This window comes from Maniola jurtina, chromosome 7, assembly GCF_905333055.1.
Source record: "Maniola jurtina chromosome 7, ilManJurt1.1, whole genome shotgun sequence".
Lineage (NCBI taxonomy): Eukaryota > Metazoa > Arthropoda > Insecta > Lepidoptera > Nymphalidae > Maniola > Maniola jurtina.
The window spans coordinates 4,821,900-4,966,000 of NC_060035.1; the positions used below are offsets into that span (position 1 = coordinate 4,821,900).

The window sequence follows — 144,101 nt, forward strand, 5'->3', positions numbered from 1 at the left end:
TTTTTAGAATTAATCTTTGTACGTACTTGAAGCAATAACTAGCTGTAATACTACAATAGACCGCGAATTTTTTTTTTTTTGGAATTACTATTGAGTACGGACAAACTGCGAAATAAAGCTACACTTGAAAAAAGGTTGAATAATCCTTATGTAAACTAACAATGCCCGCGTTGGATTTGGGGAGCCTTTACGCATTAGCGCGTCAAACATGATGCTTTTACTGTGGGTGTATTTACTTGTTAGATTTTGTCGATTTTATCATTTTAACCTGTTGACATAAATACTTGAATCACAATCCGGATTTAGGGTTGCTTTTTCTAAAGTCATCTTCGGATACGAAATATCACAATGTTCAACAAGTTTTGTCAATCAAATATCAATTACTATCGTCACACCATCTTTAGGGATCCGTAGGTACCTCAAAAGGAAAAAAGGAACCCTTATAGGATCACTTTGTTACCTATCTGTCGGTCTGTCGTGCCTGTAATTTAAGGAAATAAAAACCGATAGGGTAGGTACTTCGCGTAGACAGAGTCATGAAAGGCAGCAATTATAGCACAAGTAGGTAAAGGAAAATCCGAATAAATCACATCAAGATGGCGCTGTCCGTCATTAACTTGCAGTGTTGTAAAGTGGTGGGAACGTTTTTTTATTAGACTGGTTTGAGATTTCTTGTACAATGGTATGGGACATTTCGTATGCGAGGCCGACTAGCACTTGACCGAAACAAAAAAATCTAAATTAAAATCGGTTCATTAGTTTAGGAGCTACGATGCCACAGACAGATACACAGATACACACGTCAAACTTATAACAACCCTCTTTTTGGGTCGGGGGTTAAAAAGGCGAAGAACGCAAGGGATGTTTATTGTTTAGTTTCTAACAAAACAGCCTTTACGCTGAGTGAGAACATGTTATAAACTTGCAGAGGCGTGCTAGGCGGAAATCGTATTCGTCGACGAACCATCACAACGTAGCCGAATGGTTCCGTAACGGGGTCCTATATCCGTCGTGAAATGGAACGTGATTCCATTCCTCCTATAATACGATCCAGTCTCGTCGAGATATGTATGCTGCCCAATTTCTCTCTTTCATATAAATTACGAATCATGAGCATTTGCTATTTCGACGACTTGTTTTTGACTTCGTTACTTCTTTTACTGCTTTAATAAATATAAAATCTGCTGTCGGGTGATGGTAAATTTTTGTTCTGTTTTCAATTTTATTTTACAAGCTTTTGCAAGCTTTTATTGGTCCTTGCGTTTCTGCAATTTCTTTTTGAGTTCATTTGCTCCACCCATTTTATCTTCACTCGGATTTATAGCGGCTGATTCACGTTGTTTCGAAGGGTTCAGTTAATAGATAAAATCATTTTATTGTAGGTCGGGGAACATGTGAAACATAGCTACATACAATACGAAGTATAGTCATTAATAAGTTTAAAATATGTATGAATAAATTTATAAAAAGTAAAATAATTCAAAAATGAAAAAAATCATTTCACGTCAATGAGAATGGTTCTGGTGTGTCCTTAGCCAGTGTTTGTAAAACATGTTGTCAGCGCTTGTGCGACGACTTTACTAGTAGGCTTATTATTAGAATTGCGGACGAATCCTGAGAAATCCGCAATTCTAAACCTTAGTGGTGTTTCGCTGTGTTAAAAGCAGACTTGCTAAACATTCCCTATTTTGATAAAAGAATTCAAAAAAAACATATTTTCATTTCAGGATTTAACCGAGAGTTCCCTCACTCTAGTTCACTCTGCTACTACGCTTTGTTATTGTAATTTATTAATATCACTGAAACCTAAAGGTAACAAAATCTATGTAAATGCAGAAAAAATCTGTCTGGTCTAGTTGATATCGCGCTGTGTCACAACCTGTCAGTCTATGCCGGAGTTACACCCGAATTAAATTCCTTCGCCACTCGACGACGCGCCGTGTTCCGGTTTCCGTCGCGATTTTCACAATAAATTCAGCAAAGCTGTTGGAAATTTCTGAAATAAGCTTCATTATTTAGCTAGTACACGTCACGGGGATGCGGTGCGCGACAGTCGTATCAAATTTCGCGTTAACGCCGAGTACTATAAATGAAACAATTGTGAAGTGGAAAGGCGTGTTGCGATTGCTGCGAAGGAAAAGACGGGCGAGTGCATTAAGATATAGAACTTTGGACGGAAGCCAGTGTCTCAAGTAGCCAAGCATGAGAAAACGTCGACAGTCGCATATGTGTTGAATGTTCTAACAACTTGTGATAAGTAGATAACACTTATATTATTAGAGCCTAATTATTTTTTACTCGTAAGTTCTATAAGTGACGATGTTGTCAACACGGAAGCGATTTAATTTGAACGAGTATGGCAGTTCTTTGTAAAGTATCATAGAAATAATAATAGTGTAGGTAAATAAAGAGCCAAAAAGTCAAAAAGATAGCCTTTAGCGTGTTATCGTAAGTAATATTCATCACACTAATATTATAAAGCCGAAAGTTTGTATGTGTGTGTGTGTGTTTGTGTGTGTGTGTGTGTGTATGTTTGTTACTCCTTCACGCAAAAACTACCAGACGGATTTGGCTGAAATTTAGAATGGAGATAGATAATATCCTGGATTAGCACATAGGCTATTTTTATCCCGGAAAATCAAAGAGTTTCCACGGGATTTCGAAAAACCTAAATCCACGCGGGCGAAGCCGCGGGCATCGGCTAGTTATAAATATGAATGTACGCCGGCTAAATCGTGTAAGAATTAAAAAAAAGAAATAGTAGCCGCCATACAAATTAAAAAAAGTTCATAATCTTGTACGATGGTACAGAACCTTTCGTCTGTGAGTCCGACTCGCACTTGGTTTGGCACCGGTTTCTTTCTTGCACCACCACATCATCAGGTAATTTTTATAATATGTAGTAATTTATACGCTGCATGCTTTACGTAATTGAATGGTACCTATAATACGTGGGCACTACTGTGGCACTACCCTTACGGGCTAAATCTGAAATCCTAATGCGAATGTCCATTTCCGAGCATTAACGAAATGCAAATGTCCGGTGGAAGCTCATAATATAGAGTCGCATTTCTACTTATTAACATGCTAGAATAACTTGAACATAGCTTGGCGAAATATAAAGCCAAATGCAAGTAAATTCTCAGCAGCAAATGTAGCTACATTTGGACCCCTCTCGTACGTCCTAATTTTCTAAAAAGCAGGAGGAAAAAAGTATAGATAGTTTTATGAATAAAAATATGAATGAAACCGTATAATTATTATTAGTTATCACATGATAATAATCGATAGACAAAATAAAATTTCACGAAAGCCTTCTTTAAAGGGCTTTTAAGACAAAGTTCGGTAAGCAGAATCCACTGACACACTCCCGGCATTCCATACGAGCGAACTGATTTAATTAACTATTACTACTACCGCAGCACCGGCCTGTCCACACACGATTTGTGTGTGTGTGGCTCAAAAACACGCTATACGTAAGCAACACCAGTGTTTCTCGCTCTAGTGAAAACAAGGTGAGAACAGAGTGAAGCCAGCGCGGCAGTGCCAGTAGGTGGGCCAGTAGGCGTGCCATAACGTTAAGAGCACCGATAAATTGGCTGAAGGGAGTGAGTGTTGCTTGTTTACGTAGTTATAGTATTCTATCATAGTGAACGAGTGGGAGAACTATCGGTTGGTCCTGAAGCGACGATATGTCAAATATTAGGCTATGGTGACGTGAATAAATGACAAGTGTAAATTAAAAATTTATAACACCCCCGACGATCCAAAGTATTTGAGGTTTCCAAAACATCATTTTCAAATAAATAATTATGTATTTAGGCAACGTCCATCTTGACAGCTTGACATTTGTCAATTGACATAATATTAAGAACCTAACGGTTATCTAACCTTCTTTTCTACAAGAAAACTAGAAAAGAGCTGATAACTCTTAAACGGCTGAACCAATTTTTTTGGATTATAGCTAAGAACACTCTCGATCAAGCCACCTATCAAACAAAAAAAACTAATTTAAAATCGGTTCATTCGTTTAGGCGCTACGATGCCACAGACAGATACACAGATACACAGACACACAGATACACAGATACACACTTCAAACTTATAACACCCCTCTTTTTGGGTCGGGGGTTAAAAAATAGGGCTACCTACCTTTTGTTAGAAGTTCCCTAAAGCCTCATTTAGGTACACGAGAGCGTTCAAATAGAAAAAAAATATGTATTCCCAAGTAGGGATATGTTCACACGTCAATGCTTATTTATCTGTGGACAGATACTTGGAAATACATTTGTTCTATTTGGACGCTTTTTTTAAGACGTTAAAAATGCTCTCGTGTAAATGAGGCCTAACTGTCGTGAGCTTGTGATTCTGTGTTAATGAGAAGAAACCGACTTAAAAGAAAGTCCAATCCGTGATAAGAATATTGGAATTTCTGAATCGTAGGAGTTAGTTAACTTAGAAATATAGGATGAAGGCTACAAGTAATCAACGAAGCTAAGAAGTAAAGATTAAAGGAAGTAAAAGTCACAGCACTTCAAACATGTGTGTTCCTTTCATTTAGAAGTTCTGATGCGAAAAGATTAAGAATTTCTCGGTTGCCCTAGTTCGAGTATTAACGAGAAAACACGCGGACGAAGCTTTAGGGACAAGTTATTTGTTAATAGAATATTTGTGGCCTGTATAGCCCATAGGGTACTAAGAAAATGCGAATTTGAGTTTTAAGTAATAGAACTGAGGTAAGTAATACAATAATTAAAATAATTTCTGTCAAACGAGTGCTGGTCTGAGAAGAAGTCCACGACAAGCTCAGCCGGGTATTCTTGTAATGAATATTTGTAAGAACACATCGATGGTAAGAACTGACATAACTATAGATTTCATACAATTTTCAAAGTATAATGTTTATTGCTTAACTTGCATTAAACATACAGACCTCGGGAAGTGTATCTATATTAAGGTGCATATTATCTACCATAGATTGTCCTTTTTTCAGACCCTCATTTAGTTTTAATTAAGCCCGCTTTGAATGTTTATCCCGATTGCGGGTGAATACGGGATAGCTGTAATATTTTCGTAGGCAAATGAAAGGGCGACAGACGCCCAGTTATGAGATCGCCGGCGACGCGTAATTAAAGAAAATAAGTTCATTACCGAGAGTAGGTATATCTACTTAGGGCAAAACATAATTTAAACAAATGTAAATTAACAATTCAAATCTCCCCCGACTAGTGAAATGTAAGTTTAAACTTGCTATCTTGTTATGTACAACTTTTCTGCTCCAACATAAGACTTGATACCTATCTGCATACTACCCCTCGATATGAATTCAACGAGTGCAATCTCGGTGGATGTAAGTAGGTACCTATGTTTAATACTCGTAGGGCTGAAATCCTGTGACCACCTTCCTGCTCCACCATCAACTCCTCATTCACGGTCTGTAAGCTCATCGAGATCAAATCAATGAGCCAAATACTTAGCAGGCTACTCTAGTTGCAGCAACAGATCAAAGTTGCCATATTATTTGCACTGTGGTCGGGATTATCTACATGGTGTCCCTTTCGAGTCGATTAGACAAGTACAATTAATATAAATAAAATATCAACTGTGTGACTGAGATCCCTCCACCGGCAGAGAGATGAGCTGAAATTCCTAAAAACCTGAACAGATTGTCAATAACTAAGAATCATATCTCATTAACGACATGATTCTTAGCTTTTTGTGAAAACAGGCTTTTATTTTAAAAAATCGCATTTAAACTGCACCATCCGTTTCATCGCTATGATGCCACAGACAGACACATAGAACAAGTGGATCAGACTATCAATAATTTCGATCAACTAATTTAACACCCTTCCTTTTGATTCGGGGCCATTTAAAAGCCAAACGAATGATAAACGCCAATTCAGAGTCATTTCATATACATGTAATACTCGCTGTATGTTACAAGTAGGTACAAAAATAATTAAAACAAACGAGGATTCAATGTGCATTTTAGTTACAACAAAAATACCTGCTTAATTTAATGTTATTTGCGTCGCCGTTAATATAGAATGTCTGATTATATTATTTATCACAGTCTCGGGATTATAAAGTTTACTTTGAACTCTAAGCTAATTCAAGTCTTACATTCCATATGCAACAAGTGTAAATTAAAAATTTTCAACACCCCCGACCAGTGAAGGTTATAGTAACTAGAAAAGAGCTGATAACTTTCAAACGGCTGAACCGATTTTCTTGGACTACTGTATCTGAGTTTTCCAAAATATCATTTTCAAATAAATAATTATGTATCTAGGCAACGTCCATCTTGACAGCTTGACATTTGTCAATTGACATAATATTATGAACCTAACGGTTATCTAACCTTCTTTTCTACAAGAAAACTAGAAAAGAGCTGATAACTTTTAAACGGCTGAACCAATTTTTTTGGATTATAGCTAAGAACACTCTCGATCAAGCCACCTTTCAAACAAAAAAAAGTAAATTAAAATCGGTTCAGCCGTTTAGGCGCTACGATGCCACAGACAGATACACAGATACACACGTCAAACTTATAACACCCCTCTTTTGGGTCGGGGGTTAAAAATGAAAAATTGCGGTGTATATTGGAAAGCCTAATCTGCACCGCGGTATCCAATTTTCCAATAAACTATCCAAGCCAGTGCATAACGTGCTGAGATTATTGAGAGCCTCAGCTCCGGAGCGGAGGTCAAACGATATTTGTCGCAATCGGGCGGTATATTAATTTCTCATCGGTTACGACAAGAAGCATTCGTTTTTATAACAAAACTCCGCAATCAATTTTAGACTTGCCTTTACACAAGTTTAAAAAATCTATTACAAGTGTAAATTAAAAATTTATAATACCCCCGATAAGTGAAGGTTACAGTAACTAGAAAAGAGCTGATAACTTTCAAACGGCTGAAACGATTTTCTTGGATTATAACTAAGAACACTTTCGATCAAGCCACCTTTCAAACAAAAAAAAAACTAAATTAAAATCGCTTCATTAGTTTAGGAGCTACGATGCCACAGACAGATACACAGATACACACGTCAAACTTATAACACCCCTCTTTTTGGGTCGGGGGTTAATTAGTAGGTTACATTAGTAGTCGTAAGCGAATCACGTCTACTTACGTGAGTAAAACTTACAGGCCAAATATTTTAAAAAAACTTAAAAAAAAAACAAACACCCGATATATTTTATGACTTTTTCACGATTTTCACGTCTTTTCGTTTGTGCACTTTATGACTGAGTACATTGTAGAATCAAAATTAGTTAAACATACTTAGAAATTCTAATACTTACCAATAAAGACATCCATGTAACAAGTTAATAATATGTAAACCAAATATAATTACTTACCTCAAAGCGCTGCCTTAAAGCAACTGGTAGACAAGACAAATAAACAAATAAGTACCTAACCTCACTCGTACATTAATGTTGTATGATTAATTTACTCTAAAGGCTGAACATAAATTGAAAGACATTACCTGTCCATCAAATTAGACAAGTTAAACCTTGTGCATAACTAGAATGTTGAATAAGTTTTGTAACAATATAACATTTACGAGGACAAAATATGTGTAATATAAGATTTGTGTGGTTGCAAATAATGTAGCCGTGTTCAAGAAAATACTTTATTAGGGTTTAGTAATTTCCTACACAACTTAATTAAATCTAGGAAAGTTTTCTACTGGATTAATAAATTATGTACTCTACAGTTTGGCAAATAATATCGAAAAATATAATACTCATGCCCTTTTTGTTTTTATACAATGGAAACAACTTAGGTCCATACTAGGAAGAAATGTACAGATATAGCGAGCATCCTGGGGCGGAAATATACGCTACTTTTTGTCTCAGAAAATTGAAGAGTACCCACGCGCTTTTTAAAAACCTAAATCCACATGTAAATAAATCGCAAACATCATTTATTTGGTACAGAGACATCTTGCATCTCGAAAACGGATTTGGCTATTTTTTATACCGGAAAATCAAAAAAAAATTTGCATCAAAGAGAGATTCAAAAAATCTAAATTCACTCTAAGTTATGTTAAGCTAGGTTAGAAGTTAGGACCTCTGAATTTAGTAAAGCTTGCCAGGTACTCGTATATAGAGAAACCTCGCTAAGAACTGACACAATGTGCCTCGACTCTTGGCAGCGCTGTGTTTAATAAGATAAAGTGACGTCGCGCTTGCCCTGCAAGAACAAAGCTTTTCCTTCCGAGTTACCGACGCCCTGAACAAAAGATACCTATACAAAGCGCCCTCTATCGTACTTCATTCCGCCCACTCTTCACGCTATACATTACAAAAGTTTAATATCGAAATGCCGCGGCTAGGTCGTATAGACTAACTTCACGTTCGGAAGTTAATAAGTTTTGCCATTGCCCGCTGTGTTTGTGGTTTTATTGGTTTAGTCGTAATGTTTGACGTGCTCTCCTGCAAAGTCTCTACCTTTTATTGTGGCGGTATTAAATTTTAACCCTTATAAGGAAAACATTGTTAAGAAGCAACGATATTGGGTAATACGAGCCGAAATTGCACGATAATTAAATCGCGAAAAAGCGAAGCAGCTCTTAATATGTAACTTATGCCATATTATCGCTACGTACGAGTAGCGATAATATGGCTGTAGTAAATGTGAAAGGGTGTTTATTGTTGATTTGTCTTCTACTCATATCGCAACGAAGCATAGATATTACTCAGCTAAAGACCTGGAGAGTGACATAGACTTTTTCCCGGAAAATCAAAGAGTTCCCACGGGATTTTAAAAAGCCTAAATCCACACAGACAAAGTCGCGGGCATCATCTAGTTCCATATAAATCGCGCCTAAGTATACTGAATCGTAATAAAATTACCGAATATGTTTGTAGGTATAGTATAGAACCAACGTTAAAGGCAACTTAATTGAAACCATTTGGGGTTCCAGATGCCGTCAGAGCTGTCTTAGGGTCGTTTCAAGTGAGTATGAACTCTAATGAATTAATGAAGTTATGTACTTACCTACTTTTAATTCTGGATTAACTACTCTTCGTGGCAAAAAGCACACCTATAGACTAAAAGTTTTCATACACGCTTACTATTACTATTTAGAAAGCGCCTTAACCAAGATGTTCGTCTAAAACAATGTGTAGGTACCTGAAAAAAGACAACCACATTAAGAAAATCTTGATAAGTTTGTTTTCGCGAGTATCGATATAAAGTCCTACAATCTTGTACTTTTTTTATTTTATAGACTAGCGTTTGGCTGCAATCAGAACAGGTGGCAAGTGATGATGCAGCCTAAGATGGAGCGCGCTTGCCTAAAAGATGCCTATTAACTCTTCACTTGAAGGTCTGATCTTGATGTTTATAAAACTGATGTCGGAAGGACGTTTCATATCCTAGCGGTTCGAATTAGAAACGAGAAATCAAATTGCTTCGTGGGTACGTGTCCGTGGAATTTCGGCTATATACGGGTGCAGATTTTTATTCCACAAAGGTTGTAAGACGCGTAGACAAACTTGACCTCGATTTTCGCAAGCTCGCAATAATGACAAGTTATTAATTTCTATTTCAAATACTTATATGTCTATCATACCTATTAATATACCTACTTGAATTCGTGACTTGGAAATCAGTGAGGCTGCTAATGTAATCAAGCAGCGACAATGCTGCTAGTTAATTATACGAACAGCATGTCAATACTAATCGAACTTGTAATTACCGTGTCTTGTAAATTATGTTCGGTCTAGGCTGCAGAGTGAAAGTTTACGCTGTCCAGGCAATGCGCGTTGCCACTGGAAATTGCCTGTGTGGATCATTTATACTTGGCCTGGCCAAAGTCGAAATCAAAATCAAAGTCAAATCATTTATTCTAATTGGGTACCATTGTACACTTTTTGATTGTCAATTGTTAGATTTGTAAGATGTAATGGTGATAATTATAAACGTAAAAAAACTAAAGCAAGGAGGGTCTGAGATGTAGTTATACGCGACAGGCATAATATTATGCTGCATCATACTGTACGTCTTCTCCGCTTCAACGTGAGTCGTGAAGCCAATAGGTCCAGTAGAGATATGAATAAAGAAAAACAAAGGGGCAAGCTCTCTAAAGATCTTCTCCTGCTCCATGATAACGCTGCCGCTTGAGCCTTATACTTTAATTATCTTTTGAGTATTATACATAATAAGCTGTGATAGCCTAGTGGTTAGAACGTCCGCCTCCTAATCGGAGGTCGGGGGTTCGATCCTAGGCACGCACCACTAACTTTTCAGTTATGTGCGTTTTAAGCAATTAAATATCACTTGCTTTAACGGTGAAGGAAAACACCGTGAGGAAACCAGCATGCCTGAAAGTTCTCCATGTTCTCAAAGGTGTGTGAAGTCTGCCAATCCGCATTGGGCCAGCGTGGCAGACTATGGCCTAAACCCTTCTCATTTTGAGAGGAGACCCGTACTCAGTAGTGGGGCGGAAATGAGTGATCATGATGATTATACATAATCAACTATTTACTAGTGTCTGTATGAAAATGTTGCCAATCTTTAATCAAATCGAAAGCCAAAATGCCAGCACATCGCGATTGGCCTAGAAATACCAAGAGCGCTTAGTCTGAAGCCAAAACTTCGGCTTCTGCTTAAAATGCTGCAGTTTGACCAAAACGACAATTTCCTTAGCACAAGTTTCACACGATAACAATTGAATCTTAGGAACGCTTCTATTTTACCCTAATCTCTAACAGCGACACAAAGTTTTTAATGTGCGTGAACTTTTAGCACTTCTTGTATAAAGTCAGAATAACCATTTATATTTCTTTAATAATAATGAGCAAACACAAATAAAAACTTGCTCAAAGGGCTGGAATGTCTCCACTTAACCGCCGCAACGCCGGATTTTGTACCAAATATTTATTTTAATTATGTTTGGACTGCTTTAGATACCTACCAAGAGAAATGTTTCAATCTTAAAGGAAAACGTTTTGACTTAAACTACACCGGTCAACAATAATATACCTACGTCTGTAAAGTTTGATTATTACATCTACTTACCTATAACGTAAAGGGTCGTGTAGCCTAATGACGAACATGTGGCCTAGTCGTGACTGGTGACAGCTCATGTCAAACGGTTGCGATTGTTAAGCAACGTTGACTCAAGTTGGTAGCTAGATGGGTGATAGACTTTGGAGGTCTGACTTTAGCCTTTTCGTTTCCTCTCTGTAGGATCCGGTTAATATCACTAACATCTGATCTGTAAAACTTAAGAGTCGAGTTGCATGCGAAAAGATCTGGGGACCGCGTTATTATCTCAAGAGAACTCCTACCATTATGTAGTTAATTTAAAGAGGTCACGACCCTCAGAAATGAGGAATACTTACGACTCTAAAGAAGACATATTTTTCATCTACTTTAAAATACCTACTTTAAATAACTTTTTTCTTTTTAAATCATAGAAAAGTTCAATATTACATCATAGAAAAGTTAAATGAGGGTAAAATATCGATGCAAAGAGTAATTCCCTTGAGAAAGTCAGGAATACGGCTGCATAATGAAGCCGGGACCTGGCTACGAGTACAATAAGTACCAAAACAAAATCAGCAAATTGCAGTCTCTCCATTGCTAAAGCAATAGGTATCACGTATATAATATGAGTACATAATATAAGTAGGTAATACCCTTAGACAATGCATTAGGTACATAGTACGTGATATCAATTTAACCCCGTCCCTACATTAATGCGGCATGATTAATTTACTGTACTTGCTTGAACATAAATGTAAGACACTACCTGTCCGTCAATCAAGACTAAGTTATACCTAAGCTTATAACTTACAAGCTTTATTATTTAGTGGTAGAGATTGTGACGCAGTTGCATTGACACAATATATTTTTTACCTACATGAAATAATAAAGCTCGTAGCTATGGTCAAATGCGTAAGTTTTCCGACCAATTACCTACGAGTACCTATAGGATATTTGTTTGGGAGGTTTTCGCTAAAAATATTTTCTATATCTACAATATTATGGAGGACAGCAAAGCTCTGCGCCTAACCATTGCGAGGCATAATTTGCTGTAAGCATACTGAAGTACTATTAATAAATCAATTAATCGTGAAAATCTAATAGGAAATCTATATTACTTTATGTACAACGTTTCCAAAAAACATCCGACGAATTGAGAACCTCCTTCTTTTTTGAAGTAGGTTAAAAACATCTGATGTGGTTATCAGATCGCTGACGGTCTTTGTATAGCGGGATAAAAATAATTACCATAAAATGTTTCAACATAACATTCATTGCAGCGGATTTCCACTCACGATTTTCCACAAAATTTTCCCTAGGATTAAGTAGGTAGTCGTATTTAATTAGTCCGTAATTTAAGGTTGAATCGTGAAATTCTCTAAATTTATGTATTATACAGGATTTACAAGAATCGAAAAGAATAATACTTCACGAAGAAAACATACCTAATATTATTTAACGTCACAGTTTATCTCCGACATTGAACGTCGAGACGCTTTACAATATCGGCCTATCGGTCTGCTAATGGCCTACATCTGAAAGGTGAATGGCTTCATGCTACGCCAGAACGGGGAAATCTCTCCCAGACGAGGATCGATGGCGCAATATTTCCTATCAGCCCCATGATATATTATGTTTCATATGACGCCACATTTTTACCCGAAATATAACATGCTGGATAACGCAGTCCACGTTAAACGGGAACTAAGAACGGGTACAACGGGATGAATTTTAAATTTTATTCAATTCCCGCGGTCCCCGTTAAACGGGGCAGACAACGGGATGAGTTTTCATTAATTTTATTCAATTCCCGCTGTCCCCCTTAACAGGGACACGGCTGACGGGGACAACGGGTCTACATGCAATGTGCTTGTGTGGTAACACCGATAAGGAAATGAAATGTGTTTTTTTTTTCAGTCAATAAAACTGACTACAATTGAAAAAAAAATACAAGATGATACATGGACAAAGATACATGTACGCAATTGACTCCTTGATGTGGACTCGGCATGCACTATTAAAGTATGTAGGTACAAAACTATACAGCGCAACACAAAATAAACTTTTATAATTTTTTAATTTTAATAAACTTAATTGTTCACGGGACTCTTTGCTAAAAGAAAACATCTTCAGGAAACTATCTTTATCATAATTATACCTAACAAGAAAATGTAAAGTTGCCTAAGAAAACTCGTTCGAGAATCAGGGTTTCCATGCTTTTAAATTTTAAATTCGAATAATCGAACCAATTTGATAGCAATCTGGAGCAGGGACGATAAGAAAAAGGAAAATTTAAGGTATCTGGGATTAAAAAATTGACTTTAGGGATATTACAAATAGTAATTAGTCTGTCAATCTGGGGCAGCTTTAAGTTGGTATACCTATATAATATGTGTCATCTAGATACTGTAGATAGACAGCTATCTAGCACAAGAAATTTAATATTTTCTTAACAATAAGGAATCTTATACATTTCATGTTTACGAGTAATAACAACATTTTTATTAAAGAAAATTATTAATATTATGTTAATTCTTGTGGATCTAAGGATTTTAATATAATAACCTTGGATAACAACATAATATTAAGTCTTGAGGGCTTATTTCTATCTCATCCCATTTATATTCCACATTTCCATTTCGTTAGGTTTATAACAAGAAATAAATCATTGTGATGTTAATAAAGCGTTACTCACTTATGTAATTAAATTTTATATAAAGTAGCTAGATAATAATTCAGAGACTACCAACTCCTTTTGAGAGTTCTATATCTCATAATGGCATAAAAAACCGGCTTATACACCCGCACAGCACTCCCACCCCGATTGCCATGTCGACCTGTCGCGAACTATAAGTACCAGTACTATGTGTAGCGCAAAAACAGGCGATATGAGTTTGAATGAATTTACACAACATCGCAGCTGTATCTGTACGCAGCTTACGTCCTTATTACAGTAAAATTAAAAACAACAGGAATAGTAGATATCTAATATGTAATTCACGAAACGCACCGAATTAGACGCGACATACAGAGTACACATCTAGCTTTGCAACGAATCAGCACGATCGGGTTATGCTGCTAACATAATTCGCATTGTCAGTGACAGTGCTACAATTTGGGATCCAAGGAAAAGAAATCAGTGTCTACTGTGCGACCAGCATTATGTATTTGGAATAGAAACGAGAGGTACTGAACAACCCTGTAGAAAGTGGCGGTTTTAATTAATTCCCATCCTTATTCCTTAAAATTAAGAGTTAAGACGTTAGACTTCGTTGAGAAAATATAAGCACGTATAAATTCTGAACACGTCTGAAGATATAAATTTATAACGAGGAATCCAAGCGGCGACAGGCGGCGCTTTGCGACTGCAAATTTATTAAATACATTAATTATGTACTAGAATTGCTAACGAGTTGGTATATCTACACAAACATACAGCCCAAAGGATAAGCAATGTGAAGTGGCAGTGGGTAATTAGGCCATGGCGCAGAACCGATGGCCACTAGGGCGGGCGACGACAAAACCATAAAGTCTCCTTGGGACCCTAGCGTTTATCGGTCCGCTTTGCTATATACCTGCTTATTTCCACCTCATTCTCGTTGAGCTGAGTCAGTTTCTCCGGATCTCCTCGTTTTTTATATGACAGCGTACAAAAAACGCACGCTTCTTTGACTTTTGACTCTACGCATCTTTAGTTTACTCTATCGCTCACTGAGTAATTCCGGTTCTTTTAATCAAGCCCATAGCAACTGCGTCATGTGTAACATATTAAATCTTAAAAAAATGCATACCTAAGTACCAAGAATTAATGGGTGAAAAAAATCTGCATTTTAGCTACGTCCGTAAACGGCAATAACCATAATTTATATCAAATGCAAGTTTCCGTACGAAAGCAGAACGAATTAACTGTACACTAAAGTTTTGGCGTAAGCCCAAATCTGTTTTTTTCTATAAACTAACTTTTTATTACTTACAAACCTCAGATTGAAGATTATTCTCGTAAGAAGTCTAGTACTGTAATGTTATGTGATATCTCATCATTTTATACTAATTTTAGATTGGTCTAACCATGGTATTATTATGATTGGCATTGGACCAATTTATACTTATCAGATAAATGAACTTTGAAAATCTGATATCTCAAAAAGGGAAAAGCAGACTGACTGAGGTTGAAATCTATAGAGCGAACTTTGATTTTGCTTAGACTTAAGACAATGTTAAAACGAGACAGCGCGTCTCGTTTTAACTGGAGCTGAAGTCTGAGCAAAGTCAAAGTACGGACTATAGATCTCAGCTTTACTGATCTATCACAGCTCAAACTACTGGACGATCGCGCTAAAAGGCATGCAACAAATAAAAAAGTAAAAGTAGAAAAAAGAAGTAAAACTAAAGGTAAGTGTAAAAGGCTTTCGACATACATAGTTACAAATTACTTAAATACGAAAACATTGGAGGCATTAATTACACATTTAGTTAACTTACACACAATAATTCCCAAATGAAAATACCCGTAAAGCCAAACCAACAAGACTATCCGGAGATCTCTAATGTATCAGATAAGACGTTGGGTAGAAAGCCAATCAAGTTAATGAGCTCTAGTTCTTAAATTGTTTTAGTAGTCCAACAGTTGTATCATTTTATAAGGAGTTCACATATCACGTTTTGGGCATGTTTTTAGCCGACTACGGTAAAGCCAAAAAGAAGGGTTATGATTTTAGTAGTCTATATATTATATGTATGTAATAATTTGTATGTATGTCTGTTTGTATAAGATTCTGTGTGGTGGCGTAACGGTGGAACCGTTACGCCGCTGAGCCGATTTTGAAGAATGAGGTGTCAATCAAATCGTTATTATAGTCCGGGTGACAGGCTACATTTTATACAAAAAAATTCGACCTGACGGATGTTACATCCAAAGAAGTAGCGGTCTCCAATATTTTTTTTTGCTATTATGAGATATCAAATGAAAAATTTGAGTTCATTTATATTAATATATTATATGTATAGAAGTACAATGTTAAAATATACCGAGCGACAGAAAAACAATTTTACTCTATCTAATCGTTACCTATCAGCAGTTTGCGGGTAGTAGTCGGTTTTAGTGGTGTTTAACTTTATCTTGTCTGTGTCCATAGTAGAGCTTAGAGATGGACCATTTAAAGTTTCAAATGGACCCTACTCCGCTGACATTATATTATTGTGTCTATACATCGCGTCTCTCTGAGACGTGCGTCGCTGTTTGAATTTAGGTAACTACTTAACTAAGTACTTCCATTAAATTAAAAGTTTGGTCTTTATTTATTCACTCACGGTGCAGAGCAGGATTCCCTTTATTTTTTAAAACTCCCAACTCGGATTTCTTCAAAAGAAGAGTGAAGAGGCATTAATAATGCAAGCTCAGTATTCATCTTAGACTGCACTCTAGTCGTTTTTTCGAAACGAGATTGCAGTAAGGCGTCTCGTCATCTGTTTGATAAGAAACATATAGTTAACAAGTGAGTATGAATAAGAGTTTTATAGTTACGAACTTCCCTTTTGAGCGCTACAAGCATACAAACGAAGTTTGATTGTTATTTTAATATTAATCAATCAAAGTCAATGAAAGGTAGAGATCAGAGATGTTACGAAAGTGGTTATATCGGAACCAAATTCGGAGCCGGAGTTTTTAATTTGGTTGTATCGGAATCGGAACCGAAATCGGAGGCGGAGACAGAAGAGAGATGTGTCAAAGGCAGGTCTAAGAAAATAAAATTACACACACTTATTCATCAGTCTTAATATCAGCTCAATAAATAATGCAGGTAAGTATGTAGGTAGGATTATGCAAAGGTATTAAGATTAAATTGATACCAAAAATATCCACCAACAAAAGAAATAGATAAGACATTCACTATAAAGTGAACAGTATAATGTCAAGAAAAGGTATATTATTGGTGAGAATAGCTTGCAGCATTGAAAATGAGGTCTCACTAATTTAACCTATGGTTCTGCATACTCGTATGGCTACTCACTCATGTCCCATAAGTGCATCGAGGGACAACTGTACTAGTACCGAGCGGTGCAAAGGAAAATTTAATGGCTAAACGGCCGCCATATGCGGATAACGCCTTTTCTAGGCGAGTGTTTCTATGGCTAGTATTTGTTGCCTAGCTTACAACGTCAGTTCGATTTTTGCGTCGGTAAAGTTAAATTTTTATTAGATAATCCTAGTCATACATAATATAAAAAGAACTAGTTCTTACTGACTGACTGATCTATCGACGCATAACCTAGACACTGGGGTCAGAAACTTGAAATTTTGACAGTAGGTACCTATCTTTAGTTTTAAGAATTATCTTTGATCGGCAACGCTATCTATTTCTGTAAAAGATTTGTTACTTAGAAGTTAATAAATAATATTAGATGTAAGGAAGAAAAGGAAAAGGTAAGTTACTCGTAGCAAAGTTAAAAGTAAAAACTTCATTAATAACTACAATCTTATCATATGCAACTTAAATTTTCTAATATTCGACAGGGATCGATTTTGAGAAAGCATTATTTATACAACTTAAAGTTCACGTGCCGTAAATCAAAAGAAGTCAAGAAACAAATGTGGTAGTTTACAAAAGTTCATCCATGTATAAGAAAATTCGATTGTGGTTTGTTTTTAGAGTTTCGTACCTCAAAAGGAAACAAGTGTAAATTAAAAATTTATAACACCCCCGACAAGTGAAGGTTACAGTTACTAGAAAAGAGCTGATAACTTTTAAACGGCTGAACCGATTTTCTTAGATTATAGCTAAGAACACTCTCGATCAAGCCACCTTTCAAACAAAATAAACAAAATTAAAATCGGTTCATTAGTTTAGGAGCTAAGATGCCACAGACAGATACACAGATACACAGACACACAGATACACACGTCAAACTTATAACACCCCTCTTTTTGGGTCGGGGGTTAAAAAGGAACCCTTATAGGATCACTTTGTTGTCTGTCTGCCTGTCTGTCTGTCAAGAAAACCTACAGGGTACTTCCCGTCGAAAACCGTGAATTTGTGGTTACATCACAAAAACAAATGTGTTCACGAAAAAATTAATTTACTAAATCACATACAGATGACGCAGTCCGTCATTAACTTGCAGTGTTCTACATACAAGTGTTAGCTGTATACGGTAGGTAGGTGATGTGCCTTCTACGGAACTCTTCATGAGCGAGTCCGACTCACACTTGACGGATTTTTGTATTTCTGTTAACATAGAACGTGTTCCGTCAACTTTAAGATTTATGTTCGTGGTTTTATTCGTTCTTACTTTTGATAAATAACTAATCTATCTTTGTCTCCATTGCGTGAATAGTGACTGAATACTTTCATCGACCTAATTCTAAGCTATACATATACTTACATAAGAAAAAGTAAAACAACTATCTGGGTTTTACGGCAATCTATGAACCCATCATGACCTCTAGGCAATGGTTTGTGCCTTCCAGGTTATCATCGATCCATCGGTATTCCGCAACATCAGTAATGGCATACCATGCTCACAGCGTAAACAAAACAATAGCTACACCCGCATACCTTCACAGCAATAGCGACGTGCGTGTAATAATCCATAGCATTATAAATGCGAAAGTGTGTCTGTCTGTCTGTCTGCTACCTTTTCACGGCCCAACAGTTTAACCGATTTTGATGAAAAGTACAGAGTTAGCTTACATCCCGGGGACGAACATAGGCTACTTCTGTTTAGTTCTGACGGGATTCTTAAAGGCTCATCCGTTTATCCGATTATGAAATTTGGTATAAAGGGAGTTTGCGTCCCGGAAATTGACATAGGCAACTTTTTATCCCGGAAATGCAAAGATTTCCCACAGGATTTTAAGAAAACCTAAATCAACGCGGACAAAGTCGCGGGCATCATCTAGTGTAATATAAAGTGACTTTGCGGCGCCTGGGTCTGTTAGAACAAAGGTCTTTCAACTCCGAACAATATACCTATACAACGCCCTCTTCCTGGAGTTCGTTCCTGTCTAGTATGCGCTAAGCTATACGTAATAAAAGTTTAATATTGAATTGCTATGGATAAACCTCAGACAAACTTTTGAGCGCGGAAGTTCTGCCTTTGCCCGTTTACGTCTGCTGTGGTTTAATTGCTCGAGTCGAATTAGGTATTTCACACGAAAATCTCCTGTTAAATTCGTTTCGATTTTTTAGAGTTCCGTACCTCAAAAGGAAGAACCTTTGTTTTCTGCCTGACCTAGAGTCATGAAACTTGGCAGGTAGGTGGGTGTTATATAGGTGGGTCTTATACAAGTAAAGGAAAAAATCCGAAAACACCGAATTTGCTTGCATCACAAAAAAACATGTGTTCACAAATAAATTCATTTTCTAAATTACGTCATATTATAGATGGCGCAGTCAGTCAGTTGCAGTGTTCTGTATAAACTATTAGTTATATCTGGTACGATGGTACGGAATCCGTTTTGTGTGATTCCTATACTCGCACTTGAGCGGTTTTTATACAGAGTTACACAGTGGTAGTATATAAGTGCTTATGGGCGCATCTTGCAACTGAATCCAACGAGGCACCGCCTAATGGGTTGTCGAGCGTCCAACCCCGTCCGTGATTGATCGACACTCTTCGCGACATGTGGACATAGCCTCGTTCCCTCATACCTTCAACGCGTAATAAATCATGCATGTTCCTGAAAAACACTACCATTTGCGATATCGGTTAAGTACAGACAGAAATAAAAAGTATTCTTTTAATTTTTTACTTATTATTAATTAATTACTTAATATATAGAATTTGGTGGTTATTAATTTTTATTAAGTAGTTAAGTGTGAAAATTATATTGTACAAACAATAAACGTATAATGTATGTATATACCTAACTAGATAATGCCCGCGGCTTCGCCCGCGTGGATTAAGGTTTTATAACATCAAATCGGTAAAACGGATGGCCCGTGAAAAGATAGCAGACAGACAGACATTTTGGCATTAATATATTGATTCATAGATTAAGGTAGTAAGTTTTCTATAGCAAACATAAAGCACGAACGAAATGGTCCCCGAACAAAGGCAGATCCCTTGGCATTATAACAAAAAAATCATTTCGAAATAACAGACCTAAGTTATTCAAGTGGAAGTGATTAATTTTCTTAACAATTTTGCCGTCATCTCAAATCTTTTCAGGGGCACAAAACATTTAGCCAATTCAGCGCACGGGCGCTCGGCCATGATAATAGAACCTATTGGCTGGGAGGGGACAGTCATCATAAACGTACGCCATTAGGATATTGTCAGCGTTTTTCCGCAATAACCGCTATATTCGGAGCTCTTTCGTGTATTCCTTGAGCACCCTTTACTATTATATGTATGTATTTATAGGTATGTTAGGAGTTAGGACTTAACTTATTTTATTTATTATTTTATTACTAAACCAAATGATCCCCGCGACTTCGTCCGCGTAGATTTAGATTTTTTTAGGTAAGAGTCCCGTGGGAACTCGTTGATTTCCCGGGAACGAACTCGTTGATTTTCTGGAATAAAATGTGGGCTAACTCTGTGCTAAATTTTATCAAAATAGGTCAAACTGTTGGGCCGTGGAAGGCTAGCAGACAGAAGTATGGATATGGATTAGTATGGATGGATGATATAGGTAATAGGTATAGGTAGGTAGATAAGACCTACACAATCGTTTGACAGAAAATATTTTCCGACCATTGAATTACCGACGGTATAATCATCATCATGACTAACCCATCGCCGGTCCACCTGAGATCAGGCCTCCTTTCAGAATGATAAAGTTTTAGACCATAGTCCGCCACGCTGGGCAAGTGGATGGCAGACTTCACACTGCATATTTGAGAACATTATGGAGAAATCTCAGACATGCAGGTTTCCTAACGATGTTTTCCTTCACTGTTCTAAAGGAACACTTAATTACAAAATTTCTTCATACATTTCCGTATAAATGAATTCAGTTGCAGTTGAGGTTGTTCATAGACATTACTGTCTATGAACAGCTGCAACAGATAGTGCGCGGTCACAATCTCCTGTACAAGATCGCATGCCGCCGACAGTCTGCGGCTGTGAATATACTCGACCATTCTCTGAAAACAAAGCATCCCTGATCTAATCAACGCAACAATACACCTCGAATAGCTGGTGTATAAAGCCAGCGGCACTCTTGCCAACATGGCCGATTTAAATTACAAACAATATTACACGGCGCGGATACAAACGAGTCCATTGTAGGCCGCGTGCGCCCGACAGCTGTTTTAGATAACGTGTGACCTCCCCAGAATAAAGCGAGCGCTCCATGAACAATTAAAACAACAATGACGTCGAGCACGCGGCACCACTTATCATCGAGGGTTTAGCAAACAGCGAAATTGGGTTCGGTCAAAACATGCCAAAGTTATGCTTAAAGCTAAACGTTTTAATGCATAAGATACAGGCATACGGCACAGCAGCAGCCCAAAAAGGCATTGAACAACACCACAGGTAACAACTTTATGACATCATCAACAGCTAGTCTTAACTACATAGGTACTTAAATGGATTGTGAGAACTTTATACTTAATATAAAAAATAAACTTAGATACCTTTGATGAAATATTTCTTAAATAAAATTTATTTTATGTATATGTATTTCTTAAATCTTAAATAAAATTTATTTTACTTACTTATTTCTTAAAAAAAAAAAACTAGGTTGATAGATAGATAACTACTTAGATACTAAATACATAACCTAGTTACGCGTTAATATTTCTAAGTAGCCGTCCGCGTCTGATTGGAAAGAGAAAGCAGAACAATCAGATATTTTAAGCAAAGGTGGAGCTGTTAAACTATGAGCTAAGTCGCGGCAATCCTAATATAACCCATAAGTAGACAACAATCATGTTTTGGAAAATTGAAGAACACCCGTTTTCACCCGTTTTTACAATATGTATGAACATTTTAGACACAAACGATTAGACACGCCTAATACCGATACTCATATACCTACTTTAATGAAATTAATTGGAGCGCAAGTTTTCCGGTTCATTGAAGATCATAAAAATGAAATGTGGATAAAAAATCGGAAGGTAGCCCCTTAACAAATACAAAAGAAATAGGGAACTAGGTACATCTCCTTATATTTTATTTGCTCCAATAAGCTTTGATCCTTGGAGCTTTTGAATATGTCACTCAAGATTTGCTGAATATTATGCTTAAATGATTTTTCGGTTTCCATCTATTATTGAACAAACAACCTATGGAATTTACAAACTCATCTTGGTATACTTGTGGAAAATTATTTAAATCTACCTGCATAGAATTTGTTTTTCTCTAAGATTTAGAACAATCGATAGTCTGAGTAAAAAATTTGATGTTAATGTTTTCAAAAAATAAGAATAGACGATGTTTGGATTCTACTCTACCTAACTACTTACTACTTATTTCTTATTGTCATTGCTTAGGAGCCCTAGTAGGTTATGACATCCAAACGCTTTTTAAGAGTGGTCTCTCCGTCACTCGCTTCATACAAACGTAGTTCCAATTTCATTTGAATATTAAGCAACCAAAGTCTATGAAATTTTGCAGACATATTCTAGAAACTAATATCTATGTCTATGGTTTTTCAGATTTCTGTTAAAATATTTGTTTTCAAAGTTACACGGTGTTAAAAATTTATATACAAATCTTTTAGCCCCTGTAATTTTAAAACTACATATTTTTAGAAAAATCTAAAACACCACAGACACAGTTACCTATTAGTTTCTAGACTATGTCTGCAAAATTTTATGGACTTTGGTTGCTTAATATTCTAATAAAATTGGAACTACGATTGTATGAAGCGAGTGACGGAGAGAGCCCTGTTAAATTAATCGACAAGCAAACTTTTCGACGGGCGCCCCATGTCGTCGGCACGTCTACGCCTTATATCCACCACCTTGGGCCCATCATAGTGCTACAGTGATGTGTATAGTGTCGGCACCGACCCGACAGGAGACCACGATGGGGCTGGTGAGTTGAGCTTCCTTTTTTTCTCCTCTGGTATCGCGTTAGTAATAGATATTGCATCGATATACAGTCAATCAGTTCGCTTGAAGAAGCGATTCTAACCCCCTACCTATACCGAGTGGCTGGACTGAACATTTGGTCCGACTCCCGATACTACTAACTAATGATGTCACTAACAAATGACAATATTATGTATAATTTTCAATATTGCATATCTAGTTCTGAAATAATACGCACGTTCTAAATAGGGGGCGTCGCCTCAAAAGACCTTGGGATTGTGGAATGTGTCTGCAACTGCGCATGGGCATATGGTTATACAGTTCATTCCTCCAGCGCGTGAAGCTGGCCATTACACGATCAAGTTTACCGGTCAAGTTTGCAGCGGACTTGAAGCAGAGCCCAGTGAACTTGACGGCTATCAGTGTACATGGTGTCATACATGGATGGTGCATGGCTATTATTTGACTAAACGCTGCTTTAAGCCTGCTGCAAACTTGACGGTAAACTTGTTCGTGTATTGGCCATCGAAAAGTTGGCTGACTAAAGCAATGCGGCTTCGGCAAATCAAATCAAATTATTTTATTTGCTTAAATGCGGGTTAAATAGGTCTTACAAATTCATATTGGTATCACCACATACATGGCAGCACGGACACTGTCAGCGCCACTCACTTTACTACCATATATTTATTCAAAGTAGATCGATTTATCACCCACAGCGCAGGTTTAATGTCAGAGTACTTATTATAGGGCAGCCTGTGTACTGTGTAGTTAGTGGTCTTGCAGCCGAGTCACAAGTTTTTTTTTTAATTTTTTTATTCAGATACAAGTTAGTCCCTTGACTGCAATGTCACCTGGTTGTAAGTGATGATGCAGTCAACATGAAAGCGGGGTAAGTTGGAAGGGTTATGGCAGTTTTTATTAAACCCACACCCCTTTGGTTTCTACACAGTATCGTACCGGAACACTTAATCGCTTGACGGCACAGTTTTACCGGTAGGGTGGTAACTAGCCCGGCCAAAGCCTCCCACCAGACCAGAGAGATTTAGAAATTACTAGCTGACGCCCGCGACTTCGTTCGCGTGGATTTAGGTTTTTCCAAATCTCGTGGGAAATCTTTGATTTTCCGGGATAAAAAGTAGCCTATGTGCTAATCCAGGATATTATCTATATCCATTCTGAATTTCAGCCAAATCCGTCCGTGGTTTTTGCGTGAAGGAGTAACAAACATACACACACACACACACACACACACACATACAAACTTTCACCTTTATAATATTAGTGTGATAAAATTCCAAACCCCTGCCGGGAATCGAACACAGTTCCTCCCACTAATAAGATCACAACGCTTACCACTGCACCCGGGAGGTGCTCAAGTGCTGGAGTGGAGGTCAAGTGCTATTTTTTCAATCATTTCTTGTTACTTACAGGTAACTAACTATAGTTTCGCTCTTTCTCTCTCTAAGGTCTTATTGTTGAGAGTTGTGACCAATTTCCATTAATCACATAATGGTAGACGTAGACATTTTTTCTTGGAAATAATAATGCAGTGGGCTCCCAGATCCTTCCCACATACAACTCAAATAAGAGGATGAGATTTCGTTTGATGTCCTCTTATTTGGTGTTTTAAATATTGTCAAGTCAAAATCAGAGGTGTCAAAATATGGACAAGTCAAAATCTTTAAATTAATTGAGGCATAATAATATGAACATACAGTATAAACTCTATATAACGACACCGAAGGGACTGTGCATTTTATGGCGTTATAGAGAGTTGTCGTTAAATGGAGAGAAGAAACATCAGAATTAGAAAAAGAAAAAGTTTATTTATGTGCATAAAAAAGAATGTTATTTGAACGCTAGAAAGTTTGTGAGCAACTAAGAATATGATAAGGTATAGATAATCCATGACTCCTACTTATGAGTCATGGTCAACAAGTGTACACGTACAAGCAATCCCAATTTATAAACAAAAGAACGAATTTCTTAGAATGTTCGGTATGCATGATGCCGACAGTCGATTTTATTGCGGGCTAGGATAATAAAGCGACAATAGATCGTACACAGCTGCGCAGTTTTTACTAATTTTAGCAACTTAAAAGGTACTTTTTATTACTCAATTGTTGTCGTTATTGAGAGTGGGTGTAATGCTATGTAGAGTGAAACATGGTATGAAAGACAAGCTAAACCAACCGAAGCCAATTGATTTCGACGCTTAAGGGAGTTTGTCGTTAAATAGAGTGACGTTACATGGAGTTTACACTGTATATCTATTATCTTCATTATAAATTATTACATAACCATAACCGACGGCTCAACATGTTCTACAAGGCAAGGAGGAAAAGAAAAGGCCAGAATCTGATCTCCAAGTTCGGTCACCCTTGTTTGTAGCATATGTCCAACTCTAGGATACAAATTAGTCAAAATCGGTTAAACAGATGGACCATGATAAGCTAGTAGACACACAGACATACAGACATACTTTTACATTAATTATAAAAGCTTAGCAAGGAGGTACTGGAATATAAAAGACAAGTTAAAAAGTTAACATCACCACATGTGTAAAATGGGGGTGGAAGATTGTATGTAAGTTCTATGAAAGTATGATTGTAATGTTATTTTTAGGATTCCATGCCAAAATGGTTAAAAAGGGACCAAAATGGGATGGGCTAAGCAGGGTTACTACCTGAATTAGTGGAATATCATATGAATTGGACATCATTTGCACATTTTAGAATATGTTTTTGTTTCTTTTTAGGCTCCTAAGTTATTGACTTATGATCAGAGTATGTAAAGTATGAATACCTAATAACTTAGAATGAAGACTTAATAAGTTGGGAGTTGTTAAAAGTACTAAATACATTAATTACTGCCTGCCTGGTGTCGCTCAGGTGAAATTTCATATACCTACCTGTATAGTATATATAGATTATAATTTTGAAGTCTATTGAATCCTACTATCTCAGAAAGCTGTCATATTTATTAGCTTATAAAGCAACTACTTATAAATATATCTGGGATCACTAGATTTTAGAATTAATTAAAAATCTATGAGCAAAATATTGACAGTTGAAAGGATTGCATTGCCATCATTTTCCACATTGATAAGTAAACCTTACACCAATAAACCTAAATTTTAGAGAATGATGATGAGAGCTAGTTTTACATTTTTTTTGAATAGCAATAATTGTTCTATTATAGTCAATGAATTTAGTATGAACATTATCTACTACATGTTTCAAAAACTTTCAAGAAGCACCCTATTTGTTGATGAGTTTGAATAAAACCTGACCAATACTCTCTCATAAATATTGGCACTTCAATTTTTATACAAATACTGCTTGTTTACACAACCTATAAGGCCCCTATACTTATTTTTCAAAAAAAAATACACTTTTCTATTTCCAAAGTTAAAGGTTATGGTAGAGTATCTGGTTAATTAAAAGTTGTCTGTTTCTCAGTTCCAGTTTTGAAGTAAATAAAACAAAAAGAAACACTTAGGTATGTAAAGACGCTCAACTTTTTGTATTCTCTAATAGGTACCTATTTAAACTTTTGAACTACAAATAAATTCTTAATTTGCCTCGGCATTACGAACATGATTAAATGAATTCATTCATGTTTTATATTATACAATTTTATATTCTATAAAGTGGGCTTGTTTGGTTACCTCAAACGATTCTTTGGGAGATTCCAAGAAAACTGTCCCAAGTGTTTCTGTTTATATGGAAGTAGGTACAGCACTGTGAATTTCAAAAATTCTGTATTTCACGGCATAGTTTACCAAAGTCTTTCACTAAATAATCACTAAATGTTCACTGTTCTTTGCAACAAAAACAAATTATCACATAAAAACAATCACGAAATGCAACGAGCGATTATTTTACTTTTCATTCATTTTCACACGTTGACGTGATTAGGTATATACTCTTTGGTTCAATGCACAGGTGACAGGGCGAAAGAAGCATAGACAAAAGAAATTCCTTCTAACTTCATGGACGCGCTTCATGCTTGCGGGCAAACAACAGCAAGTTGCATAGGCAAACACCACAGAGTAGGTACTTTTTATCATTGCTTGTTATAGCCAATCCGGATCGAACAACAAGCGCTCCTTGGGCGTTCGCAAGCAACGCGACATCCGTCCAAGACTGGTATATAGTGATCTGTGCACTATCCACAAGCGTACACATAGCGTTTGCTGTAACCAAACGCTGTGTATAAAAAGTACTCTGTACACCGGTAAACACTGGTGCCGGCATGTTGAACCTAAAACTTATTACAAGCGCTTTTATGGCACACAACAAACAGCAAGCATCAGCAAACACCACAGATAACTTGTCTACTAATTCTGCCGATCGGAACGCTCCAAAGCGTTGGCAAGCCGCTGGCAAGCATACGCAAACACCCACTTCTTGTGTGCTGTGCTATCTACAAGCTATCTATTTGTCGCAAATCAGCACCATCAAAATTTATGGATGCACTTCATGCTTGTGGCAAACAACATACAGTAAGCGTCAGCAAACACCACAGAGTGCTTACTTTTTATACACAGTGTTTGACTCAAAGACCTTAGGTCTTTGGTTTGACTTGATGCGAACCGGATCAACTTCACGCACTTCCAAGCGTTGGCAATACGCAAGTACCTGGTACAAGGCTGCTGCTTGTTATTTGCCACAAGCATGAAGCAATCACGCTTGCTAGTGCTTGTTGTTTGCTGGTCGTCGCAAGCATGTGACGCCGCCATATAGTCTGACTTTGACATATTTTGATCTCCATTTTGCTTTGCTAATTGCTATAAGCAAAAGTGAGGTTAGCTTGAGATGTAAAAGATTTTTAACGAAAATGAATTTCATATTTAAAAATATTAAACGTACTACGGTGGGAATATGTTTTCGCCCAAACAATTTATTAAATCTCTGCAGAAGAACAACACAAGATATTAAATATTTTCACACCACAAGTAAACAGAATAGTTTAATGGATTTCTTCGATAATAAAAAGAACTGGAACGAAACTAATATACGTGTTGGTAGAGCTTGGCGCTTAGATGAATTAAGAATAAAATCTAATACAGATTTGCATAAATTATGGTACGTTTTATTGAAAGAGAGAAATATGCTATTTACTATGGAACACGAATGTAATGAACAAATACGTCTTTTTCCGAACCCCGAGAGGATCGATAAAGTTGAAGAATCAATGAATAATATAGAGACTGTTATAAGAGAAAGGAACATTGCATATTATAAATTGGAAACTGGTGAAACAGGGGAACGTCCAGTGGATGATATAGTAAACCTTTTTGGCTTACCAGAGAAATATCAGAAACATGAATACTTTATACCAAAATTTATGAATTCACGATGGGTAAAATCTTACTTAGAACATGGATATATTAACAGTCTTGCAGTAAAAAAATTTTATAGACTGTACCAAGAAAAGTTATACAATATTAAAAGAAAAGAAAAGAATAGAAATTTCAACCAAGTTCAACATCTTCTAAAACGTTTTCCTGATATGGATATGGAAAAATTACAAGCGGAGTATCCTGAAGTTGATATAGAGAAAGCAAAAAGGTCCAAGAAAGCTAGAGGCCATTTCCTACCCAAATATTAAAATAGCACTTTCTAATTCATATTGTTTAAGTATTTCATATTGTTGTAACATAATTAAATTAAATTAGCATTGTACTTTACAACTGGTTATATTTTCTACCTGAGGGTTCATAATATTATGATTTAAAAAAAAAACCAGCCAAGTGCGAGTCAGACTTGCGTACTCAGGTATTTTTCCGACATTTTGTATGATAAATCAAAAACTATTGTGCTTAAAAATATACAAAACTCTGTTTTAGAATGTACAAGTAAAGCCCTTTCATATGATACCCCACTTGGTATTAATTATTTTCTTACTTTGAGAATTAAAACTCATTTTAATTTTTTTCTCTGTGATGTAACCACAAATTCGCGGTTTTCAGATTTATTCCTTTACTTGTGCTATGAGACCTACCTACCTGCCAAATTTCATGATTCTAACAGTCTTATTCATAAACATTTGTAGAAGCTTTATTAGCTTGTTATAAGCAAAGTTCTCAAAAACATGATTCATAAACGTTCAATAGTGCTAAAAGTGTTCAATAACGGCTCCATAACTTATAACAGGCTGAACCCTACTATAAACCCTTATTAAAGAATAAGATGGCCGCCGTCTTGTCTTAACAGCTGATAATTTGTTTGGAAGTGAGGTTATTTTGTTTTGGTTGATTCTAGTGTCATTGCATTGTCATTATTATTTGTACGTTATTTATTCTGGATTCGAGAGGCTGTGGTAATTAACTAGAGTTGCAAGTTTTAATTGCCATAAGATGCTAGGGACGGACGTCGTGAAGTAGGTACCTAAAAGTTTCTATCTAATTTCGAAGTTTCTTTTCATGTAATCATTCTTTTACATAGGTATGTGATTTCTTCTAACGTAAGAAATATGGCGGTGATGCAGCTCAGTACCTAACTACATAAACCGAGAAGGATTTGGGTAAAAAAAGGGCTGGCTCATTTTTTGCGCAACGGATCAGCCTGGCTGTCAAGCGTGGAAATGCAGCCAGTATTCTTGGCACCATTCCACACGGGCATGATTTGTATAGTAATTAGATAAGGCTAGCTTTAAGTTTTATTGTAATATTTTCAATTTAAAAAAAAAGGATTTTATTCCATGAATGTCCAGGTACTGTATCTAAATTCTAATACATACTTTTACCTAATACATCTTTTTTTTTTAAATAGTATAATAAAATCTAACGCTAATTTCTAAATTCCTTCCTGTTTCCATTTTTATAATTAAATAAATCGGAACAAAACTCCAAACGATAATACCTAACTATCCTCCAGAACTCAGACAATTGACCGAAAATCGAAAACAAATGTCACACAGCTGCGTCACTTTTCTGTGTAGAGCCCAGTTTTTTTGCAATTTTGTCTATGAATTCATCAGAACGACAACATAACAAAGCGAAACTAGCCTATAGCGAGAATTTAGTTGTGAGAGGTTTATTGAATCTTTATGAATAAAGAAAGTTATGAAACGTTTAATAGGCCTAATGAGCATTTTAGCTAATGAACGTTTTAAACCTATATTAAGGGATTTTTATGAATAAGACTGAAGTCTACAGGAAGTACCCTATAGATTTCTTAACAGACTCAACGGACAGACAGACAGACAACGTTGCGTTTTTCCTTTTGAGGTACGGAACCCTAAAAAGTAATAATATAATTGTCAATTCACTTTATTTATTTTCAAGAATCATTGCATAGTAAAAAAAGATTCAGACGAATTGAGAACCTCCTCCTTTTTTCGAAGTCGGTTAAAAAGCAACTGATATGGCAAAGTCAGATTGGTGTCAGATAATACCTATGAGAACCAAACATATAAATCGGTTAAATGGGCCTTTAAGAATCCCGTGGGAACTCTTTGATTAAATAGAAAAGCCTATGTCCTTTCCTGGGATGTAAGTTAACTCTGTACCATTCCTTCAAATTGATTCAACTGTTGGGCCTTGAAAAGCTAGCAGCCAGACACACTGTCACATTTATAATATTAGCATGGATAAACTGACTGACTGACCTAAACGTACAGCTAAACTGCTCCAACAACTAGATTCAGTAACTGAGATTTTACCTGTGCCTAGGTAGGTTTTCTCTTTATTCATCCAAGTGTGGATCCCCATCTATTAGTACGCGACAGGTCGAGATGGCATTTGGGGTATGAGGCGGAGGACACTCCGTACGTCAGCCGCACTACCCCGCACCGGGGTAGGGCAGTGCAGCTGTTCGGGGCGTCCGCACCCCGATTGCCATCTTGACCTGTCGCGTATTAAAGGATTTTGAAAAAATTCGAAGGGGCATCAAAAACCTTTGATCTATGCAGACCAGAAGCAATATTTTATACAAGACTGCCCCAAGATATTTTGAGCCTGAAAGGTAAATTAGTACCTACCTATTATTTGATAGACCACCCAGGGTGATAAAGATTCTAAAATAAGAAAAAAAAATTCACCTTTTAAATTAATAAAACTTTATTTTTTGGTGCATTAAAAATTAAACTCTATACACAACACATTATAACAATATTATATGATGCGTAAAAAAATGACTTGTCACGCGCCATTTTAACTTTATGTGTCAAATATTTAGTCTTTTTATAAAGGTGAACCGTACTTTTGATATGTGAGTTAAAATGGCGCGTGAGAAGTCATATACACCCGTATTCACAAACGTTACCTACTATGAGATCTCATAGTGCGCTCGAACGTACAATGTCGTTCCACCAATCAGATGACTGTATCACGTCAATTTACAATGATCTGATTGGTGGAAGCTACACTATGCGTTCGAGCTTACTGTGAGACCTCATAGTAACGTTTGTGAATACGGCCGTAAGTCATTTTGTATGAATAAGTGTGTATAGTTCGCGACAGGACGACATGGCAATCGGAGTCTGAACGCCCAGCTCCCGCGCTAAGCTAGTGCGGGAAGCGCGGGCGCTGTGCGGGACATCCCTCCACCTCATACCCCGATTGCCATGCGTACCTGTCGCGAACTATAGAACTTATTAAAAATTAATAAATAAATTATTAACAGTAGACTCGATTATCCGGACCTCAGTCATACGGATTCGCGACTATCCGGATTGCCAACCGACCAATAAATTGTTTACGCCAAATGACAATTACCAAATATTTTAAACTAAATTAAAGATGATTAAGACCTAACATTGTGTTGTATGTACAAAAATCGCTTTTCTTCATACATTGAACTATCCGGATTTTCGATTATCCGAATGCCTTACGACAACAATTAGTCCAGTAAATCGAGTCTACTGTATTAGAAATATACTAGATGCGGCGATTCATAGTAACAGTAGTTATGTTCCAGTTGACATCTGTGTCGGCGCTCTTGTCGATCCTAATCTTCTAAACACACTCAGTTTCGATAAGTTTAGAACAGACTATACCTAGGTACTGAAGCCCTATACTTAATCAATTGAGTGACGTGAATAATAATATTATTTTAGAGTTGTCGCGCAACTTTAATTTTAAAGCGGATTACGATTTACAGGAGGCGGACACCGGTGTTCGATGGAACTCGTCGTTACCCTCGCGCCGCGTCTATGGAACATATCTTATATCGCTGTTAAAACACTTAATTTAATATGTTAATATAACTTAATTTAATAGGTTGTAAAAAATATTAAATGCTTCTGGTAGGTTATTTCTAATCTCTGTTTGATTTAGTGTCACTATAAATTCTTTAAGCATCTCAAAAATCTGTCTGTATTTCTTTAAAAAAGTTTCTGTTACAGAATACGATTTGTGTTTAAGGAGTGGGTTGCTATTTATGTCTTGTGATGTACCAGCTTGGAGCAAATTTTCGTTTAATCTTTTTAATGTTTCTTGAACGCTTTGTATTCCATATGCCTCCAAATAAGATTGTAATGTAATATACAGTGTGTAAATTATAAAGCATTGGTCTATCTTACTGTCGTCTGTAGTGGGATACAATTTCGGATATAATACACTGTTATTATCACTTGAATTCATAGGCGAATTGTTGCAAATCATTGATAGATTTTTTAAAACCTTATTTGGTTTTACTCTTTTCACATTAATTTTTTTTAGCATTATCAAGTCATTTTCATTGCTGGGAAAGTCATTCCATTTGGCCTCTTTCAAGACGTCAATTAAAATATTAAATGTCTCTTGTTTATCAGATGATATTGATAACAAAGTTTTTGAATAGTAATTACATAACTGGTGCCTTAAATATGCTGGTTTTATTCTTTCCAGTATATTTAAAACTGATTTTGAAGGTAGCTCTGAAAAATAAATAACATTTGTTATTGTAGGTAGACTTTGCGGTATGCGACGGCGACGGTGACACTTGCTTTGCATTGAAGTGCATGGAGAGCGAGCGTGGCGCCACACTTAAGGTCTATCTATATACATTGACTGCAGTTTCTTATAAGATTTGAGACATGGATGAAACCTGAGCTCACCACAATACCCCAGAGTCAAAATAACAGTCTAAGCAGTAGAAAAAAATCAGGTGAACCGACCCCAAAGGATGTCCGTCCTTCCATCCGTCCGTCTGTCGGTCTCGTGAACTATAATGGGTAGAGATCTGAAATTTTCACAGAATGTGTCTTTCTATTGCCGCTATAAGAACAAATGGTACGGTACCCTGCCTGTGTGAGTCCGACTCGCACTCGTCTTAGAAAATTGCACAAAGCATGGGGATTATGTCGAAAAATAAAAGTATCGTTATATGTAAGTATTTTGTTTTGTTTTTTGACTAGGCCGCGAACTATTTAAGGGCCATGAGACGGGTCTGCCCGCGAAATTCAAATTTAATTTGGTTTTTCACAATTTGTAATTGTCGATACTAAGCTGAAGCTAAATTCTTAAACTGGACCCTTTCAAGTAAAGATTTTTATTTAAACCTGTGAGGATGATACTGCCATTGGCACAATTAAAGTGCCATAAGCCTACTTTGACGTATTAGTTTACAAATTGCGAAAAACCAAATTAAATTTGAATTTCACGTGCAGACACATCGATGGTGCAGACCCGTCGCATCTACCTTATCAACCCACGTACATATTGTGCTTACCTTTGATGATGTCATATAATTCATTTGTAACCCCTTTACAGACTCTGCCAGGGCTAGGGTAATCCATATTTGAGTACTCTTCATTCATATAAAAATATTCCATTGTAGCATTAAGCCAAAGCTGTTAAAAATATCGATACTAAATATGTAATACGTACTAGTGACCACTCGCGGCGAAACTATAACTCCTCTTTATTCTATTTTTGGGAATTTCTAAATTCTATATTATAAGGGTAATCTCTGTGCAAAATGTCAACTTACTAATTCATCTAGATCTCATAATAATTAAGGTGGTTTATGCCACCAAAATTGGTTTAAGTATTTTGACACTCTTTGTTACTTTTTTTTTATTAAAAACTACAAAAAATACAATTTTTACGCATAGTTGTTGACACCAGCTGAAACCACGTAGGTTTATTTGCTGGAGTCCTATCCTAAACCATACATAATTCTAAATTTTAAGTCATTAAAACTTACTATTTTAATATACTATGATGTATCTGTACATACTGTACTTAGTTACCTACTTAATCCATACTAATATTATTAATGCGAAGGTGTGGGAACTGTTTGTTTTTCCGGGATAAAAAGTAGCCTATGCCCTTCCTCGAAATGTATGTATGTATGTAAGTCTGTACCAAATTTCATTAAAATCGGTTCAGCGGTTGGGCCGTGAAAACGTAGCAGACAGACAGACAGACTCACTTTCCCATTTATAATATTAATAGTATGGATAAAAATTAGCAACACATGCAAATTATCTTTGTACCTTTTGTCAGACTTAGATGGGCTGTGAAAGGTAACAGACAGATACACTTTTGATACTATGAATTAGGTATTATGAATTTATTCTGTTAGGAGATAATTTTGATAAAAAGTAACTTACAGTCATCGTTTTTATATGTTCTTCAGGATACTCTAAGTGCACGAAATAAACGAATAGTCTTAATATTCGCTGACAGATATTTGTAACAAAGCAATTATTGTATTCATTGTATTGCTGTAAAACGCTTGCCATAAGAATTTGTTTCCCCCGAAATTTCTTGTTGTCAGAATTTCTGAAATATAAAAATGTTCAAAATTAAGTCCATTAAATTGGAAGTATAATTTATTTTGTTTTTTTTTTTTTTTTTTTAACTCATAAATCGTGAACTGTCAATTAACGCTAATAGATGTCACTAAGCCTATAGATGACCTGTTTTTGAAGACCTGTTTGATTTTCGACATTGTGGTACTGATAGTTGTAATAAGCATCATGTATCCGAACTAAATGTTATGTTATCTTAGTCAATCTGCAGACTATTTGACACAGTGTCAATTTTAATTCCTGGTGCATTTGGTGGGGCGCTTTGAAACAGCACAAAAAAGTTGTTTTGTATAACACATTTCTACCAGTGTACTTGTATCAGTGTCAGTGTCTATGAGGCAATCATTTATCTGTACATCGATGGTGTAAATAAAGGAGTTTGTCTTACCCAATGGACTGCCAAATAGCAAGGTCAAATTGCAACAACTCTATGATACTATGCAGTACAGCCATTAGTCTGTTTATTCTCTCAGTACGATCAAGCATTTCGAAAATATTGAACTGTTCTTTTTGGTAAAACGATCCTTTGATGGTTTGTCTCAAAACTTCAGGTGTGTTTTCAGTTCTGTCTAATAAAGCACTGTCTGTGCTGTGAGGCTCCAATTCGTGCTCTAATCTAGTCAAGCAAAAATTTACAATTCCTTTTTCACTTCCAAAGTCTTTCCTGTAATAATAATCATTGAAAAGGCAATGTTTAATCCACCAACAAATCTAGCAGTTAGTTTCTTTAATGGTTTGTCTGTGCAGATTGGACTTCGTGTAATGTCTTATTTATCTACTAATACCCTTTTAAGTATAGAATGTAAATTACTCACAATAGTATATATTAAAATTTTCGCCAATTTTGGTGCTGATAGCAACAGCGGCATTATGTGAGGGTACTAGGAACTAAATGTTAGTGATGAACATCTGTCAACATAGTGTCCACACAAAGGCCATTTGACACAGTGCCAATTTTAATTCCTAGTATACTCAGTGGGGGTGCTTCAAAACAGCACAAAAACAAATGTCATTTTTGATGGCCCACTTCTTCCAGCATACTTGTATAATATGTCCATTTCAGAGTTAGGTAAAAATAATAAGTAAAACTTAAAATAAAAACACAATACATAAATAAATACCTGTTACTTCTTGTTTTTTCTTTTTTGTCCATTGGTGATGTTAGAAAGTTGGTATAGACATCTCGTATGTTGTTGTGTAAGCATGGGCAGTGTGTACTAAAATGCAATGACAATACCAATTTACATTTCTCTATCACCTGTGAAATTGTGTATCCGGATGAAAGATCTTCATGTGCATTCTGAAAATGTAAAATGATAATGTTATCAAATACACTTCTGAGTTGTGTGCATGAAATTTTTCACAGGTGTTAGGAGATTATTAACATAACAGCGCTGTTACTATAACTATATGGACTGTAACTATATGGTGAAATTGGGCCTTAGACCATTTTTGTGACAGGGGCTATCTCAAAAACTAAACAAGTTAGCAATATGATATTTCGGTATATTAATTATTGACCATATTACTGTATTTGAACTACAAATACTGAAAACAAAGATTTATACAATATTTTGCAAGCAGTGACCAAAACAAACATTTTTTGGGGTTTTCTTTCAAGGTTCATCACAAGGTTCTAGGTAGAAAAAGAAATATTTCATAAAAAATATAATAATAATTATGTACAGAGTCCTAAAAGAGTGAGGGCCGACCCGCACTTGACCAGTTTTTTATGAATATTTTAGGACACTCAATTCAAATATTCTTAACTAGATGAACACTACATAAACTCTAGAACTAAACATTTTAAGTATCAAATTCTAACCAAGCAGACTTTTTATGGTAATTGAAAATTAGTAGTGTGCAACTTTGATCTTTAGAATATATAAACATTTTACTTACCAGCATTATCTCAACTACATCTTTGAGTACAACATTGGATAGATACTGGTTATGTGAGATGGAGACTATACAGACTTCCAGTGCACCAAACCAGTTGCTTGCTTCAATTTCAAATTCTATCAACTTTGTTACTTTCAGTGGAATCTCCTTTATGGTAGGCTGGAAGTAAATTTTCTCTTAAAAATATCTGTATATATCTTATATCTATGTATCTATAAACTTAGTTCAAGGAAAAAAATCAAAACTATAAAAAATCATACTAGACCACTGGAGAACAGCTGTATTTTAGATAAGTAGGTAGGTAGTAGTAAAAAAATTGTACTTACAATAGTGGAAGACGTATGCATACAAGAGCTTCTATCCACACAAACTGGCATATCAATTAGCTGTAGGCGCTCAGCATAATTTAAATAAGCTTTTTGTGAGACAAGCTCACAAGCTTTGATAAAATTTTTGCGTCTTAAAGATGGCATGTCGTTTGTAGAGTCATTAGATTTAACGCGTTTACTGGCAGTGCCTAAATCCTCATCATGATCTAGAGCAGTTGTTGATTGGGAATCTTGCAGAGGTCTGGCTCCCTTTTTCTGAGAACTCATATTTATGCTGAAATTATTGTAGGGATGCAGGAAACTTTACAGGAAGCCCCATACCTACAGTAAACACACTGTGAACACTTATCGATAAAGCTATCTTATCACAAACTACAATTGAGTGTTGTGATTAAAGCGACAATTATTATTACTAATCAATCCAAACTTCTAAAGTAAATAATAATTACTAACGGTTGCGGTCCCACATTAATAGAAAGCCAAAATCAGTAACCACGAAATGTCGATTATCGAAAACAAAAATAATGAAAATAATCTGGGTAAATTATTTTTTAAAGTTCAGAACTCAGAACAAAATTCAAAATAACATAATAACAATCAACGACTTCTAAACAATACCTGACAATACCTACCTAAACAAGATTGTGACAGTTTGACAGCTAACAGACGACTGTGGACCACAGACCACGAATGCTGTGGACTTTGACACTAGATCTAGAAGCATAGAAGATAGATGCAAGTGCATAGGGCAGGGCGTGTCGCACCTACTGTATGCGGGTAACATTAGAAATTCTTCATTCGGTGAAGTTACATTATAATGGAATGTTTTTTTTAATTATCTTCTTCTTGGTATGAAAGGCATTCCGATTTCCGAATCATATTTTGATCCGATGCATTTGATAAATCAAAAGTAGGCACTTGTAAAAGTTTAGATAATTGAATAAAAAAATATATATACTATTTATTTATTGGGTGGAGGTGCGCTCCTTTACCTCCTAGTGGAAGGTTAATACTCGTAGTTCCTAAAAGAAACCTACGTTCAGTAGTGGACGTCTATAGCTACTTTCACAGCTGAGCATAAGTCTCTTGTGGTGTCTTCCACAATCCACACGCCACGGTCTTGAGCCGCCCAAATCCAGCGGCTCCCTGAGATTTGTTTAAGGTCGTCTGCCCACCTGGTGGAGGGTTTTACAACACTGCGTTTTCCGGGGCGAGGTCGCTATTCTAGCTCCTTGGGACCCTACTGTCTATTGGTTTTTCGAACTATGACGTGTCCTGCACATTGCCACTTCAGCTACGAGACCTCCTGAACTATGTCGATTTTGCACTCTAGTTACTTATCTTATGGATTTCCTCATTTCTGATTTGATCACGTAGGTAGAGAAACTCTAAGCATTGCACTCACCATCACCCGCTTTTCCGTCCGTGACTCTAAGCTTTCTTATCATACCTTCCATAGTTAGCGACCATGTCTCGGATCCATAATATTATGTGTTATCCATAATATTATGACTTCGTCCGCGTGGATTTAGGTTTTCCGAAATCCCGTTGGAACTCTTTGATTTTCCGGGATAAAAAGTAGCCTATGTGCTAATCCAGGATAATATCTACCTCCATTTCAAACAGCCAAATCCGTCAAGTAGTTTTTGCGTGAAAGAGTAACAAACATACACACACATACACACATTCATACACACAAACTTTCGGCTTTATAATATTAGTATGATGTCACTTAGAAATAATATAAGTAGTTACATAGCTTTCTACTGGTGAAAAATTTTTCAAAATCGGTTCTGTAGTTCCGGAGATTACTTCCTGCAAACAAACTTACTACCTTCTTCTTTATTTATATAGATTAGTACCTAATTATTAGATTACTATAGAGAGACAAGCTCACGCTAAATATCTAAAAAAACAGAGATAATGATTAACTTAAAAAACATGTCTTTATCGATCTCTACTTATTATAATATAGGTAGGTGCTACCACCTACCTATATTATAATAAAAAATAATAGATAGGTTTAATCTATCAACTGTCAACACTGTTCCATACTGAAAATTGTTGATTCATAAAATCATAATGTTGCTGAGTTTGCTGCAACCCGCGTAAATAAGTTCGTGATTACTTGTACTTTCATAAATAACGCTGCGGTATAAAACCACAATTTTTACAGCGCAAACATCAGTCCCGCTGGGTACAGTGTAGATCATAACTGTTTCAACCTTCTTGCAAAATGGCTTTCGTACTTAAGGTATTACTTAAAAAATACATTTTAATACAGATACTTATCTACTTGAAAAATTCCGCAATTCTATAACTGTTAAAAGCCGTGATAGCCGAGTGGTTAAGACGTCTGCCTCTTATTCGGGTAAGGTCAGGGGTTCGATCACGGGCACGCACCTCTAACTTTTGGAGTTGAGTATGCCTATTTTAAGCAATTAAATATCCTTGCTTTAATAGTGAAGAAAAACATCGTAAACCTGCATGCCTGAGAGTTCTCCATAATGCTTTCAAAGGTGTGTGAAGTCTGCTAATCCGTTCTTGGTCTGCGTTGCGGACTATGGCCTTAAACCCTTCTAATTCCAAGAGGAGACCTGTGCTCAGTAGTGGGCTGGTGATGGATTGATCATGATGATTATGATGAAATATAACAACTGGAAAATCGACGAATTTATATTTTTTGTAGATATTAGGTATAATTTTTTCATTTATGATAATTTTAATTTTCTTCGTCGTTATCTCAATCCATCGCCGGTCAACTACTGAGCACGGGTCTTCTTTAGAATGCGAAGCGTTTAGACCATAGTCCACCTCACTGGCCAAGTACAGATTGGCAGACTTCACACACTTTTGAATAAGGAAAACTCTCAGGCGTGCAGGTTTTCTCACGAGCGATGTTTACCTTCAATGCAAGCAAGCGATTTTAATTGCTTAAAACGCACATAGCTCCGAAATATGGAGATCTGGCCCGGGATCGTACCCTGGACCCCTTGAATAGGAGAATGTCTTAATCACTAGGCTATCACATTTAAATATTTTATACCTAGTAATAAAGCATTTTCATTAAGACGGTACAGGTACGTAGATACTTATTGATTTATGTAAACCACTAGGTATAAGTTGTTCAATAGATTTCTTTCAAAAGATTTCAATTTTTATGAAACAAGAAAAGCAATATAACAGTAACAGTAGATTACTATAGAATACATTGTACTAAAGATTTGTTATGTAGTTCACGGTCTTTGGTTAATTTATTCAAACTATTCTTTTCAGACTTTCGCACTGCTGGCCCTGACAGCGCCCGCTTTCACAGTCCACGCTCCGGGCGGGTATTCATACAACCGTTTCAGCGGACCAGTCAGTGGGAAAATCTACGAAGTTCAGGTCCCTGCTTCGGAGGGCGCCCAGCAACATGCAGATTACGGATACAACCATCAACAGAGACAAATTGATCCAGAAACAGCCAAATACGAACGCTTGAAGACGGTTGACTATAAAGTAACAATACTTATACTACTCTAACACTTTTTTTTAAGGAAATCTCTCTTCTCACTTTTATTTATAATGCTGTTCCCTTAATCTTGATCTATAGAGTCATTATAGATGGACTACTTAACTACTGGACTCTATTTACTATTTAGTTAAGTATATATCTTAGAACATATGATTACGTTTTTTAAGTATGCTACGTTACGAGGTGGCCACTAGCAGACCGAAAACTAAGATGTACGAGTAAGTAGTTACCTACCATAAGTCTCAATCGCTAAGTGACGGTCTTCTGATATGAACAAAGTGCATTCAGACATGTCATACATAAAATAAGACGCTCTTAGGTAATAAAATACGTTTTAGTATTAGTCCGTAGCCTTATAAAATAAAGGAGATTTAAAATTTAGCCAAAGTGACCTTTTTGCTACCCTTTTAGTTTGTGAACTTATAGGCATTGATAATAGTTTTTCTTTATATTATGATTGAAACGTTTCGTACATTTCACAGATGTTACCTAAAGTTCCTTATTGTTCAGGCTAACCCCGACTATCACTACGCGTATGGAGTTCAAGACCCCCACACTGGCAACCAACAGGACCACAAGGAGACCCGGGAAGGAGACGTCGTACGCGGCGAATATTCACTCGTAGAACCCGACGGTTCCATCCGTCTCGTGAGATACACTGCCGATGATAAAAACGGTTTCCAGGTATTTTAATTTATCTTTTTTTCTATTTCACTTTTTTGTACAATCGATAGGTCATACAAAAGGACTTAAAGCTCGAAAATCTTATCTGCCCGTCAACCTTAAACGTGTTAAACGTGCATAGAGTTTGTACAGTCGGTTGCATTTGCATCGCCCAATTATCTACCATAAAAGCAGAAATAGGTACGATGGAAACGAAGAGAGAGATCTTTCTAAAATTGAACTAGCTTATTAAAAAGTAGGTACCTACCTATTCTAGTTGTCGATAGATGTAGATGCTTGCGTATTACCTACTTACTTATTATTTTAACGCCATGAGCGTGCTTAGCACTTTTAGTTTCATTGATAAAGCTACATAATATTGCAACATTTTGCCTTGATAAAACAGTAGCTGCCGAGTTACTTGCCGGCTTTTCTAACTAGAATCTGCTTTCCGAACCTGTGCAGGTGGCGGTGGTAGAGTCACATGACGCAGCGAGGAACAAGTTGTCCTACACGGAATAAAGTTACATAAAGTACCTACGTAACAGGTCGACATGATAATCGTGGGGGGCACGCTCCGCACACCCGCACAGCCCCCGCACTAACCCGGTGCGGGATAATGCGGTTGACGTGCAGGTGTGCGGGGCGTCCCCCCGCCTCATACCCCGATTGCCATCTTGACTTGTCGTGTAAGTAGGTACCTACTATAATAATTCTCAATAAGTTGAGATATTTCAATTAAAATGTTTACAATGTAAAAATTCAGTTAAGATTTAAAAATACGAAAACAAACTGAAGTCAACTGGAGTGTTCTAAAGTGCTCATTATATTAACCACAGTGCCCTTTTCAATGATTAGTGAAATGCGGTGCACCAAATAAGAACCAGAGCGAAATTCGAAATAAGAGTAGGTCTACATAAAAATAAAAGAAACAGAGGAATGACGAAATTTTTATACAATAGCGAATGCACAATTCCTATTAGATACTATTATTACAGTTAACTACGTAACAATAGCTTTGGTTGCACTGAACTTGTTGACAATAATAAAATGGCAAAGATCTCTATCTCACACTAGACGAGTCGTTCCGAACTGAACCAAAATATTGCGGGCTGCAACTCGTTTTTCTTTTATCTTGATATCCATTATCTTACTAATTTTGACAGCTTTACAGAACATAATTTTTGTTTCAAATAACTCTTCTATAGATAGTACTAATTATTTACTTAAATGTATAATCGTTTTTGCAGGCTACAGTGCACAAGCAGCCAGGAGGTAAACCAAATGCGCCGGTGCGCTATACACAAGCTAATCAACAACAAGAAGACTCTGGAGAATACTAGTCCTAGTCTAGTTACCTGTGAAGAAAATACTAAGACCTGAATTCCTCTTACGGTAACGTCGGTCGCGCTTGGTCTTTATAATAATTACATTACACTAGACTGTGACGCTGAAAACGATAGCTTATTACGTTTATCAATCCTAAAATATATATTCTTGGTGTATATTCGAAAACATGTATCCATCTATCCACCACGAATAGCGACCTTGTATATAATTTTTTGTCCGGGATGGATAGATGGTTTTCCGGTATACACCCTAGGGTAGATGTTTTAGGGTAAGTAAACAGAGTAAATCAAACGCTAAAAGCAACGCAGTACAAAATACTTAGTAGGTAAGCGCGACCGATATCACAGATTCAGAATTCAGAACAGTTCTAGAATAAGTGTTAAATATTTATTATGTTCGTTGTTAATGTTGGTTAAATAAATAAAAACGTTTAAAGTTAGTGAAAATTTATTTCAAAAACTATTTGAGTACATCGAGTATAAAAAAGTTTAAAACCCCAATCACTTACTAAAAATGTTCCTCATGAGATCAGGAGAGAGAGGGATTACAATACTTAGTATGTGTCTTATCACCAGCGATCGTTTGTGAAGATTGTAAATATCTAAACTGAAAGAAATAAAGTTTTTTGTTTGTAAAAGTTGTCATACTTAAACGGGATATAAGTAATCATAGACTTATTCTCTTACGATTCTTACGACTGAATTAAGAAGCTACCTACCTTACATAACAGATACACAGTACTGTATTAGCATTTATTTAGGAAGTATTTAAATTGAATTGAAAGAAATTGATTAAAATTTTATCTGAAGAGATCGTTGTTAATTTTGATAGAAATCACAATTATTATAATTATAATTTAAGTAGTACATAGAGTATAATTAATTGATACGAGTTTGGACATCCAATCACTTACTAAAAATGTTCTTCATAAGATCCGAAGAGAAAGGAAACACAATAGTATGTGTCTTATCACCAGCGATCATTTGCAAAGATTGTAAATATCTAAGCTGAAAGAAACAACAGTTTTCTTTTTGTAAAAGTTGTCGCACTCTTAATAAAGGAGATAGAACTTAATAAGTAGGTACCTAATCATTGTCCATCAGCTCTTACGGCTGAACCAAGAAACTGTTTTAATAACAGATACATATTTTTATGATGATAATATTATACTAGCTGTTAGGTATAAAGTAAATAAATGTTTCGAATAATGACTATTATGCATTGAGAAGTTGTGACCGGAAGTGTAAAAAACGCAACAGGTTTTATTGAAATTCATATTTCACTGAGAAATTCTCTAGTACTTAGTTACAATGTAATTAGCTCTTTATGAAGTTGCTCAGAGTCAGTACGGTATTTAAATTAATTATTGCTAGTTAAATTCAGTTGTAGTATTAGCGGAAGGAATTAGATGATTACTGATAAGAATTTGTAATGGCTAATTTTGATCTTCCTACTTGGGAAACAGAAAGCGAGGCGATTTCTAATAATAATTATTTGATGACCTCCCTCCCTCATGTCTTAACTGGGAAGTCCGGGATTCTATTCTCGGAAAGGGCAATTTACGAGTTTATAATTTCTAAATTGGCTCTGGTCTGGTCTGGTCTGGTCTAGTGGTGGTGGGTGGGTAGCCGTGGTTAGTTATCACCCAACCGGCAAAAACTGCCCGGCTAGCATGGGCAGTAGATAAAAATTATATCCCCAGATTATATCCACTGATGTCATAGAAATCAGTGGATATAATCGGGGATATAATTTTTATCTACTGCCCATGCTAGCCGGGCTGGGCTGCAAAATATTAATTTATCGTTTTAGTATGATGTCGCAAAACCGATCAGGGGTAAGGGTTTATTGAAAACCCCTTCCAAGTTAGATCGCTTCCATCTTAGCCTACATCATCACTTACCACCAGGAGAGATCGCAATCAAGGACTAACTTATATCGGAATAAAAAAAAATGTCTAACCTGCATGCACATTGGATTATCCATTAAAATATCGGTGGCCAGTTGAAGGTTTTTCGTTGACTCAATCTCTGCTTTTGCAACAATTATTTTCGCGTTTGCCAATCTCGTTGATTCGGCTTCAGCTGCCATTGCTTTTTGTAATTGCAATGGGAGTCTAATATCTTTTCTGTAATTTTTATAATATTTATTAGTTGCAAGCTAAATTACCCGCGACTTCATTTCGTGGCTAAAAGTTCTTTAGAAATACGGAAGAAATCGTTTGCTTTTCTGCAATTAAAAGTACCTATCTTAATTCAGCATGGTTTATTTCTGTAAGACTTACATTTTTACTCATACTACCATTTATCAACTGTCCATATATCCGAACACATTTATTAAGAGAACATGCTTTAAGAAAGTACAAGATACAATTAGAAAAGGTTATACTTACCTAGTACCTACTTGACTGTACTTAGTTAGAAATTAGAATGGGGCATTCGGTTTAGCTCGTCCAATAACATTTTGTAGGTGGGATCATAAAATTTAATCGATAAAATAAAAGGTAAATTATTAAGTACATACATTTCCACTTTAACGATTTCAATTCCCCAGTCTCTAGTGATGTTTTTCATGAAATTAAAAACTTGCTGACTGACTGCAGGGCGGTTTGCTAGAACTTCTGTTAACTGTCTTGTTCCAAGTGCGTTACGCAGCGTTGTCGCAGCCAAGTAGTGTGTGGATGATCTGATTAAAATAAAAAGAGGTGTGGACAAACAATATGAAAAAAAAAAGATTCCGACGAATTGAGAACTTCCTACTTTTTTGAAGTCGGTTAAAAATTGACAACGAGTGGGGACTGCCGACAGAAGTGAAAACTTAAAACTATAAAATAACAGTGTTTTTTGCACATTTAAATTAATTTTAGAAAAAATTAAAATTAATTAAAACCATATTTGTTTAATTATTATTAGGTACATCTATCGACTCCCCATTTCCGTAAAAATGTCTAGTTTTAGAGTTATACGGGTTTAAAGATTTGTAAGTAAATCCTTGAGCTCGTGTAACAACATTAATACAAAATATTTTAACGAATATCTGGAAAACCACCTGGAATTATCGAAAATATGGAATTAATTGAGTTTGATTGATTAGTATTTAAATGAGAGCCACACAACGATTATTTGGCCTTTGGAGCACACTAATACGAATAAACCCTTCATAACATCTTTTTGTTACCACTTTAGCAGAATAAACTAGCTTACTTATAATCAGTGACACTTAACAAAGCAAGTATTGGATCAAATATTTTATAAAACACAACAGCATCCACAGAAACTGTCAAGGAATCTTTAGTGAGAACCTGCGAATGAAAAAAATAGGTATAATTAATTAAATCCATACATTAAAGACAATAACATTATTATCACATAATACAATACATGATAATATTTACTTCCTGTGGCGGGACGGCATAGCAAAAGGTCCTTAAATCGAGGAATTTTACAGAATCTACGCAAGGTAAATAAAATATAAGTCCAGGACCAAATGCATGATTCTTATACACTTGCCCATTGCGTAGAATTACAGCTCTTTCGAATTGCCGAACAACCTGGAAATGTTCCAAAAATTGCATACAAAGAGGGAGAAATACCTAGTAGTATATGAAACTGTTGCATAATAATCACATCACACTTTAATATTATAAAGGAGAAAGTTTGTATGTGTGTGTGTGTGTGTGTGTGTGTATGTTTGTTACTCCTTCACGCAAAAACTACTGGACGGATTAGGCTGAAATTTAGAATGGAGATAGATTATACCCTGGATTAGCACATAGGCTACTTTTTATCCCGGAAAATCAAAGAATTCCCACGGGAATTTTAAAAACCTACATCCACGCGAACGAAGTCGCGGGTATCAGCTAGTAAATTAATTCTTAAAACACGAGCGGCATCACACGAGTATTACATCTATATTAATTATAGATGCATGTGAACAGTCGTTAAGATTCTCTTCTCTTATTTAATCCATAAACATTTTAAGATAATATCATGAGCGTAGATAAAATAAATAAACAAATAAGCACCAACCACAAATAGGCATAGTAACGAAAAAGGCAATGTTATGATACAAATAACAATTGACAACACCACTGCAAGTTTTTCAATGAATTTGTCCTCTGTAAATACAATAATTTTATGTAGGTAAGTAATTTAAAGTATGTAAGTATTGATAAGTTAAGTAGTATTATAAACACGAAAGGGTGTCTGTCTGCTAGCTTTTCAATGCTCATCGTTAAACCGATTTTGACGAAATTCGGTACAGAGATAGCTTGCATCTCGGGGATGGAGTCTACTTGTCCCGGGACATCAAAGAGTTCCCTTGGAACTTTTAATAATCTAATCTCACGTGGACGAAGTCATGGATATCCTCTATTTGTTACAGAGATGGCTTTAGTTACGCTTTAGTTAGGCTACTATTTACCTCGGAAACTCGAAAGTTCCTTGGGAGTTGTGGGCATAATCTTCTAGTAATAAAATAGGTATTTGTTTAGTAATTAATAAATTAGATCTTACCTTTATTACTTCGCATTCTTTGAATTACAGTTGAAGAATTTCGACTTCGTAATATGAGAGGTGCAAGGCCCTTCTCCAGGTCTGGTGTTTTAGCACTTTTAGCAGGCGGTAGTTCTTTGTCAACATTATGCTGGGATCCATTTATATGTTGCGATGGTTGCATGTTTATTTATATGCCAAGAAAATATATAAATTGACCCTTTTATAGATATTTTTGTAAATAAAAATATTAGATAAGTATGTCAGTTGGTTCTCTCATACTCTCTGATTATTTTTCTATAATTTCTAGATTTCAACGAACTTTGTCAAAAAAGTTCTTATTTTTTTATTTTCCATCCAGTTAATATTTTTGAATAAATTGTAGAAGGAGCAGAGGACTTGGAAATCATTGTTGTTCGGGAATCGATATTGGAAATGGGAATAAAATTGATGTTTTATTTTGCGATGCAATAAAATTTAAGGTTTGCAAATATCTGAGCTGAAATAATAACAGCGTGATTCAGTAAGATTGTTGCCAACGTAATACGTAATGATAAATACAAGGTGGAACAAAATATGTCAGCAGGAAAGGCTCTTTACAGATATAAATCACTAATATCATTTTCGTAGTTTAAGCGATAGGCGGAAATAAAACCTCCCTGGAAAAAGCTCCGAAAAAAGTCCTTAAAAATAAAATCCAGAGGAAAAAGCCTCATGGTTTTTTTCAAAATCCTTCATCAGGTTTTGATTCGTGGTACCTTGATCGGGAGTTATGCCTCTCTTTCCGGAGAATTTTTCAAAGGACTTTATATTTTCCTATAGGTATCCAGTTTGTTATCAATATAGGTCCATGCAATAGGTAAGTACAGTAAAAAAATCCTGCTGGATACTTTATAGATTCTACCATATATAAATCGGTTATAAAAGAAAATGTATTATTACAAGTATGGTTTGCGGAGTTTCGAGCATGATTTTTGAGGCATCTCTTAAATTTTCTGCAGCCTTTATTTCCCCCTGGGCTTCTATGATTTTCGCTTTGGCAATTCGAGTTCCTTCAGCCTCCGCTGCCATTGCTTTTTGTAAATCAAAAGGCAATATTACATCCTTTCTGTGTTTAATGAGATATAATACATTTTTTTTAAATATTTTCAGACTTAATGGTCGTGACTTCGCCCGCGTGGATTTAGGTTTCAAAAATCTTAAGGGAACTCTTTAATTTTCGGGAATGAAAAGTAGCCTGTGCCAATCACCAGGTCTTTAGCTATATCCCTGGAAAAATTACCTTGATCCGTTGCTACGTTGCGACGTGATTGAAGGACAAACCAACAAACACACTTCCGCATTTATATGAGTGCTTTTGTAGTTTATTCATGCCAGCTAAAAAGATCATCATCATCATCAACCCATTCGACGGGTCTCCTCTCAGAATGACAAGGGTATGGAATGAGTCTACCAAGCTGACCAAGTGCAGATTAGTATAGACTTTACACAACTTTGAGAACATTATGGCGAACTCACACGCAGGACTCCTCACGATATTTTCCTACAGCGTTATAGCAAAAGATGCTTAATTTCTTAAAACGCACATAACTCCGAAAAGTAAGGTCGGGATCGAACCTCAGGCTCCCCGACTGGAAGGCCGACGTGTTAACCACGAGGCTATCACCGCTATAAAAATAGATCTAATAAATAACGAAAATATAGGTATCGATTGATTGAAATATTAAGGGTTTCTCTAAATTGTTATCAATCTATACCCCTAATAATGCAAAAGTGTGTCTTTCTGTCAGGCTAGGTTTTCAAAGATCTTTTTAACAGATTTCAACGAAACTTGATACAGAGATAGCTTTCATCCCGGGGACGGACATAAGAATACTTTTATTGCAGAAAAATCGAAAAGTTCCTACGGGATTCTTAAAAACCTAAATCCACACGGAGTAGCGGCCATCAGTTAGTTAATGATAATGGAAATGACAACAAGATTACAATCAAGGTGAAGTATTTCTATGAACGATTATTACATTTCCACGCGTTCCACTTCAACGCCCCACTCGGCGGTTCCTTTATCAATTTCATTGCGAATCGAAACACTGATTGATTCACGGTTTGTCAACAGATCCGACAGTGTGTACTGACCCAAAATATTTCTTAAAATAGCGATAGCCAATAGCTCTGTCGCGTATCTGTAACAGTCACAAAAATAAGTAGGTAGGTATCGAAAAATTTACGTACTACCATGGAAAATAGACAAATTATTTAGGATAATCTACTATTTTGATGACCTCCCTGGTCTTATACAGTGGGAGGTTTTGGGGTTGACTCCCATCAGGGGTTAATTCTGAATTTATGGTTTCTAAATTGTCTCTGAACTGGTTTGGTGGGAGGCTTCAGGCGTGGCTAGTTACAACCTTACCCGCAAAGCCGTGCTCCGTCTAGAAACCGATTCAGGGGTTTCATGAAATGCCATATCTCTTTCAAGTTAGCCCGCTTCCATCGTAGACTGCATCATCATTTACTATCAGGTGAGATCGCATTCAAGGGCTAACTTGTAACAGAATTTCTTTCAACGCCGAAAAACCGCCGAGTTTCTTGCTGTTTCTTCTCGGTAGGAAGAGAATTCCGAACCAGTTGTAGATAGACGATACAAAAGTACTTGTAAAAGGTTAATTGAATAAAAAATATTTTGATTTGATTTGAATTTTTAAAAACCATGGAAAATTAGTGAAATTAAATAATGTATTAAAAATATGTGTACTTATATGATTGGACATGAAGCAAACAGTGTAAGGGTTTCTGAACATGACAGTAAATCACAGCGTCGACAGTAACCGTTACAGAGTCTTTCGTGAGGATCTGAAATATAAATGAATTCAATGGCACATTTACACCGGAATCAATAGTCAAATTAGGCCCTTAGAGTAGGCCTGCTATAACTCAACACAGTGAAAATATTGAAAAATTGAAGCACCATGGACTTTAATAGCTAAATACTTTTTATTCTGGAATATCAAAGGATTCCCACGGGGTTTCTAAAAAAACCTAAATCCACGCAAAAGAAATCAGAAATGAGGCCTGTAGTAATTATAAAATACTTTTTATAGAATTTAAACTAAGTACATATATATACCTCCTGTGGCAGTAAATTGAAGGATTGAGTCCTGAGATCGATAAATGTAATATTGTCCGTACAAGGCACTACCCAAATGATACCAGGCCCAGCGGGAGAATCACTTCTCACTCGTCCAAAACGTAAAATTACTGCTCTTTTGTACTGTTTCACAACCTACCAGACAATGCATCTCTAAATTAAGGCAATAAACATCACAAAAAGATTACATGATATAATCTGAGTACCTATTGCAGTGCTGCACCGGCAAAAGATTTCGTTAGTTGGCAATACGGTTTTTGACCGATTGGATTTTTTATATTCCACCTATAGTATTTTCACCATAATGCTCGTAGGTACATACATTATATCTGTAATTATTATGTAGGTCGTGGGTGCCTTTTTTCTTAGATACCTGATCTCTTTAGGGAGAGATTGGGTTATGTGGGGTGTTTACCAAATTATGTGGGGTGTCTACCATTATATGGGGTGTCTACCATATGTGGGATATCTTCCATATGTGGGGTGTCTACGATATGTGGGGTGTCTACCATATGTGGGGTGTCTACCATATGTGGGGTGTCTACCATATTATGTGGGGTGTCTACCATATGTGGGGTGTCTACCATATGTGGGGTGTCTACCATATGTGGGGTGTCTACCATATTATGTGGTGGGGTGTCTACCATATGTGGGGTGTCTACCATATGTGGGGTGTCTACCATATGTGGGGTGTCTACCATATGTGGGGTGTCTACCATATGTGGGGTGTCTACCATATTATGTGGGGTGTCTACCATATGTGGAGGTTTGGAGTGGGGTATAGCCATTCTCAGCGCATGTTAAGACTAAGTTAAGTCTCTTGGGCCATGCCTATTGCACTCTATCCTACTGTATGTGTGTAAGACTCGTATTTACTGGACAAGTTACTGTAGTTAGGTATTTTAATTATGCTTTTACCACCTAACCTGAATTATTGTTCAAGTCAGACCTAATAATCAGAGCTAAATTAAGTCGTTGCTTTATAAATCTTTGAGTGTAATCGAATATAAAATTAATTTATTAGTTGATAACTTAGTTACGTTCAGCGATACAATTCATATTTGTGCTTACCTTAAAACAAATCAACAAGGTCATCGGAAACAAGAATATCATGAAAATTGCAAGAAATCTGAACAGTTTTTCTTTTAGGGTCTCTCGGTACATTTCTAGTGGAATCAAAAGAAAACAGAAATACTATCAGCTGTGCTAAAAATAAATAAAGAGAAAGAATAAACCAAATGTTAAGTTACACATACTAGTCAAATCTATAGTTTTGTGTTCCATTTTAATGTATAATGTCCTTTTGTAAATCATAAAAATATGTTCCTGTTTTAAAAAGTGCGGCGGTAAAATATCACAATTATAGGATAAGTAAAGTGAATTTCTAACAATAGCAAAAGAAATTTTGTAAAACCAAGTAGTAAGTAAAAGTAAATGCCAAATTTTACACAGCATATATTTACAGGCAACAGGCGCAATGCTACCTACGAAGACAAGTAGGTACGCTGGACCTGTGATTGCTGATCTGTTTTTGAAGCAACTTGATTTTCGTCATTTTGGTGCTGTCAGCAGCATTGAGCGTCATACTATGAGCGTATCTGGAACTAAATGTTAGTGATCTGTTAACTAGTACCAACTACCAATATGAAGATCATGTGTCAATTTTATCCGTAAGTACCAAAATAACTATTATTTCGTATGGCACACTTCTTCCAGCATACTTGTATTTATTATGTCCATTTCAGTGGGCGCTTCCTATGACTTTTCTTTCAGGCAAAGACAATAAGGTTAAAGTTGACACTATTTTCCTTTAATAGTAAAGATTATATTATTTGATCAAAAAGTTTTCCAAGAGTGTAGGGTCGTGAAACGTAGTAGAGTGAACTAATACGAAAATATAACTTCAACTACCTACAAAGGTATACACGAACTTTTTATTTCTATCTGACTGCACCAAAAGGCGGACAATATTATCGAGTGTACGTGTGTGTGGATGTATAAAAAATTGCTGCTGTATGAAAGTTGGTCTGGTGAAAAATAGACATTTTATAGAAATAAAACACCTAAAAAGAACTTAAAATATTTATTTAGATAGGAAGTGGTGGCGGTGGTATGCTGGGGCCCGCTCCTCCTCCACTCAGGAAAGTTTTCAGGAAGTCCATTGGGAACGGAAAGATTATTGTTGAGTTCTTTTCCGCTGATATCGTGTTCAGTGATTGCAGGTAGCGTAACTGTAAAAATAAGGCAAATTATCATCATTATCATGATCAACTCACTGTCTCTCCTCTCAGAATGAGAAATGTTTGGAGATCATTATGGACATCTGTCAGGCATGCAAGTTTCCTCACTATTTTTTTCTTCACTGTTGGTTAAAGCAAGTGATATATTGTAATTGCGTAAAACGCACATAACTCCGAAAAGTTAGAGGTGTGTGCCTGGGATCGAACCCTCAACCTACGGAATAGAAGGCTGACGTGTTTACCACAAGGCTATCACCTCTTGTAAAAATAAGGTAATATAAAACCAAAATGGTTTAGACTTTAGAATAATAAAATATACCTAATTCTGATTATTTCTACGAATGGGATAACATACGAAGAGAAGTTCATCTGGTTCAATTTGAAATGACACTTGGTTCGGGAACCTATATAATAAATATATTATAATCTCTCTTTTACGAAGTCTTACGAAAGATTTTTCTATGTTGACAAACAGCCCACATTTTATAAACCAAATGACCCTAGTTTACTCTCTAATGCGATTTTCAGTTCCCGTTCTAAGAAAAACATCTAAAAAATAATTAAAAAGTATAGACCTTACCTGCAGAGCTGTAGGGTTGTCAATCATGACAAGTGAAGCTTCTCTTAGAGCTTTTGAAGCCTTTATTTCACCTTCAGCGGCAATGATCTTAGCGCGAGCCTCCCGGTCCGCCTCGGCTTCAGCCGCCATTGCTCTTTGCAACTGCACGGGTAATCTGACATCTTTGCTGGAAACAATTTATAAAGATCTGAAAAATAAGTTATTACATAATGAAACCTTAACAAAAACAGATCTTTTACGTATGTTTCCTAATGACTCCCTCCAATATAATTAAGAAGCGAGTAAGAATGGAGTTCGAATCACAATTGGAAAAAGTGCAGTTTTAAAATAAAAATTCAATGGTTTAGCTTTAACTTTTGTCCTCTCTGGTATGAAATTCTGTCTGTAATGTCATTCTTGGTTTTTTCAGTCGGGTATTTTAATTCCTATTCCAGCTAGCTAGGCCGATTTTGATTCAAATATCTGACTTTAGCAGTAGGTATATTATAAGTAGGTATATTATAGTCTGAGTAAGTATATTATGAATTTCGAAAGTTTTTAGTTTTTGGTCCATGCGCACTAAAAAAAAAATATAATAGAAGAGATCTATCATGGTCTGTTGTGGGTATCATGAATGACGTGTTCTCTTACATCTCAACCCTCTCCACTTCAACTCCCCAAGGGTCCGTGGCTACGTCCAGATTTGTTTGCATCATGTGACTGATGGCTTCACGGTCGGAGAGCAGTTGAGCCAAGTCTCTCATTCCGAGCACGTTGCGTAGAGTTGTGGCGGCGAGGAGCCTGGTAGAGGCACTGCAAAGAAGTAGGGCATTTTAAAGGATCGTATTTCTTTTACAACAACGCGTGAATCTTTGCAAGCTCATCTGAAGCCACGGAGTTCTGAATTAGCTTAGCTTAAAGCTCGAAACCTCTTTGACACACACTTAAATATGAGAGAAAACTCAGAACTTTGCAAAAAGTTTTGATTCAAATTCTTTTGGCTTTCAAGCTTTGACGATTTGTCAGAAATGAAAATATATTTGAAACAGTAAAATCAGGTATTTTTTTTGTTCCTTAAAGAACCACACATCACACTGAAAGTTTAATTTTTACCTGTAATCAGCAACCCTAATAACGGCATTCAAAGGCTCTTTTATTCTGTAGTAGACCACAGCATCTACTGCTACAGTAACGGAATCTCTTGTGAGCACCTAAAAAAAGAATGATTTACAAAATATTTAGTGTGTACCTACTTAATTATTATGAAGCTGTCGATTCGTCCAATTCAACTCGGATTTTTTACAAAGGTGTTATATTTTTGGCATGGACCTCTATTGACACTGTTCTACTTCTTAGCGTACTTAGTCTCCTTACGAAGTTTCGCAACGATTAGGGGACTAACATCTACTGAATTCACTAAAGGTCTTTTATTTGCTATTCCCAAACCTTTGGCATACCTAAGTTTTGGAGCCACTTTACCTCATGTGAAGTAATACATAATGTATACTATGCCATTCTTCAATGAGTATGCCTGCTAACCTCTATTTTCCCTTTTTGTAGACAGTATCTACCTTTTAGTTGATTAGACATTACAGACAATGTGTGCATATTTTCCGGCGAAAATGCGAATGTTGTCTCAGAAGTCAGACATTTTTTTTATAAGAAAATAATGAAATAGATATCTGAATCATGGTTGCGCTGGTCTTTAACAATGAAAATTGAGATTCCCAAGTCGATTTACTGCCTATGTATAAATCTGGCTTACAAATGAGGTCGCCTGCGTCAGATCTCGACACGTTTAAATAAACATTGATCATACACAAATTATGATGTAGTACAGGTGCAAAAATATGAAATTAGTTCGATTATAGTATAAAACAGGTATTACGAATACTGCATGGTGGTTTCTTCCATCCATGATAAGCAGAATTTATCAAATCAAATCATTTATTTATTTCAAGAAGAACATGTAGATTGTAGGTGTTATTTTTGTTACCTCTACTACTTGCTGTGACTCTACCACCAGTTCGTAATGCAGATTCTACTGAAAAGATACTCAGCAAGAAACTCAGCAGTTGCTATTTTCAAATCATAAAAAATTCCAATAGGTATGCAACAAGCCACAATACACTTTCCTACTTATAGATCGAGCATCTTATTCTAGTAATCGGTTAAACAGATGGGCCGTGAATAAGTATCTAGTAAATAGATAGACAGACATACAATCGTATTTATAGTAGGTATTTATTACTACAACTATAATATTATTTATAAATATTCCTGAAAGTAATTATCTTTCTTCAGCGAAAATTACCAGTAACATCTAGTAACACCATCGGTAGTATCATAATTCGAAATGATCATAAAGCAACCCAAGAACTTTCAAGAAAATTGTACTAAGTAGTTAGGTACCTATTTGCCGAAACCTGTAGTTTAGCGTAGTCCGTACCTATTATATTATTTTCTAACAATAATAATATTACAATCACGGTATTAATAGACGCACATAATCCAGAACAGTGCAACAACTGGTTAACAAGAAGCGATTGTTATTACGTCGTAAAACTTTGATTGATAGTTTATACGCACATCAATCAGTGGTCCGTCTGAATAGCCGGCATTTGGGTTAACTGTTTTCAATACCAATGCCAATTCAGAATCGCCTTTGTTTGCGGCCATGTGTTCACTTCAAGTTTATAATTTGCGGGATGCAGGATAGGGTTTCCATTAAGTTTTGCTATTTTTATTTTATCGCAAAATGGGGAGCGATCCAAAAAAATCAAAGCAGTCTACGACGTTAATTACAAATACATACACATGGTAAATAAATTCAAAAACCCCCCGACACAAAACTCTCTAAAAAGTAAATAACTTTCAAACGGATGAACCAATTTTCTTGGATTATAGCTAAGAACACTCTCGATCAAGCCACCTTTCAAACAAAAAAAACTAAATTAAAATCGTTTCATTTGTTTAGGAGCTACGATGCCACACACAGATACACAGATACACACGTCAAACTTATAACACCCCTCTTTTTGGGTCGGGGGTTAACAAAACTGACCTTATGCATTTATTTTTGGATAGTATTGATAATAATGACTATGATGGAATTGCACCAGGCGATAAAATGGAGGGGGTGATAGCCTAGTGGTTAATACGTCAGTCTCATAGTCGGGACTTCAGGGTTCTATCCCAGGCATGCATCTCCAACTTTTCGTAGCTATGTGCATTTTAAGCAATAAAATACCTATCACTTACTTTAACGGTAAAGGAAAATATCGTGAGGAAGCCTGCATGTCTGAGAGTTGTCCATAATGTTTTCAAAGGTGTCTGAAGTCCGACAATCTTCATTTCTAATTTCGGTGGATTGATGATGATGATAGAATTAATGAAATATTTAAAAAATAATAAAATTTTCATTCAAAATATTACGATATTCAAGGACCCTAAAATACCTAAGTATTGCTAATTTTTGTATAAGCCATTTTGTTTTCAATGTGCGAATCAATTACAAAGCACCATTTTGTCACATGCTATAAAATATAACGCCAGACACAAACCTCTTGAGGTGGCACATCAAACGACACTGTTCGTAAATCCACTTTCCTGTATGTATCGACACACGGCAACACAAAGAAAAGCCCTGGACCTCGGACGCCGCCACTCCTTAAACGCCCTAGACGAAATATAACGGCCCGTTCGAACTCTTGTACTACCTGAAAAAGCGAAAAATATCTTAAAATACTACCTGATGCCCGCGACTTCGTTCGCGTGGATTTAGGTTTTAAAAATCCCATTGATGAACTCATTGGTTTTCCGGGATAAAAAGTAGCCTATGCCACTCTCCAGGTCTTTAACGATACCCATGCAAAAAATCACGCCAATCCGCCCCTCCGTCGCGACGTGATTGAAGGACAAACCAATAGGTAAACCAACGAAACAACAAACAACACGCTTTCGCATTTATAATATAGGGTAGTTTTTAATTGGGAAACTTACACTGCATCGTTATTTAGGTACCATCTCACCTGACTAGTGTCAGGTGAGATGGTACCTAAATAATGATGTAGTCTTGAAAGCGCTAATCATGAATGCATAACAGTTTGTCATAGTTTACGTTTCCTTGCATCATTGCTCCAAAATTATAGTCATCAAAAATATTTAAAGACACTCCGATCAAGTATTAGGTATATGCAATGCTTACAGGTTTTCCTAGCGCATGGGGTATTAGGTATACAATATACATATTATGTAACTTGTAAGGTGTCCGTGTTAATATTTGAATGGATAGTCATTCAAGTCTTCTCATTCATATTCATAAAATGGAATAATGAAATGGTATGGATTTATCGGAAAAATAACAGGAGTTTCCATTTATTATTTTAATATCTTGTTCTTCGCCTTGCCGCTATACTTAGTCTACATTCTACAGAATACCTCCAAGCATGCAAAAAGTGGCCGTAAAATAAATACGATAGCTGTAAAACACCTGTATATCTGTCAAGAGATAAATATGGTATAAACAACCCGCGCTGCTGTTTAATATGTTATTTTCACTTCGCAAAAGTTTATTTTGCGAACGTTGCGTATAAATCTATTAGCTCTCCGATAAATCCTACCGTAATAAGGTTGTTAATTACGTGTTTTATATATTCACTTTGAAAATAGCCCCTTGAAATACGCTTCAAGGGCATAACACCTATAAAAGTGATCGTATACCGCAAGAGGCCTGAAGACTGCTAGAGGCAAGCAAATTATGAAACGTGTGACGTCACTACTCCACAGCAAGATTAAGCCCCACCGAGTGGATTTAAAGACTTTCTGATGACATTAACGCATTTCGGAGCTGACGTGTCTTCTGCTCACTACAGCGCGGTCGATGCTGCTGAAATCATTCGAAATGTGCCTCTCTTGCGGCACTAGCATGCCGTGTGCGATTTCCTTAAACTAACACGCATTCTTCGTGAATACTCATTAACTCATTGGTTGAGCATCTAGCTAAAACTAACATATTGAAGTTTGTTGAATTGAAGTCATTGATGAAAACCATACCTATTTACTTTCAAATCAAAATACTAGACCACATTCATTAACTAATTAAAAGATTTTCCTTTAGATTTAATAAAACTCGGACTAGGTCTTCCAGAACTTTTAGGTACAATGCTTTATTTTATTCACAGTTTATAAATCCATAATTGATTCACTTGAATTAAGTTTTAGAAATCTCATGATCCCCGAGTTTTTTTTCTTTGAATAATATTGTAAGCTATATCCGTCTCCAGTAGGTACGTAATCAATCATTGTGACTAATCTCATCGAAATTGTATGTGGGGTCTTGAGGTAACAAACAAAATAATAATTGGCAGTCAGGTGGTGACTCCGAAGAAGTGAAAATAGTGTTTTTTTTGGATTTTGGATTAACTGTAGTATCAAAAATTTAAATATTATAATTTGTTGAAAACAATAACATTAGTTTAATTTTTACATCCATCGGCACCCGAGCATTATTAACATTAGCATGTCGGTGACGCGATCATGAAGTTTTCACCCATCCTGAAATCGCTCTAAAGAATTATAGTAGGTTAAATATCATGATCAACCCATTTCCGCCCCACTACTGAGTACGAGTCTCCTCTCAGAATGAGAAGGGTTTAGGCCATAGTCTGCCACTTGGGATGCGGATTGGCAGAGTTCACACACCTTTGAGAACATGGAGAACTCTCAGGCATGCAGTTTCCTCACGATGTTTTCCTTCACCGTTAAAGCAAGTGTTATTTAATTGCTTAAAACGCACATAACTGAAAAGTTAGTGGAACGCGCCCGGAATCGAACCCCCGACCTCCGATTTGCAGGCGGACGTTCTAACCACTAGGTTATCACAGCTTATATTCAAGCTTAGGTTCAGTAAGTAATAAAAAAAAACAGATGAACTTTCCAATTCATAATGTTATAAGTAAGTTTATTACTCGTACCTTGAAACATTCGAACAGTGAAAACGGGAAGGTGACAATGACTAGAAGGAATGAAAAGAATGTAGCAAATTTCTCCACGCAGCCGGTAGCTTCAGGATTGGCTGAAATAAAATAAACCTCTTTAAAACGTGTTGATTCTTACCTTATAGTAAGTTTTCAAGTGTTAACTTACACAAGATTTTCAGACACAAACCGTTTAAAATGAAAATGCTTTTGCAAATTGGTATTTTAATTTTAAAACGGAGCAAAAAGTATCGAAAAACTTGAATTTTTAAAAATAAAGCGTCTGTCTGGTCGAGTTTTTAGAAAGCACACTCTCATTTTATTACCTTTTAATATCTAATTCAACAACGCACTTTTTCAGTATACTTACGCATTTGTATCGTGATAGCGCAAGTCATACCCGTATCACAATCTAAAAGGAATTTCTCCTATTAATTTTTAAAACACGAACGATTTTTGTTCACCCACTGGACAGTTACTTACGGCTGGGCACGTTATCACGTCTAGTGCTAACCGATCTCAATTCCGATTGCATCGTAAACTAAATTTATTCAAATCTTTAAACAGATAACAGTAAATGCTCATAACACGTTTAACTCAGCTAACATGCACTGTTCGCGCTGACATCCCGACTAACTTACTGTCAGAAGAGTAGGTACACGTATGTTTACGCGACCCAAAAACAACACGAATCCAACTAAAAATATCAATTACAATGCGAATGATCCAAAATGTGTAATATAACGAATTTAGTTTCGTTTACTGAAAATTTATTTACGTATTTCGAAGTAGCACTCCACTTCACCCGAGTCCTTGTCGTGGCAACCGAAATCCATGTGGAACGGTAGGGCGTTCGATGCTCATCGACTGATTCACGTATCAATCAATTTAAGTGTCCGCTGTGTGATCTAACCGGTGTCTATATTGGTACTAAGATGAACACCGGATGGTCAGATTGTCGATAAAAATAAATAAATAACGCACTTTCCATGTTGAGCGAACGGGCGCTCTCTGGACCGGGGTGCTCCAAGAAAAGTGTTTGTGAAACGTTTCTCAGCACTATACTTCATCCTAGGATGTTTAGATAATAACTTTACTAATATTAGAGCAGCTGTCTAAGAAGTTAATTTCATTTTTGCTTCAACGTAACCCGAAAAATTTGCCCGATCGAATGGCGCTATTTTTGGCCTAGGTCTGAATTTTTTGTAGCAATGTAGGAATATTGTAAGAGATCTCACTGATTTAATCATGTAAACTTATATTACTACCCAGCACTACTGCATGTAGAAATGCTAATGTGTGTTCGTTTATTGGACTGTCCTTCAATCACACCGCAACGGAGCAAGGCTACTAGAGATCGACGTAATTTTAGCTAAAGACCTGGAGAGTGACTTGCTACATTCTATCCAAAAAAATCAAAGAGATCCACGATATTTTTTGTGTGTATGTGTGTGTGTGTGTATGTTTGTTACTCCTTTACGCCAAAACCACGGGACGGATTTGGCTGAAATTCAGAATGGAGATAGAAATATCCTGGATTAGCACACAGGCTACTTTTTATCCCGGAAAATCAAAGAGTTCCTACGGGATTTCGAAAAACCTAAATCCACGCGAAGGAAGTCGCGGGCGTCAGCTAGTCGGTTATAATATTCAACTTAGTTGTTGTGAACTTTGCACTTCTGTTCTTCACCTAGTGACCACTTATTTAATAAACTTGTCTTGCATTTTGCATACCGAATTAACTAACAGCAGATGTAATAGATATAGCGAAAAGGGCATTTCGAGTAGGTACAGCTACATCGTTTTTGCGATACTTTTAAGTACTTGGGTATTGCGATACATTTACTCGTACCTTGATTACACAATGATTGTAAATATTTAATCTATAATTACAACTATTTGTTATTGGCGCTCCATAAAAAATGTATTCATACCATGCAAACTTACATGTATAGCAGTTACATTAAATTTTACCTAAGTAAACCAATTTTTATAATTGTATTGACACCAGAACATAAAAACAAATAAAAATAAAGAGGTCTTTACCAACATCACTCCTGATCCGCCAGATGTAGGTACCTACATCCATTTTAATGAAAACAAGAACCACCGAAATCGGACAAGTAAAACCAGGGACATATCATATCCAGAAAGGAGCTTTATTTTTTCGACCTATGATATTATTATTATGTTTAATACCTTAAAATTTAAAAAAAACCCCCGACACAAAAAGCTCTATAAGAAAACTAAAAAAGAGCTGATAACTTTCAAACGGCTGAACCGATTTTCTTCGATTATAGCTAAGAACACTCTCGATCAAGCCAACTTTCAATCAAAAAAAAACTAAATAAAAATTAGTTCATTCGTTTAGGAGCTACGATGCCACAGACAGATACACAGATACACACGTAAAACTTTAACACCCCTCTTTTTGGGTCGGGGGCTAAAAACAAAAAAAAACAAGAGTAGGTTCCTATGAAATCCAATTACTTTAGATATAACTAGTTTAATCCAATTGCCTCTATATAAAAGCACTCGGATTCCATAAAACCAATAAAATGCCGTTCATACAGATATAATGTATTTGATTAGAAAATAGCTGTCGTTTTTCTTTGGTATAGTAACACAGATTATGTTTTGCAACACTTCTGTGCGTACTACCTACCTATTTATGTACAGTGGATATATTATATGCACATTTTAGGGATCCGTAGTCATGTAACTTGTAGTAATTCTGCTAAGTTTAGGCCTTGGGCATATAATACATAGCACTCGCTTTATTATTGTTCTAAAGGGTACATTACTTATAAAAGTTCATTTAACGTGATTTAGTCCGTTAAACATATTAAGTGTATATAATTTATAGCCTATAGCACTCGGGGATAATGACAACCATCGGTAAAAAAATAATTGAAATCGGACGAGTAGTTTCGGCGATTACCTGCTAATCCAAACTTACGACCTTTACCTACCTCTTTATTAGTGTAGATTATCACACTAATATTATAAAGGAGAAAGTTTGTATGTGTGTGTGTGTGTGTATGTTTGTTACTCCTTCACGCAAAAACTACTGGACGGATTGGGCTGAAATTTAGCATGGAGATAGATTATACCCTGGATTAGCACATAGGCCACTTTTTATCCCGGAAAATCAAAGAGTTCCCAAGGGAATTTAAAAAAAAACCCACATCCATGCGAACGAAGTCGCGGGCATCAGCTAGTACTTAATAAGAAATACATTATTTTTACGGAATCCACAAAGTCTTTATTAATTATTAAACAGAAATATTACTGACATTCGTGAAAAAATTAGAATGACAAGGTTTGTATTTTAACGACATTCTAGTTAGTTAGGAGAAGGTTACCATTTAAGTATGAATTTAATGAATCCCACTCGGACTTAGTAATAAATTGTACATGTAGAACACCTGTGACCTAGTAAGTTTAAAAGTAGAGCAAACTAAGATATATATGAGTAAGTAAGTAGAGAAAGTTGTATTATCACTTATCTTATCAGTTGCCACTTTTCTGATATGTCAGTAGAATTTGTCGGATGAGACATGGCATGAAAAATGCCTTATTTCTTTGTGTTCTTCGAAGATACCTACCTACAATTACTATGTATATTCAAATTACTTGCATAGTTCTAAAGAAAGTTGGAAAATGGATCACGATATTGAGAAAAAACATGCATTTTCCAAGAAATGAAAAAGTTTACTAGGCAATCGCAACAAAAATGAACTTTACTATCTTGTTGAGCAAATAACTGTTTTCTAATTTAGCTGAATCGATTGCATATAATATCATGAGATCATGTCAGCGCTGACTTGAAGCACTTATGCTGCCCGCATATCTTGCGTCTCTTCTAATGCGAACATCTTTATACGACGTTAATTTAAGTGCATCTTTCAGGCAGCTTTACTAAAATATTGTTATACAATACTTCCACGTTAGTAATTTTATTAGTGGTTCCATTATTCGTACCCTATAATTAGTTTGTCTGTCTTACGTTACTTCAAAGCTTCATTTTGCTCTAAAACTGATTTTGAAATATATGTTACAGATTATTATGTAACGTCATAGAAAAGGTGCCCAAAGCTCTAATAGCTTAGTTATGTAATCTAGATATTACATACTGCCCTTCCTGTATAGTGGTGTAATTGTTTGAAGTAGAGTCATTGAAGTATTGTCAGTCAATTAATACCTATAGTGCTTTCCTAATAAGCTTAAATTATTATTAATTACGAAAGTAATCCTAAAACTGATCAGGGCTGTGATACCTTTTCGTAGCCATCATGTGAAGTATTTAGATAAGATGTCCCTTATTCACGTCTTTTCATGTTTTAGTTTTAAGTTATTGGTACATGAATATAAAGTATCTGAAAATTTTATAAAAGCCTTTTAAGGATTATAAGGATTATTTATCAGAGGTGCCTTGGTAACTGTAAATCTTATATTGAATGTTATATTTTATTAGTTAAAGTTACGATCAAGTCATCATAAACTTTAAAGATATAAATGAATCATATTTTCAGTTCGCACCGAACGCTCGCTCAGAGCGGTATTGTCTCGAGGGTGTGTATTTATTGCTCCGATAGTATTCGAAAGAGCGCGTTCGCGGCAGTGTCTGCGCGTGCGGAGTCGACGGCGTCGCTCGGGCGTATAAAGTTGAACAATGGGAAGTGATTCTATAGGTGATAATGCGCGCGATTCGAACGCTCACGAAATACCTATACCTGAGGACGAGAGTATGTCCGGCGAATCTCGACACTCCAACATGAATAATAACGAAGAATCTAACTCAGGAGGGGCGAATAAAAGAGCGAGGGAGTCAGACTCTACGAATGGATGGACTTATGTTGGTAGACACGGCAAAAGAAGGGCCAGAACGTACACAGAGAAGAACACTGAAGAAGAAAATACAATAGAAGTGGGAATTTACTCTAAGGAGTCGATTCCAAAACAGTTTCAGTTGGCTAAATTGCTTCGTAGCGAAAATATTACTGACGTCACTAGAATTAGATACGTTAATCCATACAAAGTCCGTATCCAATTTAGTAATATAGAAAGCGCTGAAAAACTGGTTTCGTGTAATACCTTTTTAGAAAAAGGATGGAGAATACAAAAAACTTATGAAGTGGGGATATCATATGGGATAATTAGAAATGTAGAAATTGAGTTACCTGAAGAAGAAATTAAAGAAAACATACGCACAGAACACGAACTAGTGTCAGTGAAAAGACTCATGCGAAGAAATGATGACGAAACTGGATGGTTACCAAGCGAAACAATTCGCCTTGGATTCAAAGGTACGGCAGTGCCTCCATATGTATATGTTTGCGATATGAGAATCCAAATCGAAAAGTTTGTTTTTTCAGTCACGCAATGTACCAAATGCTGGCGTTTTGGCCATAGCAAAAATAATTGCCCAAATAAAAAAATTATATGCCCGAAATGTACAGGAAATCACGATAATTGCGAAACTACGAATTTCAAGTGCGTTAATTGCTCAGGCCCACATTGGTCACTGAATAAGTCATGTCCGATCTACAAAAAAGAGAAAAAAATACGTGAAATAATGTCACAGTTTAATGTTACTTACAAAAAAGCTTCAACAATGTATGCTCCGCCATCTCCGCCGAATCAAAAAGATTTTCCCAAATTTGCATCCTGTGATACTGACCTATCTCATGCCGAATCTATGGAATCTCTACCTCAAAGAAGCTATGCCGAAGCTGCTAAAGAAAATTATAGTGATGAACCTAAACCTACAACTTCTCGTCGAGATGAATCCAACAAGAAGAAAAAGAGGAAAGGTAAAGAAAAGAAAGATAGGGAATTTGAAGAGGATGATTTTTGTAACAGAAGAGGAGATACGGAAGACAATCTTGCACAAAGTGGAGATGAAGAGACAACTAAAAAGAAAGCCTCTTGTGCTGAACTACTTGAAAGAATTGCTGAAATATTATTTATGAAGTCATATTCTACAACGAAGAAGACTGTAGAAGTGTTAAAACTAATATGGGAATGGTTTTTAACTTTTGCTGAAGATAAATTTCCTAGCCTTGCTCTAATTAAACAATTATTTAATAAATTTAATGGAAAGTAGTCTAAAAATAATTCAATGGAATGCTCAAAGTATCAAAAACAAATTAGTCGTATTTAAACAATTGTTAAATCAAGAGAAAATTCATATCGCAGTTGTATGTGAAACATGGTTAGACGTCGATACAAATTTAAATATTTATGGTTACGAATGTTTCCGACAAGATCGGTGGGATGGCTATGGGGGCATTGCAGTTTTTATTCATCGATCTGTTAAAGCAAAAACAGTTCCCATATTAAATACGAGTAATACAGGTATCGAGTTAATGCATGTTAAAATTTATAACTGTCCAGTTTTAAAAGATATAATTGCTGTATACTGCCCTCCTTCTATTAGAACAAGTCAGAGTGATTGGGAATTTGTGTTGTCTATTGTGGATAAAGATAGCTTAATTTTAGGTGATTTTAACGGCCATCACTCCAACTGGTCTAATAGGACGGATCTTCGAGGTACTCAAATATGTGATGCTTTATTTGAAAGCAACTTTGTCACATTAAACAATCTAGAGTCGACACGTGTTAAGCTCGTTAATGGTAGGTTACAAAAATCTGCTCCTGATTTATCGATTGCATCTCTAAATTTAGCTCTCAAATTAAATTGGAATGTGTGTAACGAGTCACTAGGCAGTGATCACCTAATTATTAAAATTGCAATAGACTTTAATCCATCATTTAAGCCCACTGTAAGAAGAAATTTTAGAAAAGCGGACTGGCCGAAATATAGGGATTATCTGGATAATATTTTTTCTCACTTTATCCTACCCCTCGACCCCCAAGAAGCATATGATCTTTTTATTAATCATTTGATTGAAGCAGCAGATAAATACATACCTATTATTAAAATTAATGAGAACCCTGCTAAAAAATTTACCCCTAGGCATTATTGGAATGCAAACTTATCAAAAATAATTGCTGAACGTCGGTTGGCGCTTTCAAAATTTCGAAAAAACCCTACCCCAGCTAATTTAGATATACTTCAAAACAAGATTAAGGAATCCCAAAGATTAATACGAAGGGCGGAATCATTGTCTTGGCAGAAAGATTGTTCGTCGCTTGATGAGGTTTCAACCGCTAAAGAAATGTGGGATCGCATGCGCTGGTTTAAAGGTCACAGAGTTTCGAGGCCCTATATTGATAACGAAAATGCTAATTCTTTTTTAAAATCTTTTACCCCCGACTATGTTTCCCTACCAGCCCCTATTTTTAATATTAACAACCCACAGTTAGAATGCCCTATATCCATATGTGAAGTGGAAAACTCAATCAAATCTAAAAACACAGCTCCTGGATGTGATAGTATATCGTACTCTATGATACGGAATTTACCCAAGAAGGGACTGCTTATTTTGTTGCAGCTATATAATTTGTTTTTTTCACTTAATGTAGTTCCATGGCAATGGAGGGATATAACAATAATTGCAATACCAAAACCAGGCAGAGATCCTAATTTAAGCTCATCTTTTAGACCAATCTCACTAATTTCCTGTTTGTGTAAAACATTTCATTCAATTATACATAAAAGGTTAGAGTGGTATTTTGAACATAATAATCTTTTCTCCGAGGCTACAGTAGGGTTTCGGAAAGCTAGATCATGTCACGATAGTTTAAGTCGATTGGTGTCTACCATACAGATGGCTTTCTCCCATAACCAAACAACTCTTGCCTGTTTTATCGATATAAATAATGCGTATAATAATGTCAATATAACAATGCTTTTGAAAACATTACACGATCATGGTGTTGGTGTGAAGATATGTGATTATTTATGGAATTTCCTTAACGAGCGACGACTTAAAATTCGTATTCATGACGATGAAATAAGCAGAACTGCTTGTTTAGGATTAGCACAGGGAGATCCCTTGTCTCCGCTATTGTTTAATGTGGCAACAATACAGATATGTCAACAGATTCAGTCCTTGCACAGTGTCAAGATATCGCAATTTGCTGATGATTATGTAATTTACTATTCAGATAAGAATCTCACTCGTGCTCAAAACGAAGTACAAATAGCACTAGAATTATTTAATAAGTTAATCAATAATTTAGGTCTTGACATTTCTCCAGTTAAAAGTAAAATTTGCTTATTCTCGAAAGGTAGAAGACAAAGTGCTATACACCTTGAGGTCGATAATTGTCAACTAGAACTTGTGGAAAATGTCAAGTACCTTGGGCTTTGGCTTGATCGCTCGCTACGTTGGAGTAAACATATAAAGGAGACTACCCAAAAAGTTTTACGATTTTTAAACATTTTCAAAATTTTAACAGGGTCTAGTTGGGGTGTCCACCCTACGCATTTACGACGTCTTTACATTTCTATTATTCGGAGCAGGTTAGACTATGGAAGTTTTTTGTACGATAACGCTGCGAAATGTCATCTAAAGAAGCTGGATATGGTACAAAATCGAGCCATGCGAATAATAGGAAACTTCATTAAAACAACACCTATTCATGCTATGGAAAGCGAGCTGTTTCTACAACCGCTGTATATTCGCAGACGTTACTTAGCGGGCAAGTTTTGGTTTAAAGCTAAATCTTTTCATAGTAATAAGGTGATAGACCTGCTGAGTGAATTATCTCAATTATGTGAAACCCCAAGTAATTGGTTAAATAAACGTAAACCTCTATTAGTAATGATTCATCAAGAACTAAATTCTGTCCCCATATATAGAAGTAGACAACTAGAAATGTTTTCCCTGGAAACTTGGGTGAGCAACTTGAATGTTAATGACTTTGTTAGATGTGATATTCCCTCTATTAATAAACCTAAAAAAGAGTATACTGCACACCAATTAAAAACAGTAGTCGAGCAATTTCTTGCAAATTCTTATAACAGCTTTTACCCAGTTTACACAGATGGATCAAAAGAATACGACGCATCTGGTGCTGCAGTTTATGATGAGCACACTAATAGCTATTCTAAATTTAAATACGATCAAAACCATTGTATAATGGTTATTGAACTATTGGCTATTTCAGAAGCGTTGTCATACATTGAATCAGTTGATGTCAGCAGGATTGTTATCCTTACCGATTCGAAAAGTGCCCTGCAGCATTTGGCTCGATGCACCTCGACTTATCGAGGCTCCCCGATTGCCTACAAAATTATAAAACAAATCTTGGATTTTAATTCAGGATCTAAGTCTGTTTATGTACAGTGGATTCCATCGCATGTTGACATTACCGGCAATGAAAAGGTGGACACCCTTGCTAAACAAGCCTGCCTCGATGGTCTGAACATGGCACTAGAACCTTTTTTTTCAGATCTTATTTGGCATGTAAGAGTGAGGTGTTATTCTCTCTGGAACGAGTATTTTGATGAGCGATCCAGGGAGAAGGGCATCTGGTACAGGACGATGCAGTCCCAACCATGGAGGTTTTGTTGGTTTGATAAATACAAAACCAGTCGATCAGACCTAATTACAGCTTTTAGGCTTCGCTCCGGACACATTCCTACTAATAAATTTGCCTTTCTCATGAAAAAGTCAGATTCTTCCAATTGCTCCACGTGTGGAGTAATTGAAGATATTTACCATGTCTTGTTGGAGTGTGTTCGGAATGAATCGTTTAGGTTAAGCTTATGTAATATTTTTGATTTAAATTTTAATATTTTTGATTGTGTTACGTTTCTTTCATTTCCTGCGTGTGATCAAGCTAAATTACTATATAAGTTAAGTAGAATATTTTTTAAGATTCGAAGTAAGTAAGTTAATGTAAGTGTGAAGTTGATTGTAAATAACAAAAGCGACATAGTCACTTAGTGACTAAGCTTTTCAATAAAGAGTTAAAAAAAAAAAAAAAAAAAAAGAATCATATTTTAGCTTTAACGTTATATTTTACGTACGAATTAAAAAAAACAAATTACTACTCAATATTGAAACGTTTCTGAAACGCTTTAACTAAATTCAGAATAACTGAATTTAATGTCAAAGTTGACAATTTGCTCATTAGACTGCAAAAAATTTACACAATCTGGGCAAACGAAATATTCTGTTTCTTTCTTGAAAAAGTATACCTACCTACTTTATAACCCTTTAGGTTCGGACCGTAATATTACACGTAGGTATAATATACTCGTGGATATAGCGTATAGATAGATCTTAGATTAAACCGTTATTGTTTATTCATAGAAGCCGAATGGGATTTGAGTTTAGACATTTGTTAAAGCTGATTTATATCAATAAATCACCCGCTAAATATGCATTAGTATTTATTGAGGGTTTATTTTGAATGGGAATGCATTCTGCAAAATATGAGGCTTATGACTAAGGTTGCCATATTATGATGCCTATATTCGGGATCTTATGACTATTGAGGTATCCCTGCTGAAAAGCTAATATTCATCAGTTCATTATTTATGTGGACGTCCGTCGTCCACTAATGAAAATAGCCTTCCGTAGTTATCTATCTATCCGTCTATCCGTCTATTTATCTATCTATCTTTCTATCTATCTATTTATCTATCTATAATTCCAATACAATTTGTCAAGCCAAATTATAATGTAGGTGATGATGTGAATACTCGAATGAGATACATATTCTGAGAGACTATAATAGAGACAGCTGCTAGATAAAAGTTTCGCGGATTTTCAAATGACCGTAGGAACACAGTTTGCATACGCGACCTAAAGAGGGCAGAACCCAGAAGCTCTAATAAATCTGAAATGGATAAAAAGCAGGTAGGTATTAGTTACGCATTTTGTGAAGTTTATAAAGCTCAACCTGTGCAGCTCGATCGGTTGAAATAGCTCCAAATTTAGGTTGCACCCCACTCGACTGCACCGTTGAACCAATTTCAACACGCAGGAATTTGTTTTATCGCTCATTGAATGTTCAGTTATATAATACCTTCTCGTATGTCGATAAATTTTAATGGTATTAATACTACAATCTAATAAGAATATGTTTCTAAACTGTACTTTTAAGAAATATTGATATTGTACTTACCTATATGTAAATGAAGACATCAAGTAACAATCCTTTCTATATACATTCATAATAATTAGGTTCTTAATAAGGGAGATTATCCAACAGTAATTTAAAAGATGTACCTTCTGAAGATTGTTTTTTTTATTGGGATAGATGTTAGCCTTTGTTTACAATCTTACCTGCTTATAAATGATGATGCAGTCTAAGTTGAAGCGGGCTAACTTAGAAACGGTATAGCAGTCTAATTAAACTCAAACTTCTAATCGGTTTCTATACGATATTGTACTGGGAAGCAGAGTCGCTAGAGTACCAGCAGGGTGGTAAGAAACGACAGCCCTAACCACCCAGCATACCAGACTCTGAGATGAGACAAGACTCAATTTGTAAATTAGGCAGGTAGATACCAACAACTTCTCTAGATTGGCAAAGGGCCGCCACGTTTTGAAGCAAGCTCGTACGTGTCATTTATACATGTGCGTGAATATTACGCCAGTATCTATCTATCCCCAGAACATAATATGTGGTCTGTGCCGTTACATAAAAAAAATTACAAACTTGTTTTTCATTTTCATTTACATATCACACACCCAAGCTTATATTTGTCTTCTTTTTCAAAATTCGAATGTAATAGAGCTTTGCCAATCTGGGTGTTTTATAATATCTTTGGTAGGCGAGTACCGTCAAAAACACGTACTTATGCGTCTAGCTACATAATATAACGAGTTCCAGGTAGTATGTACTTGATTTATTTTTAAGGTTTCGATCGCAATATAAATTCCCATATAAAATAACAAACATTCTTCGTAGTTGTTGAGCGCGGGAATGAATGGACAGGTGCAAGTTGCAATGTATGTATGGAGGGGTTCTATACTTATAAGCGTAGGACATTAGTTCAGGCAATCAGGACTATAACCGTACCTGTTATGTGTAGTGTTTGCTGAGCCAAGACTGGCAGCATGTGGGTGAGTTATGTGTTTATCAAATGAAGTAATTAAAAAAAATAGTGACAAAAACATATTCAGTATTTTTTTTTTATAATTGTGATTAAAATTTTAACCTTATAAATCCGTTTAATTTAAAAATAAAAAGTAAAAATAAATACAGTTTAATTTATTTACTATTTAGGACATTCTTGAATTAGGGGTAAAGCAACTCATTTACATCCGAGATATTTGCATGGAATAACTACGAGTAGATGGGTACCTACATATAAATGGATACTTTTTCGAATTAGGTACCTACAGATACGGCTTAGTTTACTTTCATAGCAATTATGAAAAATGTAACTAAAGAATGGAAGAGTAAAGAATATTTAGAAAAGCAGTAGGTATACCTACGTACTGAGATTTTAATATATTTTTTCAAGAATCTTTTTCTGCTAATTGATGTTAAAATTCACGTACAAAACTTGTCTATATTAGCGAGAAAATAATGAAACTTTTATTATAATGTAATGAAATTACATGATTCTAATATTAAAATTTAGTTTATTACTTTATTAGGATTAAATAAAAATAATGATTTCGATTATGTTCCGATGGAGACATTTTATCATTTTATTTAAGTATCTGCATAGACTTATTGAGTATCTGTATAATTTTTTAAAAGCTTGTTAGGGTTTCGTACCCGAAGGATGCCAACCGAAACCTATTACTAAGCCTCCGCTGTCCGTCCTTCCGTGTATCCACCCGCCCTGTCGTCTGTCTGTCAGTGGGCTTTATCACGTAAAACGTTATGGGAAGAAAGTTGAAATTTTCAACAAAATATGTGTTTCTATTGCCGCTATAACAACAAATAATAAAAATTGCAAAATGGCCGCTATGAAAATTAAATAAAATGACAAGTGTAAATTAAAAATTTATAACACCTTCGACAAGTGAAGGTTACTGTAACTAGAAAAGAGCTGATAACTTTCAAACGGTTGAACCGATTTTCTTGGATTATAGCTAAGAACACTCTCGATCAAGCCTCCTTTCGAACAAAAAAACTAAATTAAAATCGGTTCATTCGTTTAGGAGCTACGATGCCACAGACAGATACACAGATACACACGTTAAAAAAGTGTTACTTCCCGTACGACCATTCGTGCGCGATTTAAAGTCGCACTTGACCGATTTTTTATGTATTTAAACTTATTGCAGATTTTAGCTCTACTATCGTGTATCAGCGTGGCGGTGGCAGTGCCAATATCAGTAGGATATGGTGTGTATGCGCCTGCGCCGATAATACATACGCCCGTCCTCCATGCACCAGTAGTACACGCCGAACCTGTGGTTAGTACCTAGTCTTAATGTATAAAACGTAAAAAAATGTACGCTATAGACTCTGAAACCATTGAACCGATGTCCATCAAACGGTTTTATTAGATTCATTAGATTCGGATTCCGTTTCTTTCTTTCGTTCTTTTTATCTTACATAGAACCATATTAGTAGACTAGCTGATGCCCGCGACTTCGTTTGCGTGGATATAGGTTTTTTTGAAAATCCCGTAGGAACTTCTTAATTTTCCGGGATAAAAAGTAGCCTATATGTTAATCAACCGTATCTCCATTCTAAACAGCCAAATACGTCCAGTGGTTTTTGCGTGAAAGAGTAACAAACACACACATACTTTCGCCTTTATAATATTAGTGTGAAGTGTGATATGATGATTAGGAATTGGGATATTAATCATATTTTTTTGTCTGTACAGTCATATCCAAAGTACGCATTTAACTACGGAGTCAAGGACCCTCACACTGGTGACGTGAAGTCACAACAAGAGGAGAGGGACGGAGATGTTGTTAAAGGTTAGTACAACTTGTACTATAATTTATGCTTGTAGGGGCTGACTAAGCAGAAACGCATCGCATGACTTGTGGGCCGATGCGCGACGCTAGCCAGTCCCTACCTACCGGCCGTGGGTCGAACACGTACAACAGGAATAAAGGAAACACAAGTTCAACAAGTTTTTAATTACCACCCCTGAACCTTAACCCCACAGTGTTAACCCCACATGCTGATATATTCAAGTAAATTGAGCAAATAATTATAACTACAGCTGCTGCATCTATTCAAGTAAAAAATTGTCAAAATGATTATGTCGAAGAATTCACCGTGAGAAAGAATTCGTCATAATATAGTATAGTACTGCTTAGCATATTAGTGAGCAGCTTATAGTTTTATATCAATAGCTCAACGGTTAAGGAGCGTAGTGCAAAAAATGAGCCAGCCGTTCTGCTACCAGATGAGGCTATTAATCGAGGTGAAATGTCTTGTAAATTTTTTTTTGCACTAAAACTTCATGGCCCCAGGGTCTCCGTTACGTTACGTTACATTAAAGGAACAAAATCTCTCAATTAGAGAGGCATACTGGCGCAGTTTGCCGGTTTCAGACATTTCTGCTGCGGCTCCCAGTCTTGATGCTGCCTCCCTTAGTTTCTACGTAGGAAAATCGCACAATTACCCCTAAATTCGAAGGGTTAACGCAAAGTTAATAATTTTCAGGTAGCTACTCTCTAGTTGAGCCCGATGGTACGACACGGACAGTGCACTACTCGGCGGATGACCACACCGGGTTCAATGCCATAGTGCAGAGGACTGGACATGCCGTTCACCCGGTAAGACTTACATACATAATAGGTCACCATAAGTCATAATAGGACACCATTACATAATAGGTAACCCAAACTTCTTGAATTGTCTGATTCTCACAAGAGAGAGCGAGTACTTAAGTACTGCGGTGTGGCGAACTGCGATGAGTTTTAAAATCCGTAAAGAGTTTAAATCAATCAAAATCCGATGCGGAATTAATTTTGGAGTGCGCGCGTTTCTATGTAGTTCACAGATTTTGCGGAAAGAAACGTACGGTTTACTACGGTGCGCGCTAGCTTTCAGTGATGAAACGCTGGTCAATTCTAAACTTCAAAGTTTTGAACATCGGCGAGCAGTCTATCGGTATTCTATAGGATGTATTTGATAGTGTGCCCAAGAACTTATCCTCCTTCACCTTTCTACTACGTCACTACGTACTACATCAAAGTGTTACCTAAGTTACCTACCTTCAAGTTAAGAGTGAATAGGCATCTTTTGCTAAGCGCGCTCCATCTTAGGCTGCTGCTTGCCACCAGATCTGATTGCAGCTAAGCACTAGTCTATAAATTAAAAAAAATGGTTTTGTTTGCCCGCATGGAATACATTGGGCGCTTGGGTATATGCTCTGCTCCCACTCATCGCTACTTCCACAGATACAGACAGCCACAAGAAGTCCAATCTGAAGTTCCAACAATAAGGTGTTCTGTGCAGATACAACCAAAGACAACAAAGGTTTTGTATTTAGAACACATTTGTTTTGTGATCACTGTATCTGCTTAGTGCTAATACGACACTACTCGTTCAAGAAGTTTGGACCAATACTAAGCGGGTCAGTTTAACTTTTTGCAATTTCCTACTGAGATATGATTAGGAAAGTGATTTTCACTTGGTAACTTGTTAAATCCAATATTGCACAAAGTGTTTCGACTCAGTTGCCGTCCCTTGCGCAAAACTAACGGTGCTTGTCGCTTAAGGAAACGAGATATTTAGCCCGTTAATACCCGGTAAACTTGGCGAACTATTAAAAATTTTCTTTATAAGGATCGGGGAGAACAGTCTTTTTGCATGTAATTTTATTGCTTTCCGCCCAGCCAGATTTTATGTCTGGTTCAATAAACCTACGAGTATGTAAAATAAGTTTATAACAATATTGCATATGAATTGGCTTGGGCTATAATATTGCATTTTGAGGACAATTTTGGAATTTATAGCCTAGCGATAAAATCAATAGACACAAATCCCGTTTTGGTTGCAATAAAAAGGAATCGATTTTGATCAACCCTTTTTGTTTATCCTTGGACAAAGAATTAGTTTCTAGTTAGTTCTTGGGCAAAGGGGTAATGCTGCCAGCCTCTTGGGTACAATGGCTCGCTGCGGTGGTATCGATGAGGTTTTAGATTTAAGCAATTATATTAATTAGTCACCGTTGCATAGCTACCAATGTTCAATGTAGCCATGCTCGAGTAATTCTAACCTTCGATCTAGGTACTGACCTTGTAGGCTTTCCTAAGAAAACGTAAACGCTTTCTGCGGATGGGTTTGTAATCGTTTTGATTTGGATTTCATGGTATTTTTAAATCAGCCGAAATATCAACAAATTGCCAAAAATAACCAGGTGTTTACCAATGGATATATTACCTATTATTATTGTAGTTGATCAGCGATGATAGCCTAGTAATCAAGAGGTCAGCCTCCTAGCTGGAGGGTCCGGAATTCGATCCCAAGCACGCACTACAATTTTTCCGGAATTATATGTGTTGTATCGCTTGGTTTACGATGAATGAAAACATCACAAGGAAACCTCCATGCCCAAAAGTTCTCCATAATATTTTCAAAGATGTATGAAGTCTGTCAAACCAGACGTGACCAGCGTAATCATTGGTCCATGTGACCAGCGTTTTAGTCAATGGCCAAACCTTTCTCATTCTGAGAGGAGACCCGTGCTCAATTGTGGGCCGACGATGGGTTAGTGATGATGATAAAAATATACCTATTATCACTTTCGAGGCAAGAGTGAATAGGGATCTTTAGGCAAGCGCGCTCCAACTTAGACATCATCTTTGTTTTTTATTAGGCATCTTCAAGCGAAAGGCTCTCTCACATTTTTTTTAAATGTATTGAATAAAAAGTATATAATAATAATAATAAGTATTATGTAATCATTTCAGGTGGTTGCACCAGTAGCACACTATGCGCCGGCGCCGGCTCTTCTCGTATCATCTTACGGCCACCACGGTTAAAATGTTAATGTTTCATCCTACCACGGCATACTCTAGTTTTATACCATTCACAACGATTTTAGATGTAAGCAATAATTAAGTATTAGATGAGTAAAGCTTGAGGTGTATTAATATTTCATACATCTTTCATTTTTGGTTTTTCATACCAAGGATGGATAAAGTGGATAAAGGAAAAGTGACATGGATGACTAGTTTTTTTTGTCTTCGGACAACTTTGTTCTAAAATAAAAATGGATGATAATGGACAAAAATTCCGTAATTTTTTTCCTAATAATTCAATACTTTGTCATTAAAATTTTACGATTTTAAGAAAAAATTTACAGTTATTTTGATGCTATTAAAGTTTATGCAGTGCATCTTAAGCTTTATTTATAGAATTTTTGAAGCAAAACCTAAAAGTATTTGTGTTTTTATGTATTTTAATTATGTATGTATTACATTTAAGATTTAACTTAATAATGTTACTTAATTGATCGAAATGTCTTCCTACATTAGCATCTGAAGTACAAGTTTTGTTTACTATAATAAGTTGGAAGTTTTATAAAATAAATATGAAATAATATTTATGAATAAAGATATTTTTAAATTTAAATTTTATGTTTATTTTAAATACAACATTGTTAGATTGAACAACTTTTAAACAAATTCTAACACATGACTTCCTCGTGGTTTTAGATTTTTGTCATTGCAATGCATCGTGATAAGCCCCATTTGTCACAGTTGCAGTAAGAAACAAAATACCTTCTTAAAACTTATTTTTTAAAGTAACTAAAGAAAATCCTAAAATCCGTTTGTGAAAAATTACAGTCATTTACCGCTATAAATCTTTTGGTAGTGATAGCAATCTTTCCAACACTTTTGGATTAGATTTATATGAAAATCATCGTATCCTACCTACTACATTTACAACACAAACACATTTTTGGGCAGTCAGAGAAACATAAATATAGGAACCAGAATACTGAGTTCACGATAAACTTGCATCCACTTGTAAGCCACCAAATAAGAACGATTATCTACCTATGTAGCTGAATTATAATGTTCATGTTTCAGAAGTTTACTACAATATAAAATAAACAAATAATAAAGAAAACTATACATAGAATAATCGGATATATTTTAAGAATTCATAAAAATCGTATACTTAATATATTATGAAGAAATGTAATAATTAAAAAAAAAAATGTAAAGTTTTATAGCCAAGCCTCAATAGCTCAACGGTTATAGGAGCGAACTGACATCTGAAAGGTCGGCGGTGCAAACCCCACCCGTTGTACTATTGTCGTACCCACTCCTATCACAAGCTTAACGCTTAGTTGGAGGGGAAAGGGGAATTTTAGTCATGATGAAAATGACTAATATTCTTTAAAAAAAAAAGTTTTGCAGTGTAGATTCTATTTGGTAGAGATCGTAGGCGAGACTAACGGAAACCATGGTTACCTACCAAAAGTTCGGTATCAAAAGATGTCGCAATTCTTCAAGAAAGTTTGTACCTAACTCCTTAATAAATTTTTATATCCATATTTGAAGTTGTGAATTTATCGGTATTAAAAGTTTGTTGAAACATAAATATGGAAAAAAATTATGGGTTTTTTAAAATAGTAGCGTCGCATCATAAAATAGTATGGTTTTATGGCTTATGACCATACTTGGCAGATCGTTTGATTATATCTCCATATTTTATTTATCTCAAATACGAAAGGCAAAAGTATTTTAATCATTTAAATTTTATTTGTTTCCATGAAAGAAAAACTTATTAAAAAACTGCATGTTTAATAAATATACTGTAATATGTTACAGAAAGTCTAAAGTTGCCTTCAAACTACGGAAATATAATATAATATATAAATAGTTTGAAGGCAACTTTAAGCTTATATAACCCACGCTACGACTCAAGGAAGTTTAATTGTAAATATCTCAAGGGAACTCGTCGATTTTCCGAGACAAAATTAGCCTTCCTGGGGTTGAAAAATATGTTTAAATACCAAATTACGTGGATGGGCCGTGAAGAGTTACCAGACAGACACAAACTTTCGCATTTCTAATATTAGTATGGATATCATACTAATTATTATTATTGAGTATAATTTGTAATAATGTATCTAAATGTAATATAATAAAATATTCCGTTGCTATGGATGACATAAGGACATAACTGGATTGAGTCATAACATTTTGTACGTTTTAAATATTTACCTACGTAGACATTTCACAATAGCCCTTGACTTTCCGTGCTTCCCACCTGAGTGATTTTAAGTTATCGCTTTCCTATATTTTCTGACGTCATCGTGCTACATAATGATGTACTACATAATCATTATCGCCGGCTTATTACTGAGCACAGGTCTCCTCTCAGAATTAGAGGGGCTTGGCCATTGTCTACCACGCTGGCCAAGTGAAGATAGGTCAACTTTACACACCCTTAAGAACCTTATGGAGAACTCTGGCATAAAGGTAATTTCCTCACGATGTTTAACTTGCAATCAAGTGATATTTATTTACTAAAACGCACATAATTCCGAAAAGTTAGAATGCGTGGCCGGGATCGAACCGCCTACCCACCGAATAGGAGGCTGACATTTTAACCACTAGGCTATGACCGTTTTTCATATCGTTATAACTTTAAAATATTATTCATACGCTTTTGTTATAGAAAATAGAATCTGTCAACGTTTACCTAAAATGTGCATAATAGCAATATGTAGGTGTTGCGAAGGTACTGTCGGCTATCTCTGAGACACCTTTTACGATAACATCGTGTGGTTTATTGCTAAGCCTTTAGGGGCGAAGATTGATAAAAGAGACCATAATTCTGTTTTTGTTTAAGCATGATTGAATACGTGATAGGAGAGAAATTTTGAAGAAAGTAATACGAAAGTTACTAAAAAGGCAAATTCCAATTTGAAAAATATTTAGAAGGAACTTACGAAGATTCATTAACATTGACTTGAGGGTTATAAAAAAATATTTGTTTTAGATGTTTGGTCAAAAATACTCTTTCCCTAACATATTTTTACTAAAACAATAAGATAGGTAATCTATACAAAAAGGAATAAAATAATAACACCAACGCATAATATCTGGAAAATTCAGTAACAAAACGGAGCTTTCTCTAGTCTCCAAATTAACGGGATTCATCTCATTAAGAAAATTAATAGTTTTCTTAAAGTAAAAGGATTCTAACGAGTGGGAATTTCGTTAGGTTCCATAAATCGTTTAACTTGCAAATCCTAATTGAGTAGTCTTGTTTACAACAAAGCTACCGTTAACAGACCAAAAGAGTTTATCACATCGTAAAATATTCCTTATCCTGTGCCTAATGGTATGACATCACTGAAGAGAAGGGTTACCATAAATATAAAGTAGACCACAATTCAGGACTAGAGGTCAGGTCCTAAAATAATTGTGGACTAAGAACCAGCGCGTGCCAGACCTTCGTTATGATACAAAATCTGAAAGTTTCTCTTCATAATTATTGTCTCCAACACAGGAAGGAACGATAAGCGACTATGAAGTTTTGATCATGGTGGCTTTAGGAGTTAATGGTTAATAGTTAATAAATGTATAAAAAATCTTACGTCAAAGTCTCCCAAAGCCACCATGATTCAAACTTTATAGCCACTGATCGTTCCTCCCTGTGTCGGGGACAATATGCAGAGAAACTTTCAGCTTTTATAAAATAACCAAGGTCTGACACGCGCTGGCTCTCTCTCTATTTGGGTACCGTATAAGGGTTAAAGAACAAGCCAAAATAATTTCATCTGGTGACTCGTTATATATAATGATAGTTGCATGGCTACTTGTGATTGTTTACTTCAGATAATTTTTCTTTTAAAAGCTGCTAAAAAGGTTAAAAAGCTGTGTCAAAAATGACTCTTGTTCTTGTATAATTTTGGAGCCTTGCTCTTGTCGGTTCAGCTTTTTCTATTTCTATGTATCTCTGCAGGAATCTCTGCTCTCATAGGAAACACCCCAACTTTCTTCCACACCTGCTCTTAAGAAACAAGTGCAGATTCCATTCCTCGGTCCTTCCGCGTCTTTTCTGTATCTTGCCTTCAATAATATTTTTTATAAATCTATATGCTATATGACCAAACTTTACTCTTGTACTGAGCGTAAAATGTACCTTTTATTTTTTGTTAAAACATATTCCTGGACGTATGGTAACCCTATTGTTAACGGATACAGACGGAATCGCCTTCACCCACAAAATCACAACTGGCTCGTTTTTGCCGGCTAAAAACCACTAAAAGGAGACGTCCGTTGAAAATTCACGCATGTCCACAACGTCTTTTTGCGAGTTTACACATACACTTCCTCTATGAATTAACCTTCGAGTGCTTTTTGGAAATGGATTTATCATTTTCGACACAGGTAAACAAAGTTATGGTTTTGTTCTTATTTTATTTAAAAGTAGCTAAAAATTAATATTTTTAATTTTTGCCTGATTTATATAAATAATTTTTGCAAAAATCTATTATTGAATATTGCTCAATGTAAAGTTTTCATCAATTTTCACAATGTAAGCTTTTATTTCTTAAAGACTGAAAAACATGCGTAACAAATTGTTAATAACAATCAAACGTATATAAATATTTCAATCAAACGAAATTAATTCATTTTGCATTAACAAAAGATATGATTATTATACCTAACTAACTCTATATCTATAATTTTATCTATCATTGCTACTTACTCTATTAAAAAAAAAAAATAGTATGATCAATGTTATATCTTATCATACATATAATAAATAAAACTATTGTAATATTTTAATAACGTATTTAGATATCAAAATATTTATGCTTTTGCGATATATTAAAAAAAAACGAAAATATAACCTAACCTCATAGAAAAAACACTGATGGCGAGTTTATTAATTAAAATCTGTGGGAGCTATGACCACTGCAGAGTTATGGATACAAATGGATTGTAATAAATATTGTACCTACCGTAGATACATCGTATGAGATCAATTATTATTATTAAATGGACTCCAGACAAAATATGTCCGCATTACTCACAAAGACATATATTCAAACCTAGATATAAATACTGACAAATTATTATTATCGGCTAAGGATCGGTTGCAAATCTTTATAATTTTGGAAACTAAGACCAGGAGAGGCATATAATTTTTACTTATGTTAACTGTGTGTCTGTAGTTAGGTTCTTAGGATCATAGCGTTTTCTTACTAATTTTTAGTACCTGTTTCAGATTCTATTTATAGTGGCTGTGTTATGGAATAATGAAGTCAGTCCAGCATCTAGATATAAGAGACTCAGTTTAGCTTCACAAATGCCTAGCTATTACTACACGAATATTGACGGTAGGTTTATTTTATTTGCATAAATAGCAAGAAAAGTACTTATAAAAATGTACCATAACCAACATTACTATTCCATTATTCATTCTAGCATCATGTCTCAAGATACAGTATGTCAAAGTTATTACTACTTATATACTAACGTGGTCTTTTGGTACCTCAGCCCTCCGTGAAAATTTTGGGGTAAAAAAGATTTTAATTTTTTTTTAAGTTATGAAAGGATGAGAGTTGTACGTCCACTCCTCCTTGATGTCTCTGTTGAAATTGATTAGATATTTCAACTTTCCAATAATTAAATAATGTAATCAATTTTGGAACAGGTCATCCAGGTACATATGCCTTTGGTTACAACGTCTTGGATCCTGATACAGGGAATACTCAGTATCGCTCTGAGGAGAAGTACCCCAATGGAACAGTAGTTGGAAGCTACGGGTACATAGATCCACGAGGTAGATCGCGTCGCGTAGATTATGAAGCTGATGAAAAGGGTTACAGGTAATGTTAAATTTTGTGAAATATTTAATACTAGCGGATGCCCGCAACTTCGTCCGCGTGGATTTAGGTTTTTTGAAATCCCGTGGAAACTCTTTGATTTTCCGGAATAAAGAGTAGCCTATGTGCTAATCCAGGATATTATCTATCTCCATTCCACAGACAAATCCGTCCAGTAGTTTTTGCGTGATGGAGTAACAAACATACACACACACATACACACAAACTTTCACCTTTATAATATTAGTGTGATAGCTGATGCCCGCAACTTTGTTTCCGTAGATATAGGATTTTAAAAATACAGTGGGAATTCATTAATTTTTCGGAATAAAAAGTAGCCTATGTGTTAATCCAGGGTATTATCTATCTCCACTCCTTTTAGCCGCATCCGTTTAGTAGTTTTTGCGTGAAAGAGTGACACACATCCATACATACATTTAAACTTTCGCGTTTATAATACTAAGTAGGATGGATACTTATTATTTTCAAATGTAACTTATAAAGTAACATTTTTCTGTAAGAACGTCGTCAAACAGTGCACCCCTGGTTGCCTCTGGGCCAAAAGCACAAAAGTGTTCATCAAACGGGCAGCATTGCCATGCAAATACCTAATTATTTATTTTACTATCTACTCAATAACTCTTAGAACTCTCCAGCGCCTGTAGATTTACATCTTCGCATTTTTGCCGTTCACAGAACAGATAGACGAGAAGGTAATGCAACAATCTATTTGGTGATATTGAAGTTAATGATAGATAATCATCTTCGTCTTTAAAAAAGTCCGCAGGAACATATTGATTTTTTGGGTTAAAAAGTACCTAGGTTTCAGAGTATGCTAAGCTATCAATATTCCAAATTTTTGCCAAATCATTTCAGTCATTGTGACGTGAAGGAGTAACAAACATGCAAACAGACATTTATAATATAACTAACTTATGCCCGCGACTTTCTCTGCGTGGTCTACACTCGGCCCGATCCATCCAGTATTGTGAACTGTGCGTTGATAGATCAGTCAGTCAGTCAGTCTCCTTTTCCTTTTATCCTTTTATTTAATACTTACTATTTAGATTATTTAGAATATTTAGATTAGGATAAATGTAGGTCATTACCTAAAAAATTGAAAACGCGCTTTTTGAAATGTTGTCTAAATCTAAAGATAAACACCAGTCCAATTTATACCTACAATCTACATATTTTAACGCATTATTTTCCTGTTTTTTTTTAAATACGTTTTTTGTTACTATTTCAGAATAATGAACGAAGCTCCCCGAAGACAAAATTATGTAGAGCAATCAACCCGAGAAGACAATCCTTCCACTGAAAAATCAGTAACATGGACTCGACCCAGGAAGCCAAATAAAAAGAAAGTAGACAATATACTCGTAGTTAAGAAACCTTCGGAAGTGTTAGAGCCGCCTTATCTTAGATGATATTATTAAATGAAGCCATTAAAATATTTATTGAAATATTTAATTTGTTTCATTGCAACATTAACTCTATATTCTATTTGTAATAGAAGATAATAATTAATCAACTTGGATAAGTAGATTTAATTCTCTAGGAATACAAACATGTTCTTGGATCTCGCAAAAAACCTTCTTCACCGTTTTTGAGATTTTTTCGATTTTATAATGCTTATGGATGGTTTGAGATGTATTTGTCATAAAATTGACAATTATGAACAATGTGGTGCCTTGTGGTCATTGATTTTGGAAACGCCTTGTGTGGTGCACTCATTGATTAATTTTATTTCTTGAAAGTCGCTTGGAAGGATTTAAAAAAAAGCAATGATTAGAAAATGTAAAAGCTTATGTATTTGCTTATTGCTGTTGATTACAATAGTTGCAAGTAAGCATAATATTTTAGTAGGATTTAAAATAAAGCAATGAAATCAATTTCTACTAAGTATTTAAAGACCATCACAGGATTATACATTTGAAAACATTAAATAAAATGATACTGTGGCATGACTTATCTTGAAAAAATTTGGCACTGGAGATTTTCCGGGACAAAAGTAGCTAAGTTCTCTATTATCTTTCGTCAAAATCGATTGAACGAACGGATGGCCCGTGATGTGCTAGCAGATAGATAGATACCTATACATTTATAATATTAAGAATGGAAGTAGTTTTAGATGTGTAAATGTAGTTGGTAAATGTCTTATTTATGATTTATTTTTAGGTTATCCTATGAAAAGAGATGATGAGGATAATAAGTTTGAGTACAACAATGAAAAGCGATACCCTAATGGCACCGTTGTAGGAAAATATACGTATAAAGACAAAGAAGGAAATCCTATAGACGTAAAATATTTTGCAGATGATTCTAGCTATGGGTAAAAAGTTTAATGCTTTTGGTTTTTTTTTAAATTGATTTAGTACTAACCCAAGTAACACAAAAGTGCTGCATATCAACTGAATTACTGTCCACGTTGGAAACTTTAGCTCCAAAACATGCTATATACAAGCTGAATAATAAAGCTAAAGCTGAATAAGCGCTTGGCTGCAATGAGCCCTGGTGACAATTAGTAATGATGCAGCCTAAGACAAAGCGTGCTTGCCTAGAAGTTGCCTATTCACTCTTGGCTTGTAGATGCTCATATTATAACTGGAGGGGAGAACTGATGTTGGAAGGGCGTTTCCATATCCTAGCGGTTGAGTAAGAAATGAGGAGGCAAATCGCTTCGTACGTATCCGTAGAATTTCGAGTACGTACGGGTGTAGACCTTGGCGATGCCTTGTAGTACGATAGTGGAAAGGTGAAGGAGGAACTAGGTCAAAACGTTCTTGGACAGACTCTCCGATATATCCTGTAGACAGGAAACTTTGCACCGATGTTCCAAACTTTGAAGTTTGAAGAATTGACCAGCGCTTCGTCACCAATGAGTCTTCTAGAGATGAGAACAGTTATGTTTGTTGCTTGCAATAATGCTAACTAGACGCTGGTACCACCTGTAAGTGAACGAGTGATTTATCTTTCGTATTTTCCTTTTTTAGCGTTGAACTCAAAAGTGTTAAAATTTTCGATGCAAATTCTGATAATAAAATGCAATTTAAGTTACCCAAACTCGAGAGTATGATATCTACAACAGATAATATATTTCAACCACTAGAAGAGATAAATACATTTAATGAATTATTCAACAAGGATTTTAGTAAAAATAAGAGTTACAATCCACTTGAAGTTCTCAATAGAAATCCAAATAAAATAAATCGTTATAAAGGCTCTCATAAAGTCAATGATGATTATGAGATATTCTTAGAGAACGATCTAAAGAACACAGAAAAATGTAACAAAGAAAAAGTAAAAGTGTATTTTGATAAAAATAAAAGGAAAACTCGGAATGCGCCTTATCATTATAAACCATCTGACCATTGTGAACGATTTTGATAGTTCCTTTTAAACAGGTTCCATGTTATTGATTTTGTATTAGCTTGTTGCAATGATTGTGAATTAAATTTGAATATATAACCATTAGTTGTTTTTAATTTAAATGTACTTTTGAACTTTGTAATTATTTTGTAATCGTTTTGCACAATATTAAAAAAAGGACAGATTTTAGCTGTTTACTTTTTTCCTCCCAGCAGATTGGTATTAAGTACTGAGATATTAAGAGAATTTAAACCACTTAGGTAGGTACGCAGACAAGAATTTGCTTTTATCTGGAAGAGGTAGAGAATAAAATAAAATATGTGCTTACTATTTGCTATGATTCTATTTAAACCTTCAAAATATTGTAGGTAATGTCTCCACATGAATTTTTGAAAAATTCAAGGCAAGGCATTGCTACGAGTAGGTACGTTTTGTATGTAGGTAGGTACTTCAAAATTAAACCCATTGAAAATGATATGGTCACACCTGGTAAGGAGGTTATAGAATAGGCTTGGAACTGAAGTGAAGACACTGCCTCCTGAAACACAGTTTTCACTTCATCAGGAGGCAGGGCCTCACACCAAAGTCTGTAAATAATGTTCTGCTAAGGTAATAAAGATTTATTTATTTATTTATTATTAACTAATAAGCAAATATTTTTAATTAAGATAATATTGTTTTTTTCGAGCAAACGAGCTGGCGGGTCACCTGATGTTAAGTGATTAGCGGCGCTCATGGACATTTTCAGCACTAGAGGTACCGCCGATGCGTTGCTGGCTTTTCAGGAATTTGTTGGTCCGCCCCCTGAATAACCCCATGTTGTAATATAGTGGGAACATCGGCGCCGATGGGAGTTGATTCCATAATTTGCATGTGCATGAGAAAAAAAGGATCTGGCACAACGGGCGGTCGAAGTGCACCAGGCACCCAGGTGGTGAGGGTGAAAAAAATATTCTTCTCTTTTACTCTTGGTAATCTGTTGTAACTTGTATCCTTTTGTTGTAATCAAAAGTAGGTGACTTTTCATATTAAGGATAAATAAGTTTAGATATTTATGGACAGATAGAATACAAGCTGGTCCAGCTTCAATTTACTCCGGAAATTACGACAAGTAACACGACTGTTGAAGCCATTTTTTAGGACGTCTATCGGCCAAAATTAATGCTCAATCTATCTTTAACTTGTCGATAAGTTACTTAGCAACGCTGTTATTTGTTAAAAAGACTTTTGACGAATAACAACATTGCTAAGTAATTTATCGACAGATTGCAGATAGATTGATTTTAATTTTGGCCGATAGACTATAGAGGCGAAGATCGAGATATATATAGGTACGAGTAGGTATGACAACTTGCTGAGAATTGTTTACTTGGTAATATTGGTTTAGATGGATCTGCTTCATATATTGAATGTGTTTATAAAGTAAGTGGGTAGGTATAGCGAAAGTAAAGTTTAACTTGCAACGAACTTGTTACTGTTAGGACTCGAGGTGAATTTAAAACTGCACGCGTAATCGTATCGACTCGGATATGTCAACGATCATCATGCTCTAAATACGTTCTTTGTTTAGATAAGTTTTGTTTTGTAGCCCAATTGTTAGATTAAATACTTAATATAAAAAAATTCAAATTCAACCCCGTTTATTGCAAATTTGGGTTTACATTACGTCTTATAGTACACAGGACTTGGTCAGATTTGGTCTTGTAGTGTTAAATTAAATGCATCATGTCTAAAATCTGCCAAACGATGTAATGACAATAAAATAAGACTCGTTTGTGATTGTTATTAGGTACCACGTAGATAGGTAGGTACCTATTACGTTTACTATTACGCTTGCATTATACAATAGTCAATAAAGATTTTGTATCATAATATGTATCTAAACAATTTCATTCTATGAAAACAAGCCATACATTCACAGGCTTTGGTGTGTACCAAAAATCGATTAATTTGACCTCCTTTGGAAATAGTCAACATTTACTTACAGTACCTACTTCGCCATAAGCTGAAGCATACCAAATGGGTATGGTCTTCTAACAATAATAATATGTCACTAATACGCGAAACTAGTTACGCAATATCGCAGCCCACTTTCCACAATGAGTCGTGAAACGTTAAAAAAATATTTCATAAATATTTATACTTACTTATTTATTACAAACGTCCCAATTTTTATAAATAAAACTAGTGCTTCTATTACTTATAAATCAAGAAGTATGACTTTACGCACTAACGATTTATGTAAAATATCTAGATAATATTATTATGATGAATTATTTCATTGAAAACCTAATAACGGCTATAAGGAATTCTTTTGGAGAATTTTGGAAAATTGTATTGTATAAGCTTTCCGACGTTTTTGGATTGAAATTATTTTTTAAAAACACGGGAGCGATTGGTCGTTCCCCAATAAGATGGGGGAGGCAGGAAAAGAGAGTCACATTGCAATGTGCAATATCTACAAGATCTTTATGGAAACAGCTGATCTACTCAAGGCTGGAATCTCGCCAGGATCAGGATCTTCAGTTATAACGGAGCGATCCGAGAGATAGAGAAACATATTTAAAATATAGTTGAGAATTACGATCCATATAATTTATTATATTGTTCAGTACTTAGCAAATATGTTATTGGTAAAGTAAATTTTACTTTTATAATATTAGTAATAGAAAATATTGGCAGAGCGGTAAAATCCTTAGCTGGAATTGAAAATAATCGTTTCAATGTATTCAATACAATTGAAGCGATTAGTCGATACTCATTTCCCACGAAGTAGGCACTTGCCGCGTTCGGAAGGAAGTAAATGCCTATATACGTTTTTGCCCAATGTAGCATCTATAATTTGATTATCCAATAGTATTGACGATAAATAAAATTGTAAAGGTACGTTCCATTTTCTTTTTCCCTTTTACATGTTCAGCTACAAGAGAGAAAGCAATATAACCATACTTTGTATGTAGTACGATAATAGGCACTGTTACAGATTAGTATATTGTTTCTTGCATTATGATTCTGTTGAAAGGTATTCTACCCACATTGTTTGTGATGTTAGGCATTTTATAAGTGAATCGTGACATAATCAGATTCTTTGATTCCAATACGACGATAGGTATTTTGTTCTATTTGTGTTTATGCAGGAGTAGGACTACTAGATGATGCCCGCGACTTTGCCCGCATCTATTTAGGTTTTTTGAATATCTTGTGGGAAATCTTTGATTTTCCGGGATAAAAAGTAGCTCATCTCCATCCCCGGGATGCAAGGAATCTCTGTAACAAATTTTGTCAAATGTTAAAAGGATGGGCCTTTATAAACCCCGTGCTAACTCTTTGATTTTCCTGGACAAAAAGTAGCATAATAATTATGTTCGCGCCCGGCATGCAAGCTATCTCTGATTTTTCACCAAAATCAGTTAAACAGACGTACCTTTAAAAATTTACCGGAAACAAATTCTGTCATCAGAATGTAAAATTCTAATGGGAGAATTTGTTCAAATCAGTTAATCAATAAAGCTAGGGATAACCTGTAAGAGCGTCGAATTTAGTGATAGATGGTCGGAGAGCAAGAGACATTTTGGGACCCTCAGTGTCACACTAGCGAGTAATTTCGAAATCCATAAAGTCGATCATCTTAGTGACCGTTTTTTTCTGTTTTGTATAAAAGTAATAGTTATGTAGTTATGTAAAACATTAAACAGTTCTTTAATGTTATTTTCTAGATTTCTTATTGGTCGGTACTTCGAGTTCTTGTATATCTAAGTATATGGTGTACAATATGTAACCGATTTGGGTTGACACTTTGGTAAATAAACAATAGATCCACGATCTAGTATTTTTTCTATCGCTTACCCACCCACCCTTTCTACAGACATATATATTCTCAAGTAGAGTTTCACTTAACACACACGGTTACTAACCTTCTTTTGAACTGCTTGATTACTTAACTCCTGTAATATAGTTTAGTGAATTAAATTTTAGTAATTGTGTAATAATAAATAAATAAAATGGCCATCAAGGTAAGCTATAATATAAATAAACAATATTATCGATGAAAAATAAATAATGAATGTAATGATATAATAATTCATAATATCCATACTAATATTATATATGCCAAAGTGTGTTATAATGTAAATTTTTAAAGGTTTTGAGCTTATATTTTACTGTCAATATTAACAGAGTTTTATTTAATCAATAATCCTCTCTTACTCGTTGTATTTTGAAGTTGCTATAGATTCTCCGATTATTTATTTTTTAGCTACGTGTTTTGCGATGATTTCCTTTTTAACCCCCGACCCAAAAAGAGGGGTGTTATAAGTTTGACGCGTGTATCTGTGTATCTGTGTATCTGTCTGTGGCATCGTAGCGTCTAAACGAATGAACCGATTTTAATTTAGTTTTTTTTCCATTTTTATTTCGTGAATTCCGTCCTAAGTTTATGGCCTGTTTTATGTATGTGACTACAAATGCATTTGAGATTAATGAAGTAAAACACGCGGTTGGCTTTTGAGCATCCCAAAAGGAACAATACCTAAGTATTCTTTTTATAAGACATGCAAGGTGAGGAAAATGTCTTATAGATAAGAGAAAACACTGAAAAAAATAAGCACGTAACCAGGTATTACGCGGGCTATTGAAAGTGTGTGGGAAATTGTTCAAAAAAGAGACAAAGTGCCTTTGTGTCTTCGAAACCTATTAATACAACAGACTATTGTTAATCACATAATGGATGCGTTATCCCATAGTGCGAGCAATGACATAATAATGTGGGGTTTGTTATGAACTAATTCTAAATTAGCGGGCTTTATCTAAAAGGCTGCACTTGCATATCAGCTAGATGTTTGGTTGGACTTTAATTACTTTTGAAATCTTTGAAAAGAGCAACCGCCGAGTTTCTTGCTGGTTCGTGGGCAGGGCACAGTTCGAAAAACCGACAGACTATGGGGTCTCATTGCGCTAGAATGGCGAACTCGGCGAGGTGTCCCATTTCTATACTCAGCAGAATTTCTTGACTTCAAAACAAAGCAATGAAAAACTTGTATCTACTCGTATCTATTCATCATGTTTTTTCATACCTTTTTTACTTGAGCGTCTTTTCAAGTACGTTCTTCTTTACTTTTCAGCATGTGCTCATAGCATCAGCGGTAATCGTTTGCGTGTATGCACGAGTATTCACATACCTGCGTCCTGTGGACCATCAGCCGTCAGCGACCTTCTTCCAGCCAAAGATTACCTACGACGTGCACCACCATATACCTGAAGATGAGCACGTTGATTACTACGTGAGTAACTTATTCTTATCATCCTTTCTGGTCCTATCTGTTGTTAATAACCTATCTTAGGTTAATGATGTTATTGACAAAGTTTTATTAAATCTAGATATACTGCTTTACTTACACTTACAGTTAGCCATACCACTGCGGCAGAATTTCTAAAAATCTTTGTATTTGTCGTATTTGTCTACACAAGCAAAAGGGTAAGAACCCAGCGCGGTGGTTTGTACTGGAGATAAATGTTGTAATTTCACTCTAGCAGTAGATAGGTACTCGCTTTTATAGTACCTAGGTTATAGGTATATATAGAAAAATAAAAAGTAGAGGTAGTTAGGTCGATATGTAACTTAATAAAAATTTTAGATTTTTTTTTAAACAACTTTATTGCTTAGAATTATGACAAAGAATAAAATACAAGAAAGGTTTACAAACAAAAGACGACTTTATGACTATAGTGATCTCTTCCAGGCAACCCATACTTTTTGAAATTAACGAATTATAGGTATATAGGTATTTTCCAATAGAGCTGTGAGATAGTTAGCATAAAGATTGTGCAACTGAGTTGAAAATGTATCAACTCAGTATTTTTATGCATAAAAAAAGAAAGTGCTAATGGGACTTAACGTGTAATTTTAATATTATGTGAACATAATGTTGCGAAAAGGAGAATAATATTATTTAAATAATGAGTAATGACCAAGCAAAATTGTTGTATGTCTAAGGCCCAGTTGTATGACAGGCGGTTAAGTATTAGATTTTGACCACCAAAAAAAAGCAAGGTGGGTTGCACAAGTTACAATTTATACCTCCATGATTATGGTTAACGTTAAAATAGTTCAACAAATTCTGAATTATGTAATATTTTGAGTTTCTTGACGGTCAATGATCAACCATAACCGTAACTTATAACAAAAAGGTTCCTAGGCGTGAAAACATACCTCAGGCTAAAATACTGAACCAATATATCCGAGGAAAATTTCCTTTCAGTCTAGACCAGAACTTCTTTTCTTTGACTAGGATCGTGGTAGGGAAACTTTTCTTAACATCTGCATGGATTTTACATTTACCGGATATCCAATGAAAACTTTAGATACCTTCTTAACAGGGCTCTCTCCGTCACTTACTCCATACAATCTTAGCCCCAATTTCATTTGAATATCAAGCAACCAAAGTCCATGAAATTTTGCAGACACATCTGTATCATATAAACTAATATCTGTGCCTGTGGTGTTCTAGATTTTTCTAAAAATATGTAGTTTTAAAATTACAGAGGCTCAAAGATTTGTATGTGAATTTTTATGACCGCGTAACTTTGAAACCGAAAATTTTAACAGAAATCTGGAAAACCACATGCATAGATATTAGTTTCTAGAATATGTCTGCAAAATTTCATAGACTTTGGTTCCTTTAATGTTCAAATGAAATTGGAACTACGTTTGTATGGAGCGAGTGACGGAAAGACCCCTTCTAAGGTTATCGACCTGCCTGCTTAGTTAAAAATCAATGTCATTTCTTCAAATACTATCCCCATTGTTGACTCTAACTTGACAGTTGACGAACAATGGGCAATTGTGTCTTAAAGGTTAAAGTGCTAGGAAGATATATAGGAAATATCTACCGTAGATAAATAGGAAGTTACGGAAATGATGGTACCTACTTCCTCCGACATACTTCCTTTGCGACGATACTTTAATAAAATGATAAATTATTTGCTGGACTGATAATAATCTAGATCCTGGGTGGTAGCGGGAAGTGGATGGATGAGAAAGTCGGAGGGCCGCGTGCGATGGCGCACTCTCGGGAAGGCTTATGTCCAGCTGTGGGCCCAAAGAGGCTGATTGATTGATTGATTGATATTATTTGTTACAGGCATACCCGAAATATGTGTTTAAATACGGAGTGAATGATTTTCACACTGGTGATATCAAAACGCATCACGAGAGTAGAGACGGAGACGTCGTCAAAGGTACTTAACTAAATTTTATTTTAATCCGTCTTTTACACTTTGATTATACTTTTTAATATTTTGGCAGTACAGTATTGTACTAAAAACCTACGAGTAACTTTATTTTAATTTAAACCTAAGCTGTTATCATCAACAGTTATTAAGAAAAAATAGGGATAAATTATCTAAGTTTGTATCAGTTTTATTAGGAGACACTTTTTTCTGTGTGTTCTTTGGATTTCACTAGCACTTTACTTTCACTAAACTACACTTACTCAAAGGCTTTAGACCTTTTAAGTCTTTGCACTGGGTTCTATCTTTGCTTTTACGTTTATATGGTGATGAAGTCTACATTCATGGGATCTAGTATGTATTCTGATGACTATATCTAGGTCTATGTTGTATTTTACTGTTTATATTTTAAAACAAAAATACAACAAAACTTACTTAAAAATAAGCAGAACAATAAAGAAGCCACAATTATACTAAGGTTAATATTTCAAATATTAGGCCGATTGGCTTCACAGTTGAAACATGTAGTAGGTAAGTATACGGTTGAACTAGGCGTCTAAAATATAACTACTTAATACTAGAATTCTGTGCTAATATTTGAGAAGAATATTTTTACACATCAAAATAACTCTACGATCCATATTATGAACGAATATTTTTTTTTTAGTTTTTAAAAGAAATGCTTTATTGTTGGGCCTCACGTAAATGTAATAATAGTTAATTAGGTCTTAATTAACCAACCAACCATAAAACAATTCTATTATTCCAGTTATTGCAAGCTTATATCACAGCAATATACCTAACTGTTTATTTAACAGTGGCCTATTTTTGTAATTCTTGTGAAAGAATTTTTTATTTTATGTAACCGATAGAACCAGCTTTTTTTTAATTCTGACTACTTGACAGAGTATAAAAAGAAAAGTCGGTATTAGGTATATTTTATTTGTATAGATAGGAACGGCATTCCGAACCAGTGGTAGATTATTTTGACGATTCAAAAGCACTTGTAAAAGTTTAATTGAATAAAAATATTTTGAATTTGAATTTGTATTTTAATACATATACTTAATTAAATTCAATCTTTATAATTTTCCAATTATAATCACCTTTAATACATTATAATACATTAATCATATTATTATTGTTATTGTACTGTAATTTTATATCTAAGTAGTAGATACTTAATTCCAATCAACTGAATGATATTAATTAGTGATAAAAACATATTAGTAAATACATAGTACTTAATACCTACCTCCAGAGTGAGGAACCTTATCACAGTGTGCCGGCTCAAGAAGTACCTACCACCTTGATAATTAATTATTATCAAGTATTTTTTTAAATAAAAATAACGAGCAAACGAGCAGGCGGGTCACCAGATGTTAAGTGATTACCTCCGCCCATTAACATTTCCAGTACCAAAGAAACCGCCAATGCGTCGTCGGCCTTTCAGAAATTTGTTGGTTCAGCCCCTTGAATAATAAATGTATCTGTTCACAGGTCAATATACGTTAGTGGAGCCCGATGGCTCAATCCGCACCGTGGACTACACGGCCGACAAGCACAGCGGGTTCAATGCAGTGGTACACAAAACAGCACCCCTATCACCCCACGACGGCCATCTTTAACATTTTACTAAGCTACCTGTCAACTTAGTGTGAAAATTGTTAGAGATCTAAACAAAACCTTCCAACGATCTCCGTGAGTGCTCTTACAAACGAATTGCATGTTGCGGTACATATTCCGTCAAATAAACTGAACTCTGACTTGAATTGACGCATGTGGGCGATTTGACGACAAAGTGCAACAGTGGGGATATCTGTGCGGCCACGCATTGGTTCGCCAGTTAATCTTTTATAATTATGCCTATGCGCAAGCACATCCTCGCCACTGTTGCGCCATCCAGACTCCAGAGTTCTTTTTACGTGACACCAAGAGCAACAGTTCTCGTTGCTTGTCGAAGTCGATCAAAGGCGCGTTACTTTTGTATTGTGTCGCTCCAACAATTTTATCTCCAGATAGCTCATGAGTGGCCAAAAGCTAAAAGATAAAACCCACAATGACTGCGAGATACAACGATAATTTAACAATAAAATAATAAATGTTAAATATAATTAAAAAACTGTTTACTTCATGAAAGTGGTACACTATACACTGGAAATGTGCTTAGGAGATTCTTTGCTGTCATGACTTTTGCGTTCTTTAGTGTACAAAGTTCTTCCCTACCTACCTATCTATCGGAAACCTGTCGTTCGTCTGTAAGTGCTCTTATTTACTGACAAAATTTTGTTATTTATTTACGTCATGTTGTTAGGTAATTATTATGAAATGTACCTGATGTTATAAATGTTTTATTTAGATTAGGATTAAGCGTGTTTATTTGTTATTTACTAAATTAATGTAATAAATAGAAAATGTACAGTAAACTTATTGTTATTTTAGCTTTAGTTAGCAAAATTAAACTTAACTTATTCCCACATGCCCCCGCATATCCCCGTTAGCTTTGCCCCGCGACATTCTTGAATTTTATCAGATTACCTTACGGGTTAACTAACTTTATTCCTAACTGTTCCTTTTTCCTCGCAAATAGGAGAAAAGCACTAGGTATACAAGTCTCGGTCGAAATAGCAACTAACGACTTGTTAGTTTAAGAAGACTGGGCTGGCGCCTCGTCCTTTTAAAGTCACTTCAAAGTCCTCGGCTTCACCTCGTCCTTCCAATATTGTTCGGCCAGCAATTTCTTTATTTCCGGCCTGGAGAGTACGGTCTACTAGTACTGCCTGGTGGCCCAGTGTTAATGTCTCTTGTCTTTTCTTTCCCACCTTTTTTATTTACCTTTTTAATTATGACAAACGCATTAAATAAATAAATTATTATTTTTTAATAACAATCTTTGTTGAGTGCAATTACCTAATAATATAGAACGATGGCGTCAGTCTACGGCATTATCCTTCTTAAACCTGTGATCTGTCCACATCTATTACTTTTTTCCAAATAATTTTACACGAAGATGAATAACTTAAAAGTATCACGTAATTATTAAAAGTCCTTCCGGTAAGCACGTACGTACGGCCTATTACGGACATTAACATACAAAGTGCATATTGTGGCTCGAGGCAACTTTTTTCACACCATACACAATATTTATTACCAGACTAAGTGTACGTTTAAATTAAATATAGCGATGGAGATAAAAAATTAGGTTGACTTAAAAAATTAGGTAGTTAGGTTTAAGTTGGAAGTTTTGTCGCTATATTTTATTTATTGTAAAAAAATAGTAGACTCCATTACTAGTATTCCCCTTTTCCTGTCAACGTTAAACCCCCAAAAATGTTCTACTAGAAATTTGTTTGGGGGAGGTACTTGGAGGTATGTGATAAAGACACCTAAGTACTTATAAGTAATGCAAGAGAACCGAGGGTATGAAAAAGATTCAGATATTACGCAAAATTGTATCAGGAACACAAAATAATATTGACTTGAGATGTATTTTTCATTTGCTTGCTCAGAATTTAAACTCGTTTTTTGGTGGGATTCTTCGGCCGTGGCTAGTTTCCACCCTACCGGCAAAGCCGTGTCGCCAAGCAATTTAGCGTTCCGGTACGATGCCATGTAGAAACCAAAGGGGTATGGGTTTAATATAATAAAAAACTGCCATACCCCTTCCAGGTCAGCGTGCTTCCATCTTAGACTGCATCATCACTTACCACCAGGTGAGATTGCAGTCAAGGGCTAACTTGTATCTGAATAAAAAAACATAATTGAACAAAGCTGTATTAGTTATAGCTATTATTATCATTGGTAAGTAAAGATTACAGAGTAGGTAATCACGAGATAGTTTCAGTTCGCACGTAAATTAGAGCATTTACTCCACATTAACTGTGATGAAACCCAGTTCCAATTACCACAGTGGAAATGGAATTGCCTACTGTGATCTACCAGTGAGGTAGATCTGTATTACTGTATCTACGATTACCTTTTGGAGAGCTACTAAACCCCCGTCCACACACTGCTCTACTCGCGCAATTAATCGCGACGCCGCCGCACTAGGTCACTTGCCTTTGCAACGCGATGGACATCGAAACTGTGGCAGCGTAAGCGCTATTGCATACTTCCTGACAAAATAGGGAGCGATGGGCGTGAACGAGGAACACGCGAGTAACGCGGCCACACTACGTCTCTGCCTCCGTTCCTCGCTTCTTCCCATGCCACACGGGCATAGTAGGACGTGGGGTAACAACGACCTCTAGGTATACAGGTACTATCACGCTTGGTCGTTTCGAACAAAAAGCGTGTTCTGTGAAGCTGTCGAAATTAGTACATTTGAAAACTATTGGACATCAATTAAAAAGCAAAAACAAGTTGCAACCTTGGACCATCCAAAATTGCAACTCACAAAATTTTTCCTCGGAATGACCCAGTATAGTGCAAAGAAAGTAATTAGAGGTCGCTGACTAATCACACTGATACAATTGTTATGGTAAAGTGTGTATGTGTGTTACTCTATCACGCAAAAACTACTGGACGGATTTGGATGAAATTGTAATAGAGACTGGGATCAACACATAGGCTACTTTTTATCCCGTAAAATTTCATGCTTCCATTCCATTTGTTGATCATGATGCGGACGAAGTCGCGGGCATCATCTAGTACCTAAATAATAAAATTGGAATGTAAATTTTTATATATTGAAAATTTTACAGTAAAGCTTACAGCTGGCTGATCATTACTATAGCTATTTTTTATACTATCAAAGGTTAAACATGTTAAATTGAAAAAAAAATTGTTGGCCAAAATTTCTAAGCATATTTTGTAAACTTAGTAGAGATATCTTGAAAATGCTTACAAGCTTTCATCTGTACATAGGTACTTACTTTTCAACAGTAAATAGGTAGGTACTTACTATGAGTCGGTACTAACCTATTTTATGTATAGTAACCTCAACAGCTAAATTATAGTGTAGCAGCATTTAGATACGAGAGTTAAGAAAATGTGTTATCTGCATTGTAAAAATCAGCTAAACACCTGTAGGGCTACCATAAAACTAATGTGGTGTTGCAATCTAATTTGCATGCGACGTCATTGTACCGTGCGAAACTTTTCTCAATTGTTAGGTATTTACATCTACCGGCGCAGGCGCACCGTGTCCTAGGAAACATCTCTTTGGACTCGGCCCCGTACCAAGGCTGGTTCACAAAGGCTGCTTATAAAGGCATGTGAACCCTCTATTGTACTATTCAGGGATTTAACTTAGAACGCTGCAGTTGTATATATCCCATTTTTTTTCTAGTTCTTCCCATAATGTCTCAATATTATTGTGTGTTGTTTGCAATAGTGACCGGATGTGTTCAGGCCAGACCTAAGATCAGCCCTGTGTTTAACCAAGTGTACCAACCTGGACTAGAATATTATGATGTGAGAAAAAATGCTTTTTAGTGTTAGATAATATAATATACCTAATATATTTAATTATGTAATATTTATTTTCATGCTCTATTAAACGTTTGATTTGGGCCAATATGTATGTTCAATCGTAATCGAGTTCAGTTACTTGCTTGGTTACTTATTATTGATATTATTTATAATTCAGTGACCGGAAATTAACAAGAATAAATAAATAAATATAGTGATAAATAATACATTTGTATAAGAACCCTGAAAAGTTTATACCTAGGTACTCCTTTTTTCAGCAGTCATGTAAAAATTAATACAATAAGCTAAGCTGATTCCTAATTCCATAGATGGACACGCGTTTCCAAATATACAGCGTAAGGCGGCTGTTTTAAGTTGGATATGCGGAATAAACCGGATGTATGTGAACACTATGAAACAAATTGCTTATTTTCATAGTATTGCTCCTCATAGCACGATGCGTACCTATAATGATAAAGCCGTGGAAAGGATCCCTTTACTTCATAGATTTGCTCACAGTGGCTCAGGGTTCTATTAGAAAATCGTAAAACAAGTTAGTGAAATGAAAAAAATCACTTTATAATTTTTTTCTCCTTTATTTATTTAAGGGTTTTTATGTCAGCCCCATTATAAATTAAGTACATAAAAGAAAAACCAAATTCTTAACCTAGCAAAAATAAATACTAACATAAACAGAAAAAATAAAAATTAAATAAAAAGAAAAGCAACTTATACAGTCTTCAAGAAATAAGACTTAACTGAGTTAACTTGAATAAGTTCAAGTTAAGTAACTTTAGTCTTATTATATAAGTATAAGGCAAGCTAGGAAAATATTATAAGAAGTGCGCTTTTTACATCCTTCGCAATTTATACTTTTCATTCATGACTAACGAGTTTTCAGAGACACTTTGCGATTACATTATTGAAACAAAAATTTTCTTCCGTCCTTTTTTTAATCTATCTATTAGGTTATTTAACTATTACATGCTCATTATTGAAATTAGGTCACCCTATACATGTTTATTCCAATGACTTCTATGTAGAAGTCATTGGTTTATTCATAGTAAAATAATATAATGAAAATGATTATCACTAGGACCGTCCTCGCTACGCATTCAACTATGGCGTGGCGGATCATTCAACTGGTGACATCAAATCGCAGCACGAAACAAGAGATGGTGACGTCGTCAAAGGTAAAAAAGAGTTAAATATCCAGCGTGCATTGAGTAAGTGTGCAATGCGTCCACGGCTGGACATTGGCCTTTTTGGGAGAGCACCACCATACCACCATACTGTCTTCCACCTTACTTATCCACCTGCTTCCCGCCATATCCCGCAATATCTACTAAATTCTAGTACTAGAATATTGTACGAGTGTACAAAAGCTAATCACGTAACAATTCGTAATCAGTGCTTTTTAATTTGTTTAGTAAACATTTGTTTACTACTGATATTATATTGTTATAGCGGCTGAGTTTTTTTTTAAATGCTGCTATGCTATAACGTTTGTTTAGTTTTCTTAGGCATAGTAGCATGTGGTAGCAAGTTAGGTACACATGACGTCTCAAAATTCCCTCCTCCCACCAACTTCATGAGGCTAATAATAATTTTATATTTCTAAACAACGCGCATTGTTTGAAAAACTATGCCATCATTAGCGCTTTGTTAGCAACAAAAATAACCGGCTAATGACTGGGAACATGGTATTGAGAAAATGTTTGTTTTGCAACACCACCAATTTTTCTATAATCTACAGCCGGTGCATGCTGTGATGACCAAGTGGTTAAGATTGCGGCATTCTTTTTAAGGAAGCCTGGGTTCGATTTGATACCTATATTAATTTTTTTGGATTAATATGCGTTATAAGAAATGAAATATGTGCGGGGCGTCCCCACCCCGATTGCCATCTCGAACTGTCGCGTACTATAGGCAGCTCTGTTAGTTTGGGTAGGTGTAAGTGTAGGTAAGAATTATTATTCTATACATTTTTGTTTTTAATTTCAGGACAATATTCTCTAGTAGAGCCAGACGGTTCAATCCGTACAGTGGACTACACAGCCGATCCAGTTCACGGCTTCAACGCGGTAGTCTCTAAAGTTGGGCCCAGTGTACACCCGGCGCCTAAGCCACTGCCGCCTGTACAGCCTGCGGTCATACAATACGTGCCAAACCGTGTGCCCGTACCTGTCCAAATTCCTAAACGAGTGTTTAGGCCAGAAGTTCTGCCACAGCAAATCTATGCTTCACCGTCACCATTTCGTAAGTTTTTAATTAGCTTTTAGGTAGGTATCTGGAGTTAAAATTCAAAATTCAAAATTAGAAATATTTTTATTCAATTAGACTTTTACAAGTTCTTTTGAATCGTCAAAAGCATCTACCACTGGTTCGGAATGCCTTTCCTACCGAGAAGAACCAGCAAGAAACTCGGCGGTTGCTCTTTTCAAAGATTTTATATACAATACCATATGCCATGTATAAAAGCAATTGAAGTCCTGCGCATTGCTGCTGTTACGTTCGCGCATTAGATAATTTTCGAGTGGAAACTCATTTTTCTTTGAAGGGTCTTATTAAATTAATGTTCTTGCATTTCTTCTTCATTTAAATACGTTATGTTGAGGATTTAAGACTATTTCCCGATGAACTCTTTAGAGCTTTGTTATGATTTTTTTCCGAAAATTAAAATTGAAATCGTTCAGATATCTAAATCTATCCAAACGCAAGAAAATGAGTCTTTGCACCATCAAACCTTTCAAGTATCGCGAATACTTTATGTAGCCCGAATTGTTGGTTTCATTATTTTGTTCGGTGGAATATGCGTTGAAAACTCACATGCAAAACTCAAGTTTCTAAACATAGCATAACATAATTTTAATATACCTAACACAAGATATTTGATCAAGCCCACAATTACATTCATTTGTCTTTACAAAACTATTACTAAAGTAAAGTAAAAAGTAAACTAAAACTATTGACTTCAAAATTACGTTTGTTTGCAACTAAATTTTGAACAAAATATTGTAAAAATTTAGTTACAAACCAACATAATAATAATAATTTAATGTCCAATTAGCGTCTGATAACATACCGTAACCCCATTGTTGACGATTCTTAGAGCCATTGTCTGTAAATATTGTATTCTGTTTTCCAGTGTACCCCAAGGTCGCTGTACAGTTTCCCGAGTATGACTTCGAGTTCGACGGACCTTCGGATAATTTTTACTAGCGTATGAGTTTAGTCTGTAGATTTATTAAAACAAATTAGATCATAGAAATATTTGTAAATAGAATATTTATGTTCTCTTCTATTTGCTGAAGGTATTTTTGTAAACATGGCTGAGTTTGCCAAATTTTCAAACTGAATGTTATTTGCTGGGCATATTCTTAGAAAGATATATATTTACCTACATAAATGTTGCATACAAGCACCTATGTGAATGATGAACACGAATGATGAGCACGCAAGATTCCAAAAATATTTTGGAATCTTGCGTGCGCAATCACGCACGCAAGATTCCAAAATATTTTTGGAATCGCTTTAGCTGGTTCCAAAAATATTCGTGAAATTTCATAATAGGTAGATAAAGTTAATTTGCTAAATTTGTTGGTTTCGTAAGCCTTTTTGACCATGTTTCCTAAAAATAATAATTATATTATCTCTCAAGGAAAGCTACTACTACTTTCCTTAATATATAAAAATTAAATTAAAAATTTAAAAAACCCCCGACACATAAACCTCTAAAAAGTAAAAAAATAATAGGTAAATATGTATGGGCCCTTTAAGAATAGTATAAATAGTAAAGTTTTATCCAAGCGCTCGTTGCGCCAGGGGACCGCTACCTATCATAAACTATGAAAGTCATCTGTTGTAGAAAGAATAGTCTTTAGCGGTCCCCCGACGCAAAGAACGCTTGGATAAAACTTTACTATTTATACTATTCTTAAAGGGCCCATACATATTTACCTATTATTTTTTTACTTTTTAGAGGTTTATGTGTCGGGGGTTTTTTAAATTTTTAATTTAATTTTTATTTCACGCTTTTTAAACTTTATTCATAAATTACCGTTTATTTGTGCCATTCTAAAACCCAATTTCTATAATAATATAAATCCAATAAGGCAGCTAATATCTCTTCAAAAGTAAGATCAATGTTTCCATGAAATATTTTTGACCGAACATCACTAAATCAAGAATTATCTGAATGACTCACATAGTTTAACACGACCAAACCAAATATCTGTTTCTAACATGTCGTTGCTTTAAAAATGTACCCATTTTACGTAGTCGTATAATAGTTCGCTTTTCAAGATATACCTACGATTAAATTGAAATCGACTTTCACCCGATGAAATAAGGAAAAAAGTGGCTTGTATTTCATTTTGTTTGTTATTGCATGTCAAATTTTTATTTGACATAACTTTCAAAAACCGGTCAAGTGCGAGTCTGCCTCACACATGAAGAGTTCCGTACAAGTTTTTTTTTATGTAATGACAATTCAGTTGTCGGATTTTTCTGTTTACTTGGGCCACAGGAGTAGAGTGCTTGGGCTATAAGATATTGCTACCTGCCTTTCATGATTCTACGTAAACGGGAAGTACCCAATTTATAAGTTTTGATTCTCTTGAAAGATGACACACAGACAGACAACGAAGTGGTGAAGGAAAACACCGTCAGGAAACCTGCATGCTTGAGAGTTGGCCATAATGCCAACTCTCAAGCATCTCTCAACTCAAAGGTGCGTGAGGTGTGCCAATACGTGCTTGGCCAGTGTGGTAGCTTCTCATTCTGAGAGGAGACTTGTGCTCAGTAGTGAGCCGGCGATGGGTTGATCCTGATGATGATGAATTTTAAACGTATTTTGTCAAAGTAAATAAGCTGAGTTCAAGCAGATAAAATAAAAAGAAGGTGCGCCTAATGCATCATCCAAACCTGCGCGACAAAGCGACTACGATGCGGGAACCTCAGCCGCGCGGAGGGTCATCGCCTCCTACGATATTTAATGGTGTCATGCACACCTACGCGACTACAACAGTCGAGGCTACCTACAACATCTTTTTTTTTTTCTACAGATACCTACTGAACCCTAAAAATAATTTGACTATGGTTTGGGTTTGGGTTGATTGTTCGTGGCCTTTGGTTGACTGTTGGATATTATAATTGAATTGATGTTTTCTCGTTTAACTGTGATTATAATATTTTATAAATTAGAAACTCCGCGCCTACGATCCAAAGTATCGGAGTTTTCCAAAACATTATTTTCAAATAAATAATTATGTATCTAGGCAACGTCCTTCTTGACAACTTGACATTTGCCAATTGGAACCTCTGTTACAATAGTGAAAGATCCCAGGGCCACCAGCCGTCACGTATTTTCTGACGAACGAAATGTGGACGATTGAGTAGTGTTACTATGTACTAAGAACGCATGCCTACAGACCTGCTAGCTTGCTTAGACGGCCAATTTTCAGGTATCAGGTAATCAAGGTACATAAAAAAATTACTTACCTCACGTAAATTCCCCAATTTTTTTAATTTTTAGCAGTTTTTTTTTAATATTAATAATTAATTGACATAAATAAACTATAAGAGAGTGAGAGAGACGTCAATATATCCTAATACATGTCTTACTCATTCTCATGCGCGTAGATAATGATGCCCTCGCGCTCAAACCCACAGAGGCATTAAAATTGAATTTAGGGGATGATTGGCCCTCTGGATCGGTCTGTCTTCTTGTAAAAGGTTTTAAAATAGTTGTCTGGTGGACATATATAAAAATGGAGCATCAGAATTTACGTGCAGTTAAGTAATTACTTATTTTGGGAGCTTTAAAGCGTCTGCAAAGCAATACGGCCGACGCGGGATGTGTCTGGGAGTATTGGCGACATATTTTTAAGGATATTGCCTAAAATATACGTAAAAATCAGTTTGGCGAATTTACGTGAGGTAAGTAATGTTTTTATGTACCTTGATTATCAGATACCTGAAAATTGGCCGTCTAAGCAAGCTAGCACGTAGGCTAGGCATGCTTTCTTAGTACTTACTAACACTACTCAATCGTATATATTTCCTGTGTCAGAAAATACGTAACCTCTGGTGGTCCTGGGATAAAAGTAATAAGAAAACCAGAAAAGAGCTGATAACTTCCAAACGGCTGAACCAATTTTTTTGGATTATAGCTAAGAACACTCTCGATCAAGCCACCTTTCAAACAAAAAAAACTAAATTAAAATCGGTCCATTCGTTTAGGCGCTACGAGGCCACAGACAGATACACAGATACACAGATACACAGATACACAGATACACAGATACACAGATACACAGATACACAGATACACACGTCAAACTTATAACACCCCTCTTTTTGGGTCGGGGGTTAAAAATATAAATTAAAAGGGTACTCAAAATCTTCTTAACCAATAATTATATGTTCTGTTTATTTACTATAATATTATAATAATTAGGTAATATATTTTATACTAGAATATTTTAAGTCTTTTAAAATTGCACGGAAAAATCTCAGAGCAAATGTACGTAACTCTTTATTTGCATTGAAACTTTTTCTTTTCACTGAAAAGCTTGTTGTGGACTATTGATATAGTTCTGTGTCAAGTCATGTATTTAATATTGAAAAATAATGTCCAAGTGCCAGTATTAATAAATGTATAAAATGCCTACTAAATACCAGTTTCCTTATTATATTATATTTATTTTATACTTTAAAAAATAATAATTGTGTTTGCGCCTGATGTATAGCATAATATAGTGGGATCAGTGGTGGCGTTTGCTGGCGCGCGTGTTGTGACTTTTTGGAGTGTTTTTTTTTTGTTAAAACTGACTGGAAAGCGCTCTAAGGGGGTGCCGTGCGTATGTCGGCGAGCGCCGGCACAGAGGGGTCCATCTTGTATAGTTTAGCTAACTTGTTACAAATAACTACAAACTTGACATTGGCTAATCATTTTAAAAGCCAGACGAGAGAGAAAAAAAAAGCATGTAGTGATTTATGATGCTATTTATAAACTTCAGGCGTGTGACAAAACTTAAATACCATACTCGGAGCTTTTTCGTCGACAAAGCACTGCAAACTTAGGGATCAGAGAGATCGTGATGAACTCGTTATCAAACCCAGGACGTTGCACGTATGACTTGCAGTATTTTTAAGGCTGTACTGGTATATATACTGTATAGATAAACCTAGATATTAAAGTAGACGTAGACCAGGTACGTCAGTCGAACAGATATTACTAGGTGCCTATGGCCTATGTAACTTTACGCTATGACACATGAAAAGGTACGGTCAGACAGACAGATAGACTGACAGAAATAGACACACCTCCGTGGTATAAGTCATTTATAGCACAGGATATGTATGACGTAGTCATTAGTCATTGTTTTACTCATTAAAGTACACAGAGGTCATTGGTTTTACTCAAGCGAATTCGCTAAAACCTGCCCGAGTTCATCCGTGATGATGCTCACTGATACGTATTCTTAATGGAATCTGACATTTGGTTTCAGTCGTGACTAACGAATTTGAACCGGAACGAATTCAGAACGCATCTTCAATTTTTCAATGTTAGCACTTCAAACCCAATTCAAGCCTTACGTTCAGCTTGCTTTTGTTTAGGTCATGGTATCATACAAATTGTGTTGTAAGTTTTTTTAATTAAATGTTAGTAATTAATGTTTGTATCTATGATTTAAAAACACGTAAAAAATTCATTTAACCCACAATTCACAACTGCAATGCTCCTCCATAGACCTTGACTCTAAAATATTATATCCAAGAATGCGTACCTAAAACCAGAAACTGCATCAAAATTGGTTTTGATTCAGTTTTGATTAGTTGCATTCAAGGAACAAACTCCGTTAAATGTGACTAAAAATACGTGTAGGTTTTTAAGAAAAATAACTCATTCCATCGAAATATTTGTGCTAAGCAACACAAAGTTTACTTATTTACAAGTGTAAATTAAAAATTTATAACACCCCCGACAAGTGAAGGTTACAGTAACTAGAAAAGAGCTGATAACTTTCAAACGGCTGAACCGATTTTCTTGGACTATTACACAGACTTGGACTATTATTGGACAGATACACAGATACACAGATATACACGTCAAACTTATAACACCCCTCTTTTTGGGTCAGGGGTTAAAAAAGAAAGAAGATTAATCTCGATCATTCGATAGACTCAGCGGTAGATGTTTCAATTTGTAATGTCCTTATCAAATTGATATACCTAGCTATGTACCAATGTAATGTTATGATGAATGATGTCAGCACGTCATGTTATTCCAGGAAATACCAAAGTAAGTGTAATCCTCAGAAAAGACCTCCACTACATCTTTTTTTTCCTTTACGAGTAGGTATTTGATTCTGGTCTACAAAATTGGAAAATGGAAAAACCAATGTCTAATAACTGCACGAAAACAATGAACCTCAATAAATGCGTGCATATAAGGTTACAATTTGTTACAATCTGTTTATTTACCCAATTTTGGTGAAATGTGGAACAGAGATAGCTTGCATGCTAAGGAAGGACATTTTTTTTGGAATCTGAAAATCTCAGAAAATAAAATGTTCCTACGGGATTCTTATAAAATCTAAATCCACGCGATTTCAACAACGATTTAACAATCTAAGATTGGTATCGAGATAATTTGCATAGCGGACATGGGATACTTTTTATCTCCGGAAATAAAAGAGTACTCATGGGATTTTTAAAAACCTAAATCCAGGCGGACGAAGTCGCGGGCATCATCTGGTTATCTATTGGATCATAATGGCGCAATTTCCTGTGGCGGTGTTTGACACCGTAACGTCCAATGCCGCTGCCGTCTTTTGTATGACGGCCAACGACGGCTGCCTTTACAGTGCTGCACAGTTTTGCGACGTTCTTTCCAATAACGGGTGAAATGAAATTGTAACAATTAAGTACCAGTAAGGATGAAACTTGATACATTTAGTTACTGAATCATGAATAAATTAAAAATATAAAGGGTATAAAGACTTTTTGCTGGTTGGGCTTAAAGTTGAGCTGGCTATAACAGCTAGTTTTCGTTTACAGCATGTTTACAGGTTGAAGTCCAGTGTCATACTAAATTTGTATTTGTAAAGCTTTTTAGAACACGATTTCAAATGACTCTTTTAAATTTATTACAGCCTTTGCGTCCTCAGAATAAATAAAGGTGGCGCTCCAAAAGCATTGCTTGCGTCCATGTTCTATAGAGAGATAAAAATTAATTTCAATCGTTCACTGTCAAAATCTCCACCTCTAAAATTGCATTTTAAGGCATCTTAAGCAACCGTCATTAGTTGCCCAAACTATCTCGTTACATTAAACGCTATCTTTATCTTTACAATCATCTATTGCTTGAGTGTTGACAGATAACTGACATTTCATTAGTAGGTTAGATTATTTTAAAGCTCACGTATACTTAGGTGGAAAAATTGTTCGATTAATAAAAAAGGCACAAAAATATGTACGGTCTATACTCTGACTCTTGCTCACTTGTGGAAGGGGGTCGGGAGAAATTAAAATAAGGCAAAGAGATTCTACTCTAGCGCAGTTCTAAATGAACAGTTTTTTTAATTAAGTATCTATTAAGTAATTTAAGTAAGTAATTAAGTATTAATATATTGAATGTTAAAGAAGTCTGCTCTTGACATAAGAAAAAAACACTAAGGTTTACTATTGATGTGTGTCATTCCGTCCATTTATCAATAGGGTATAAGTGCTTCCATAATTAATAATATACATTATTTATAGAAGCACTAGATAATGCTACAAGATTGTATCATAATAATAATTAATAATAATTAGCGTCAATAGATAGGCATAATTATAGGTTTTATGGTTTTTAATTATGATGTGGTATGACACTGATGTATTCGACATTTCGCTCGATAAGAAGTGTTTTCTCATCAGGGTCAGCGCAAATGTGCACTAGCCATTAATTCTTTACAGCCCCATATTATGTGCCCATATCATGCCCATATCATGATGATCATAAAGTCGATAAAAGCTAGTAATTAAATCGTAAATCTATGTTGAAACTACCTATATTTATATTGACGGTTATTGTCAGCACTTCGCTACACCCATAATATTTTATTATTTAAACATACCTTACCTATTATAAGTTTAATGAAAGAAAAGGCGTATCATATTGAATGAATTTTACTTTTATTGTACACCAGAAAATTAATATACAAAAAACATATAATATATTGCATAAAATCTAAAATCTTTTATGGCCGAAAGTAATTTAGCCAATCTGTAATATCTGCATAGATATGTCCTATCTGTTACAATCTGTTACGTCTTAGTAATATAGTTATTCATTTGTCAAAAATGACTATTTGACAATTAGTATAAAAACAATTATTGACAATTAATAACAAAGTTGCTAATAATTTCACTAGGCGAACTTTGGTATTTTTTTGTCATTCCAGCTCTTCGATAACTTCTCGACGGCTTATATTCTTGTCACAGCACAGCGTCTTTAATTTCGGTGTCACAACTCCAAATTATTAGTGATAGTGAACCAAGGTAGATGTGGTTAAGGACCACAGATTAAAGATAGGAGTGATTATATGTATTGTTTTTATTAATTTCGGCTATTAGAGAAACAAGTGAAGTAATTTTTTCCGTTCTATTTAAAAATATTATTTGAAATCCTTTATACGTTCATTTTTAATTTCAAAGATTAATACGATCAAAATTTTCGTGAAAAATACATTAAAACATTTTCGTCAGACGACACAAAAATAGCATCACACCAATAAAGAAACTGGGTTACCGACATTTGTTTAGATTTTCATTTTAGTGTCGATCGATCTACGATTGTAAGCCTAGGAACAAATCTATCGAAATTCTGTTTAAACCCAAAAATCTAGAAGAAAATTTCGCTTCGGTTCTGCGACGTCGCTAAAGGAACTATAAGTTATTGTATCTACAACTTCTAAATTAAATTCATAGATCAAAAATTCTTGGACTTCTTGACGACGGGTAAAACGTGCCAGTGAAATACATAGTGCAATTAAAAATCACTTGCATCATAGTAATCTGTTGTGAAGTAGTCGACATGGATACCCCTCTGGCATTATCTACTGGTCGACTGTGGAGTGACATTAAAAAAGTATGAGAACCGTTAGACCTTTTCGACATGTATCCTAACTACTGTGACATCAGTTGCGACTTGCAATTCGTCACTCAATACTGACGAAATTATACTTCTGAGCTTTTTTATTTAACTTACTGTATGCCTCTCGTATCATGAATATATAGGTATAGCTACAGCGTTGAATTGTTGGCTTCCACTTATGTTACTTATAATCTCATTATCTATTTTTATTTGTACCCGAAAGTTGTTACAATAAAGAGAAAAAGACTGAAAAAATGGATAGGGAAGCACTTATCTCTATAAGAGATCTCCACCAGTGACCCTTGCCAGTGCTAGAGGTTGTAAAGGGAGTAGTAGAATTGGTACAACAAATCTATACGAATATTTTGTTATTCGTAGTATTATTCTATGCTACAAACTACAAACAATATGATAATATCACTAATGCCTCATGCATACATTGAAACTTTGTTCACTTGATTTGTAACTTTGAATGTCGTACGATGCTGTCCTGGTTTGCATAATTCTACCACTGGAAATTCTGGTGTCTCCAAATCTCAGTCGCTTCGCGCACTAGCCTAGGTACTTATAATATAGTGGTGGTCTGTGAAAAAAACTCGAGGGTTGTATTAAGTTCAATAAACAACAAACACACTGTGTGTTGTTCCTGGTTGCAGAATATGCTCCGTGTATGTTCCGTGGATGGAACGGTTACACACCAATGTACCCGTTATCTACAATATAAAATGAAAATAAATAATAGCTTGGTAACTGCTTATAGCTACTGTATTAAATGGTTTAAGAGTACGTTTTGTAAGTTGTAGTACTGTGTGTAATTTGTTTTCTTAACAAGTTAGATAAGTTTGCGTTATAATATTTTGGTTACCACTTTGGCATTTTGTAAGAGTTTCTTAATAACATACCTATTTGTAAAAGCAATTCTGTAATCAATTTAACGGTAAGATTTATTATATTATGTTCCGTAGGGTAGACCTTTACGAATTGTAATTGCATGGTTAAATTGCAGCGAAATATTACAATAACGTATTTATGTTATTACAGAATATGCAGGTGATCTTTTTGAAAAAAAAAAAAAATAGATTGTTCGGAACATACTTGGGAGTTGGGACAACTTTAATATTATTGGGTAAAGCCCGTAAACCTACGCAATCAAACGTCATATTTTGACCCAAAATCATCTTCAGTGATATAAATACTAATAGTGAGAGTCAAACTAATAAGAGCCTCATCATGATCAGCGGGTCACTACTGAGGAAAGATCTCATCTCAGAATGAAAAGAGTTGGGCCATGGTCTACCACGCTGGCCTAATGCGGATTGGCAGGCTTCACACATCTTTGACAACATTATGGAGAACTCTCAGGCATGCAAGTTTCCTTACGATGTTTTCCTTTACCGTTAAAGCAATTAAAACGCACAGAACCCTGAAAAGTTAGAGGGGCGTGCCCGGGAACGAACCCCCAACCTGCGGAACGCGAGGCAGACGTCATATCCACTAGGCTACCGAGGCTTTTCCTATAATTAGAGCCTATAAAAGTCCAATAGGTTGAAACTAAAAGTTATAATTTAGTGATGGGCAGATAATAGTTTATATCCTTGGTAAGTGTACTTTCTGATTTCCGATAGTAACATCCAGTAATAGTGCGGAACTATCCAAGTTCAGATGCAATTATGGCGATACCATCGATCGAGTACTGATACAGTAATTATATAGGTATTATTTTGATGTCTAAGGGAGCATTACTTTAATGTCTTTAAACGATCATAGTTAATGCTTTTTATTATAATCTATATTAGTAGGTAGGTATCCGACAATCCAAATATTTCAAACGCCTATTAATAAAAATATTACAATAAAACTTAAAGCTAGCCTTATCTAATTACTATACAAATCATGCCCGCGTGGAATGGTGCCAAGAATACTGGCTGCATTTCCGCGTTGGACAGCCAGGCTGATCCGTTGCGCAAAAAATGAGCCAGCCCTTCTGTCACCCGATGAGGCTATTAAACGCGGTGAAATGAAACCTATTAATTATAATTCCCTTTAGGAGTTGAATTTTCAAAAATCCTTTCGTAGAGGATGTCTACGTCATAATAGCTATTTGCATGTTAAATTAAAAGCAAGTACTTGCTACTAAGTATTATTGGTAGGTATCTATTTCCCGTTATAAGTATAAATAAAAAAAAGCTTATTTGCTCTATCGGAAAATTAATTGCCTACAACTATTTATTTCAGCGTGCAATACGAACATAAACATTTTTAACGATGTATCAATGTCCTTCTGGAAAAAATGCTTTTCGAAAGGCGTCTCAACATCGTCGCTATGTCTGTCATGATATTTAAATAACACAAGTTAACATTGGTCCAGAATAAGAAAGATGCCCTTGACTTTTAAAACCAACGCTTCCGACGCGACAGTTATGGCCAGTGTAGACATGCGTCAAGACATATTTGCGGTAAGACAATCACTGTGGGCACGCGTGTGAAAAGTTTGATATAAATATTAGGAATGACATGTTTATGTACATAGAAATTCAATATATATGTAAGTATAAATGTAAAAGAAATGTGGCATGTACGGACGTCAAAATCATTGACGTATAGTCAAAATGAACACGTTGTATGATTTGTTTTACAATATTAATTAACTATATGAAGCATACTACTACACGCACTTTGCAGTATAAATACCTTCATTATTAAATTGCCATCGTGCGTTGTATATCATTAAGTATGTAACCACTACTAAATTTTTTATTTTTTGGTGAAGCGATCTTAGATAAAGTTTGCCACGTTTGTGACAAAATACGCCGTCACATGCAAAATTTACAGAAAAAATGCAACTATGATAATATTACTATGACTCTATTTAGGTTACAGCAAAAATTTAACAATGCATTGTAAAACCGAACTTATTTCGATAACGTTAATGTACCTAGAAACACCGAAATAGCAAAATATGCCCTAAATCGTGGTTGAGCGGATAGATAGAGATCCACCTTATTATCACGTTTGTATTAGTGTTAGCAACACTAGCTAAATTACTGTTTATTGTCAGTGCCACACACACACAAAGTTCAATATAAATAGTAATTCGGTCAGTGTTGCTGACAGTAAACAGTAATTTAGTCAGTGTTGCTAACAGTAGTACAGAATCATCAAAGGGTGTGAAGTACATAAAAATCAATGATCGCGTCTTATGTCTGCAACAGATCACTGTGACGTTGTACGGCCGCGGCAGTCGGATCGTGAATAAAAACTCGAAGTCGTCTCCATAACTTAAGGCTCAGCTCTCCATAAGCCTCACTATAATTGGATATATTACGCATATTATGTCGTTTACTGAAGCACGTATGGAATGGAACTCGATTAGTGCATAACGACAGTTATCGCCACACGCATTTGTCATTACAAAGTTGTTTACTAATTAAGTGCATCGTAAATAATGCAAATTGTAAAAGGGAGTGGCTTGAAACACAACAATATCAATTCTACTTGAAACAACTGAGGATTCTCTTAATCTTTAGTGAGAAAAACAACTTGAAGTTAGATTTGATAGAGTTTGGTATTAGACAAACCCAAGTTTCTAAATGTTCGATAGGACATTGTAATTTGTACACTATTATTTATATTGAACTAAATAATATCAACCTCTTTGTTGGCGTTTTTTTTAATCCCGTGGGCATTCCTTAATTTTCCAGGACATAAAATAGCCTGTCCGGAATTCATGATATCTCTGTACCTTTCATCAAAATCGATGAAACGGGAGGGCCATGATACGCTAACACATAATACACACAGACACATTTTCGCATTTATAATATTAAGTATGCATTTAAATTGATAATGATAAAAGCTTTAATTCAAGTATAATTTATTTATAATAAATTAATTAATAATTACTGATACCGTAATAGTTACTGATACAATAAGTCACCCTTTTGTTGACGCAAAATAAAAATTAAAAATTGGATTTAAGCTGATCGCACATTGTATCTGAGAAAAGCGGATTTTTCATGCCAAATTCGAAATTCGAACACGTGCTAGATACCTATTTACGCTACTATCGAACAGGCCAAGGCGTACGTGGTCTTTGAGCGCTTTCTGAAAAAGCTTTGTTTGCGGCTCGTCTTGTAATTTGCGATCAAAAATAAATTAAATTAAAGGCTCTATCTTTATGAAATACAACTTAGTGGCTTGATATAATCCGGATCCCATTATTTTTATTGTTCTATAGCAATTTTATAGGAGGAGGCCATCGTAAAGGATGCTGAGTAGGATGTCCAGGTGAATCAAATAACTCTTTGCCATTAAGCTTCAGTTAAGTTGTTGTGATTTTAATTTATTCATTAAGTGATCGTAAGTCCGGGTCACGGATTCATATTTATTTAGGTTTAAGCACAGCTTGACATCATGACTTAATTTCTTTGAATAGTAAAATAAAACATATTTCACAAACTTAACGAGATAATTGATTTCTGTAAAGATAATCTGTAGATTCTTGTCAGAAAATTAAGTATGTATATCGTGACTGTGAAAAAAAAATCACGTTATTTGCAACCTGAAAAATATGGCAAAAAAAATATACATCATCTTGAACATAATCATCCTATTCCTCCTTATTTTTTTTGAAAATATTGACATATTAAATAACCAATTTATAGGGATAGAAAAATCTTAGGTGTATGCTAACTATACTTAAAAATTTTACTAAGGGTTTTCAGCAGTTAATTTCACACGCCGGAAGATAAGATCTAATATTATTAAAAAATATACTTAATCCTTATATCACGCTTAAGTAAGTATAGTCTTGACCTTTTCAACAGAAAGAGGTCTAATATCATGACTAATAATCTATATAAAAACCGGTCAAGTGCGAGTCGGGCCCCGCTCTTTTAGGGTTCCATACATATTTTAGGGGTATGAAACCGTTAAAGAAAAACATTGATATTGACCATGACATTAATAGGGCTCCGTTTTTACCCTTTGGGTACGGAACCGTAAAAACCTAAATCAACGCAGACAAAGTCGTGGGAATTCGCTAGTCAGGAATAAAATGAAATTGTTCTTCAAAGCACCGTAGATCACATAATTGTAAATCTCTACTGAGAGGTCATAAAATAGAGCATACTCGTGTTCGTGAGTCGTCCGACCCTGAGGCTTCACAGGCAGACGTCTACATCCAGTTGCACTAACTACGGTTAGTAAATTAAGGATTACCATAAAATAAAGTAGGTACTTTGGCTTGCACAAGTCAGGGTTCTTTAAATACGCGGGGCTACAATCCATATTAATATCAAAATTAATGTGAAATGTGTATATGTGTCTGTCTGATAGCTTTTCGCGGTACATCTGTCTAACCGCTTTGACGGGTACGTGCTGCGTACTCTGGGTACGACTTCTATCTCAGGGAGTGTCAACTTTACACGAGATTTAAAAAATCTAAATCCACCGGATGAAGTCGCGGGCATCATCCATTTGATAAAAAGATAGCTTGCATCCTGGTGAAGAATATAGGCTACTTTTTATTCCGCAAAACAAAAAGTTCTTACGGGATTAAAAAAACCGAAATCCATGCGGATGATGCTGTGGGCGTCATATCGTTACTTAGTTAATTATATCGCATAATACAATAGCATAATATTGTAAAATGAAAGTTTGAAAATAGCAATTGGCGAGTTTCTTGCTGGTTCTTCTGAGTAGTCGTTTCGTACCAGAGTGGTACCTTTAGTTGGCGATTTAAAAACAATTGTAAAAATCTACTTGAATAAAAAATCTTTTTGTTTCTATTTTTTTACATAACTTTTATTATATATTTACGGAGGTAAAACACAAAACACTTTGCTTGTTTATGGTGGGTAGGTACGTTAAATGTTAACAATTACTTTCTATGGTGAAACTGGCCTCTTTTATTTAGATGAAGAACTTTTTACTCACCCTGTATTCTATAAGTAGGTACACAAATAACTCACTGTTCTCATTATTTTGTACAATTTACTTACTTCCATCGTAATCCAACATCCTGGTACATTATATGAAGTCTTTATACTTTAAAGTTTTCATTTCATAAAAGTTCCCTTGTTATCATTATAAAGTTTTGTTTTCAATGTATCATTTGTAAGAAATTATAGCTCTTTTGATACAGGTCTAGATTTTGGTTATGTAAGAAAGAAAGAACTATTATAGCACTGGATTACATCTGCTTTTAAATCAAGCGTTTACAATTACATAGATACCATCAGAGGCGAGCTTTCAGTTGAGATAACGAGCAATGTACTCTATTAGCTATTGTATTTATCTACGTCAAAAATGAGCATGAACAACGTGAAATTTCTTCACTAATACCTAGTTGTCAATAAGTTTGTCTGTTGGGTTATCTTCACCAGTGCTGCTCTATTATTTTATTTCAAATGCCATAATACACTTACCGTTTCCATTCTATCGTGGTAAGAAAAATATAATATAGTGGTATTCCATAGCGCAATTTATAGTTCTTGAAGATTGATAAAGATTTAACTGAAGAATTTATTCGTGTTTCTTCCGACCCTGAGCTCGATAGTCAGTCGAATTGATTAGGGGTATATCATCGTATCTCGCTTATAATTTAACAGCTTCATTGTTAAGATGATTGCATACTAGACAATCTGCGCAAGAGCCGCCAGAGCCGTAATAGGTGCAAGAAACGCAGTCATTATAACTATAGTATCTACCTATTAACTACTCGTATAATGTTAGCAATTAATCCGCATCGATTAAAATATAGATTCCATTGCGAAGAAAGGCTTGATTCTTGCTCAACATTTTTTTCGACGCATACTATCCTGCTGACCTTACTAGAGATTTAATTAAGTATGCCTTGTTCAATGCGTCTCTTATGGCTTTGTTGGCTCTTGCGCCTCTGTGAGTCTTGCGGCTCTAGCAGACGTAGGTATGCGATCTTGTTTATATGTAAAGTAAGTAATCATAGACATAGGCGCAACGCACACAGATGGAATGGAGTGGCACCGATATGCAGCTTCTTTTTTCGTCAATTTTAACTCAGTATATTTATTTCGACATATGGTTGAATTGAAAAAACGATTCAGCTGTTCTGGCTCCTGGTTGAGGCGCGTGGTTCGCAGCAGTACACCATGCCGATAGCAGAGGCATCCGAGGAGTCAACTGATTCTCACCCATAAAATTAACTGCCACTCGGCGCACTGCTTCTCTAGGAAGGTACCTACTCGTTGCCATTCGCCACGCTGCGACTCTCCTCGCCGTCACCACAGTTCACTCTGCCGTCACTCATCGAACCTCTACTCCACTTGGAGTCACTCGGTGCGTTCGGTCTGCACTGGCCTTTAAACTGAAACAAATGTAAGGCTTTACAATTGTTGGAGTAAATGTTATATTTAATAACCGACTTCTGTTACCACTTTTGAATGGGAACATTATTTAAATAAGTACAGTATAATAAAGAATTACAGTGCATAATTACAGTGTTTTAAAGTATTCGGTAGTTTATAATTTAACGATCATTTAACAAAAAATAGTTACTAATTATAGCACTTATAACTGATTTTTTTTTATTCACTTAATCCCGTTATTGTATGATCTCAATCATCTTAATGTTACTTACTACTTCTATCTACTACACCACTTCTCTGATGGAGCCGAATTGTAGGATCTACATAATAATTTGTTACGTCCCCGCATAAGCTTTTATCGGGATTGTCCTGTGAACGTAAGACATTGTAGGTGTAGGTACGACTAGAATATTTGAACGAGCAAAGCCTGTAAGATTTGAATACCGTCTCCATTGACCACTCGCATACATAACTGGTTACGCGTACCTACTAGAGAGAGATCCAGCGTGGGCCGAACCTTCGTTATTTTATAAAAGTTAAAAGTTTCTCTACGTCTCTAACCTAACCTTTCACAGGGAGGAACGATCTGCGACAACGAAGTTTTGATCATGGTGGCTTTAGCAGGTAACAAACCGTGTAAAAATCTTACGTTAAAGTATAAAGTGTAATTTTTTATATCTTCTTCGGAATACATAGTATTAGAAATCACGTCATGCATTGCTACAGCATTAACCTTTAATGAATTGTTAAAGTTTAAGGGTTTTATAAGGCTTTTATAAAATAACGAAGGTCTAGTCTTCGCGGGCTCCTAGGCCATACTGTCTGTATTGTCACTGATAGTTAAATAATTATTGAAAATTAGAAGTTTTAATTAGAACACAATAATGAGTGTGCGGTTATGTTCAACCAACCCACGCAACTGATAACACTGTAGAAGTACTCTTTGAATAATTTAAAAACCCCCGACATAAAAACCTCTATAAGCAAACTAGAAAATAGCTGATAACTTTCAAACGGCTGAACCGATTTTCTTGGATTATAGCTAAGAACACTCTCGATCAAGCCACCTTTCAAACAAAAAAAACGAAATTAAAATCGGTTCATTCGTTTAGGAGCTACGATGCCACAGACAGATACACAGACACACAGATACACACGTCAAACTTATAACATCCCTCTTTTTGGGTCAGGGGTTAAAAAAATGTTGTTCTAAGTCCTCTACATACTAAAGGACACTGCCAGAAAAATTTTAGAACTTTGTCGCATTATGAAATGCATAGTGTGCGTAAATAAATAACTAAGTAATTTAAAGGTTATGAATTTACATAGTAGATGGAGTAACAAAACAGGAAGGATTATTGATAACAAAATTCATAATAAAACCAACTTCAATTATTTTAAGTAAAAAAAATTAACCTTATCCTCTTGGTCTCAAACTTGTTAGCAGGGACAAAAAGTAGATTCGATGACATTTCAAAGTAAACGTTGAGTAGGTGATTGAACTTTATTTTGTTACCTTCGAAATAACGTCACTATCACATCTGCGAGAATTGAGATGGATTCAAAAAGAAGCCAGATTGTAGAAACTAGGGATGTTATGGATATATAATTTCGGATCCGGATATGGATATGGATATTGGTAAAAAATAATATCGGTTTCGGTTACGGTTATGGATATTACATTATTTCGGATTATCCGATAGTTTCGGTTCGGTTCGGAAAATGTGAACTGATGAAGGTGTCGCATTCCAGCGGATTGCACAGTTAATTCGTACGAGTGTAGTATTTAGTTAGACTCCGCCCTATCCGAAACTATCCAAAACTTTTATTACGGATTCAGTTACGGTTACGGATATTTTTTTATTTCGGATATCCGATAGTTTCGGTTACGGTTATGGATATCCATAACAACACTAGTAGAAACCATTGATGTCAGAGGAGTCTACGTACCTAATGTTATATTTTTAATAAAACCTCTAAGGATATTTTGATGGCAAAGAGATATAAGTAAGCAGAAACGAAAATAGAAGAAGATAGAGATCTGCGCGGTCTGTGGCATACCTATTTAATTCGTTTTATCGATTATAAGTTAGACCTTGACTGCGATGGTAAGTGATGATGCAGTCTAAAATGGAAGCGGGACAAATTGGAAGGGATATGGTAGTTTTTATTAAGCCCATAATACCCCTTATAGGTTTCTACCCGGTGACGTACCGGAACGCTTGCTTGGCAGGAAGGGTTCTTGCTATTAGGGTGGTAACTAGCCACAGCCGAAGCCTCCCACCAGACAAATCATCCCCTATTATTGAGGATCATGGCAATAAAAGAATAGGAGGACATAAATCTGTGACCTTTAAGCGTATGATGTCCTTTTCGCAAGTGGTCTGTTTTTTTGCTCAGCTATGCAAAGCTTGGGCGTGGAGCTAAATCGCGCAAACACATTTCAGTGACATAATGATGCCATTAATATTATGTACGCGTTATATTTTAAGGTCTAACACATTAAATTGTTATCGCTAGGCTTATATCAAAACTCTGATGAAGTATGCTTCAGATTGCATACGCGATACAAAAGGTTGTTTAAAGATACTGTAGGGTATTTTAGATACTGGTCTATATTATAACTTTTTCCTTATGACTTGGTGCTTAATCAATTAATTTTTCTGACAATTATGATGTATTTCTTTTGTTTGTTGGATCCTACGCTATATATTTATTACTATATTAACATGACTTTCGTTTGCGCTTTATTGAGCCCAAGCTAAGGAATAAAATACAAATATACTTTATGCTACCTATAGTAATTGGAAGTTGGATCGCCATAGTCGTCATAGTTCCATCGATAGAAACTCTCCTGTATGACACTTTCTCTCTCTCACACTCTCTGCGAGGATGTCTAGATGAGCAACAGACCAAGGACTTCGTCTGTGTTGGTGTTAGCTGGCGGGCGTGCTCTGCCTTTTTGGAGTGTTTTTTTTTTGTTAAAACTGACTGGAAAGCGCTCTAAGGGGGTACCGTGCGTATGTCGGCGAGTGACGGCACAGACGGGGTCCATACTTGTATAGTTTCCCTAACTTGTTACAAATAACTACAAACTTGATATTGGCTAAATCTTTGTAAAGCCAGACGACAGAAAAAAAAAGATGAGCTACAGCAAATTCTACTCCATCGCCCGCTGAGTGACTGTCTGTTTTTTTCTCAGGTCTTTATCCAGCAAACATAATATTTGTCTGTATGCAACTTGAACAGTAGCATTCGCCTTACTGACGAAAAATCTATAATTTGTATGAAGTGTATTAAGTAATTCATTTTTATTAGCTTTTTTATTGCACAGTTTATGATTTATTTCAGTGGCCTAGTGATACAATTAGTATTGACTACACGTACTAATATTCTAGCTACATTTTATAGCTGATTTATGATCAGATGGCGCTGAAGTAGATATAATATTTACATATTATCTCCTCATTTTGCGGCGGTTGGCCTTCAGTGCGACTTTTTGTACCACGGACATCACACTACTTATTCTGAAAGAGCACTTAAAACGTTGCGCATAGTTACGATAAGCAAATACAGACTTGTCACAAAAAAGTTTAGCGTCGGTGTTATTACCTTATTAAGTAACGTGCTGATAAGATAGTGACCTTGGTGTAAAGTAAGAATTAGCTAAGGGCAGGAAACCTTTCATTAATAGATGCAAAGGTGCGTGTGCCTGGTCTGCACTCTACAGTCCGAAATTGACTTTAAAACCTGAAACTGTTATAGATAATATCTAGGCATAAAGTCAGACACGTGCACGACGCGTGACGGTGGCAACACAGCAGGACATCAAACCTAATCTTAGATAGGTACTGTGTGAACTAAATGAAATTGTATGCAGCTCGAGCAGCGCGTAGCGACGTACCTATATGGAATTCCTTCCAGCTCTCAGTACTATCATACTTCTAACGTGTAAAAGGGATCACTACGGTTATTTACGTATAATAGGTATGTACAGAGCACGAAATACAGCCCATATTTAAATGTTTATTCTTTTAGCATGCGGCAGCGGTGTCGTGTGAGCTACAACCTTTAATAGTCTCCTGTATCGCAGAAGTAAGTACCTATGTGAGGTCTGAATTCTGGAAAAGTGCAAAATCATGTCGCTACACCAACAAGTTATTTGCAGTGTGTTATTGATTTTGGGTACTCGCAAGTTGTGGATGAGTTGCTTACGAGTTACTAGTATGTTGGCACTTGCACTATGATTTATATTAATACGATACTGTTTTTATCTATACCTACTTCAAGGAAATTACTGAATAAGGTTTCGCAATTTTTGATAATAATTTATGTATCGAGAAATTATCCTATGATCTTTTCATTTGCCTATACTAACCACACGTGTAGGTAATTTTTTCATTTTTTGAACAAAGTAAGTTAAGTAGGTATGCCTACTTAGTTGTTAATGGATACGAGAAATGTTAGGCGACCTGCCTTGGCACTGATAGGAACTGATAGGCCACTATTTAAATATTCAATTTTCCTGATCTATGAATTTTATCTGGTTAATATTTGTTATTGACTTATTGAGTTTTTATGCCAATGGATTTAATAATTACCTAGGTATTCTTTTTTTAAGACTAGTTGGCTGCAATCAGACCTACTGATAAGTGATGATGCTGCGCATTATGTGTTAAAAGTTAACACTCCATCCATGACAATTGATAACACAGCTATGCTGTGTGCTCAGAGTATGTGATAAAACTGAAGATATTGGAAGTCTTTGTACCTAAGAATTAATTATTATTTTCTACATCCATGCAGCGCTCTTCATATGGCAGATCGCTATACTTTAATGAGTACTTCTGAATCGTCAAAATCATCTGCCACTGGTTGGGTTTGCGTGAAGAACCAGCAAAAAACTCGGCGGTTGCTCTTTTTAAAGATTTGACTTACAATATTATGCCATGTATAAAAGTAATCGGGTTAATGATACGCTAAGGTTACCTAAAATAAACGTCTTAAGCTTAAAATTTCGTGTTTCATTTTACAATGATATCGCGTTACCGGCATAAAGATCAAGTGTGGAGCCGTCCTACGTCTCAGATATGTTGATGTTTTTATTATTTTATTTTTCTATTTGGTGCTTCAACATTCTGATTTTTCATAACCTTGGTGTTTAAATACTAACGCGAGTTGTTCCTAAAGCAAACTAATGAATTGAAGAGAATTATTACATAATTAGGTACAAATGTATTTTAATTTTAGAATGAACTTGATCTTGAGATCTGAATAGGTAACTATAATGTCCTAGGAAATGTAAATAACTCGGTTGAGAATACAATTATTCATCTGTGCTCGAAATATGGGGTTTTTGAAAGAACACCCCTGGAAGATACTCAGAGAATAACAAGTATACCAATTTGAAGGATGCTTTGTCCTATCAAATTACAAAATATTACAAGTATTATTGCAACAGATCTATAAATTGTAATGCATAGATGGATGATCGATTGCGTTTTTTGTAAGGCCGATGTTTGCTATCGGACCCTGACATTAAGTTAATTGATATTTAATATCCTGCTCTAATATTCGGGTGTTAAGTGTGTTTTTATAGAATATTATGAATACAAATTGTACTGTAGTTATATACGAAGTCCTTCTGTTTTATTGCCTTATTTTCTTCTTGTTCTTCGTTGTACAAGTAACTCGAGACAGTTTGGTTGGAAAGGTTAGAGTCATCATGATTTGTGATGTTTTTCGTCAAACATTCGTCACTTTTACCTGCTGGCAAACATCCTGAGGCACTCATGTAAGGGACTGCCTTCAACAAATTTGATTTGGTCGGTCCATTGAATGGGTAACTTTTCGTTCGCCTTACACTTCGCTTTGCATGATAAGGTGTAACTGTTATAGGCAGAGTAATTTTTCTAAATATTTTTTAAAAATTTGGAAGTTAGCGAATTTTTAACAGTTTTGGATTACTTCAAATTCTAACTCAATTCCTTTAGCTGACAAAATTATGATTATCACCTTGCGTCAATATCAATTGTTGTGATTGGTTCAATATATAATATAGTAGTCTTGCTGCCAATATTGAGAGAGTGTCAGCCAGAGTTGATTGCGATCATCACACTGTAGCTGCTATTTACAACGACGGACCATCTAAATCGGTTGGTAGGAGAAACATAGCTCAAAGGATAAGCAAGCTGAAGTGCGATTAAGCAGCTGATGTTTGGCTCAGAAGTAATGGCTTAGCAGTACCGGTAAGCGCAGTATAAGGACGACCTTCGCGAGATAGACTGATGACCTCACAAAAGTGACGGGAAGCGGTGGATGAGGAAGGCGGAGGACCGTGTTTTATGGTGCTCTCTCGAAAAGGCTTATGTACTGCAGTGAACGTATGCAGGCTGGATTGGTAGGTTGACATATATTGCTAAGGCACTATATCACTAGGACACCAGTGCAGGGGCAGCGCAACCAGTCGGACTACCAGCAAAATGTACCTATACAGCTTATACGTGACCAATTAAGTGCAGTGGGTGGCATTCGTTAGTCGCGCAACCACTAATACGATAGAGTTATTTATTTTATCATCTCACTCACTCGACCACCAGTTGCGCTACCAACTTGTCTCACGTATAACTCTTACGTGACGATGCGATTCGCATGTGTACGTTCACTGTGACGTGATTGTTCTCATTGTGTATGATTGTCTTTGTTCGGAAAGTAGAATAATATGTTCTTTAGTTGGTAATCTCATTGTCAAAAATGTCCTTCGACGTCCATTTTGGAGCTGATGACCCTGGCGTCTGCTGTGGTGTTTCTCAGTACTAACTGAGAACTGTGGTGTCCTCAGCTACTAAGCTGAGGACACCATAGTGCCAGTAGCGCGATCGGTAGCGCCGCCATAGTGTCCCAGTGAGATAGGCCTTATATTATAAATTATGGAATGTGCTTACTTAGAAGATGCCTATTGACCTAGTATTCTAAATAGAAATATAATAGTTCAACACCTTACAATGTTGCGAATTCTTAACGCAATAATATTATGCTCGCTACAAATTTTAAGTAGCCACAAAATTATCATATTTTGCTTGTAAAATAGAATATGGAAGGTGCAGTTGTGATAACGACGTATAAAAACTGATTATCTGATTCAAAATCGATTTTCGAGATCAACTAAATATTTAAATATTTATCAAACAAGTAAAAGTTCTATAAATATAATTATTAGTAATCTGATTTAAATCCAATTTAAGTACATAAATTTAAATATCGATTTATATTAAAAAATACGAAGATTTTTTTTTAATACATAGATACCTTCTTATATAAAAATATTTTACATACTTGGTATAGGTAAACGTCTACAGGAAAAGCTAAGTAGTATTTTAAACCCAAGTTCCAGTAACATACAATGCTGTTCTTTATCACACTCACACTAATAATATAATATTATAAAGGAGAAAGTTTATATGTGTGTGTGTATGTTTGTTACTCCTTCACGCAAAAACTATTGGTCGGATTAGGCTGAAATTTAGAATGGAGATAGATTATACCCTGGATTAGCACATAGGCTACTTTTTACCCCGGAAAATCAAAGAGTTCCCACGGGATTTTTAAAAAACCTACATCCACGCGAACGAAGTCGCGGGCATCAACTAGAAACAAATACATGTAAAATAATAGTATGATTGCAAACGTAACAAAAGAGATCCTTCAATTAGCACGTTCTATGATCATGACCAATAAAGGGTACACAAAGCGAGTATTTTCCCCCGCGATTATACAAATAGCTCGTAATAACTCACGATCTTTACAACACCGTAGATATGCTTGCATTTACTGATATTCATGGCGAAACAGATCAGCAGCATCGGTATTACGAAACATCTTCAAGTGGGCACTTTAAAACCCCTAGCAACAGATTAACTTATGCTACAACTACAAATTATAATGGAAAATCAAGAAACAACAACCATAGGTACTTATACTTGCTATATTCTGCATGTGAGGTCTTATCATACAGGTAAGTATGTACCAGGTACCTAGTAATATGCAAATAGTGAAGTACGCACTGTCTTCAAGGAAAATAAAAAAATACTTTATTGTTTATGCAGATAGAAGCAAAACATGCAATTTTAGTAGGTATGCTCATTCTATTCGCCATAGAAAACCCCTCATAACAACGCTGTAGCACGCTGTAGCAATCAGTGATTTTTGTGAAAAAAAAATCTTAACAGGGCTTTAACAGGGAAATTTTGCAGAATATGTCTGCAAAATTTCATGGACTTTGGTTGCTTAATATTCAAATGAAATTGAAACTACGTTTGTATGAAGTGAGTGACAGAGAGACCCCTCTTAAAAATCAGTCAGTAGCAGCCTTAGTCGTTAGTCTTGTGTCTTCTCGTCTTTCAGTCTTGTACTTTGACGTAATAGGTACAATATGGTTTCAAGTCCCATCACAGGCAATGTCAAAATATTTATGTTTATGGGTATTGACTATTGACCATCGATTTTGCAAAGCAAAGTTAAAATACAAGTAAAAATAGGCTAGGAAAATGTATTTCCCACTTTGAAACTTGGATGGGAAGATAATGTTTCTCTCTCACACTATGATAGCGCGCAGGACTTGGTCGACAGGGTGCAGGGTTCTTGCTGCCTTCCTGCAGTCGACAAGCGTCCATAGCAATATTTTGCGATATAATCTGCCTTGTTTGAGATATGAACATAGCAAGTAGATAGCAGTAACATAGGCGTAAACATCAATCATAGTTACCTACAAAACAACTGAGTTATACCCTAAAATCAAGTAGGTACACGTTAAAACGAATGCGGCCAATTTATGTAGCTTTTTATAACTAGTAATCAATCGCTCGAAAATTTGGACTTTAGAACTTTATCAAATAAAGTAATGATAGACGAAAACCGTGGGCGCCCAATATTTACAGCAAATTTTTGTTATGGTTTTATTACCTATACCTACCTAAACGTAATAGGCAGGTTTTTGTTAGTCTGTTTTATCTACGCTTGGTGTTATAATATTACCTAGGTATAGGTATTAATACCTAGATAAAAATATAATATTATTCTTATAATAACAGCAAGCGTGGATAAAATAGACTAACAAAAACCTGCCTATTACGTTAAGGTAGGTAATACCTATTAAAAAAATATAATATTATTTTTATCTATTGGTCCCAGGCTTGTACAGCAGACTCGTAGCATTACGTATTACGTACCCATATTACCCATATTAAAAACCTTTATTAATTAACTTATTTGACATGCAAAAAGTGTACATTGTAAGTAATTCGGATAATAATAAAATAGCCAGAAAGCTAGTATGTAAATTATAGTAATAGAAAAATACTTTGCTACAAAATTTAATTGAACATAATAATTTATTTATGAGATGTCTAACTTATCAAAATAACTTTTTGCAACCTACAGCTAAATTACAGATATTTGGACCTGTCTATGCATCACACTAATATTATAAAGGCGAAAATTTGTATGTGTGTGTGTGTGTGTGTGTGTGTGTGTATGTTTGTTACTCCTTCACGCAAAAACTACTGAACGGATTGGGCTGAAATTTAGAATGGACATAGATTATATCCTGGATCAGCACATAGGCTACTTTTTATCCCGGAAAATCGAAGAGTTCCCACGGGATTTCGAAAAACCTAAATCCACGCGGGCGAAGTCGCGGGCATCGGCTAGTAGAAAATAAAACTGTATGAATAACCAATAATGACCTATAAATTCCTGAAAAGCCGGCAACCCATCGGCGGTGGTTACTCTTGTGCTGCATATATTCATGGGCGAAGGTTATAATTTAAAATAAGGTGATCCGCCTGCTCAAGAGCGGCAACGACCACCAGCAGAGAGAGAGCATCTTTCTCGATAACAACCTAAACCTCAGAATACACAATAAGCTTTACTTCGGCATAAGGGCAGCGGCGCGCGATTTGCTCAGTCCTTCGTGTTTTGTTTTCAATAATGGAACCCACTTCACTTAGGCTGAGATCCATAGAGCGTACTTTGACTTGGCTCAGACATAAGTTTTAGTTAAAACGAGACAGATTTATGCCAACGATATATGTAGTGCTGTCTTGTTCTAACAGTATCTAAAGTCTGAGTAAAATCAAAGTGCGCTCTATAGATCTCAACCTTAGTCTGTGTGAGTTGTTCTTTAGTAGGTAGTTTAGAAAAGGTTAGGAATCACGCGCCGTAAACCTACAGTGTTAGTTTCTACATAGATCGTCATTTAAATTGGATTGTGCTTAGTATGTAAATACAGCGTTTTAATTAGGTGGCTCACATCTAGATGCAGAACACGCCTACCTTGATACCTAGTGTCATATCTTTTATTAATTTTACATTTATTTAGTTCTTACCTAGGTACAATCTACATTCTAGTAGATAACGAATAAAAGACAGCGAAAATTTTAACTATTTTTTTAAGTTTTCCTGAATAGTAAATGTTTGAGGATCCTCATAACACAACAGATAGTAACTATCTACCTACTATGTTTGTGTACAATTAAGTAGGTATACCTATTAATCTACCCTAGTCATGCTTTGTTCCTGGAATAAATGTAGGAAGATCAATGAACTTAACTGAATTTTAATAGCGTTATATACTTGAAAATCTTTTGTGAAAGAAATAATAAAATTTAGTTCCGTGGTTAGCAATTCCACTACAGCTCTACGTATAAAAGTAGTAGGTATTTCTAATTTTATCATTTGTTTCCACAGCTAAAATAAGTCAATAGATACATAAAATAAAGATAATATTATATTTTTACTTTACTTTATTCTCTGGTACAATAAAATTAAGGACTGAAATTTTCTTTTCTATATCTAAGAGTACAGATAGACTACAATAATTCCTTTGTTACATGCAACATTGAATCTTGTTTGCTTGTAAAGCTTCCCGTGAGTTATGCACACCTTATTATAATGGTATTAATATTAATAGTATTAAACTAGTTTTAAATTTATCCCTCGCAAGATTTTTGCAACATTGTTGCCTCTATAACCTCTATTATACTTAAGCAAGATAAAGTATACATGAGCACCTTATCTTTCTTATAATAAGATTGATTGCTATTAAGTTATTTACCTTTATATGGTCTAAGAAGGGTTTAATTGGATATAGGTAGAATGACGCCAACCTAGAAAGATAATAACGTCCCAAATAACAATAACAATAAGCAATAGTAGCATTTTCAAGTATCTATATACCTAGCTATTCATGACAAACTTTATTTTATTACATAGTAACGAATACATTAGTATACCATACAGGGACAGGTTGTGCGTAAAATTAGTATAAACTAAAGATGCCTAGAACTTCATGCACATGGATTTAGGTTTTTAAGAACCCAGTGAGAATTTTTAGATTTTTCGAGGTGGAAAAGAAATCTAGGTATATCAGTTTCAGGGATTCCATCAAATTCGGTTAAGCGGGTAAACCGCGAAAAGATAATGCACATAATATAGACACACACTTTCGTATTTATATCTAATACCTATTAGTATAGCTCTTTGCAATATAATATTATATCAATGCAACTAGTAGGCAGATATGAAATGAGAGGCATATCGTAGGCGGAATGTTAACACTCTACATACACATTGTCCTTAATATAACAACGACTGCAGAAATAGGACAGCTTGAGGGGTGCTGCGGTGAAAGTGATTAAGAGGTCGGCATCTTAGTCGGGTAGCCAAGGTTCGATTTCGGGCACGCATCTCTAACTTTTCAGGGTTAGGAAACCTGCATGCCTGAGAGTTCTCTCTATGATGGTCTCAAAGGTGTGTGAAGTCTGTCAATCCCACTCAGCCAGACTGGTTGACTATGGCTTAGACCTTAGATAATTCCGATACCTACGCTTTTGTAAGATTTTTTAAATTTTATAAGTAAGTAGCTTCAAATTACCAAATGAATACCTCCGAAGGTTTTTATCATGATAGTTTCAATAAAACATTTTTAATAAAAACAGTGTCCTTATTGTTATGATACCTAGAACGGATTTTTTATAATATTTTAAATGCGAAAGTTTGTCTGTCTGCTGTTATCTTGTCACAGTGCATTTTGAGGAAATTATGTACCTACACAGATCACTTGCATTCCGGAGACGGATACGTAGGTAACTTTTATCCCTGAAAATCTTACAGTTCATCGTGGGATTTTTCAATAACCTTAATATATGCGAATGAAGTCGCGGGCATGGTCTAGTCTAATGTAAACAGTTCTGTTACTAGTAGAAGGTGCATTTTCGTCTTTTGACTTTTTGCACGCCTACGATTTCTAGTAGTCCAAGTTGACAACCCTGGTAGTCGGAATGCGAAGTGTAGGCGGTATAGTTCAGCCAACGCTGTGACATGCCTAGACGTCCTCATAATATAAACGACATTACATTGTATGGGAGGAGCACGCGAGCAGCTTCTGTAAGGCAACTTGCAAACTTGCTTATAGATCAAACCTAAAAAAATCAAACTAATATTATAAAGGCGAAAGTTTGTACGTGTTTTTGTATGTTTGTTTCACGTTCATGCAAAAACTACTGGACGGATTTGGCTGAAATTTAGAGTGGAGATATAGCCTGGATACATAGGCATTGCGGAAAATCAAAGAGTTCCCACGGGATTTTTAAAACCTATATCCAAAACTACCATACCCGCTTCCATCTTAAACTGCATCATCACTTACCACCAGGCGAGATTGCAGTCAAGGGCTAACTTGTATCTGAATAAAAAAAGATTGTATGTCTGTTAACTTTTCACGGCCTATTTGTTTGACCGACTTGAGGTGGTACATAGATAGTTCAAATCCACGCAAAGTCGCGGCATATCAGTAGGTATCCCTACTCTGTGGTCGCGGTCATCATCAAAGTAGTATTCTTCTATACTAATAAATAAAATTGAAGTGTCTGTCTGTAATTTCGGAATAACTACCTCATATTAGGCTCATATGGTTATTTGAACGATACCATAACTGAATCACACGTTTTTAAATTTTTGTCTGCCTGTCTGTCTGTTTGAACGGGCTAATCTTCGGAACGGCTGAACCGTTTTTGACGGGATTTTCAAAGACAAGTAGAGGATTGATCAGGGAGTAACATAACTACTTTTATAAGCGACTTTCAAAAAGGGAGTTGTGTTTTTCTACCTAAGTACACCGAAATCTCCGAGATTTCTGAATCGATTTGCGTAATTTTCAAATCAATAGAGGAACCTTGTGACATTGTTTCATAAAAAATTTAGATTCCAACTCCTCAATCCTGATGCTAAAGGGGACCTGACCACCAAAACTCATGGGATTTACATTCCCAAGTAAAGAATTGCGTTTCTGAATCCTGATGATCCCTCGGGATTTTTAAAGGATCAGCCGTTTAAATGTTTTTACATGATATACAGAAACACGGGCGGGCACAGACGGGCTATTACTGATAGGCCACTTTTGTCCTAGGTAATAAAAAGTTCCCACGGGATTTTTAGAAACCTAAATCCACGCGGGCGAAGCTTCGGGCATCATCTAGTTAATAATAAGCTTTATAAATCCGTCTGACTAATACTCAATCAAACACAATCAATTATTTCATTTAATCCGATTATACAGTCCATTGAATAATAATAACGGTCCGCCCTTAGCTATCATGCATTACCATACAATGAGCCCCCGAAATGCACGCATATTATTTCGAAGGTCCCATTCACGTGGTCTCGTGATGCTCTTATTATTTATTGAAACGCTGATAAATCATTTATTGAAAGCTATCTTGATGATATTTCTTCGTGGCATCTGTGACTTTGAATTGCGACAGGTGAATTCAATTATTGAACTTTGAAATATTTAGGGATCCTACAGTACATACCGCCTTATGAAAATCTAAAATGTTATATTTTAGCTTCATAAAAGTAAATAAGATACCTTATTCATCTGCTTTGTAGCTAACAAAATATTATCAGGCATGTAATGATGTTATACTTATTCATGTAAAAAAAAATTAGATACGTTACACATGTTAAGACTTAAAACTTCGATACTTGGGTTACATTGGTAGAGCATAGTGTTCTACTAATGTAACTCGGGTATCTCTTTTACTCTTGCATGTTTTGTATTTTTAACCCCCGACCCAAAAAGAGGGGTGTTATAAGTTTGACGTGTGTATCTGTCTGTAGCATCGTAGCTCCTAACCTAATGGACTGATTTTTATTTAGTTTTTTTTTGTTTGAAAGGTGGCTTAATCGAGAGTGTTCTTAGCTATAATCCAAGAAAATCGGTTCAGCCGTTTGAAAGTTATCAGATCTTTTCTAGTTACTCTAACCTTCACTTGTCAGGGGTGTTATAAACACTTTATCATGTTGTGCAGGAAAGTACGTATAGTACTATTGTATTATTCTGTGACGAAAGCACGAATTATGTTGTACACCACATTGCTAGGCAGACCATGTCAACAGATTTGAATTGGTAATCAAAGATACACGAGATTAATGTTAGAAGTTTTATTTTTAATACAGGAAACATTTGAAGCGCACTAATATTTTGCAAAAAGGATGTAGCCCATATGTTATGCAAATGTTTGGTCACGAGCGGGAATCTGAGCTGATGTTATGGCTGTCATTTAAATAATTTATAATTTTATGTTTGAAGTTAATCTATAGGTATGGATATTTAAAATTGTTAACATAATATACCTTCTACAATCTACATACATACAAAAAAATCTTGTCCTGACTGACTGACTATTATATCAACGCGAAGCCTAAATCTAGGGTTGGAAACTTGAAATTTTGTCAGTTAGTTCCTTTTATGAGATCATAAGAAGGCACTCACTATGAAAGAATTTTTGGAAATTCCAACCCTAACGACTTTAAATAGAGGATGAAAGTTTGTATGAAAGTTCGCCATTTTTCAAGTCATATCTATGAAAATTGGTATACGAGCTTTCGATCATTAATGAAGAAGTAGGTACGTGTTTCAAAATTTTTAGAACCGACTCTCCTCGAACTTTCCAGAACTAATAATAATCCAACTCTGAAAATTCTTTCACTGATAAATAGCTACGTTATCTCTGAGTGCTATAGGATAAAAGTGATGGCGAAAAAATTCACAGTTCCTGTAGGTCTCGCGGACGAAGTCGTGGACAAAAGCTAGTCTTTTATACATAATACATATTACAAACAAATTAAAACTAATCCTACATGTTTCTGTTTACATGGGCAAGTGCCGCGAGCGCAATTTCCTAATAAAACGGCTAATTATAGGATTTTTGAGGTCGTATCGAAGTCGCCAAGTATTTTTTCGTAGGTACGCGAGCAATGTATCCGCTTGTAATTTAATATTATCGTTAAATATTTCCGATATCTCTTCCATGACATAATTGCAGTTATTACACAAGCTACAATTTTTGTATTAAGAGTAATTTTATAGCTAAAATGTTACACAGGGTTACATTATTAGAACGCTAGCAAAAACGAAGACACGTGATAAAAATATTTAAATCTTGTATTGTTAAAAGTTCGCAATGTATTGCAAATAAAACATCTGACTGACGCTAGAAATGGATAAACGTTGAGTAGATAGGTGCCGCCGGGTCAATGCCACGTTGTAAGCGGAGCATTGACAACGAGTTTTGCACGCTATAAATTGCGGGTTTGAAATATACTAAAACTCAAGAGTAGCCAATGGTTATTGGTATCGGATTGTGTTTAGGTAAGGTAGTATAAAAATAGCGCTAAGTTTTTGCAAGCGTTCTTATTACAATCTGTAGAGTATACATTTGATTTGAACATTTGGATCAGCCTACAATCTGCCTACTTCATATTATATGCTGTTACGTAATTGTAACTGAATTATCACAACAAATGGAACAGCTGTTTCGCAATTCTATACTAGAATGATGTCGTCCCTAGGCCAGAATATAAAGAGCAATGCTGCTCTTTCTTCACAATCAAGCAATTAAAGCTGGCCTAGTATCCTCTTTTCTTATATTTAAGCGCGCAATTGATTCAATATTTAACGTTTCTGATTAATTCATGAACAAAATACTTTGCTCATTGACTATCACTGAGTTTCAAAATGAATTTTAAATGGCATTAGGTCCTACCTAAGACGTATTTAAAAAACAAGTCAAATGCGAGTCAGACATAAACAGTACAAGATATAAACTGAACTTTTTTTTTTAATTTTCATGGCAGACATTTTTTTTTATTTTTTATTTGCAATAAAAATACACATTCAGTGAAAATTTCAACTCTCCACCTATCACGATTCTTGAGACATGATTCTTGATGCCTGCTGGCGTACAGATGGACAGATGTATCTACAAACGGACGGACAGATGAACGGGCAGACGGACGGACAGCAAAGGTTTAGTAATAGGATATCGTTGTTGGCACCCTTGGAGTACTGAACTCTAAAAATAATAGGTAAGGTAAAAACTTTAACTTTAATTGTATTCACTCAAAATGCATTTTTAGTCGTAAAAATACACGTTGAATGCGTTTATGAAACAGACATACTGAATGACGATACGAAATCTAAAAAAATTAACAACTGAATACATCTGAAGTGATCGAAATTTTTGTTTCGTCCATCACAGTTTTTAACCCCCGATCCAAAAAGAGGGGTGTTATAAGTTTGACGTGTGTATCTTTTTATCTGTGTATCTGTGTATTTCTGTATCTGTCAGTGGCATCATAACTCCTAAACGAATATACCGATTTTAATTTAGTTTTTTTTTTTGTTTGAAAGGTGGCTTATGATCGAGAGTGTTCTTAGCTATAATCGAAGAAAATCGGTTCTGCCGTTTAAATGTTATCAGCTCTTTTCTAGTTTTCTGATAGAGGTTTTTGTGTCGGGGTGTTTTAAATTTTGAGTTATATACGTTTACACTTATCTTTAATAAGGTACCGCTAAAGAGTAAGTTACAAACAGTTTACCACACCATCTGAAGCGTTACCATTTCTGCCAATCGCAGAAATGTATTAAGACAGTTTTCATTCCAACACGTAAATCGACTCGCACTATTATCCCAATGATGGGATAAACATTTACTCCTTATCTAGCTTATCTCGCATGTAAAGTTTTGATTACGATAAATCTAGGTCTAATTAGGCGACGAACTTTATTTTATTGGTTTTAACCATATTGGTCTACCTAATCAATAAAAATGTAAAGCTTACTTACTCTAGAAAAATTTCCAAGTAGCGATCTAAGGACGTCCACTTTTAGATTGCTCGGATAGTTTATACCTACAAAGATGCGTCTACATAATTTGCTACGTCTAAGTGAATAAAGATGGACATTATTGTTTCACAGGTGATTTCGCATGCTCTTTTTCACGGAAAGTGACTTACAATCATTTGCAATATTAATTCAACTAATGATCAATTTGCAATATTAATTCAGCTATTGATCAAGATTCATAGCCGCTGATATTTGATACATAGTTTTTCTCAGAAAGTGAATTTTTGCACTTTCATTCAGAAGTTTTTTCATTCGAAAATTCACTTTCTGTGCAAAGTAGCAAACGTTTACTTGCTACATCAATTGAAGTAGATGTTTTTTTTACTTTCTAACATGCAGCAATGGGAGTGTTCTTGCTCACCCACTCTTAGCTCGAGACGATAACCGTGCGCGTGACAAAAAATTAACAAAGCGGCATTAAATATACTAACCTTCAAACTTTGTGAGATTTTAATTCGTGGCTTCTTACAGGCTACTTTATGTAAGGTAGCAAGTGCTACTTTTCGAAAAGGCTTTTTCACGTGCTACCTGTGAATTAATAGTCCATCCCTAATAAAGATGTCGAGAGTGATTAATTTAATTAATTTTCCTATTTAGGTCTCGTCGGCACATCACCAACTATTCATGCTAGCATCTGCGTTTAGGTGTGGACACTAAATGGCTTAGTTTAGTTTAAATTATAAACAGAAAAGGTCTGATGCATCTGACCCCAGCCTTGGGGGTCTTTATTTGGTTTAGTTTCAATTACGCACACTTATCCAATGCGTAGGCGTTGTTGCAGCTCGTTATGGGGGTTTTAAAGTTTGTTGTTCTATTTTGGCAGCCGTTATATTGAGATATCATCTAAAAGCGAAAAATTAGAGCGTGCTCTTTAAATAGAACAATACTTTTTGTGAGTAGGTACTTCAACGTTTAAAGATCTGTTGGATAAGTCTAATGTTATGTAAAATGGTTGTCAAAGAATAAATAAAGTTTGCCGACTCGCCCTAAGTTCGTTCATAATCCCTTCCTAGTGAGGGTGTACGTTATAGGACCTACAACATGAATACTAGACTATGCCAAAACCCTTTTCAATCTGAAAGGATACCTTGCCTGAAGAATAGCCGGGGATGGGTTGAGAAGAATATTATAACTGTAGGTTTATTGTGGGATGATTATAATATATGTATTATTGTTATATTCGAGTTCAACTAGGCTGGTGGTTCACTTGGTGGGTCTTCAAAACAAGTCGATAGTTACTAGTTAGGTAACAGTAATAAAATAGTAACACGAAGTATTTAATTAATAAAGTTTGAATTTAAATGTATTGCTATAGATCGTTAGCAATTTGCAAGCATAATCCCGACGGCATTATCATTCAAATGCCTTTATTTATATGAATACTTCTTTACATTACTAGGAAGTTAAAATGAAAACGGGTTTTTTACATAGAAACAATTGCTTGTAAGAGACGATGTTTTAGGGATCAGTGTCACAAAATGAATGGTAAGGTACCTATTATATTTTTTATGTCGCTTAAATTAACAACACAAGTTGGTTATTAAAAAAAAATCATGTAAAATGTTCCTCTTCAAAATGCTTAGCACTGGCTTGCAAATTTAATGAGAGTAATAAAGTGTAATTTGGCATGTAATAATAGCTCTTTGCGATATATGAATAGGAACTTAAGTTTATAGCGTGTAGAACTTTTGTAATTACCTAATTTTCAAGTATGGAAGTTAATAAATTAATACCCATATTAGTCTGTGGACTATATTTCTTCGACACACACGTTAAAGGCTTGGAACCACACAAATCGCAACGACCGACGGCAAATGCACGTTACACCGAATGCGCGTGTGCACGTGTACGATATGTATTACAAGGAACTGTATGAAGCACGTCACACTGCAGCGTGACGGAAACAGCGAGTGGCTGTATCCCGTATTGGTGAGAATCTCCTTCCACATACAACTCGACTAAGAGAACGCGATTTAGTACTATGTAGACTCTTTCTACAGTTATTATCAGATGTTCTGTAGTAGTATGTAGACTCTTTCTACAGTTATTATCAGATGTTAGCAATAAGAACTGGGACTGACGACTTAACGTGCTCTCCGAGGCATGGAGGAAAACAAGAACTTAAATTTGGACCTCCAAAGTCGATCGTCCATCCAGTTACCAACTTAGGTCAACGTTGTTCAACAACTAGAATCCACGTTAGACGTATTCCGTCGCGCACCGATGTGGTTGCGCCTTGTGTATGTCCAACCCTTTATGTAAGATACAAACCAATATAAAAGTATAAGATAGATAGAGTTTACTTAATTATTATCATTATTTATAAGGCACTTAGTATGTTGCGTCAATCTCAGTTAACGTGATAAAATGTACTTATACCATACAAATAAAACTAGATAACATTATTTTTATTTGATTTTCATTAATGTAAACATATTGATATTACTCAAGTACCAGTGTTCATATAGATTTATGCCCATAGGTTCATTTAAGGAGTAAGCGAAATCGGCAAAGTTGGTATTATAGGTTGCCAATGGGACCATATTACAGCCTCCACTGTCCGTCTTTCAGTCCGTCCGTCCGTCTGTCTGCTGTTCTCGTAAACCATAATTAATTGTTAGAAAGTTGAAACAATAAAAAAAAAATGTTACTTCTTGTGCGATGGTACGGAACCCTTCGTGTGCGAGTCCAACCAGCTCTTGATAGGTTTTTTTTAAATTAATGAAAAAACCTGTGACAAAGTCATTATCAGTGCTTAGGTTTAGTTACCAGTGCAGTAGTGCAACAGTTTTCAGTCATTATTTCTACTTACCTGCCTATATTTTTGTTTTGCTTTGTATGTGCTTTTTTAATTTAATGGTGTACAATAAAAGTATATTCTTTCATTCATTCATAATAGATAATAAAGTGGTAGACACGCAAATCCTTTTGAGTTGTCTTACAATAATATCAAATCTTCCTGTGAGACTCTTAGACTATTATTACAGTACTGCTTGAGGAAATGCCTTAGCTATAAGTCAAGATTTGTGTACTCAGTACTCACGCGCCGTATAATGTTTTTCCATATTTCAAATTGTGAAATATTGTACGATAAAGAAAGTTATTTATTGCAAATTGCATTGGTTATTATAAACCTTGCCTTAGTACTTATTCAATGTCCATTGTATATTAACGTTTTTGAATTAAAACTGTTAAATACCAGGTAATTTCCCGTAGGTAGGTAAGTAGTCCCGTGATTTCATCTACATGGATTTAGATTCTTAAAAATCCCGTGGGAATTCTTTGATATACCAGTATAAAAAGTAACCTTAAACCTATAGGTATCCTTGTGCAAAATGCAAGCTATCTCCGTACCAAATTTCAAAATAGATTTCACGGTTGGTCCGTGAAAATGTAACATAACTGGGAACAGATTTCTCCCCGTATTTATACCAAAAACCCAACCCACTTAATTTTGTATATTAACAAATCCACCATGAAAACCTATCTACCTACTGGCTGCATTTCCACCTGGACAGCCAGGCTGATCCGTTGCGCAGAAAATGAGCCAGTCCTTTTATCACCCAATGAGGCTATTATTGTAATAAAGTGATAGGACAGACGTGTGTCTCACAGCATCATCCTATGTTTGTGTATATCATTGTTCAAACGTCGGTAAAAAAAGACTTTACAACATGCTTGCATTAGCTAGTTTATTCACGAATAAATAATAATATATGATCAGCGCAGCCTTAAGTTAAGGCGCCATAATAATTTACCTACAATTAGCTGCTGTTTATTAAGTATTTGTTCGTCCGACGTGATAATACATTATGGCCCTTTATATATAGTAGTACCTATAACTTTCTGGTGTAACTGATGCAGGTGTAATTAAAACGAAACAAAAGAATGAAAAAGTGATAAATCCTACACCGTTTAGCAAGGTTGCTAGCTGTTAACATATAACGTTTGAATGCCATGCTCAGTGGCCCATGGATAACCTCGGGCAAAATAATATTATGGTCACTATAAACGGATGCTACAACTCGTCTGACATTTTTAGGGTTCCGTACCTCAAAAGGAAAAAGGAACCCTCATAGGATCATTTCGTTGTCTGTCGTGTCTGTCAATTCGGGGGAATCAAAATCTGTAGGGAACCATTGGCCATTGAATCATTTTTGCAGGTGTCTTATAGCCCAAGCAGCTAAAGAAAAAACCGAAAACCATGAATATGTGGTTACATCACAAAAAATTAATCTATACATATAATAAAATTGTAGAAAAGTGGTGTCTGTACAATGGAAATATATAAAAAAAAAGTAGCAGGGGTTGTTATTATATCGATGCCGAACCCGAAATTGTAATTAATTATTTTTTTGTCTGTTTGTCTGTTTGTCTGTTTGTCTGTTTGTCTGTTTGTCTGTTTGTCTGTGTGTTTGTGCACGCTAATCTCAGAAACGGCTTATTCGATTTAGATACGGTTTTCACTAATATATTGTAGTAAGCTTCACTTAGGATTTAGTGTTTATTTCATGTCAATCGGTTCATAAATAAAAAAGTTATGTCAATTTAAAGAATCACGGCGCCTCGCGCCTGTGCGTCCGTGGCTATATAAAGCGCGAAAAGTCACTATTCCACGCGAACGAAGTCGCGGGCACAGCTAGTAATTAATAAGTGTTGACGACCAAATAAAATTTAGTCCACTAAATACCTTCACCACAGCACCTACTTTTACCAAGCGCAGTACTTTCATGAGTGGAAAATTTCTACCAAATTGTACCATAGTTTAATTGTTGGATGTTACTTAACGGAACTATATAGTTATATCGTAAACTCGTAAATTAACATAACGGAAACGATTGAGTGTAATCATGATTTATTGCGGTAAGTGTTAGTCAATTCGTTTGCTTGTAAACGGCAAAAGTGTAGCATATTTTAACTTTTTACGTACTACCTATTACAAACAATCGATGTTGGTTAAAATAACAAGGATTCATTTTAGGTTTTATTAAGGAAATATTAAATTATTCAAGCGTTAAATAAATATGAATGTAACTAATCAAAAATATCATCTAAGCCCATTTGTAGATCGATGTCCTAACCAACAGTGGGTTGCTAGGCAAGGTGCCCAGAATAGTGGCTGAGTTATCCCGTTGAATAGCCGGACTAATATTATAATGCTGACCGAGGTAACTGCCAGCCCTCCGGTCAGCTCAATAAGATCTGACTTATCTATATTTTAACGTTTCTGATACGAACCGCTAAGGTGTGGAATGTCCTTCCAGGCGTCCGTGTTTTCTGCCAAGGCCTTCAAGGCAAGAGTGAATAGGCAACTTCTAGGCAAGCGCACTACAACTTTAGACACCATTATTGCTTTTCATTAGGCATGATTGCCGTCAATACTATTTAAAAAAACAAGGCGTATTTTCACATTAAAAGAAATGAAGATATCGGCTTTTTCAGTGGAGAGTTACTTCTCGTTAAATTTCTGACAAGATACAAGTAAATAATTCTTCACCCACAATGTGAATACAATTATTCTTAGGCCAACACTAATCTAAATGTAGGTACACTGCCACTTCCACTTAATGATGGTTTCTTTCAGCTATGACAGTGACCTAGGTTCTGCTGAGGATCTCTTCATTTCGAATCCGAGTCTAGTCGCACCTAAAATGTTGATACCTATTTATAATGGATATCACTCACGAGTCAAGACAGTTTTAACGCTTAAATTTTGTGGATATCACATACCTTTGTCTAACCTATACAAATACAATGCCAAAGTTATGAAGTAAAATAGCGCATAAATCGAACTGGTTCTTATTGAAAAAAAAGCATTGTCGCGACTTTTTTCTGAATGACTTTTTTCGCGATCGAAGTAAACAACGAAATATTGCGATATTTATTATCATGTCATATTAATTCGCGAAGGCGCCCAATGCGTGAAGCTTAACAGGGCTCTCTCCGTCACTCGCTTCATACAATCGTAGTTCCAATTTCATTTGAACATTAAGCAACCAAAGTTCATAAAATTTTGCAGACTTATTCTAGAATTTAATATCTGTGTCTGTGGTGTTTTAGATTTTTCTAAAAATATGTAGTTTTAAAATTACAGGTTGTATGTAAATTTTTAAGACCGCGTAACTTTGAAACCGAATATTTTAACAGAAATCTGGAAAACCACAGACATAGATATTAGTTTCTAGAATATGCAAAATTTCATGGACTTTAATTGCTTAATATTCAAATGAAATTGGAACTACGTTTGTATGAAGCGAGTGACGGTGAGACCCCTCTTAAAAACTCATGAAAAAAGTTGAATTACTTTCATAACGTTTAAAGGTTTAAGTACTGGTTATACTTTTCCTATAAAGCTCTACATACACTTACATAGCATGGACAGCTCTTGATTCAATTAATTCTTTGCAGATATTTGATATGTGCATTTTTGAAAATGAAAATTGACTTATCTTAGTTAATTTTACCTACCTATTATATTGATCTCAAAATACTCGCGATCAGTTTGTTTATACCTTCATACTAAGTGTTTATATTTTAGAATTTTGCCTGATAAAACTATAAAAATAAAATTACACTATTTAACTAAAACCAAGTAAGTACCTACTTTATAGTGGATAATAAGGAAAAAAATAATAAATGTTAAAAGTTAAAAAAAACCAAAAATATCCACTATCAATAGTCACCGAATGTTCGAAGAACCGATAGACGTTGAGGTCCCAAGGTATTGGAATTATAACCTTACACGATAGGGCCCAGCGTTGCAAGACCCGCACTAGGACATCAAGCGAGTCGTTGCGAGCCGCTGAATTCAGGCAGCGAAAGACCGTGTCGTGTGGACGTCCCTAAAATACCTATATTGTCTACCCCTACCTAATCATTTCTATGCAACCTCGTATCAGAATTTACTTGGCCTTATACCAGAATTTGCTTACCAGCATGTTTAAATATGGGAGCATGCAATTATATGCATATTTATGCATCACTTAATGCATGTGAATGCAGTATGTGTATTCATGGGTTTAAGATCGGCTTGTGCAACAATATGCGGGTGTTAAATCATTATGCATGTTAATTAATTAATGTTTATTTTCACTATTACTTTTATTTTATTTTGTTGTTGCTGGCAAGGAAAGAGCTTGTATTTATTACGTCATAATGATGGTCATCATCATCATCATCATCATCATCATCATCATCAACAACCCATTGCCAGTCCACTACTGAGTACGGATCTCCTCTCATACCGAGAAGAGTTTAGGTCTTACCACTCTGACCAAGTGCATCAGACTTCACACCTCCTTAAGAGAGCTTTATATGGCAACTCTCAGACAGATTTCCTAACGATGTTTTCCTTCACCGTTAAAGCAAGTGATATTACCTACCTATTTTTAACCCCCGACCCAAAAAGAGGGGTGTTATAAGTTTGACGTGTGTATCTGTGTATCTGTGTGTCTGTGTATCTGTGTATCTGTCTGTGGCATCGTAGCGCCTAAACGAATGAACCGATTTTAATTTAGTTTTTTTTGTTTGAAAGGTGGCTTGATCGAGAGTGTTCTTAGCTATAATCCAAAAAAATTGGTTCAGCCATTTAAAAGTTATCAGCTCTTTTCTAGTTTTCTTGTAGAAAAGAAGGTTAACTAACCGTTAGGTTCATAATATTATGTCAATTGACAAATGTCAAGCTGTCGAGATGGACGTTGCCTAGATACATAATTATTTATTTGAAAATGATGTTTTGGAAAACTCAGATACTTTGGATAGCTATAATCCTAGAAAATCAGTTCAGCCGTTCGAAAGTTAGCAGCTCTTTCCTATTTATTGTAAGGTGTTATAAATTTTTAATTTACACTTGTGATTGATTATATGAATAAAGGTGATAGCACAAAGTGAGAGTCGTCAGAGGCGCAAAAGTCACAAGAGGCGCAATTGCCAAAATTTAAAAACACGTAACGATTACCTTGAGCTCCATTTTTGGTATCTTTGTTGCATATTTATTTTGTTGGAAAGTTCTGATTTTAGACATTGACTAACGAACTTGAAAGCTATTTTTAGATTATTTATTTTTAAAAATCAATATACTAATAAAAATAAAAAGGAGAGTTTTGTTTTGCAATTTGGCAATGGTTAGTAATTATATCATTAAACCCATATCATTTAACTGCTTGGAAAGTTCTGGGCAGATTTAAGACATTGATTAACAAACTTAAAAGCTATTTTTAGATTGTTTATTTAAAAAAAATCAATATATTATTAATAAAAATAAAATGGAGAGTTTTTTTGCAATTTGGCAATGGTTATGTAGGTAATAATATCGTTAAATTCGTGTCATTTAACTGCTATTTCAAAAAAAAACTTTAAAATATTAAATAAAAAGTTTGGGAAAATGCAAGTTGGCCAGTTTTAGCATTTTCTGGTTACAGAGTATTTTTACACTGTACCTATAATAACTCATGCTGTAACCCAACAAATTTGATGTTTGCGGAAGAGCTAGTACTAGGACAGCTGTACTAACTCTTGCATGTTGCTCCCGATAGTCAGCACAATTGCCGACTGTCTTCCAAGCACGTACTTTTATAAAAGATGCAGGTTTCTAAACAATTTATTTTAGCCCTTGACTGCAATCTCACCCGGTGGTAAGTGATGATGCAGTCTAAGATGGAAGCTGGCTAACCTGGAAGGGGAATGACCCTCTAGTTTCTACACGACATCGTACCGAAACGATAAATCGCTTGGCGACACGACTTTGTCAGTAGGGTGGTAACTAGCCACGGCCGAAGCCTCCCTCCAGACCAGACCAGAGATTTAGAAATTATAAAATTCTAATCTCCTGCCCGGTTTTGAATCCGGGACTTCCCACTGATAAGACCACAGCGTTTACCACTGCGCCAATGGGATCGTCAAATTAATTTCAATTAAGAAGATTTGAACTAAAATCCGATTATTTAGGCTATAGTCTTTTTCACTTTCGTCATCATCATCAATCCATCCCCGGCTCACTACTGATCACAGGTCTCCCCTCAGAATGAGAAGAGTTTGGCTATTAGTCTACCACGCTGGCCAAGTGCAGAATGGCAGATTTAACAGACTTTTGAGAATATTATGAAGAACTCTCAAGCATGCATATTTCGTGTATTCCTTCCTTAAAATGCACGTCACTCTGAAAAGTTAGAGGACCCAGAGTCGAATCCGCGAACTCCCGTATAGGATGCCGATCTCTTTTAATATATAGGCTATGACGGCTATTGTCTTCTTTGGCTGTTAAATATTTCAACCACCATCGTTCTTACAGCTTTTAATAACAGTTAAAGTAAATACGCGCGTTTGACCTTCGTGTGAAATGTGTTCTTGCCTTAGGAACTCAGGGGTGACACCTATCAAGATAAACTTGGGGCGTAAAACATTGTCTAAATACAGAATTACATCTATATAATATTTTAGAGCCATTTCTGAGAAACCAGTTCAAGAATTGCTCGTTCAAAAGACTGTGCGAGTGTATCTTTAAGTTAATTGTTAACCTTAACCTGCACGTGCTATCTCATCGTCAAACTGCATTCTACTCCCGCAGTTTACTAGGTATAGTGTGAAGCTTAGGCTAGATACACACTTAATAGTATTATTTCTAAGAAAGATTTGTGTAAGTAGGTGTGTGATTTAGCAATCCTTGTGTAAATTGTGGCAGTTTTATGACCTACGACAGGATAGTATAGCTATCCACACGAATGCCCCTTGTTTATATGGGATCATTTTTTTGTTTATGTTCATAATTCATTCGTCAAACAACTTTTATCTGACGAACAAATTTGACGTATCGACAGATTTCCTATACCTACAAAAACTGTCACACCCTCAAAATAATTCCTCAGATAAAAGTAATTTGACGACTGATAAATCGGCCCTTATTAGTTTATTAAGTAGATATATGTACTTACCTAATATTAAAAGGCATAAGCGGATGTTTTTATATGATGACTTCCCTAGCACAGTGGTCAGCGCATAGTGTCTAACTCTAATGGGATGTCCTAAACTTGTCATCGAAAAATAAAGGGATTATTAAGAGAAATAATAATCATTAAATATGTAACTCCTCATTAAAGGTGAACTGGCATATAAATACTAGTACACTGTATTTTAGATTGGCTACCAGGTGAGCAATAAAGCATTTATAATAACCGATTTGCAAATGCATTATACTTACGGTTATAATTGTTAACCTTAGCGTGCACGTGCTATCTTTTAGATCGACAACATTCTATCGTGTTGTATTCAATATATTTAACAACTGAATAGCATTATTGAATACTAGCGGATGCCCGCGACTTCGTTCTTCGTTCCAGGGTATAATCTATCTCCATTCTAAATTTCAGCCCAATCCATCCAGTAGTTTTTGCGTGAAGGAGTAACAAACACACACACACACACACACACACACACACACACACACACACAAACTTTCTCCTTTATAATATAAGTGTGACTACTTCAGTCTAGCGATCCAATCCAACACTGGATCGTTACTGAAATAATTTCGTTATGTAAGTTCTAACACCACGTAAGTCACCACGTAAGTTTTTGGCGGTTTTGTCATTTTGATGCCATTCTCTAGACTCTCTCGATTCTCTAGGGTCTAGAGAATCGAGAGACGTTCATTCCGGCCAGTCAAAAATAAAAAAGTCCAATAGTGACTCTTCAAGAAAAAAAAGGAAGAATTAGTACTTCCTACTCCCATGTAAAAAGGAACAGCACGGTGTCCGTCAAATAATC

At 35.5% G+C, this 144,101-nt stretch overlaps 12 protein-coding genes across 19 annotated transcripts; 8 read left to right on the plus strand and 4 right to left on the minus strand.

The window, feature by feature from the left end:
* The first annotated feature begins 27,768 nt into the window (after positions 1-27,768).
* Positions 27,769-28,694, plus strand: LOC123867205 (39S ribosomal protein L47, mitochondrial). The gene has a single exon (XM_045909132.1). It carries the CDS (start codon positions 27,842-27,844, stop codon positions 28,613-28,615), a length of 774 nt encoding a protein of 257 aa, XP_045765088.1. The 5' UTR covers positions 27,769-27,841; the 3' UTR covers positions 28,616-28,694.
* Positions 28,695-31,424: 2,730 nt separating this feature from the next.
* On the minus strand, positions 31,425-37,617 carry LOC123866744. 2 transcript variants are annotated; one of them, XM_045908424.1, is made up of 8 exons: positions 37,432-37,617; positions 36,976-37,252; positions 36,650-36,808; positions 35,869-36,047; positions 35,136-35,411; positions 34,547-34,718; positions 33,661-33,781; positions 31,425-32,866 (listed from the first exon to the last, which is right to left on the minus strand). In XM_045908424.1, exons 2-8 carry the CDS (start codon positions 37,243-37,245, stop codon positions 32,217-32,219), a joined length of 1,827 nt encoding a protein of 608 aa, XP_045764380.1. In that variant the 5' UTR covers positions 37,246-37,252; positions 37,432-37,617; the 3' UTR covers positions 31,425-32,216. The 2 variants fall into 2 exon arrangements, with proteins under 2 accessions (XP_045764380.1, XP_045764379.1); XM_045908423.1 differs by having other exon boundaries at positions 36,976-37,299; positions 37,432-37,616.
* Positions 37,618-39,070: 1,453 nt separating this feature from the next.
* Positions 39,071-42,862, plus strand: LOC123866625 (cuticle protein 21-like). Its single transcript, XM_045908289.1, has 4 exons — positions 39,071-39,232; positions 40,255-40,479; positions 41,006-41,179; positions 42,409-42,862. Exons 1-4 carry the CDS (start codon positions 39,215-39,217, stop codon positions 42,499-42,501), a joined length of 510 nt encoding a protein of 169 aa, XP_045764245.1. The 5' UTR covers positions 39,071-39,214; the 3' UTR covers positions 42,502-42,862.
* A 99-nt stretch (positions 42,863-42,961) lies between these two features.
* LOC123866619 (band 7 protein AGAP004871-like) lies at positions 42,962-47,209 on the minus strand. The gene is made up of 8 exons (XM_045908276.1): positions 47,023-47,209; positions 46,537-46,625; positions 45,903-46,058; positions 45,712-45,809; positions 45,032-45,193; positions 44,471-44,636; positions 43,422-43,515; positions 42,962-43,114 (listed from the first exon to the last, which is right to left on the minus strand). Exons 1-8 carry the CDS (start codon positions 47,183-47,185, stop codon positions 43,110-43,112), a joined length of 933 nt encoding a protein of 310 aa, XP_045764232.1. The 5' UTR covers positions 47,186-47,209; the 3' UTR covers positions 42,962-43,109.
* Positions 47,210-47,407: 198 nt separating this feature from the next.
* On the minus strand, positions 47,408-51,584 carry LOC123866622 (stomatin-like). The gene is made up of 7 exons (XM_045908284.1): positions 51,406-51,584; positions 51,221-51,315; positions 50,129-50,284; positions 49,757-49,854; positions 49,023-49,184; positions 47,944-48,109; positions 47,408-47,500 (listed from the first exon to the last, which is right to left on the minus strand). The coding sequence occupies exons 1-7, from the start codon at positions 51,461-51,463 to the stop codon at positions 47,408-47,410; spliced, it is 828 nt and encodes a 275-aa protein (XP_045764240.1). The 5' UTR covers positions 51,464-51,584.
* Positions 51,585-52,217: 633 nt separating this feature from the next.
* On the minus strand, positions 52,218-60,015 carry LOC123866620 (band 7 protein AGAP004871-like). Of its 7 annotated transcripts, none has more exons than XM_045908283.1 (8): positions 59,705-59,904; positions 59,297-59,338; positions 58,924-59,024; positions 56,512-56,667; positions 54,062-54,159; positions 53,600-53,761; positions 52,970-53,135; positions 52,218-52,380 (listed from the first exon to the last, which is right to left on the minus strand). In XM_045908283.1, the coding sequence occupies exons 1-8, from the start codon at positions 59,760-59,762 to the stop codon at positions 52,237-52,239; spliced, it is 927 nt and encodes a 308-aa protein (XP_045764239.1). In that variant the 5' UTR covers positions 59,763-59,904; the 3' UTR covers positions 52,218-52,236. The 7 variants fall into 7 exon arrangements, with proteins under 7 accessions (XP_045764239.1, XP_045764233.1, XP_045764236.1 ...); XM_045908277.1 differs by lacking the exon at positions 59,705-59,904 and adding an exon at positions 59,410-59,651; XM_045908280.1 differs by lacking the exons at positions 59,297-59,338; positions 59,705-59,904 and adding an exon at positions 59,911-60,015.
* Positions 60,016-63,601: 3,586 nt separating this feature from the next.
* Positions 63,602-65,035, plus strand: LOC123866717. The gene has a single exon (XM_045908397.1). It carries the CDS (start codon positions 63,602-63,604, stop codon positions 65,033-65,035), a length of 1,434 nt encoding a protein of 477 aa, XP_045764353.1.
* Positions 65,036-70,722: 5,687 nt separating this feature from the next.
* Positions 70,723-76,327, plus strand: LOC123866627 (cuticle protein 8-like). The gene is made up of 5 exons (XM_045908291.1): positions 70,723-70,919; positions 72,099-72,230; positions 72,650-72,746; positions 73,444-73,556; positions 75,699-76,327. The coding sequence occupies exons 1-5, from the start codon at positions 70,914-70,916 to the stop codon at positions 75,768-75,770; spliced, it is 420 nt and encodes a 139-aa protein (XP_045764247.1). The 5' UTR covers positions 70,723-70,913; the 3' UTR covers positions 75,771-76,327.
* A 3,462-nt stretch (positions 76,328-79,789) lies between these two features.
* LOC123866626 lies at positions 79,790-83,057 on the plus strand. Its single transcript, XM_045908290.1, has 4 exons — positions 79,790-80,144; positions 80,989-81,100; positions 81,418-81,592; positions 82,839-83,057. Exons 1-4 carry the CDS (start codon positions 80,121-80,123, stop codon positions 83,017-83,019), a joined length of 492 nt encoding a protein of 163 aa, XP_045764246.1. The 5' UTR covers positions 79,790-80,120; the 3' UTR covers positions 83,020-83,057.
* A 220-nt stretch (positions 83,058-83,277) lies between these two features.
* Positions 83,278-85,047, plus strand: LOC123866623. The gene is made up of 3 exons (XM_045908287.1): positions 83,278-83,437; positions 83,771-83,924; positions 84,586-85,047. The coding sequence occupies exons 1-3, from the start codon at positions 83,377-83,379 to the stop codon at positions 84,977-84,979; spliced, it is 609 nt and encodes a 202-aa protein (XP_045764243.1). The 5' UTR covers positions 83,278-83,376; the 3' UTR covers positions 84,980-85,047.
* A 4,938-nt stretch (positions 85,048-89,985) lies between these two features.
* Positions 89,986-93,974, plus strand: LOC123866718 (cuticle protein 8-like). Its single transcript, XM_045908399.1, has 3 exons — positions 89,986-90,240; positions 92,101-92,197; positions 93,689-93,974. Exons 1-3 carry the CDS (start codon positions 89,986-89,988, stop codon positions 93,814-93,816), a joined length of 480 nt encoding a protein of 159 aa, XP_045764355.1. The 3' UTR covers positions 93,817-93,974.
* Positions 93,975-97,224: 3,250 nt separating this feature from the next.
* Positions 97,225-101,039, plus strand: LOC123866624 (cuticle protein 19-like). Its single transcript, XM_045908288.1, has 4 exons — positions 97,225-97,603; positions 98,697-98,793; positions 99,605-99,859; positions 100,749-101,039. Exons 1-4 carry the CDS (start codon positions 97,490-97,492, stop codon positions 100,820-100,822), a joined length of 540 nt encoding a protein of 179 aa, XP_045764244.1. The 5' UTR covers positions 97,225-97,489; the 3' UTR covers positions 100,823-101,039.
* The last annotated feature ends 43,062 nt before the right edge of the window (positions 101,040-144,101 follow it).

Coding starts and splice junctions, on each gene's coding strand:
- LOC123866744 (XM_045908424.1), bottom strand. CDS start 37,245: ATGAGTTCTCAGAAAAAGGGAGCCAGACCTCTGCAAGATTCCCAATCA. Junction 33,782..34,546: donor AACATATAAAAACGATGACT/GTAAGTTACTTT, acceptor TATTTTTAACAG/CTTTGGCTTAATGCTACAAT. Junction 32,867..33,660: donor ATTATATGACATCATCAAAG/GTAAGCACAATA, acceptor TTTATTTTTCAG/AGCTACCTTCAAAATCAGTT.
- LOC123867205 (XM_045909132.1), top strand. CDS start 27,842: ATGAATTTCATATTTAAAAATATTAAACGTACTACGGTGGGAATATGT.
- LOC123866619 (XM_045908276.1), bottom strand. CDS start 47,185: ATGCAACCATCGCAACATATAAATGGATCCCAGCATAATGTTGACAAA. Junction 45,810..45,902: donor ATGCCGTCCCGCCACAGGAA/GTAAATATTATC, acceptor TTTCATTCGCAG/GTTCTCACTAAAGATTCCTT. Junction 44,637..45,031: donor GAAATCGTTAAAGTGGAAAT/GTATGTACTTAA, acceptor TAAAAATTACAG/AAAAGATATTAGACTCCCAT.
- LOC123866627 (XM_045908291.1), top strand. Junction 72,231..72,649: donor TAGTACACGCCGAACCTGTG/GTTAGTACCTAG, acceptor TTGTCTGTACAG/TCATATCCAAAGTACGCATT. Junction 73,557..75,698: donor CTGGACATGCCGTTCACCCG/GTAAGACTTACA, acceptor TAATCATTTCAG/GTGGTTGCACCAGTAGCACA.
- LOC123866620 (XM_045908283.1), bottom strand. CDS start 59,762: ATGGATTTCGGTTGCCACGACAAGGACTCGGGTGAAGTGGAGTGCTAC. Junction 54,160..56,511: donor TTGATGTGCCACCTCAAGAG/GTTTGTGTCTGG, acceptor TTCTTTTTTTAG/GTGCTCACAAGAGATTCCGT. Junction 52,381..52,969: donor ACAACCCTACAGCTCTGCAG/GTAAGGTCTATA, acceptor TTATTTTTACAG/TTACGCTACCTGCAATCACT.
- LOC123866717 (XM_045908397.1), top strand. CDS start 63,602: ATGGGAAGTGATTCTATAGGTGATAATGCGCGCGATTCGAACGCTCAC.
- LOC123866718 (XM_045908399.1), top strand. CDS start 89,986: ATGAAAAACTTGTATCTACTCGTATCTATTCATCATGTTTTTTCATAC. Junction 90,241..92,100: donor ATGAGCACGTTGATTACTAC/GTGAGTAACTTA, acceptor TATTTGTTACAG/GCATACCCGAAATATGTGTT. Junction 92,198..93,688: donor AGACGGAGACGTCGTCAAAG/GTACTTAACTAA, acceptor ATCTGTTCACAG/GTCAATATACGTTAGTGGAG.
- LOC123866625 (XM_045908289.1), top strand. Junction 40,480..41,005: donor TGAAGACGGTTGACTATAAA/GTAACAATACTT, acceptor CTTATTGTTCAG/GCTAACCCCGACTATCACTA. Junction 41,180..42,408: donor ATGATAAAAACGGTTTCCAG/GTATTTTAATTT, acceptor TCGTTTTTGCAG/GCTACAGTGCACAAGCAGCC.
- LOC123866624 (XM_045908288.1), top strand. CDS start 97,490: ATGTCTCAATATTATTGTGTGTTGTTTGCAATAGTGACCGGATGTGTT. Junction 98,794..99,604: donor AGATGGTGACGTCGTCAAAG/GTAAAAAAGAGT, acceptor TTTTAATTTCAG/GACAATATTCTCTAGTAGAG. Junction 99,860..100,748: donor TGCTTCACCGTCACCATTTC/GTAAGTTTTTAA, acceptor TCTGTTTTCCAG/TGTACCCCAAGGTCGCTGTA.
- LOC123866626 (XM_045908290.1), top strand. CDS start 80,121: ATGGATTTATCATTTTCGACACAG. Junction 80,145..80,988: donor ATTTATCATTTTCGACACAG/GTAAACAAAGTT, acceptor TACCTGTTTCAG/ATTCTATTTATAGTGGCTGT. Junction 81,101..81,417: donor TTACTACACGAATATTGACG/GTAGGTTTATTT, acceptor ATTTTGGAACAG/GTCATCCAGGTACATATGCC.
- LOC123866623 (XM_045908287.1), top strand. CDS start 83,377: ATGATTAGAAAATGTAAAAGCTTATGTATTTGCTTATTGCTGTTGATT. Junction 83,438..83,770: donor GTTGATTACAATAGTTGCAA/GTAAGCATAATA, acceptor ATTTATTTTTAG/GTTATCCTATGAAAAGAGAT. Junction 83,925..84,585: donor GCAGATGATTCTAGCTATGG/GTAAAAAGTTTA, acceptor TTCCTTTTTTAG/CGTTGAACTCAAAAGTGTTA.
- LOC123866622 (XM_045908284.1), bottom strand. CDS start 51,463: ATGATTTACAAAAGGACATTATACATTAAAATGGAACACAAAACTATA. Junction 48,110..49,022: donor GAAGTGGAACGCGTGGAAAT/GTAATAATCGTT, acceptor CATTAAACACAG/AAAGGATGTAATATTGCCTT. Junction 47,501..47,943: donor AAACTCCGCAAACCATACTT/GTAATAATACAT, acceptor TTATTATTTCAG/CTCAGATATTTGCAAACCTT.